The sequence below is a fragment of the Camelus bactrianus genome, chromosome 1, assembly GCF_048773025.1.
Source record: "Camelus bactrianus isolate YW-2024 breed Bactrian camel chromosome 1, ASM4877302v1, whole genome shotgun sequence".
NCBI classification, from domain to species: domain Eukaryota; kingdom Metazoa; phylum Chordata; class Mammalia; order Artiodactyla; family Camelidae; genus Camelus; species Camelus bactrianus.
The window spans coordinates 18,731,939-18,876,117 of NC_133539.1; positions in this window are offsets into that span (position 1 = coordinate 18,731,939).

Sequence of the window (144,179 nt, forward strand, 5' to 3'; positions counted from 1 at the left end):
ACTTGTAAGTGATGTGACTGACAAAGATTTAATTTCCAGAATATATAAACAGCTCATACAATTTAATAACAACAACAAAAAAAGCAGCCCAATCCAAAAATGGGCAGAAGATCTAAACAAGCAATTCTCCAATGAAGACATACAAATGGCCAATAGGCACATGAAAAAAAAAAAAAAAACGCTCAATATCACTAATTATCAGAGAAATGCAAATCAAAACTACAATGAGGTATCACCTCACACCAGTCAGAATGACCATCATTAAAAACTCCACAAATGATAAATGCTGGAGAGGGTTTGGAGAAAAGGGAACCCTCCTACATTGTTGGTGGGAATGTAGTTCGGTGCAGCCATTATGGAAAACAGTGTGGAGATTCCTCAAAAAACTAAAAGTAGACTTACCATATGATTCAGCAATCCAACTCCTGGGCATATATCTGGAAGGAACTCTAATTCAAAAAATAAGTACACCTCAATGTTCATAGCCAAGACATGGAGAAAAACTAAATGCCCATTGACAGATGACTGGATAAAGAAGTTGTGGTATATTTATACAATGGAATACTACTCAGCCATTTAAAATAATAAAATAATGCCATTTGCAGCAACATGGATGAGCCTGGAGAATGTCATTCTAAGTGAAGTAAGCCAGAAATAGAAAGAAAAATACCATATGATATAACTCATATGTAGAATATTAAAAAAAAGAGGACACTAATGAACTCATCTACAAAATAGGAACAGACTCACAGACATAGTAAACAATCTTATGGTTACCAGGGGAAAACGGATGGGGAGGGATAAACTTGGGAGTTTGAGATTTGCAAATGTTAGCCACTGTATATAAAAATAGATTAAAAAAACAAGTTTCTTCTGTATAGCCCAGAGAACTATATTCAGTATCTTATAATAACCTTTAATGAAAAAGAATATTTGTATGTATATGCATGACTGGGACATCATGCTGTACACTAGAAATTAACACACTGTAACTGACTATACTTCAGTAAAAAGTAATTTTTTTTATTTTTGTGAAGTTTGTTGATTTTTTTTTTTGTAAAATTTGTCTTACCTAAAAAATCTTTGCCAACCAGTTAAAAAGGATTATCTCCCATGTATTAATCTAGATATTTTATAGTTGTATATATTGCATTTAGATATATGATTCATTTGAGGTTTTATTTTTTCAAATGTGAATTATGGGTGGAAAGTCTTATTTTCTCTTATGAATACAAAAATCATCTCAAAGCTGTATCTTGAAAAGATCATTTTTCTTTTAAATCAAATTGCCTTGACCTTTATTAAAAATCAATTGACTGTGAATTAGTTTCTTTCTACTCTCTATTCCATGTGTCTCTGCTTTTGCCAATATGACACAGTCTTAATAATTGCATATTATGGGCTCTACAACTTTTTAAAATCTAAATTCTTTCAGCTATTCTAGTTTCTCTTCTTCTTTTTACATTTTTAAAAGTTCCTTGATCTTTACAAAGAAATACTACTGAAATATGCTTTCTTATTTCCTAGCATTTTTGAAATTTTATTTTTATAATAATATGCACACATTTAAAAAATACAGCTTGGTGAATTCTGCCATATGTTGATAGTAAACATGCACATCGCTACAAGCAGTTTGCTTGTGGTTCATACCTCTTTATAATCAATCTCTCTCTCTCTTACCTTCTTAATCCAGGCATCTACTGGTCTGCTGTTGTTTCTATGAATTAGGTTGTATTTTCAAGATGACATAAATATAACTGTGCAGTACATGCATTTTTTAAGCTTTTTAAAACTCAACATAAGTATTTTGAGATTTAACCTTGTTTTGTGTATAAATTGTGTATTATTTTTCATTGCTGAGTAGTATTCTATTGTATGGCTAAACCATAAGTTGTTAGATTTCCAGCTTTTTGCTTTCACAAATAAAGCTGCAGTGAACAAAGTTGTTTCATGGACATATGTATTCACTTGTCTTGAGTAAATATGTAGAGTGCAATAGCTTAGCAGTTTTGTAAGTGAATATTTAAATTTCTAAGTAACTATAAAATTGTCTTCCAAAGTGTTTATGCAACCATCCCCACAATACATGTGTCATAATTGTTCCACATCCTTACTAACAGTTGGTACAATCATTTTAATTTTTACCCTTCTAGAGGATTTGTAGTAGTATGCCATTATGATTTTATTTTGCATTATCCTAAAGACTAATTCTGTTGAACAGTATTTTACTTGCTTACTTGCCACCCATATATCTTCTTTGATAAAGTATGTATTGTAAAAAAAATTCCCCTTTTAAGTGGAGTTTTAAGACTTTTTATTGAGCCATAAGATTTTTCAGTACATTTTCTAGGCACAAGACTCATAGGACATATATATTTTACAAGTAATTTCTTCCATTCTATGAGAATTCTACACTCAATAAAAATATTTTCCTTTTAAATAAGGGATATATAAATTTTTATTTCATATAAACAAAAGCTGAGAGGATTTATTACCATCAAAGATGGAATGTTAAATAAAGTTCTTCTGGCACTAGAAATATGATACAGTTAGAAACTTGGGTCTATTAAAAAATGAACATCTTAGTAAATGATTACAATTAATTAAAATATTAATGGCATTTATTGTTTGTCATTCAAAGTTAAGTAAACATAAGGAAATAAATATTGATGGATTATGTTACATAATATATAAATATAAAATGCCACAAAAGGTAGAAGAGAGGAGCTAGGAGCATATGATTTGAAGTTCTTACATTACAATAGAAGCCTTATCTAAGATGACTCAAAGGTACACTCTAATTAATAATATACGTATCTTTCAGATATCTTCAGAGTGTAATTTTAAGAGTGTATTCATTTCTTTGAATTCTTTCAGTGGAAGTATTGGCCTGCTGTGACTACTACCACCTTCCTGGAAGTAGATATTGTCACACTTAATTTGGCCTTGTAACATAAGATTAAAATGATACTGAAATATTATACTCAAACAGTACAAAAATAATGCAATATGTACACCTTAGAAATCACGTTTACCACAGTAATCTGGTTTTACAAGGTAACAAAAATTCTTATTTCAAAAGAGCTAAATCCAACAATGCATTTTATAAAATAACATAAATGAAAACAAAGCAATAATTTAAGAACAGATAGAATACAACTAAGTGAATATTGCTAAAGCTGTAAGTTGATTTAAAAGTTCTTTCTGGAATAAAATTTGTAAATATAAATCAAGACTGTTATAAATATTTTACCTGAACAGTAGTAAAAAGTCCTACATACAGGAATTTATATCAAAATAAAACAAAATAAAGCAAAAAAACAAAAAGAAGAAACCAAATTTGCATAAAGGAATTTTTCATTGTTTTAGCTTACGTCATAATATATTTGAAACTATAGAATCTTTGCAGAGAATCTGTGTAATACTCAAAGTGTATTAGTCAAATGGAATATTAAGTAGACAAAACATTTTATGCAGTTTCAAAAACAGTGTTCTACCACTTCAAAGAAGAATATTTTGGAAAAAAATCACTTTCAAATTGAATTATAACTATATGTATGACTGTGTATTGTATAGTAAGATTTTCAGTTTAAAAAGGATTAAGAATTGTGTAAAACAAGTTCATATTAGGTACAGCACTAGCAAATGCACTTTGATTATAGTACTTATTATAAATTCAATTAAGTAATGATACATGAAATTAAAAAAAGCTGTTACTTGTGGTAGTCTTTAGGTTATCAGGAAAATATCCAAAATAATTGTTTGGAGTAATGTCTTATCCTGCTAAATTTTGGGTTTGTGCACTCCAGTCACTCTACTACATAGGTTTTAAAAATAAATTATTTCAAACTCTTTTTTCATAGTAAACTTCTCTACACTAGTAAATTATTTATGGATTCCCAATAGCATACAGCTTTTATTATGTTTCAATTTCTCTTGTCTCAAAAGAAAGAAAAAATATTGCATTTGTTTTTAAGCACATTTTAAATATCATTAGTATAGGTAGAAACTCTAAATTGGGAAATTATAAAATGATGAAAACTTGGAAGCCCTGTGTAAATAACAGGTAATCCTGAGTGTAACAAGATATGGAAAGAGTAGAAAATATACTCAAATCTGGACCTCATTCCTACATTGGTAGGATAATATCAGTGGGCATATTATGGGGCTGAGTTTTTTTTTTTTTTTAAAGGAATTTATATAATAGTGGAGTTAGACGATATTGTAGTTTTCCATGCAATTTGGTATTACTAGAGTTGTGTTGACTTATGAATGGAATTTCTGGCATTTATTTCAATGGAAAATGTTTCATAGAAATTGCTGTTCTGAATGGAAACACTTTTGTTCTCTGAATCTCAGTAATGTTATATGCCTATTCATTGCATCAGTTTAATCAAACAATGGAGGTGGCAATAAATATTTTCATCTGAATTTTTAGGGGCCTAAGATTTTTAAAGGATTGGAGATACAATCTTTGGATAGAATAGTTTTTTCCTAAAAGTCCAGTAAAAGACTACAGCACACATATACTTACAAGCATCCTAAATCACATCAGCAAGTTTCCTTTGAAACTATTCCTTGTCAAAGATGAATGTTTTTCTAAACAAAAATGAATAACACAGTTTAACTTAACAAACAATTTTTATGTCAACGGTTTTTTAATATATTACAGAACATCAAAATACTTTGAATAGTAGGTAAAGTTGTTTGAGACTTAATGACCATCATTTCCTATCTGCAGTTTTAACAGTTACACTCTTTAAAATTTTGAGTATATGAGTTTTGTTCTGAGTAAAATTGAATATGTTGAGTTGATTTCAATGTCCAGAGGAGCCAGTTAAAGGTGTGATATTAACATTAACAGGAATGTTTCACAAATGATGAAATTATTTACCCTCTATTTTTTCATGTTGTAAGATAGATTGTTTTCCCTCTAAAGCTAAAAGCTTTATACATTTTTTGGCTTATTAAAGTATGTTTTTTTTTAAGTGAGGATGGAATAACTCTACATCCTAGTTGGAAGTAGAAGAAAATGAACCCTCTGTAAAGTCATATTTAATCTATCCATCTCTTAGAATCACGCAGAGAAGTATTGCCAGTGGAAATTCAATCAAAGAGAGCTGCACACTGGGACCAAGCTCCTCTTTAGAAAATAGCATTTCCTGATTATGCATTTGGGACCACATTTTATAAAGGAAATTATATAAATGGGATTAATCTCCCTGAGTTCCCTATTTGAAAAGTCTGGTATTCATTGGTTTTCAAATGAATATAAGTAATACAAATGTAAATTTATATATTTATATAGTTTTAAAGAGGATTTTAGTTTTTGATACCTAAATACTCCTAATTATAAGATATGTCTAATAAGATAAATAAAAGTGAGGCAGGTAATTCTATGAACATTTGTAAGAAAATTGAAATAGGTTTCTAAAACTCCTATACTGGGTATTCACTAAATCAACAGATTCACAATTGTTCTCTTGCACTCCTGCCCTCAATACACTCATTATTTAAATGAATTGAGAAAACTGCTTGCTTTGCTCTGTTTTTTGATTATTACAGAAAACCATATATTGCTAAGTTACTCAATTTTATCAGCTCAGTATAAAAGCCTAAAATGCCATTGATCCACTATTAAAAGTTAAAAATCTGAATTGATTGAAGGAAAGTAAGATTAAAGAAATTGAAAAGCATTTTAAAGTGACTTTAAAATAACATTAATTTGGGATGCATTTAACAAAAAAATTCTGCTTAATAGCACTAAAATCATGCAAGTAATTTTATAGTCAAATACAATGATGGCCAAAGAAACAATTGATTCAGCTTCAGTATTATGCTAAAGTTGTATTCTGTTTAAGCTGTAATATTCCTTTTAGTTGTATCTATTAACAGGATCTAAGTATTACATACCATCCTTAATCTCAGTTTATTTCATGTTATGGAAGTATCCTTAAATACATTTCATGTTTCCATATGACTTATTACTCTATGGATCAGCTGGATGTTTCTTCCATCAGTTACTAATGTCAGTGGTTAAAATAAGATAGTTTGGATAGGTTCTTAGAAAATTTCAAAACACCAATTCAGTTGTATTGAACCACTCTTTCCTATGATCTTTTCTAAAAACTATTTCACTCATATACACTTATAACTTTTTCACTGTGTAAAGACTTTTATATTTAGTTTTGTAAATACAAAGTTTCTAGAGTCTGAAAGAAGTAATACATTTTAAAATCACAAGTGTCTTATTAAACATTTAAAATAATTCAACTATGTGTTGCTATGAAGCTCTTCTGCCATTCCTTAAAATTACTAAACCAGAAGTACCAAACGTTCATGGTTTATAGCACTTTCAGTTTCTTAGTAATTGTTTTTCATTGGTGCCCCAGTCCAAAACTGTTTGTGAAATAGTTACGAATGCTATTAGAACACACAGTATCTAAGGTGCTCACTGTATTTCACTAAAAGTTTAAAACATTCCTTAGTTCCCTATGAGTATGCTGGGAGGTCTTGGGACACTTTCTGGGAACTGTATTATTAACTAGTGAATTTCCTACAATTACTAAGAAATTATTGCAAAACTATGTTTACTTATTTTTCATAGATACAGATGGAAAAATCGTATATAAAGGGTTTGCTAAATATACACAAAATGCTTTTTAAAAATAATGCATCATTATGAAGTAAGGTTTAGTTCATAAACTGAAAGCATTATCTAAATATCAAATAATTATTAAGCATTTCAGTATTTTAATGAACTAAAATGTGATAAAATTATATGATCTTAAAGCAATCCAATATATGTTTTTAATTTAAAACATTTTAAATTAGGAAAATTACACATTAACCTAATAAGAAATAAGTATAAATATTATAAGAAACCATTTAGTTAAACTTTGAGTAATGACAAAATAAAAAGAGGCAATACAGTAGAGTAAAGACAATTTCTTCAAGAAATGGTGCTATAAAAACTGGGCATCCACATGGAAAAAAAATAAAAAATTCTGTGGTGTATTTGTGACTTTAGATGTAACACCAGAGTTACCACCCATGAAAGAAATAGTTGATAAGCTGGACTTATTTGTTAAAATTAAAATAAAAAACATCTGCGCTACATGTGACAATGCCAAGAGAATAAGAAGACAAGCCACAGACTGGGAGAAAATACTTGCCAAAGACATCTGGTAAAGTACTGTTACCCAAACTATGCAAAAACTCTTAAAACTCAACAAGAAAACAAACAACTCTATTAAATGATGGGCCAGTGACTAACAGATGTACCTCACTTAAGAAGGTGTACAGATGGTAAATAAACATATGGAAAGATGCTCCGCATCATACATCATTAAGGAAATGCAAACTAAAACAATGATATACCACTACACACCCTTTAGAATAGCCCAAATCCAAAACACTGATCACAACAAATGCTGGTAGGGATGTGGCACAATAGGAACTCTTATTCATTCTGGTGAGAATGCAAAATGATACAGCCACTTTGAAAGACAGTTTGGCAGTTTCATACGCAGCTAATTATACTGTTATCATACAGCCCAGCAGTTTTGCTCATTGGTACCTACCTAAAGGATTTGGAAACTCAGGACCACATAAAACCTGCGTAGGGCTGTTTATAGCAGCTTAATCAAAACTTCGAAGCAAATAAGATGTTGTTCAGTGGATAAATGGATAAATAAAGTGTGGTATAACCAGACAATGGAATATTGTTCAACGCTAGAAAGAAAGAAGCTATCAAGCAATGGAAAGCCATGGACTTAGCATATAGCTCAATGAAAGAGCCAATTTGAAAAGTCTACATACTGTATGATCCCAAGTATACGACATTCTGGAAAAGGCAAAACTATGGAGAAAGTAAAAATGTTAGTGGTTGCTAGACGTTGGAATGAGGGAAGGATGAATACACACAGCATAGAATTTTAAGGCAGTGAATATAATCTATATGATTCTATAACAATGGATACGGTGTCCATTATGCATTTGTCCAAATCCATAGAATGCACAGAACTAGGAGTGGACCCTAAAGTAAACTATTGGCTTTGGGTGATTATTTGTCAGTGTAAATCCATCAATTGTAACAAATGTCTCACTCTGATGAGTGATGTTTATCATAGGGGAGGCTTTGCTTGTGTTGGGGTAGAAGGCATGTGGGAAACCTCTGTACCTTCTCATTATATCTACTGTGAACCTAAAGCTGCTCTAAAAAAAAATTAAGCCTTAAAAATAGGAATTTTATTCCTTATTATTTTTGAACATGAATCTGGCAGTTCTTGCCAAAAAAGTTATATAAGAAAATAAACTAGGGCATATTATAGGAAATGTAAGAGTTGGGAAGAAATTGGAAAAAAAATACAGGAAAAGAAAAAATAATACATTACAAAAAATTATTGCATAAAATATGTTAAAGTAAGTTGTTAAAGGCAAGCTTGTTACAAATACAAATATTTCCAGTGCAATTAAACTTTATTTGGAAAAATAAATCTGAAGTTTATACAAGTTCCTTTGTGGGAGCATACTTTTTTAACGTGTACAGACACATAGCTTAAAGCAAATAAAACTTAAGTCTGAACGCTATGAGCAAAAACAAAACAACAAACTTGTTGCCTTCATTGGCTGCGAAGGGAGTGTTTAAATATTTTCTAAATGCCAATTAATTACATCAAAACTACTGAGATAATTTATTTAAGGAAAAGCTAGACCAGTAGCATATGTCCTTCATGTGTTGTCAGGGAGAGAAATAAGTCATCAAAGTCCTAAAGAAAAGTCTCTAGTGTCCACATAGACAAATTTGGCCTACCAACTTTTAGGAGGCACTGTGACATAGGGTGGCTATTTATGTGTATTTTTAAAACAATACTAAGTTAAAAAAAAGTTTATAGTACAGATTTCTTTCAAATAAGAGTGGCAATTATGGTGCCTTTAATTATTTAAAGGCATATATATTACACCCTATGAAATTGTACTCAATCATCGATTAAGAAATGCATAATGACAAGATTTTGCTGCAAGCATTATGTTACCAAAAAAAGGTTAAAATTTTCATGAGTTTTAAAATATTTTAATGAAATATTTACATATTTTGATGACTAGAGAAACATACATACATAGACATACAATTCTATATACTTGTATACATCTCTAAAATAGCAACTCAAGATGTAAGTAATTTTTCATATCAGATCAGAATCTGTTTTTAATGTCTTCAATATTTAATTTGAACAATCATTATGAAATCTCCCATTAGTAGTTCTTTACTCTTGAATTTTCTTCCTTTTTTGTCCAAAAGCACTTATTTTAAGTAAAACATATTTCCCCACACGTTTTTTTAATGCAATTTTGAAAGGTTACTTTTGATTTACAATTATTACAAAATATTGGCTATATTCCCACATCCCTGAGCCCATATTACACCCAGCAGTTTGTACCTCCCACTTCCCCATCCCTATATTGACCCCACACTGGTAGCCACTAATTTGTTCTCTGTGTCTGTGCCTGATTCTTTTCTGTTATATTCACTAGTTTGTTGTATTTTTAGATTCCACATATAAGTGATATCATACAGTACTTTTCTTCCTCTGTCTGACTTACTTCACTTAGCATAATGCCCTCCAAGTCCATACATGTTGATGAGCTCTGGTGGTTTTCCTGTGATGCCTTTAGGATTTTCTATGTTTAGTATCGTATCATCTACAGATAGTGGCAGTTTTACCTCTTTTCCAGTTTGAATTTCTTTAATTTATTTTTCTTCACTAGTTTCTATGGCTAGGACTTCCAAAAACATGTTGTAACTTTTGAAAAGTTCTAAGCTATTAATACCTTGAATATTTCTTCAGCTCCATTTTCCCTTTTGTCTCCTGGTACCTCTAAATATTGCATATTTTACATAATTTGAAATTGAATCTCAATTCTAGACCTTTCATATTAATTAGCCAAATAACCTTGATAAGAAGAGCTAAACACTCCACACACTGTTTATTTGAGTCCTTATCTAAATAGGTTCCAACTGAACTCACTGTCTCACTTGTACATAAAGTCCAATTTCAACAGACATCAGTTTTTAGTCTTCATAGACTGATGGGAATAATGTTTTGAATGATTTTCTTTTACTATTTTTATTTCACTTTAAAAACTTCCGACCAGATGTTTACTTAGATTTGATAAAGTTTTTATAAATGAGATATTAAACTGTTCCTCACTTAAATTTTGTGCCTTGGATTGATCTCATTTCTTCAATTCAAATGTAAAAAAAAAACCTAAAAATTACAATTTTCTTATTTAAATATTTGTAATTAATCAATAAAATTACTTTCTCTGAAAATATAGCGATTCTTTCTTTAATTCTAACATTGTTTCACCTTATTTAGCCATAATTTGTCTTCCCCAAATAGAAAAGAAATTCTAGTAAGAAGTTCCTCTGTGTGTGTATGTGTGTGTGTGTGTTTGTATGTGGGATTGCGTGATATTATTTAGCTAGAATAATCACTGAAGGTAAGGCATTTTTAATAAATAATTTGTAATTAAATGTGTTTCTTTTTATTATAGCAATTTTAAGGCATTTGTGTTGTAGGAATCCTAGAGATTTATTAATTATTGAGGCCCATCAAATTTTTTTTTCATAATTTGAGCTGCATCTATCAATAAATTTATATTAGAAATTAAACTGAAACTTTCTGTGTTATTTACTATTAGTAGTAATATTTATGTATTTATTTAAAATAACAGTAAATTCATTGCATGTTAACATAAATAATATACTTTTCAAATATCACTTTATTTTCTAAATCAAACTAAATTAAGGAGAATACAGTATTATTTTATAATTTTTACAGATCTCTTTAATGTTTAGCTTAAAGAAAAGACCTGTGTTCTCATATCGATTTTTGCATTCATTCTATTTGCTTCAAAAATTTCACTTTTTACTCATAACAAGAAAAAAGAGTGGAAAGGATGTATAATGTTTCAGTGTTATTATAAAAATAGTCTTGACTTCATGGACATGTTGAAAGGGTATTTTGAACCCCCTGCATCACATTTGAAGTCTCTTGGTATAGAAAATGAGTAAATCATTACAAGGGTTTTGATTTTATTTATATCAGATTTATGAGTATAGAGCAATGCCTCTCACATTGTGAATGACTAATATATATGTAATATTAACTTACTATGGAGCCCTGACATATTTATAAACAACTTTTCAATTTAAATGCAACTGAAATTTATATTTATTCTTACCATGATTACCAGAGACTAATGATAAAAGCAAGATCAAAACTAGAAGATACTTGTGGGTTATGACTTTTGATTTCTATAAAGTAATAATTGATAATCTACTATGCATCATAAGCAAAAATATTTCTATTATTAGACATCTTTCATTTTAGTTAGTGATTTTTCCATAATTTCTTCTGATATTTAGTTCATCTGTGGGTTTGATAACTTAGTTCGGTCTTCCCGCCGAAAAATTTATTTTTCAAAATATTTATGCATAATAAAAGATGTTCGTTATAGTACTGATCATAATTTTTAATGCAATGGTTTCTGCTCTGGGGCTTCTACTGGAAACATAGAAAGGTAAAATAGGAAAGAAAAATGATAAATCTTACACATATATCGTTAAAATTAGCTATGGCTTTCCTCAACATCATCAAATCAAGATAATGTCAATATCTATTTCCCCTTGATAGAATGCCCTCACATCCATTTTTGGTGATTTTCTGTCTTCCAATTTACCTGATGTTGGGCTGAGAGAAAGTTAAGTAAGGAAAAGGAAATACAAAAAAAGAAGTTATAAGGGTGTTCTCTGCAATAAAATCACCAAGTACAAATAAGAAAATAGTAGTAAAATCCTAGGACATAAAGAGAAGATCTAAAGCCTCAGAGGCACATGCTCTTAGAGTAACTAATTTCAGCTTTTCACTGCTGAATATGTTGGCTGTAGGCTTGTCATTATAGCTTTTATTATGTTAAAAATATTCCATCTACACCCACTGTGTTGAACGTTTTTGTCATAAATGGATGTTGAATTTTGTCAGAAGTTTTTTCTGTATCTATTGAGTTGATCATGTAATTTTTATTGTTCAGTGTGTTACTGTGGTGTGTCACATTGACTGATCTGCAGATACTGAATCATCTTTGGATCCCTGGGATAAATCCCACTTCACGGTGTATGATCCTTTTAGTGTATCGTTGAATTTGGTTTGCTGATATTTTTCTGAGGATGTTTACACTTATATTTATCAATGATATTGGCTTGTAATTTTCTCTTTTTGTTATGTCTTTGTCTGGTTTGGGTATTAGGGTGATGCTGGTGCTGGTCAGAATCGTTTCTCTCGTCATTTTTTGGAATAGTTGGAGAACACAAATTGAGACAGAATGTGCTCATAGTGTCAGTAATAAAAGTGGGTGCATCACTATAAATGATACATATTTTTAAAAGCTAATAAGAGAATATTACTTTATATAAATAATACTTTATTAAATTATAATATAAAGTTGACTCTATAGATAAAAGGGACAAATTCATTAAGACATAAATTAACAAAGCTCACTGGAAAATAAGTTATAAAAATTCCCCTGTATCTTTTATAAAAATTTGAATTTTAGTTAAATATATTTATATATACACACACACACATACCCCCTCAAGCCGAGGTGGTTTCAATGGTGAATTTTACCAAACAGTTAATATGAATATAATACTAAATCCTATACAAAATCTTCCAGAAAATTGATGAGGAGGGAATACTTCCCAGATCATCTAAAGGTTAGCATCCCCGATACAAAAAAAAGACAAAGACATGAAAAGAGCAGATGCCTACATACCAATATTCTTCATAAAAATAGACATAAAAATTCTCACAAGAAATAGTTGAAAATCCAATTTAACAATATATTAAATGGATAATAGAGACAGTCAAGTGTATTTTCTCCTGTGAATCAAAGCTAATTCAACATTCAAAACATCAAGCAATGTAATTCACCATATGAGCAGACTTACCAAGAACAACCACAAAAAATTCAGAAAAAAACTTTTGAGCAAATTAAACATCTATTCATGACAAGAATATTCAGTAAACTAGAAATAAAAGAATATGTAGTAAAGCTTATTAAATGCATTAAAGGAAATTCTAAGCTAATTCCATCCTGAATAGTGAAAGGCAGTGCTTTCTCTGTAAGATCAGGAACAAGAGGAATATCTAGCTATTCAATTTCATACTGAAGGTGCTGGAAAATACAGAAAGACAAATCAAAGCCACAGAGACTCAAAAGCAAGATACAAAAATCTCTGTTTACTAACGACCTACTTCTGTACATAAAGTTTAAAAGTCACAAAAAGTTACTAGAACTGAAAAATGAGCTTAACAAGTTACTAGGATATAAGGCCAATACAAAATTCAATGTGATATTAATACAGAACTGAACACCATTTTTACATAGTAGTAATAAACTATTAGAAATTGAAATAAAGGCAAACACTACCATCTACAATAATAGTAAAAAATGAAATAATGAGGTATAAATCTTCAAATCATCATAAATGCAATACAAATATGCTAAAATCTGTAAAATACTGATGAATCAAGAAAGACAAATGGAGATACCATATTCGTTGACTGGAAGATCGATACTAATTATCTTCATAATGATCTAGAGATTTGAGGCATTACAAGGACATCACTGCAACATCTTTGCATGTATATAATATTAGTAACTTTAATCTAATATATTTGCAGCAAGGCAAAGAAATTATAATACCCAAAACAACTTTGTAAAAGAAGACCGAAGTTGGAGGACTTTCACTACCTGATGTTCAGGGGTCTAAATCAAAGCTACATTATTTAAATAGGTTGTTATTGGACAAAGGATGGACATCTAGATTGAAGGAATGGTGCGGTGAATCAGAAAATACATTCACGTATATTGGGTCAATTTATATTCAAAAATGCAAACTCAAATATTAGTAGGTAAATGCCTATAAATGCAAAAAAAGAACTTGTAATTTTTTGCATTGAATCAGTAACCTGAGTGTGAAGCCTAAATCTATAAATCTTTTGAAAGAAAACACAGGAGAAAATTTTTGTCACTTTAGGTTAAGCCAAATGTTGTTACACATAATGCCAAAAGACCAATCTATAAAAAAATGATACTATGGACTTTATTAAAATTAAGAAATTCTGGCCTTTTGAAGAGACTGTTAAGAGACTAACAGAGAAATAATAGACTAGAAGAAAAATATTGTGAATTATATATCACAGTAAAATGTGTTCATCATATATAAAGAAAACATAATGTTTAAATATAAGAAATAAGTCAACTTTTAAGATGGGACAAAGATCTAAATACGTACTTTGCCACAAAAGAGATGTGATTTAATAAAAGAGAGACATGGATAGCAAACATGGAAATAAAAAAACATAAGCTGTTCAACATCATTAGTCATTAAGGAAATGCAAATGAAAACCACAATGAGTTATCAACATACAGCCATTTTAGTGAATAATATTTAAAAAATGTTTAAAAATCATACCAAGTACTACTAAGGATGTGGAAAAAATTGAGTCTACATACATCAGTGAGGAGAATGCAAAATATTATGACCACTCTTAAAACTGGAAGATTCTAATGAAGTCAGGAGCTTACCCAAGTGAAGTGACAATCTATGTTGACACAAGTTACAGATGCAAATGGTTATAGTGACTTTAATGGTAATTTGTTAAAACATAAAAACAACATAAATTTACCTCAATTAGGGAATAGATAAGTAACAAACTCATAAAATAGGCAACAACATGGAGGGATCTTAAATGCATTATCATTAGTTTAAAAAAGGCAAACAAAGTGATACATACTGTATAATTCCATATGTATGACTTTCTTGCAAAGGCAAAACTTTATGTGCAGAAAATAGAACATGATGTCTCATGTGAAATCTAAAGATATATATTATGTAAATCTATTTATATATCTATTAAATATGAATATATAAAATATATAAATATATATTATATATATATGTTTTATTTTAAAAAGCAGATAGATACAGAGGATAAATTAGTGGTTGCCAGAGGTGGAGGTGGGGAGGAAATGAATACTGTTTTTTTTTTTTTTTAAGTTTAAATAAATTGAATTTTAAAATATTAAACAGATGGGGAAAGCCTACGCTTGGGGGGAGGTGTTTCTCTATAAAAGGGAGAGGGGAATTTGGGGAGTGATAAAAGAATTCTTTGCATCAACTCTGTTTCTAAGAGTGGTATCAAATCCTTAAGATAGTCTTTGATACATATGTGTTGGACCTGGAATCTACATCTGCTGCAGTCAAGTGTAGCTGGGTGCAAAATAACATATCGGTATTTTTGACTGTGAGAAGGAAATGTTCTATAAAATATACCTCCCACTTAACAAGATTCATGACTTCATTAAAGCTCTTTTCAAGGGAAGAAAGTAAACAATCTAGTTAAAATTTGAAAATATTATGGTAACTGTGGCAATGACATAATTTCCCACGAAAATTACAATGAGAAAAATTTGAGACTTTTTTCCTACAAGTACAATCTCTGTAAAATATTTATGGAGTGAGTTTAGAAAAGTATCTAAATTTGGTACATACAAATCAGTCCTTACATATTTCTAGTTTTTATGCTAATTTTGAATATATTAACTATCTATCACTGTGCAATACGTTAGTTATTTAGCAGTTTAAAACAACACATATTTATCTCACAGTCTGAGTGTGCTTTAGCTGGATCCTTTGCCTCAGGGTCGCTCACAAGGCTGCAGTCAAGTTGCTGGCTAGGGCTGCAGCCATCCCAAGACTCAACTAGGGGACAGATCCTCTGCTACACTCGCTCATGTGCCTGTTGGCAGACACCAGATCCTCATCTCAAGGGCTGTTTTTCTTTTGTTTGTTTGTAGCCATCAGTTCTTTCCCTAGTGAACCTCTTCAAAGGACTGTTCGCAGCATAGCAACTTCCTCCCCTTAGAGCCAATGCTGTGAGAGAGGGAGAAAATCACACATTTTATAACCTAATCTCAGAAATAACATCCCATCACTTTTTCTGTATTTTATTCTTTAAAAACAAGACATATGAAGTCCAAGTCCTGAGCATTACGCAAGAGGCAACAGGTCACTTAGAGCCTTAGAAGCCATTTGTTTACCACATGCTAATATTTGTTTTCAGAAATATGTAATCCTCAAAAATAAATTCCCAAAATATAAATAGGTGTCATCAGACTGATGGTGATCCCAGAAAAAATCAGAAATGTATAAAGACAGAAACATTTCATCAGTTTTGAAAAACCGCATGCCTTGCATCTGTCAGAAAGCATACTTGTAAAATCAGGTCCAGGAGAAGGGATGATGTTTCAAATTTTCTGGGTAATGTTTTAACGAGACAACATGTGGGTATCTTTTAGAGCTATTGCTACCAGTATGAAGATGAAGAAAACATTTATGATGGCAGAGTGAAAGGATTTTGAGACAGGAAATCCAAATTAGATACTATTGAGCACAAATTACTACTACTATTACTACTAGTATTACTATTGCTGCCACCTCACTACTATTACTTCCACTACTATGAACAATGAAAATAATAGTCCAAATTCCTGAATTACATGAATTCCTGTTCCAAATGCTTTACAGAAATTCTAAAAATGTTTGCATGTGAAGTAAACTAAAGAAATTGCTATTATATCAATATCATAGAAAAGAAAACTGACACATGAAGCATAAAACACACAACATATCTTATGGATAATTATTGATTCACCTTGGAAATACTCATATATACCGTAATTTTAATTATTTACCATCCCTTATGAATAAAATAACTTTTTGAGTTGTCTCTACCTTTTATTTTCTATAAGATAATTTCTATGAGGTATGAGATTTCTCTGCCTTTTAATTTCCATGAGATAATAGTTAGTGAGTTTGCTTTGTAGGTGAGACTATAACTACAAAGGGGAAATTGGTTCTGTCTGCCCTTCTTGTATGTTGGCAATGCCTTTAGATTTTATGACAAGAATGACTGTGTTCCACCTCGTCTCACCTGTGTCTACCAGCCCCTCTCAGACTGATCTCTGTCTCAGTTCCCAATCAAAAACAACATTGTACTTTTCCAAGGTAATTTTTCAAATTTCTTCTCAGACTAAATTGAGACATTTTCTACTCCTGTTTCATCGGCTTTATTTATATGCTTTTGTTATTCCTCGTACTTAATTCTCTCTTTTTATAGTTATCTCCCCAAGAAACTAAATCCCAAATGAGAATATACTGGAACATAAGTTGTTAAAATTTACAAAACTGTAATCAGAAATCTAGTAATTACATTAGAAAATCTTGCAAAATTTATCTATATATAACATCATATAAAATTTGTGTGGCACAGGTATAACAAAGCTAAACAAATAGATATGTAATATCTGAGAGATTGATTTAAAATGTTGAGGAGATGAAATTATGTGTTTATATAATCTTAATTCATTTGGATAGGTAGATAACTGTATATAGGTTAATTCTTTATAACTATTTTTATAGTCTATGGAAATTCAATATATCATGATATTATATGAAACAGCTACTTTAGAGTCTATCATTGTATTCCTAGGTTATTTTATTAAAAAATAAAGTGATGGTTAAATTTTGTTAATTAAAAACATATTTTTAGTATGTAACAGAATGATATAAAGACAAAATAAAAGTTCTTCTAATCCAACTGTCAAAATAATGTTGTTGATTTAAAAGTAAAAGCAATAATATACACTGAAATCCAAATAAAATGAAAAAATTCTTCTTTCCCTCCAGTAATACAATTCCCAAGTTTGGTTTTCATTAATTCTGTCCTATATAATTTTCCATGAACAAAATATGTCTGTAAATGAACTGAAGTACAAATTTTGTTACTCTTGGTATTATTACTTTAAATGAGTATTGATAGCCAAATAGAATAAACAAGACCCAAAATCTAGTTAAGACTTGAATCTATATTTTTTTCTAATTTATATATTTATAAGTTCATATATTTATAGGATATATTTATTATTTTAATGTTAAGGAACAAATATATTCTGCACATTATTTGCCTCTATTTTTAGTAAATAATGTAGAGATTATATTACCAATATATTCTGATTTTCATTATTTTATGGCTGCATAATATTTCAATATTACATTGTATTGATATTCAACTATTTAACTACTGAAGGTAGAAAGTAAATTTAAATACTTTTAGAAAGTGTTCAGAATAATTATGTCTCTATTGTAGTTATGCTGCTGTGAACATTTAGGTATATTTAAAGCATGTATATAAATCAATGTTTAAGTTAAATTTTTACCGATTACATTGGTCTGTAAAAGGGCATGAGAAACCTAATTTTATACTATTTTTTTAATTATAAAAAGTATAAATTATCCATGTATAATTATTTTATAATTGTTGGGGCTTTCAGTATTCTACTTTAAATGATACTGCATACACATTAAGAATATAACCCTCCTACACTGCTGGTGGGAATGCAGTTTGGTGCAGCCACTATGGAAAACAGTGTGAGGATTCCTCAAAAGACTAGGAATAGACTTATCGTATGACCCAGGAATCCCACTCCTGGGCTTGTATCCAGAAGGAACCCTACTTCAGGATGACACCTGCACCCCAATGTTCATAGCAGCGCTATTTACAGTAGCCAAAACATGGAAACAGCCTAAATGTCCATCAACAGGTGACTGGATAAAGAAGATGTGGATGTGGTATATTTATACAATGGGATACTACTCAGCCATAAAAACCGACAACATAATGCCATTTGCAGCAACATGGATGCTCCTGGAGAATGTCATTCTAAGTGAAGTAAGCCAGAAAGAGAAAGAAAAATACCATATGAGATCGCTTATATGTGGAATCTAAAAGACAAAAACAAACAAACAAAAACAAAGCATAAATACAGGACAGAAATAGACTCATAGACAGAGAATACAGACTTGTGGTTGCCAGGGGGGTGAAGGGTGGGAAGAGATAGACTGGGATTTCAAAATTGTAGAATAGATAAACAAGATTATACTGTATAGCACAGGGAAATATACACAAAATGTTATGATAACTCACAGAGAAAAAAATGTGACAATGAGTGTGTATATGTCCATGAATGAAAAATTGTGCTGAACACTGGAATTTGACACATTGTAAAATGATTATAAATCAATAAAAAATGTTAAAAAAAAGAAATTCATATGAAAATTAATTGAAAAAAAAGAATATAACTTTAGAGAAAATTGCAAGTTAATATTTCTTCTTCTGTTATTCAGTGAAAATACAAATGAAAGGTGCAGTGAAAGGGTCAGTGACCTAAAGTTAAAATACAATAAGCTTTCAAGAGGAGAAAATAACAAGCCTAGCACTGCGTAACCTCCTAACACGGCCATGGCCCGACTGGTGAGATAAAACCCCAAGTAGCACTCAGGGTAGCTCCCATTATGCTCTTCAAATTGTGTTACGCAAGGAGTCATGGATTTTTACATGATGGCTTGACCTAAAAACATTTTTAACAGCTGACAAACCATGTTCCAGTGTGTCATTTAATATTTTGACGGAATAAAAAGGCAAATCTGATATTTCAAGGACCATTTGAAGCATAATTTTTTTTAATTTTACTTATTTTGCTCTCCATATTCCACTATTGAGTATTTTGTTGCCAGGTTTGTTTTTTAGGGAAAAAAAATGTGTCATCAGTCTTCTTACGTAAGTTTTTCTCTTAAGAAAAAAAAAAAAAACCCAAAACTATAGGCATTAGGCTTGTACTTCATTTAAGTGAAAATCTTACATCCTAAGTATTTGTAACATTTTACTTTCCAATTAGCAGTAGATAAGAGTTCTCGACCCTCCACTTTCTCATTAATATTTGGTGTGTCAGTCTTTTTTTAACTCTTCTATTTATTGTGTCCTTTATTGTCTTATTTGTGTATTTCAATGTTTTAGTTTTTCAAATTGTTTGGGTTATTTTCTTTCCATATTCTCTCAATGAATATTCTCTTGCATATTCATGCAATTTTAAGAAGCAGCTTTTCTCCTATTTTAAAAAGGCTTATTGGAAATTTATTAGGATTGTGTTTAATCTATATAAAAGCAAGAAAACTAACATCTTAATTAAGTGTTCCAATCCATGAACATGATACATGATGTTATCTTTCTATTTGTCGTCTTTAACTTAAAATTTTAGTACATTTATATTTATCATTTTGTATTGTTACATATATATTTTATTTCTAAGTCTTTACTATTTGTTGATGGATTGTAGAAATAAAATATAATTATATATACAAAGTAGTATGAATATATAGAGTTATCTTGTATATGCCCATGGTGTAGATAATATGTATGCATTTGTGTATGTGTGTTTGTGTGTGTGTGCGCGCGCACGGAAGAGAGAGGGCACGTGGTTTATCCATAATTGTATGCTATCTTGGAGCTTGAAGAAGGATAATTAAAAGTTGAGTTTAAATGCAATTTGCTAAAGTTGTAAATTCACAGACCACAAACCTTTTTGGTAAACTTTTGAATATTCTTCTTAATAAATTTGTCACTTAATTTTAGAAAGAAATATTTGAGCAGAGCAGAGCCTGTTCCTGAGAAGCAATATTTTGCTTTTTCTCAGTACACGTGCTTATAAAATGCATTAGAGGGATGCATTGAATGAAATCATTCAAAAAAAAAGGGGATATGCTATATTTTTCTGTATTTTTCAATATGCACATAATATTCATGTGAAACATGTTATAGTGCATATTTGATCTTTGTTTCACTTCAGCTTGTACTAATATCATGTTAAGGAAATACTGTATTTTAATTTCTGTCCTCTTTTGTCCTAAGCTGATGCTTACTCTCATATAATTTTTGTTTCTTCTTGTAAGAGCTTCACGATGACTGTCAGTGATTACAGCTCATGGTTTGTACAATTTCATATTTCTGAGGATGCCCCAGCTACCAGCATCCTATTTTCTGATAAGCTGAACATGATCAGTTGCTCTTCGTGTAGTGGTATGCTCTGTTAGCCACACAGAACAGCACCACTTTCCTACAGACATAATTATTGAAACTTCTATCAGGAAGGTATTTTGAAAGTGTGTGAGCAGATAGACAAAATTACCCCAAAAGTTTTCTTATGCCATTGTTTCCTGGTTTGTTTCTCACCTGGGTTATTCCAAGTTTCAATAGTTTTACTCTTCGTCATAGGCAACGTATTTGGAAATGATGAGAGAATAAAGAGGAACAAGATGTAATATGTGTACTAGTTAAGATCATTGCCTCAAAATTAGACCTGGGTTTGAATTCATTTGTACATCTAATTGTAGAACCTTGGACAACGTTTTAAATCTCTCTCAACAGTTCAGTATCTGTAAAGTAAAGATAAGTACTAAATTTACTACTTTGAGGATTATTAGAGGCAGTAAATGTAAATTATTTAGCTCATTACTTACCAATAAATATTAGTTACTATTTTTATTATTAGCTGTTATTCAAAGGAACTATATCAGGGGCTCCTGGACAGTTTTAATTTTATTTCAGAAACTAGATGTCTTGGAGATTTACCAGTCATCTCTTCCTGTATAACAAATTACCACAAGATCCTGTGGCTTTAAACAACCAATTTATTTGCTCATAATCTTGTATGTCTGCATTTTGGGATGGGTTTAGATGGGCATTTCTCCTGCAACCTTGCCTGAGGTCACTCATCAGGCCATAGTCAGCCTCTGATTGTACTGTTGCTAGATATTCTAACATGGGCTTACTTGTTTTGTGTTTGTGGTTGTCTATCAGTTGGTAGTTAGATAGTAGGTTTAGAGGAACTCAGCTAAAATAGTTCTGCTTAATATGATCGGTGATCCTCTGATAGGATGAAAAGGGATTATTTATATAGCAGCTTCAGAGCAATTTGCCAAGAGGGTGAGACTGGAAACTTCCAGTGCTCTCCACGCCTAGCATCTGAAATCTCACAATGCACTTCCACTGCATCTTACTGATCAACACAACTCACAGACCAACTCTGATTCCACAGGTAGAGAAAAATCTTTTTGTAAAGGGGAAGGATGAATTTATAGCCATTTTCTATTTTAATTTTATATATTTTAATTTTATTTGATTTCTCCATTTTCGCTTTTTGTCGTAGACTATTGCCTAGAATCTGTCCCCTGGACTTATGCTAAATAAATATTTGTCAATTCTCTATCACAATAAAATCTCTATTACATTTTATGGAAATGGTCAAAAACTCCTGAATATCTTTTCTCTAAACTAGTGAAAGAGTGGTGGTTGGTACTGGTGAAGTATTAATAAGAAATTTTAGGTTTTATGTTTTCCTGTCAGAGAAATAATCTCATTTGTATCTACAAGGATTTTTTCATGGAATTATTTTTGCCAGTGTAGTTATAAACAACATACACATCTGAAAATCAATGAAATACTTTATATGTATATTGTAATAAATCAATACTATCTAAAATTTTGACCTGGTAAATTATGTTTTAAGTGTTTATGGAAGTGCTTGCTTCTGTCAGGGAATAGGAATTACATTTTTGTGCTTTGTGTGTTGGTTTTTGATTTTTCTAGTATTATCAAGTTACTCACTTTAATAAGAAAAATAAAACATACTGTATTTAAGATATTTACTGCATTTCACATTTTAAATACAAATCATTCTTATTAAAATTTAGAAAATATAATAAAAGATATAAAAAAATTCAGTAACTTAATCATTTACAGATAGTCACAGCTGGCAGATTATTTAAATATCCTTTAAGTTTTTCAGACTCTGGGTTTATCCATTTTATTCACTTGAGGTTGTACCATATATTAACTTCTGTATCTTGCTGTTCTTACTTAACTTTAGCATACTTTTACTATTCCATACACTTCTCTGTTATAGCATGTGTCATTGTAATTTTGCATTTGATTAATGCCTCTACCTGTCACTACATTAGAAGATCTCTCTGTCGAGACTGTATTTACTATATTACCATCATTGTTGCCTTTGTCATGAACAACACTAGCACATAGTAGCACTAAATTTATATTTTTCCTGATAAATGTTGAATGAAAATGCAAACTGAATACTTTAACCCCCATACATCTATTGAAACTCAAAAACAACTTTTATTTTCCTAAAAAAGAAATGTTTGCTCATTAACAAATACCTAGTGGTCATGGAATAAAGGCCACAGTTCTCTGTGATGAAGGAATAACGAGTAACTAAATGGTTTAGGATTGTAATGTATTTCTCAGTACCAGGGGACTAAAGGTACTGATTGTTTTCCTACAGTTTAGCAGTAAATGGGAAACTCAAGAGGGCAATTGGCTTTTTCTATCTTCCTCTGATAATAGGACAAAGTCATTACTACCTTTACATTCCTTTTCCTCTCTTGTCGAGCGCCAGCATCCTGACTCTGTACATTTGCTACCTGTCCTATTTAGCCGTTGTGGTCTAGCAGAAACCAGGCTAGGCCTATCTTGTGCACTTGAACTTTCCATACCCTATTTACCAAAACACAGACTGATTTAAGTAGCCTTTGACATGCTTTCTTTGCTCATCCAGAGATGTGAGAGAATCAGCCACTCTAGTGAGCTCTAGAGGTTGCAGCTTGAGAAGACATTAAGGCCATAAGAGACTATATCCAATTTGAGCATCCAGCTTTGAAAATTCCTACCCAAAGAGTGAGAACGTGCTTTTGGCTTCATCAATATTTTACAGTTGTTATTATGTCAGGCAACAGTGCCTATGAACTGTAGAACAGACTACTCTTTTTTTTGTGAGTAAAGAGGAATAGGATAAATGACATCTAGGATTTATTTTTAAAAAGAAAAGGAGAGACTCATTTTAGAGTTGTGCATCAGCCACATGGGCCACATGTCAACAGGTGTGTAATCCAGTGAAGTGACTTTCCTTTGAATTTGTTTTAATGAAAGCAGTCTGCTGGAGAGGCAATGCTGGATACGGCACTATGGAAAACATCACCCATTCTGCATCCCTTGTAATATTTCATGATCTAAACACAGCAAACAGTCTTATGTACCATATATGCAGAGAATACGTGTTTGGAGAGAAGTTTTCCCATCCATGTTACCTAATCATACATGATTTTAATTTCGGCATTTCCTGGTGTAAACAGTCAGCTCCTTTCATGTACCATAAGTGAACCTATCCCCAGAAACAAAAAGAAGGAAATAAACAAAAACAAACATGAACAAACTCTTGAGTTAATTTGATATCATGGATAAATTAGACCAGATAAGTTACAGAGGCAGAGAAACTTTATTCAAGACAGTTGCAGTAGGAGAGAGAAGACTAATTTAAATCATACTCTAAATCAGCAGTCAAAACAAAATGAGAACCTCAGTTGTTAACTTGGCAACGTTACATAAAATTACTTCATGTAATTACTTTAAGATATTTAAATGTAATTATGAGACGTGATACAAAGAGACTTAAAAACATTTTAGTGCCAAATTTGAGACCTGCATAAACACCTTAGTTTAAATGTTTAATCTACAAAGTAACAGTAATTCATTTATTCACAGGGTTTAGTTTTTATTTGTTCCTGAAATTCAACTGAATATGTTTGGAAGTATACTACTGCATTATGCATGTCTACATAAATATATACATATCATTGATATCATCTGTATCTATATCCACATCTGTATTTGTATCTACATCTACATTTTTTGTCTGTATCTGTAGATATATATTTTGACAGTATGATAATTCTTGTATTACCTCACACTTTTTTTTAAATGTTTGCTTTCTAAAATTCTGGGGAAATTTGTGAAAGTGATTTTTAATCTATGCATTTATCTGTCCTTTTCCACTTTATCATTACCCTGCATCTCTCCTACCGTCTTCCATTCTGTCATGACCATAAAGGTTTTTTTGTTTGTTTGTTTGGTTGGTTGGTTTTTCTTTCTTTGTGTGAGCATAGATATACTTGTTAAAATCTTATGCAGCCATTGATTGAGAAGCATTTCAACCAAGAATAATTTAAGGGAGTAGTTGTTTTTTTTTTTTTTTTCATTTTTAACATTATGTAGTTTTGTTTCCTATCACATGCACCATTACGTTTTATAGCTTTTACTTAACTGAGGAAATGTGAATTTAGTTTTTAGCATAAATATGCCAAATTTTCCTATGAGCATGATACACCCACGAGATATGAATTTTTAATGTATTTAATGGTACAAATAATCTAAGTGGGAAAATCATGGTTTCCAGAAGACCCATGTGGTGTTTCAGATTAAACCACCTACAAAATCTTTACACAAATAAGACAATTTTTAGAATATGCATTGAGGTACTGATAACCTTTCTACATGAGAGCACTTACTGCTTGGTGTACTTGGGTATCCTTCCAGGGGGCCAGAAAATGGGGTTATTTCTGAGAGTAAGTGCTAGTAACATCTAGACTGTAGGATGTGACAGTTCATCAGCAGAAAACAAGTTTCAGCCTAAACTCTGAACACAAATACCTTTGGAGCAAAGTGCTTCTGAGGCCTTAATGTTTGATGTCCTTAATTGTCAAGTATTTTCTTATTAAACTTTTGATAACATGAAGGTTGGGAGAGAGAGGGAGAGAGAGATTGTGGGAGGTTGAGAAGGATCTGAATTTTAAAACTTTAGGTACCTTACCCTGAATATGTATTCTTGTTACTCAGTTTTGTTTGTTCATTGCATAAAATAGTTACCTTGTTACTCAAAGTTAATAAGTAATTTGATTCAGTTTCCCAACAGTTGACAACTGATTTCATCTTATCTGGAAGTTGAGAACCTCTTTGATGTGTTTGTTTTTTTAATAAAAAAGGGCAATCATGAATTTTCAAATTTAAATTCAAGTATTTCTAAATAAATGTAACTTACTAAATTCCACTTTTGACTAGAAAGCAAACAATGGAGGGAAAGATTCTACAGTCTCCTGTTCAGTTTCTTTTTTTCTTGACATCATGTTTGTTTCTTGCTTCAGTCTTCAAACTTTCTCATTTTTATTGAAAAAATTGAGCTGGGTCTTTTTGCAAAATAATTTCAATGTGAGAAAAAAGACTTAATTGCAAGGATATGTTTTAGAAGCATATTGTAATTGTCTATGAATTTATGATGGATTGATTGTGGGGATTTAGAAAAAGGGATATGGAGCAGAGGACAGGATGAGAGAAAACAATGAAAAAATGAACATAAATTGGAGAACACTGAAGAGATTTGGGGTGAAAAAGTAGGAAAAATAATTTTGAAGAACAGATACAATATTTGAAATTTGAAGAGATATATAATGACTACTAAGAAATCTAGTTTTAGCTTTTTTTGGAAAATGTCAATAGAATTTTAAGTTACATGCCTGTTTTGAACGGTAAGTGTCTAGATGATACCAAAAATTAAGAGCTTCATATTTACTTAATTATATTTATTATATGACATTTCAAGTCATCGATATGTTTTGGTTTTTTAAACAAGTAATAATCTCCAAATAGCTTGTATAAAAAAAGTCAAACCACTCTACATTAAATATAATGTCAGGTTTTAAGTTACAGTCTCTGATCCTACAGTTGCTTTCAAGATCTACAAAAAAAGAAATATCATTCATGCTGTATTCTAAATTAATTGCTATTTTGCAAACAAAAAAATGTGGAAAGCTTCTCCTTTCCAATGGCTTAACTGCTGAAATATTTAAAAGTACAAATTTAAACAATCACAACTATATAATTATATAAAAATTATATAAAATATATAACTACATGTAAAACTGTATAAATATAACCTTTTTTCTTTCCTCAAAGGCAGGAAAAGTCTGATGTCCCAACCCTACAGTCAGGCAGGAGGAGTTTACTCCTGCTTGAGGCAGGCTCAGTCTTTTTGTTGCATTCGGTCCTTCAACTGACTGGTTGTGGCTCACCCACTTAAGGGAGTGCAATTCTTTTTACCCGTCAGCCTATTTAAATGTTAATTGCACCCAAAAGAGAAAAAATAACCAACGCTCACAGACACACTTAGAATAATGTTTGATCAACTATCTGGACACCCCATGGCCCAGTAGGATTGACACGTAAACATACCTACCGTATACATGTCAGAGAGTACAAATAATACTTAGTGATTAGAAAGGGAAATTATAGCAACCATCAGAACCATCAGATATTTTCCACTGTTCTTCCCTACCACCTTAAAATTAGATGTGGCCATTTAACTTGTTTTGACCAAAGAATTTTTAATAAAAGTTAAAAGTATTACCGACAGTTTGAAGAGCCAGTATGCAGCTCATTACTTTGTCTTTCCTTCCATTATAAAGATCAGTAGCATCCCAGAAAGTGCCTGCATTGTGTCTTGGGTCCTGAGGGAAGATAAGACATTATAGGGTTCTCAGACTACTCATGATGGACGCGTGACATGAGAGAGAAACTAACTATTGTTTAAGTCACTATTTCTAAAACAATATTGTCACGATTTCTTTTAGACTTAAAATTTTCATTGAAGATAAGTTTTTAATTTACTTTTTTTTGTAGAAAATTGCTCATTTCATCCAGGTTTCACAATTACTTCAAAAAAGAAAGTAATTATTATCTTATATTTCCTTATAGGTTATGATTTTTGCCTGAATTTTAATTTTGTTTGGTCTAAGTCATGATTTACCTTTATCACTGCTCATCTAAAAGGTAGATTTTTTGTATTTGTTATTAAATCTATAAATTTCCTATTATCTAATCCAGTAATTTCTGTTTCCCACCTTTATTTTTTAGGGCTCATTTTATTCATTATGTAATTTCTTTTTATGATTTCTTCTCACTAAATTATTTAATTTCTTGAAATAAATCCCTTTTCAAAGTTGTATTTCTTTCTAGCTTATAAATATAATTATATTGAAGCTATGGACTTTTTCTCAAGAAGTTGTGTCATTTAATAGAATCTACCGTGGGATTATTTTTATAAATCTCCAAGTAGCCTGTAATTTTCATTTTGATATACTTACATCAATGAATTAGATTTATCAGACTATGTTTCATCTACAAATTAGGATAAGTTTTTAGTATATATTACACTGGTGTAATATATTTGAATGTGAAAAGAGATTAAATGTTGTGTTTCAGTAGTTTGATGAAGTAGAAATTAAAATTGGCAGTCTTAGTTCAATAGTGCATACGTGGTAATTCTATTATTGTTTTTGTGCTAAAGTTCACTTTGACTTTTGGATTTCAAAAAGTGGTAACAGGGACACAAGTTGTAGATTCTTGTGGAATGTTGAAAGGAATTTGATTTTACTCTATTGAGTTAACAGGCAGCTGGGTGATGCTGAGCAGAGGAGTGACAGGAGATCTGGATTTTTCTATGATTAATCGGACAACTGGCTATTCAGTTGGAACTGACTGAAGAAAAGAGGATGTTTTCAATACGGAAGGAATGACTGGAGGGTTAACATAATAATCCAGACAAAAGACACTGGTGGCAGCAGAGATGGTTAGAAGTAGTCCAATTTATGAATATATTTTAAAGTTAATAATGACAGAAATTGCAATCAGTGCATTATTTTATTGATTATCTTTTGATCCATTGTTTCTGTTCTTAATTTTTTTTTACCTATTAGTGTTGTGTTGAATCTCATGGTTTTAAACTGTATGTTTTACTTTTCATTGTGTATGCTCTAAATATTTTATGTACTTCCGTGGTCTCTCTTCTTGAATTTGATGATCTTCTGTCATCCATTATTTATAAATAATTTTAACCCATTTTTTTCTCTTTTTCTATTTCATAAATAGAGCAGTTTCATGCTAGGTCTCTTAGTGGAGTGTAAATTCTCACTGAAAGATCTACTGGAAACAGGAAAGCACAGGGCTTATAAGTTAATAGGCCTTGCTAAAAACCTTCCAGCTGAGATGCATAAGAAGGTGGCCTTGCATGCAGGAATTAAATTTCAACACAACAAATCAATCCTTTCCTCTGCCTTAACAAATCACAGTGAACCCAGAGCTTCTTCGCATTTTCTTCAGGTTTCTGCTTCAACCTCTACTGCCTCTTCTAGTTAACACTAAATTGTGTTTTTCTAGCTTAACAGTAAATCCTTCCCAGCTGGAGAGAGGTCAGATAAATTAGTGTGCTTAATTTGGTCTCCTGTACATCAAATTACCCGTCCTCCATCACCTAAATCTCTGTGTTAAGCAAATTTAATTCTCCCCAAGGCAATAGTTCTGATAAATATTGAAATAGGTTATGTATAAATTAGCTACATTAGTGGAAACACATTTTCATGTTCTGCAATTGTCTATTATAAATGAATTTATGATGTATACGTATATATTTTGTGATCAAGTGAAATTAACACTTTAGTAATTTGGAGAGATCAAATTGAGTTTGTATTGCTTTTGCAGACATGAACATACTTTCTATAACTAATTAGTTCTAATAATTACTTATTTTGTTATTTCATGTGTGTTCAGATGGTCCAAATAATGTAAATAATAAAATTGTGTAGCTTCAAGGATGTACACCGATTACTAACATCTTCAGTGATCTGGATGTGAGCGACTAATTGAAGAATTTTTCATTCCCAGTGTGTCAAACAATAAATAAAGATCCTATTGTTCAGGGCAATTGGACAAAGTTAAAACATAACGTAGCCTTCCTCTTTCCCATCATTTCCAAAAATGGGCTATTTCTTAAGACCAGCCCTTCTCCGTGCGCGTGGAACGTCACGTGCAGACAGTGTGGACGTTCTGAGGCATGTTCTCCCTGATAGATTCCAGATGCACTGTCCCTGAGGTGTCATCACAGTTACTTTCCTTGGGAGGTACCTGGTAGAATTAAGATAAAACTGATCCTACAAAATTGTGGTAGTCAAAAGGACATCTGGCTTCTGCCCAAATGGGCCCGAGTTTAATGGCTCTGTATTTTTAACTCTTTACATCAAAATAGGAACCAGTCCCAAATGATTCCCATTCATAGTATAATGTGGTAGGAATAGTGAGTAATTGCCAGTTTATTTGTTATCATTCATTGAATTTACACAAATCACTTAATATTTTCCCCAGATTGTTCTAAGTACATAAAAACCTTTCTCAGAATGTGACATTCATAATCACATAATGGTTCCTTAATAGTTCTCTAATTATTTCTTATCTATGCATGTCATTATATTTACACGCAGCTGTCAGAAAGAGACCCAAAGCCAGACAAAATATAAATGCCATTCTCTTTCTTACAAAATTCCTGAACTGGACAGCCCAGGGCAGATCTGTTAACACTGTTCTGCGTATCACCTACAGAGGGACCCTTAAGCCAAACTGGCAGCTAGAGCCCCAGCCGTCAGATAGGGTTTCTAGGCAGCAGGCGGGAGAAAGCTTGATGAATAAAAGGTTCAATGAGTGTGCATTAACGATCTTCTGGAGACAATTTCACAAACTTTCACAAGGCACTTCTGCTTATATTGGCCATTACTTAATCACAGGGTCATTGCTAACTGTAAAGGAGACCAAAAAACATTGCCTTTGTAGTAAGTAGTCATGTTTCTAGCTTCTCACCTGCTGTTTGATGGCGGTTTCAGCTAGTCTCTCAGTTGCAGAATTACCCAGTGAGAAGGAAGCAAGACCTGCCAATTCAAAGGTAGTAAGTTACTTAATTAGATGCTCTGCTCATATACCTGTATGCACTAAAACCGATACTTGTATGTGTCTATCTAGTTGGATAGACACGTATATATACACATATATACATTTATATATATAAAATGTTTTTACCTGTCATCTTATGTATTTCCTGCACAACCAATTGATAGTAGTTACCCAGAAAAATTCTATTTTAGTTCTCAAAATAGTGCTGTTTATCTGTTTATTGCTTTTGAAATCTATCTTTTTTTTAAATTTAGTATTCTCCCATCCTCTACTTCCACCCCCATCAGATAGGAACAGAGACTGTATCTCTTGTAGTGATTGCTAAGAACACATCTTGGCACAAGTAGATTTTTAGTATATAGTTTAGTACATGTAAAATCGAATATATGTAGTCAAACTTGGTAGCTTGCCCTTCTATATCCATGCTATATCTTCTTACTGATCTGAATTTGCCCTTGTCCTTACTTCCTGGAGTATTACACATTCTTACTCAATCAACACCCTGGCTAACCTAGCTGTGACTTTTCCTGCCTAACTCAAGTTCTCTCTCTGTGCAGGAATCAAGATGATCCTCATGACCACTACTTCTTTACTGAATTATTCTTATAACTAATCTTCCCTGGATATTATATGTTTTACATCTATTTAGTCCTTTTCACTTTTATAGTCATTCTTTATTGACCTTCCTGTGATTTGATTCCAGTTTCCTGGAAAAGTGGGGCCATACGCATTTAAATCTGAATTGCCACCCTGTCTAGCATACTGTATTGAAAATAGGTTGTGCTTAATTTAATTAGAGATTTGGATTGAATATAATATTTCTATTAAGCAAAGACACATTTTCAATGAAGCACATGTTATTTTAGCAGGGAACATTTTACTTTTATGAGTGGATCTAGTTGTCTTAAGTTGCATTATATTATTTAGGGTTCTACAGAGAAACAGAGCTAATAGGATATATTCATATATGATATATATAATATATATACACATATACACAATGCATATATATATATATGGAATTGGGTCACATGATTATAAAGGCTGAGATGTTCCCACCTGCCGTCTGCAAGCTGAAGACCCAGGAAGACTGGTGGTGTAGTTCTAGTCTTAGTCCAAAGGCTTGAGAACCAAGAGAACCACTGGTCTATGTCCTAGACCAGGTTCAAAGGCACGAGAACCAGAGAGTTAATGGTGTAAATTCCAGGCTGAGTCTGAGGACTTGAGAACTAAGAGCACCAGTTGTGTCCCAGTCCAAGGACAAGGATCAGTATCCTGCCTCGTGCAATCAGGCAAAGAGAGAAAAATTCTTTATTCTTCTGCCTTTTTCTTCTATTCAGGCTCTCAGTGGATTGGATAATGTTTATCCACACTGGGGAGGGCAACCTGCTTTCGTCGGTCTGCTGATTCAAGTGCCGTTCTTACCTAGAAACAAACTCACAGACACACCCAGAAACACTGTTTAGCCAAATACATGGGGACCCTGTGATGCAGTCAATTTGACACATACAATTAACCATCACAAGCATTTTCAAACGTTTACTTTAATACTTGCCCTCATTTTCTTATTCCTAAACTTTAGCTCCTGCCCCTACCTTCATGAGAGTACCCAATACAAGAACATTTTTTGTTAACAATGCCTTTTGTGGTTCAATTGTTCAACAACCCTTCCACTACTACCTCCATTAGAAGTATTTTAAGGAGTTAAAAATGTGTACTATGTTGTTCTTATTATATTTATATTATGATATTATCGCTACTTACTTCAGAGTCAAACACTGAGATAAAAGATTTTCTTAAAAGTTTACAATAAATTATTCATCAATTGTAGTTTTAACTGTTTAAATCCCAAAGGTATGAATTGCAGGAAATAACAAAGCAGCGTAATGATTTTATTTATATAATCAGACTAATAATTATCCAATTTGAAATTAACACATAAAGCATGAGACTCTGACATTGCTGATGTATTTATCATGGGTTGTGATACAAGAAAAAATACTTAAATTGCAAGTTAAGTATCCAGTTTCATATCCTAAAAGAAACATAATGAAAGGAAACTGATGGGGAAATTTCATCATTCTGACATGCACCTTCCCAGTCTTCATGGGAAAAGATATTTTTAGCCAAGTATTTTAGTTGTCTTTTGTTATGATTCAAAATTTAATTGAGCCATGGATTCTGTTAAAATAGTCCTCGTTGTCAGTATACTTAATAATTTCTCGGTTTAAAATACTTCTATATTTCAAGTTTGGCATCACTCTAAGTTGCAGTCAGTTAGATTTTCTGATATTTTACTTCTAAACATTATTTAAAGAGGTAATGAGGAAGAAAGATATACTCTTAAGAAGTCATCCTTTAAAAAAGTCACAATAACATGAAGAATTCACATTTTTTTTTAAGTTACTTCAGGCACTGTGCTGTTTTAGTGGCCACATTTAAAACATAGGCTGCTGTCAAACAGTCATAAAAGCAATAAAAAGAACTAATCTGATAAAAGAAACTCAAAAGCTCAAAAAAAAAAAGTGACAGTCATCACAATTCTGAACTGTCTTTATATTCATCTCTTCATTTAACCCATATTTACTCAGTGTTTTCCATGTGCTAAGTTCTGTGTCAGGAGAGAAACTGTGGAATATTAAACAAATAATTATGCAAATAAGAAGCATAACTACATTTTGATAGCTGTTATGGGACATACAAAGGTGTATAATCTAGACTTCAAGGACAGTGATGGATACCCTGAAGAAAGGATACTTAAGCCAGAGTTAGAATAATGAAGAGCAATAAGAAAAGGAAGCAGGAAGAGGGAAGGATAAGTGTAAGGTCTAGGAGAGATGAAGCGTGCTGCTGATGAGGAGCTGAACCACGAGAAGAATATTTGAGCGTATGTGATGAAAGTAAGAGTAACATGAGTTCTGGGCTGGCTGTCAGGGTTTTAGTTTTCTCCTTAAAGCAGCAGGCAGCCATAGACATGTTTATAATAGTAACCTAATTATCAACTTTGCATTTTTAAGATAATTCTGGTTGCTTAGTTGAGAATGCCTTTAAAAAAGTTAAGAACAAATACACAGATATCTGTTAAAAAGCATCTAAACTGTTCAGACGGCTGGAGCTAATCTGACAGCAGTGATAATGAAGAGTGACTTAGGAATTGACTTAGAAGGTATAATAGTTTATCTCTGGAGTGGAAGTGGGAAGTGAGGGTGAGGGAGGTAATAAAAAATGTTGGGGTAAATTTCCCACCTGTCTGGGGAGATTTACTAAGTAGGTAGTTGTAAAACAGCGAGTCATTCTTTCAGGAGGAGGAGTCTGGGAGTTGTGGAAAATCCAGAATTCTGCTGCTTGCATTTCTCTGTCTCTGTTCAGTTTTAGAAGCATTTAGATCATCCACCTAGTAGTTTAAATAAGAAAGGTGAATATATTTGTTTTGATCCTAGAAGAGACATGTAATTTGAAGGTACACATTTGAAAAATGTTTGATACTTAAGTAGCACTTGATTTCATAGGAAATAATAAAATCACCTTGGTAAAGAAAGTACAGTAAGCCTTGGAAGGCAAACTCAAAATTTTAATAATCTCCAACAATTGAGATTAGATGGGTTAGGTAGAATTGATACTATAGATAGAAAAACAAAAATGGTCAGGGATAAACGCTAAGGTATGCTTGGAACAATCTGTTCCCAAATCTCTTTAATAAACTGCAAGTTCATTTGTTTGTAGTCTATGACTCTAGGTGCCACAAAAATTTTATCTAATGTTTTGGACTTGTGCCTAGTGTGATTCCCTATGTCCTGTCTCCACTAACAATTTTCTTACTATCTGCTTGCTGCCTGGCCCTGAAGACAGTGTTACTTGTGTTAGGTTGCAATGATTGTAACACCCCATTCCTTAATACAATCTTCATACATTTAAACTCTTATCAGGTTTTATTGCAGTAACAAATAACTTCAAAATCTCAGCGGTTTACAAGTGATTTATTTCTCTCTCATGTTACATTTCAACTCTGCTTTTCCCTGCTCAATTCTGTTCCATGTATCATCTTTATTCAAGAACTTAAACCAAAATAAGAGCCCAAAATTATGCCATGCTGTTACTCTGGAGAAGTGGATAAAACAATGGATTACAAGGATTTTAAAGTCTCTTTCAGAGTAATACACATCCATTGTTCTAACATTTCATTGGTCAAGGCAAGTCAGGAGCTCAGACTTGATGTCAGAGAGGTAGGAGGCTAAGTTCCTGCCATGGAGATTTCATGCAGGTCACATGAAATGGAGTGGAGAGGTTTATATTCCATTACAGGGAGGGCAGTCAGTAACTGGGAGCAAGAACGTAATCAACTAAGCAGGTGTTCATTTAACGTATAAACTGCGACTTACTTTGAGTCTTACGTGAACTCTCAGTAAAACAATAAATACCAAATATTTTCATCTTAGTTTTCATTTAAGAAGCCATTCTTTCTGTCAAACAAACAAAATAAGACTTGTTTATCCTTTATTTCCTCACTCCCACCCACTCTCCTCCCTTTCCTATTTTTTTTTCTTTCTTTCTCTCTTCTTTCTTTCCTTGTTAACTGTTTGTCAACGCTTGATCCACGTACATAGAAAAATGATTCAAATATAGAGGAATTCATAGTTTGGAGAGAAAGAGAGCCACATAACCATGGAATTTTACAGACTTTCCAGAGAAGCAAATCATTCAAATAACTCTGTAGAGAATATTTTATACAGAAACTTTGTAGAAAATACCTACCAAGATACACTACTGAGATTGAACTGATGTACTTGAGAAATTGAACTCAAAGTCAGGAAAATATTTGAGTATTTTCAAAGAATATTGTAGCAAATATATTCCAGTGAGGAACTCAATATGATCATTACAATAAGGATGAAAAATAGGAATAGACAACCCAGGATTTTCACCAATTTTAAAACTTAAAGGAAACAAAATTAACATCAGAAACTCACTAAATATTAGAATATATTTTTCTATCATAATGTATTAGGTTAAGGGTCAGGAACCTATAACCCATGGGCCAAACTATCTGCCTCATGTTTAAAAAAAAAAGTTTTATTGAAAGACAGCCACACTCATTTATTTATGCATGATTTTTGGATGTTTTCATACTAAAATGGCAATTGAATAGATACCACAGAGACTACATGGCCACAAAACCTAAAATATTTACTATTTAATATTTTACAGAAAAAGTTTGCTAACCTCAGGTTTATGTAACTATATATTCACACATTCCAAAAATAAATTATCAACTTAGACCTTTTTACATTATAAGTAAATAATTTCTTTATATCCATGATGCTTGGGTATAAAAGTAACCAAAAATTAAAAATTAAATTCTTTTTTTATTCAAGTGTTGTTGATTTATATTATGTTTCAGATGTACAGCATATTGATTCATGAATTTTTTGATTATATTCCATTATAGATTATTACAAGATATTGAAGATACTTCCCTATGCTATACAGTAAATCCTTGTTGCTTATCTGCTTTATATGCAGCAGTTTGTATATTCCTAATTTGTCTGTCTCCCCACCCTTTAGTAACCATAAGTTTGTTTTCTGTCTGTGAATCTGTTTCTCTTTTGTATAGATTCATTCGTATTATTTTTTAGATTCTGCATATAAGTGATATCATATAGTATTTGTCTGACTTACATCACTAAGTATAATATTATCTGGGACCATCCATGTTGCTGCAAATGGCAATATTTCATTCTTTTTTATGGCTGAGAAATAGACCTTTGTATGTATATACTCCCATCTTCTTAAGCTGATCATCTGTTGATGGGCACTTGGGTTGTTTCCATGACTTGGCTGTTGTAAATAGTGTTGCTATTAGGGTGTGTGTATCTTTTCAAATTAGAGTCTCTGTTCTTTCTGGATATATACCCAGGAGTGGAATTGCTGGATCCTATGTGTTGGTGTCGCAATATCAATGTACACATACACACCGTGTGAGGAGAGAGCTGATGGCTACTCTAAAGCTTTATTAAGTTACACAGTCTTATATAGCAAAGAAGAATGATAATAAGGGAAATGGTTAACAGACAGTATCTGGCTCAAGGTCATAAGACCCTTGATGTTTTGGTAAATCGTGTTCATCTTGGCACCAGCGAGCTTTACAGCTTATCAGGGTGGAACGTATGAGAAACAGCTGCTGAGCAAGATTCTGCTTGGACTCAGGTGGCTGTGCCTGTCTTAGGTTGCCCCCCTCTGGGGATCTTACCCGTCCTTGGCTAACCAGCCTTCTCACCTCTGAGTCTGCAGCCTTTTATAACTTGTTTACCATTCCAGCCCAAGGCCCATTCCTTTGTTTACACAGTTGGGGGACTACGCTATGGTAGCTCTATTTTTAGTTTTTTAATGAACTTCCATACTGTTTTCCATAGTGGCTGCACCAGTTTATATTCCCACCGATATTGTACTACGGGTCCCTTTTCTCCACATCCTCTCCACAATGTATTATTTGTGGACTTTTTGATGATAGCCATTCTGACCAGTGTGAGGTAATACCTCATTGTGGTTTTGATTTGCATCTCCCTGATGATTAGCAACACTGAACATCTTTTCATGTGCTTCTGTGCCATCTGGATGTCTTCTTTGGAAAAATGTCTATTTAGGTCTTCTGCCCATTTTTGGATTGGTTGTTTTTTCGATATTGGGTTGTATGAGCTGTTTGTATATTTTGTATATTAATCTCTTGTCAGTTCCATTGTTTGCAAATGTTTCCTCCCATTCTGTAGGTTGTCTTTTTGGGGTTTTTTGATGGTTTCCTTTGCTGTGCAAAATCTTTCAAGTTTTGTTAAATCTCATTTGTTTATTTTTGCTTTTATTTCTCTTGCCTTAGGAGACTGATACAAGGAAATATCACTTCAATTTATGTCAAAGAATATTTTGCCCATGTTTTCTTCTAGGAGGTTTTTGTTTTCGTGTCTTACATTTATGTCTTTAAACCATTTTGAGCTTATTTGTGTGTATGGTGTGATGGAGTGCTCTAATTTCATTGATTTACATGTGGCTCTCCAGCTTTCCAAACATAACTTGTTGAAAGGCTCTCTTTTCTCCATTGTATATTCTTGCCTCCGTTGTCATAGACTAGTTGGCCATAAGACCATGGATTTACTTCTGTGCTCTCTATTCTGTTGCATTGGTCTGTAAGTTTGTTTTTGTGTCAATACCATGCTGTTTTGATTACTGTGGTATAGTCTAAAGTCTGGAAAGGTTATACCTCCACTTTTGCTCTTTTTCCTTAGAACTGCTCTGGCAATTCTGGGTCTTTTGTGGCTCCATATAAATTGTGGGATTATTTGTTCCAGTTCTGTGAAAACTACTATGGATATTTTCATAAAGAGTGCGTTAAATACATAGATCACTCTGGATAGTATGAACATTTTTAACAGTTTTTTCCAATTCAGAAGCATGGGATATCTTTCCATTTATTTGAATCATCTTCAGTTTCTTTATCAATATTTTATAGTTTTCAGTGTATAGGTTTTTCACTTCTTTGGTTAAGTTTATTTCTAGGTATTTTATTTCATTTTATTTTGTTTTATTTTATTTTATTTTTTGATGTAACTTTAAACAGAATTGTCTTTTACTTTCCCTTTCCAATATTTCATTGGAATGAAATGCAACAGATTTCTGTAGATTAATCTTGTATCCTGCTACCTTGTTGAATTCATTTATTAGTTCTAATAGTTCTTGCATAGAGACTTTGGATTCTCTATATAGAGTATCATGTCATCTGCAAATAGTGACCATTTCACCTCTTCCCTTCCAATTTACATAGCTTTTATCTCTTTTTCTTATCTGATTGCTGTGGCTAAGACTTTCAATACTATGTTGAATAGAAGAGGTGAGGGTGGGAATCCTTGTCGTGTTCCTAAATTTTGTGGGGAAACTTTCACCCAGTACTGCACTGGCTACGGTTTTATTATAAATGGCTTTTATTATGTTGAGACATGTTCCCTCTATAGCCACATTGGCAAAGGTTTTTATCATGAGTGGATGTTGAATTTTGTCAAATGCTTTTTTGTGTGTATTGATTTGATCCTGTGGTTCTTGTCTTTCCTTTTGTTAATGTGGTATATCACATTGTTTGATTTGTGTATGTTGAACCATTTTTGTGACTCTGGAATGAATCCAACTTGATTTTAGCGTGTGATCCTTTTTATGTATTGTTGGATTTGGTTTGCTAACATTTTGTTGAGGAGTTTTGCATTTATACTTATCAAAGATACTGGACTGTACATTATATATATATATATATATATATATTTTTGGTAGTACCTGTGTCTGGTTTTAGTGTCAGGCTGATGATGGCCTCATAGGATGAATTTGGGAGCATTCCCTTCTCTTCAGTTTTTTGGAATAGAATGAGAAGGAAAGGTATAAACTTTTCTTTGTATATTTGGTAGAATTCCCAATGAAGCCATCCAGCAGGGAGTATTTTTATAAGAAATTCTATCTCACTTCTGGTGATCAGTCTATTCAAATTATGTTTCTTCTTGACTCAGTTTTGGTAGGCTATATGTTTCTAGAAACTTGACCATTTCTTCTAGGCTGTCCAGTTTGTTGGCATATAACTGCTCATAGTATTCTCTTAGGCTTTTTTGTATTTCTGTGGTACCAGTTGATATTTCTTCTCTTTTATTTCTTATTTTGGCTTTATTTGGGTCCTCTCTAATTTATTCTTGGTGAACTTGGTCAGAGGTTTGTTGGTTTTGCTCATCTTTAAAAAAAAAAAAAAGCTAACCTTGGATTAGACTCTATGAGGGTCAGGTTTGATCAGGCTCCATTGCCCTTGAGTGCTGTGCCCTGCCCCAAAGGAGGACTGCTGACACAAATGACACCCATGTGGTCACAGAGGACCTATTCACCTCCTGCATAGGCATCTGTTGTTCTGCTCAGAAGCAGCCCAAGATTGCACCCTAAATCCAGTGCAACACTGTGGTGTGGAGTGGGCTGGGGCTAGGGGTTGGGACATTGTGGCTCAGGATTTGAGGTGGCTGTGCCGCTGCCTGACATCTGAGCTGCCTCTGTCACTGTCTTCTCCCAGAACCTGTCTGCTCCAGATCTAGTGCTAAGCTGTGGTGTGGAGTGGTTGCAGCCAGGGTGTTCTTGCTGGGAGAGGAACTCCTAAGCTCAATGTCAATGGCCTTGGACCACACTCCAGGCCCTCCAGGCTTTCCCTGCTTGGCTAGAAGACTCCTTTCTCAGTGCCTGCGTGCCTGAGATTCAGCACTTAGCCGCTCAAGCTCTTGTGGCACTGCTCCCTGAGCATGCTGACCGTGACCTCCGAGACTCCACCTGGATCACACCCCAGGTGCCCTGGTCTGTCTCTGCACAGCTAGACCAAATCTCCCAGAACTGGCACCAGGCTGTGGTGTGGAGTGAGTGAGGGCAGTGTGTATGCCCCTTTGGATTGAGAAGTGTGGTGAGCTGACAGTCGCCAGTGCAAGGTGCTTTCTGCCTTGATTGTTGGCAGGCCAGTGTGTGCAAGTGTGTTCTCATATGTGGAATCTAGACTTCTCTAGCTCTTCTGTCTGCCCCAGTGGGCTCCCCATCAGGTGAGGTTTATTTCTTCTGAGCAGGAGCCCAGGCCTGGACGCCCAGTTGGTGGCTCAGTCTGCTCACTCCCCAGGGCAAGGGCTCCACCCATGTAGCCCTTTTGATCCCTGCCCCCCTAAAATTCAGTTATTCTTGGCAAATTTTTTTAGCTAATCTAAATATTGCTCTTAAGATCCTGATTTTAAGACAGGACAAGGAAACAAACCAAAGCTGCACGTGTAACATCAGTTGACACAGAATTATCTCTGTCTAATCATGCCACATACTACTTAGCAGATAACCAGTTAATTTACATGAAATTCAACACCACAAGTGAAACTTTGAAAAAAAAATATTGAATATCAAATGGTGTGGGAAATCTGAGTTTAATACATACTTGAATATCAGCATAGAGACAGTCTAAAAAAGACTAGAGCAATATACAAAAAACTAGTAAATATTTGTATATTTTTTTTAATGTCTATGTATAGGAAGGAAATTTAACTGATGGGATTAGTGACACTAAAAAAAAAAAAAAAAAAACCACCTCAGTAATGGAGCTGTTGTTTGGAATGAGTCTCTGGTTAGAGACTCAGTAGAGATACATGATTTTATTTTGTGAGAAAAAATGGTAAAGTAAGAAAATTATAGCATTTTTTCTGATTTTTTATCTGTGAAATTTAAGCTAATGTCAAAAGTTTGCAATCTGTTCTCATACTGATTGCTCAATGTTGCAACAACTAAATCATACTGAATTTCCACCCCTTTCTCAACAGGAGTTTTTCTGATGAGAAATTAGCAGATGTTTAATTATTAAATATTTCAAGGTGGTTTTCACTCACAGACATTCCTAAAATGATGATGACATTTCAGTTTTAAAGGAAATGTCCTTGAAGATGTTTGTCTACCATATTTTAAATATGTATGTATATACACAGAAATAAAAAATCAGAGGTCTGCCATTTCCTTGTCACTGTGAATGAATCTTAGCTAGATGTGTGCTGCCTTGAAGGAATCCTGTGTTATGTGAGATATCTAAGCTTACTAATTGGTCATAAACAAATCTACCCTGTGTGTGGGTTTTCTTAAACTATGAAAGATCCTTTACACTGTGAAGATTCAATGGCATTTTAAAATGCCAACCTTAGCCAATGTAGTTAGTTAGGCATATTTAAACTTTCAGAGAGTGAAATGAGGTTGAAAAGGGGAAAAAAAAATTTAAAAACCACAAACTTTTTGCTGTCTTCTGAGGACATTAAAACTTCAGAGACAGGACCAAAGTACAGAGTGTGACACCAAAATATACATTTCTAACTTTAGATTCGAGTCAAGATACTTCAAAAGAGGCTTCATGTAGTACCAATTTCTTGCATGATAGATGCACGTACCTCAGTCTCTGGTTGGCAGTATTTGTGAGAATTGAGGTGATAACCCAGCAGAAAATGGAAGAAATAAAGGCAGAGAACCTGAAACTGTTTGTTTACAATCCTTCTTTTACTTTCAAGTTTCTTTTCTATTAAAAAAAAAAAAGTCTATTTTGCTTCCTGTTTCTTAGTATGTGATTGCCATCAATTTTTTTTGAAATTTATATATAAATTCTTTCCATATTTCTGCAATGCAGCAATTAACATTGATTGCTTTTTCTTTCAGTAATTTATTTTCTTCTATTAAATATAATAGCAATGAATACAGAGAAAAAATATTTTACTTCTTTTCTTCTGCAAAATAAATTATGCTGAGATACTTCTGTCTCCCTCTTCTCCCTGTTCCCCCTCTTCCCAGAGTGTCACTTTGAAACATTTGTCATGGGATGTTAATTTGGGAATGTCCTGTGAATGTCTGAGATAGCATAGGTATCAGATTCCAAAGTGAGGTGGGAGACTGGCCAAAATGAAAATTTTCAAGGAAACAGCCAGGTATTTCATTTTCGAACACTTTAGGATAACCTTCATTTAGATCAAGGGTATAAAAAGGCTCAAGAAGATTCTGTTTTTGTGTTTGTTTTTAATGTGTGTTGCTAAAGATATGTCCTTGAAAAAAAAGTATTGTCATACTCTGAAAGTCCCTCCACACCCCATATCAGTTAGCACCCCCAAGAAATGAAGGGCGCTGGTGACATCTGAGCTATAGCTTGCTGGGAGGGCCTTCAGGGAGATCACTCAGAGAATTAAAACGAGGTGCCCTGCAGTGACGGGCTTACCCATGAATGACTTTGGATGCTTGCCTGAGGGATCTGAAGATACTAGTCTGTGGCTGTGGAATTTAAGGATTCTGTCTTTGGCAGTAGGTTGGGTAGAGAGATGGAAGGAATGAGGGCTCTGTAGGGGTTGTTGCTGACTTAGTAAATAACTGCACTTCCTTCTGACAACCGTAAATAGTAATTGAAACATGAAACTCAGGGCTGCATGACAGAACTCAATCTAACTGTGTATGACCAGGATCCTTTAAAAGGGATCTTGCTTCAGACCGTCTTCTAGGCTAGGATGGCAGGACCATGAAGCAGGTCTATGTGAGGAAGAATGTAAGAAAATCAGTCACTGAGAGGGAACAGGAGGAGCCAGAGGAAGGAGAGGCACTGCTTGTTGGGGAGCCTCTGCAGTGCACACGGAAATACCCACCAGAAGGAGCAGAGGTGAAGTGACAGCTTGGCTGTGTCTTTCTCTTCCTACCCACTATCACCAAGTTTAAACTCTGGCAGAGTATGAAACAGCTTTCGTGAGTGGAGGAGGAGGTGGGTAAGAAATAAGACCCATATTCCCTACACTGAGTGCACGTGGAAACCTCAAGCTTTTGGAGGTGAAATGAGTGAGAAATCGCATCAAGGACTGAAGGGAAATGAACATAGTGGAGGAACATTCTCACTTCTTGGGAGACTCTGGAAACTTAACTATGAATATATTCTATCACCTGATATTGATCAAAATGATGTTAATAACTCCCTTTACTTTCATAAATAGTAAGTTAACACCTTGAACTGATCACTTAATAGCCTTTAACTAGTTCAGTCAGATAGGCTGTCATTTAACAGTAAATCAAGAATACATGAATCATATGTTTGATAATGAAAAAGAGGGCTGAAGTCTTAATTTAAACAAAATACAATACTTTAGCTTTATATCTCCATGAAATGATAAAATTAAGAAGGACAGAATATGTTATTTAGCTGGTGTGTTTTAGTATATCTGAGAGCCGTAGTGACTGGTAAAGTATTGAAATGCTTTCATTGACCGCTGAGTGCTTCCTTCTTCCCCAGCTCAGGCCACCCTAGCCATGCTGTTTTTCCTCCCAACTCCCAAGGACCTCTGTACATCAAACAATAAAGAATTAAGACCTTTCCCAGCAGTGGTCCGCCCGGAATCTTCCTCTAGGCCAGGCAGCGTCTGTTTTGACTGACTACTGCTCATTAAAATATTGTGAATATAATCTCATATACAAGGGCTATTAAAACAAATGATTTTGTAAAAGTACATTCACAGGCATCCTCCTGTCTTCCTCACAGCCAAAATGAACTAAGGCAACTTGAAAAAGAGAGCCAAACTTTAATTACCAAAGTAAGGCAAAGACTCATATTTTCTAAAGAACATAATTCACAGTCCCCTTCCCCCACTTCTAGTTGTACCGTACATCTCTACCTTTTTTTTTTTTTTTTTTTTTGGTCAAAACTGTTCATTCTTATAAGAGTGTAAAAAAATGAAAGAATTTATTAGTCAAAATCATGCCAAAGTAATTACTTTGATTATATGTGAATTTCAAAATTCTGTAACACTGTGTGTGATAAAACTTAGTTTTGACTAAACACACATTTTAAACTGTAGACCATAATTGATTAAAATGTGCTAGATATACTAAAAAGTTATAATGAACTAGATTTAATAAAAAGTAGCAAAAGGTTTGCATCATACATGACGAAGAGTTTGTTCCCAATATAAAGGAATACATAAAAATGAACAATAATAAAAATGAAAAACTGAGTAAAGATTTTAAGCATTTGTATTTAAAAAAATAAAAAAATATATATATATAGTTGATAAATTCATGGTAAGTTATTCAACTCCATTAGTAACAAATAACATGCGTAACAAATTAGTATGTAGTTTTCATATTATACTTAAGTTATACAAGTACTTAAGAGGCTGAGAAAGTCAAGTTTTGGAAAGAGAGTGCAGAAATATTCTACTCACTCTCTCGGAGTGCAAATTAATCTAAATATTCTCATGGTCATTGCAGGTGAATACTCACTGTAAGTATAAGTAGTTATTTTTGACCAAACCAGATAACTGCTATGAACTTTTCATAATGATACACGTAAAGTACCATATACATAAATTTTAAACATCACAATTATAGTTTATTCAAATTATAGAAAATGTGAGAAAAATATATTCATATGTAGAGGGCTGGTTAAATCAATCTTTATAAATATTTATAAGGATTTATTAAGCAGCTGTTAAAATTATTATGGCACTCTGTATTTAATGATTTGGAAAGACGCCCATTATATATGTTGAATGAAAGCTCTGCGTGCATTGAATTTCTTGTTTTGTAAATACACAAAGTGAACGGGTATCATCGTGCTTACTACATTGTAATTAATTTGGGATGATATTTACTTTCTTTGTTGTATTTCTCTGTACTGCTAGATTTTATATATATATATATATTATGATAGCTCACTTGTGCAATCAAGAAAAATAATTTCTTTCAATAATAAAAAATTTGAGAAAATAAAATTCCTGTATTTACAAGGGAAAAAAAAAGCCTTTGGCATGCTGGCCTTTTCCACCAGTGACACTGAAGAGGTGAGGAAGCGAAGATATTTTAATGACATTAATTGGTCAACTCATGGAACCTATTTTGTGTGTGTGTGTGTGTGTGTGTGTGTGTGTGTATGTAAAAGAACTTGGGTATGTATCATGTTTACATATGATAATGTGAGTAATATAACTTTTCTTTTATAAGTATTGTATTTAACCAAATAGGGAGAATTTAACACAGATTGAAGCCAAGTTTGACCAGCAGACGATTTGCCTCATAGGTTAGTTATTTGTCCAGATAAGCAAACTGTTGCCCTGATAAGGCAATATATGACTAAAAGAGAAAATCATTTACCCAGAAAAATTGGTTTGTAAAGAGTTTTCTGAAGCAAATGAGAAATTATTCTTTTTTTCTTTTGCAGTCTTTCTAGGCAAAAAATATCCTGGTGCTAACAGCAGAGTCATGCAGACTCAGGTGATCTCTGTCCTCAGTCCCCTCCTGTGTATATTCTCATCCTGAGTCGGAGGATAAACACTGCCATCTGCGGGAGTGAGTTGAGGTGTACAGACTGCATATCAATGTCTCATTGCTGGTATTTCTTTCTCTGTGAGTGTCTGGTTTTCTCTTTTTTCTTTGTTATTGTGTAATCCTTTGGACAAAGATGGCAAAACAGCATTTAATGACACTGGAAACTATACACTTGAACACTCTGACACAGTCTCATACTTAGGGGATGATGATGACCAGAATTTCTAGTCCAGAGCACTCAAATTAAACCAAGACATGCATACCCATCCCTAATCCAGAAAGACCACAAAACTCCATAAGGGGACATTTTCCAAATTACGTTAATTTGTGTGTGTGTGTGTGTGTGTGATTTCCTTGTTTGTTTCATGTGTGACTTTTACAATATTAAAAACCACAGAAATAACTATGATGATATGAGTGAAAGCTTTGTCCGGCTGGATGAAACACATTCAATCTGGAGAGGACAATTTTATATCCAGGGCTTCTGTCTTTATCTGGGTTTGTCAACTCCCTATGACCCTCTCAATCAAGGATTTTTGTGGCATTGGGGCTATTGATACCTTCCCCATTAGTCTCTGAACTACACCTTGTAGGATTTTCCTACCCTGCTGAGCCTCTTCTGCATTGTGAAATAAAGGAGCTTAGGCTCAAAAGAAAGAAATTTAGTTCAGAATTCCCCTTCAGTTGTGAAGACACTATAAAATCAGGGACTAGCTTTTTGTTTGTTTGGTTTTTTCTTTATTTTGGGCTAACTTCTCACTGATCAGTTTTTCCAAGAGGGAAAATTAATAGACCAAACTCGTTCTTTAACTGTGAATTATGAGGGGCTATGCTGAATTTTGGCATTAGTTTACCAAGATGATAAATCCTTGTTTATCTTTCTGGTAGAAGACAATTGTTTGTTTGATTTTTGTAAGCTTTGTTGAAGAATATTTGAATTAAAAAAAATTGCACATATTTAAGTGAAGAAGTGATCAGTTTTGATACATATATATTTCCATACCTAAAAACATCACCACAATCAAGATAACAAATGTTTTCTTTACCACCAGCACTTTCATGTGACTTTTAGTCTGAGTATCCTTCCATCCCCATCCTCAGGCAAGGAAGTCACTGACCAGCTTTCTTCTAAGTAGTTTGCGTTTTTTATAACTTTATGTAAATAGGTATGCATTTTTGCCTGAATTTTTTGACTCAGCATATTGCTTTTGAGATCTACCTTTATTTTTCATGTATTAAAATTTCCTTCTGTTTTACTGCTAAGTAGTTATGCATTGTATGAATATGCCACAATTTATGTACTTAAGTGTTGAGGGGCATTTTAGTTGTTTGCATCTGGGGGCTATTGCATAGAAAGCTGCCATGGACATTTGAATATGAGGCTTTGTGCATGATACAGGAAAAAAAGATATGGGAGAGGATGGCCATGTCCCAGGTCTCAGTTGAGTCCCTAGGACATGACCCACCAAGTATGGGTCCTTGGCTTCATGCAGGAAGGAATTCAAGAGTGAGCCACAGTTAAGTAAAGGTAGATTTATTCAGAGAGATACATACTCCATAGACAGAGTGCAGGCTGTTTCAGAAGGCAAGGGAAAGGTCATGAGGTGTAGGGCTTGAGTGCTCGGTTTAAAGTAAGAGTAGATACACACTCCATAGACAGAGTGCGATCCATCTCACACAGAAGGGAGAGCAGCCATGAGGTGTGTGGGGTTTGTTAGTTTTTATGGTCTTAGTAACTACATATGCTAACAAGTGGGAGGAATATTCCAACTACTTTGGGGAAGGGGCGGCGATTCCCAGGAATTGGTCTACTGCCCACTTTTTGACCTTTTACGGTTAGCCTTGGAACTAACTGTCATGGCCCCTGTGGGAGTGTCATTTACCATATTAATATTACAATGAGCGTATAGTGACGAACAGATCTGCTAAAAGTCAAAACTCCCCCCATCTTGGGCCTCAAGGTCTACTGGGAGTTGAATCTTCTTCCATCTTGATGTTAATTGCTGTGTCATTCTTGACATGACCATACCTTGCCCCCTTCCCTCCTGGCTCACGTGGATTTATGTTTTGATTTTTGGTGGGTAGAGGTAAGAGTGGACTGGCAAGTCATGTAGTAGGCAAACAACAATCACTTAAAAACCTTTTTTCGGAAGAAAGTGTGTCATCTCATATTCCTACCAGGAGTACACAAGAATCTAAATTGCTCCACAAACTCATCAACACTTAGGATGATCAGTATATTTTAATATATTGTTCCAGTGGTTGTGCAGTGCTATCATATTGTGGTTTTAATTCACATTTTTCCAAAGGCTAATGTTGTTGAATATATTTTCATGGGGTTATTTGCTATCTGTGCATCTGGTGAAATGTGTGTACAAATCTTTTGTTGTTTTGAAATTGTGTTTTGTTTTTTGTTGTTATCCTTCTCTATTATTTAGTTGTGTTTATAAAATATTTATTCTGAATATAAAACCTTTATCTAGTACACAATTTTCCATTATTTTCTCATCCTGTTTCCTGCCATTTTCTTTTCTAAAAGGTGTCTTTCATAGAGCAAAAACTTTAATTTTGATGAAATCTAATTCTCATTTTGTTTTATGGATCACATATTTTGTATCCTAAGAAAACTTTTTTCTGCCTCAAAATGGGAAATATTTTCTCCTACTTTCTTCTAAAAATTTTACAGGTTTAGGTTTTTCATTGAAGTCAATGATCCATTTTGTATCAAATTTTTTTCTGTGGCATGAGGTAAAATGTGATGTTTGCATTCTTCCCTATGTATATCTAGTTGATTCAGCATACTTTGTTGTCTTTAACTTTTCCATTAAATTGCGTTGGAATCTGCTTTAGGTAAATTGACCCTGTATGAGAAAATTTCACATTCAGGGATATGGAATTCTTATTCTTTTCCACTAACGTACAGGTCTATGTTTTGGTCAATACTAAATTATTTTGATTAGTACAGATATATAGTAAATCTGGAAAATAGACAACGTTATTAGTCCTCTAACCTCTTTAAAAATTTTTCTTTGGTTATTCTATATATACTTCAATTAAATTATAATCAGGTTGCCAATACTTACCAAAAAGTCTGATGAAATTTTGAGAGGTATAGGAATGACTTTGTAGGTGAATTTGGGAAGATTTTCCATTTTAACAAAAATACAGCCTTCTAACTCTTTAGCATTGTGTATCTTTTTATTTATTCAGGTTATATTTAATTTCAATATTTTTTGTTTCAAGATCACATGTTTTAGTCATCTTTTGATTAAATTTATCTCCAGGTAGTTATGCCATCAGTCCTATTATAAAAGAAATAGTTTTAAAATTTTCTAATAGTTTGCAACCAGAATATAAGAACAATCTTGATTTTGGTTTTTTGTGTGTGTGTGTGTATTATCCTTGTATCCTATGACCTTGCTAAATTCATTTCTTAGTTCTAGTAGGTATTCTATAGACATTCCGGAATTGTTAATGTTAACAATCATAAATAATCAGGAAAATTTATATTTCTTTCCTCTCTTTAGGTCTTTTATTAATTTTTATGACCTTTGTACAATAATAGAACCTCCAGTAAAATACTGAATAGAAGTGATGAAAGTAGGGATCCTTGCCTTATCCTTAATCTTAAAGAGACAAAATTCAGGTCTTTCACTATTAAGTATAATGTTGGGCATGTTATTCTTTGTCCACAGGTGTAAGGTTTTTATAGATGCCATTTAACAATCTAAGAATGTTCCTTACTATTCCTAATTTATTAAGCATTTTGTCATGAGTGAGTGTTGTAGTTTTTCAAACATTTTGCTACATACATTGGAAGGAACTTATGCTTTCTCCTGTTAATTATACTTGTTTTGAAAATGTAAGACTTGCTTTTCATCCCTGGAATAAACACTACTTAGTACTGATGTGCTGACCATTTCATTTATTTTATTCAGTTCAGTGGTTCAATTTGTTACTTTTTTATAAGCATTGTTCCATCTATAAGACACACTGATCTATTGTCTCTCATTTTCTCTCCCTGCCTCTTATTCTTTCACCCTCTCCCATCTCTCTCCTTACCTTTCTCCTCCTTATTTTTGATATATTTATCAGTTCTTGGTATTAGGGTAATACCAGCCTCCAAAGATGGGGGTTGGAGAGATAGTTGAGCTGTAATCCCTCATCTTCAAGTTTCTGAAACAGCTATTTAAGATGAGTTTTTTTCCTCCTGTTTTCTCTAATATGTCATTACAATGAACACTTAAAACCACCTGGACCTGAAATTTTTATTTTTGGAAAAATTTTGGTAATGTGATCAATTTTCTATTTTTAAGATTTGATGTCAATTATGATAAATAGTTTATATTAAGATATTTGTCTATTTAATCCAAATTGTTGAATTTGGGGGCATACCTTGGTTCATAGTGTTATCTTGCTAATCTTTTGATGTCTATAAAATCTATAATAACCTCTTTTTCATTCCCAAGAATGTCAATTTGTGTTTTTTTTTCCTTTATCAGTTAGAGGTTTTCCTTTATCAGCTAGAGTTCAGCTAGAGGTTTATCAAACATCAGTGTACCCATTTTAACTTTGATTTCCTCTACTGTCTGTTTGTTCTTAATTTCAAAGATTTCTGCTCCTATCTTTATGTTTGCTGTCTTCTACTCACTTTGTATTTACTTTGCTTCTGATTTGGTAGTGTTGAATGTGAGTTCACAAAATTTAGCTCATTCTTTTCTTACACAAGCCCACTTTATGATATATTATAATCATTTGTCATTTATCTCAAAATATTTTCTAGTTTCTTTTGTAATTTCACCTTTGACCCATAAATTTATCTGTTACTAGATTTTGCACTCTAAACTTCCCAAATGGATTGCTTACTTGATACATTATTTTATAGCTACTTGCATTCTATGTGTCTGTGTATTAACCAAACCATATTTAGAACCACTATGGACCACAGTTGTATGAAATCCATTTGTATTCAGAACAACCATGATGCTCACTCAGGTTCTCATCCAGATTTTTCATTGATGGTTTTATCAGTATTATGCTGTTGACATAATGAGGAATGCTCTAGAGACATCTTCACCAATATTGAAAGATTTTCTCACTAGGGTTGACTGAGTACAGTGGCCAAGTTGACCGTGTGGTAGTGGGTAAAGTCACGTAAAATATAAAATATTTCTATTTCAGATGATCTGGTGCCACCACATGGGCATCATATTGATAGAGATTATTCTTGTATAATTTGCATCCAGATATTTTCCCATTTTTTTCGTATTCTGGAACTGATTGGCGGCTTCCCACTGCCTCTTTGAAATTCTCAAAAGTTGTAGTTTGGAGGGTAGTAAAGGGGCCAGGATGTTAGTGAGAGTTTCTTCTGACACAGTGACCGGTGAGGGTATTTTCTGCATTCTCCATATGACTTCCTCCCCCTGCCTTCATACACTGCATTGCTGGTTTTCTTTTTCTTTTTCATTTTTAATTTTTTGGGAGAGAATTAAGTTTATATATTTGTGTATTTATTTATTTTTAGTGGAGGTACTGGGGATTGAACCCAAGACCTTATGTATGCTAAGCATGCACTCTATTACTGAGTTATACCCTCCCCTATCATTTTTTAAAAATAACATCCACCTCCATTAGAAGTACTGGTATACTTAACAGATCTTTTATTTGTTTAGTATTATTTAATTAAAGTTCTTGCTGAAGTGAAGAAACTCTCTTGTTTTCAAAGTATTTCAAAATGTTTATTTATCTTCAGAATATACATTTATCCCCAGATTTTTGGCAATCTCTTGTGAATGAAATGTTACAAGTCTGATGAAGTGTCTTATTCTAGGGATGAGTTGAGACATATTATGGTATAACCAACCTAATAAGATCTGATTTTGGTCATAAGATATACCAAGACAGGTCTTATTTTGGTAGTAAGATAGGTCACCAATAAAAAAAATCAGATTTTTAGAAGATGTCTATTAAATATGTTTGGTGTATGGATAGCTCTTGGAGTATAAACAGCCATGATTTTCATAACAGTATTTAAAATACTATAGTAATGGATAGAAATGTGTGAAGGAGATTTATAATCTAATTTCATTGGAGATGATTTTACTTGAGGTGAACGCTGTGTCTCATCAGTGAGCACAAAAGATTACACAATGTAAGAGGCCATTAGGTTTAAGGGACTCATTAAAATCAAGTTGGCAGAGAATTGCATTAATTTAGCTGAAGCTGATTTTGTCCAAAGATAAGGTTAATGAACTTTTGCCACAAGATCAAGAGAGAGAGTGTTAAAAGCTGTTAGTTTCTGATGACTTCCATGAAATTAAAGCACCAAGCAGTTACCTGGGACATTCATTAACAACAAATTAAGATGTATGATAATTATGTGGGCCCAACATGGAAGATGATTTACAGCTAATTTTAAATCACAGAACAGTTCACTGATGCTCAGATAGCAAACATTCATCTCAAATCTGTTTCCTAGGTGTCCAACAATTGACATCTTTTTTAAATGTTTACTTTTTATATAATTTTTAATGGTTACACTCCATTTACAGTTATCACAAAGTATTCTCCATCTCCATGTTGTACAATATATCCTTGTAGCCTGTCTTACACTCAGTAGTTTGTATCTCCCACACCCCCATCCTTATATTGCCCCTCCCCACCTCCACGGGTAACCACTAGTTTGTTCTCTGCATCTGAGAGTCTGCTTCCTTTTTTGTTATATTCACTAGTTTGTATTTTTTAGATTCCACATATAACTGATAGTATACAGTATTTGTCTTTCCCTGTCTGACTTAGCCTAATGCCCTCCAAGTCCATCCATGTTGCTGCAAATGGCAAATTTTCATTCTTTTTTGTGGTTGAATAGTATTCCATTGTGTATGTACACCACATCTTTTCCATTCATCTCTTGGTAGACACTTTATTTACTTCCATATTTTGGCAATTGTAAATAATGCTGCTATAAACATTGGGGTGCATGAATCTTTTTAAATTAACGTTTTTGTTTCTTTCACCATGTATTCAGGAGTGGGATTGCTGAGTCATATGGTAGTTGTATTTTTAGTTTTTTGAGAAACCTCCATACTGTTTTCTACAATGGCTGCATCAATTTACATTCCCACCAACAGTATACAAAGGTTCCCTTTTCTCCATATCCTTGCCAATGCTTATTATTTGTGTTCTTTTTGATGATAGCAATTCTGACAGTTGTGAGATGATATCTTATTGTGGTTTTGATTTGCACTTCCCTGATGATTAATGATATTGAGCATCTTTTCATGTCCCTGTTGGTCATCTACATTTCCTCTTTGGAAAAGTGTCAATTCAGTTCTTCTGCTCATTTTTTTGTTAGATGTTCACCCCTTATCAGTCATATCATTTGCAAATATTATCTCCCATTCAGTAAATTGTCTTTTTGTTTTGTAGCTGATTTACTGGACTATACAAAACTTTTGCATGTAATTAGGTCCCATTTGTTTAGTTTTTGCTTTTTTTTTCCCTTTAGGAGACAGATCCAAAAAAATATTGCTGCAATTTATGTCAATGTTCTACCTGTGTTTTCCTCTAGGAATTTTATAATATCTGGTCTTACATTTAAGTCTTTAGCCCATTTTGAGTTTATTTCTTTATTTGGTGCTAGAGAATGTTTTAGTTTTATTCTTTTACATGTAGCTGTCCAGCTTTCTCAGAACTACTATTGAAGAGACTGTCTTTTCTCTATTGTATATTCCTGCCTCTTTTGTCATAGATTAACTGACATAAATACATGGGTTTATTTCTGGGCTTTCCTGTTTCATTGATTTATGTGTCTGTTTTTGTGTTAATACCATACTGTTTTGATTAATGTAGTTTTGTAGTATAGTCTGAAGTCAGTGAACATGATTCCTTCAGCTCTGTTCTTCTTTCTTAAGATAATTTTGGCTATTCAGGGTCTTCTGTGTTTCCAAACACATTTAAAAATATATTGTTCTAGTTCTGTGAAAAATGCCATTGGTACTTTGATGGGGATTGCATTGAATCTGAAAACTGCCTTGGGTAGTATGACCATTTTAACAATATTAAGTCTTCCGATCCAACAATACAGTATATCTTTACATCTGTTTTTATCCTCTTCAGTTTCTTTCATCAGTTTCTTATAGTTTGCTCAGTACAAGTATTTTGCCTCCTTAGGTAGGTTTACTACTTGGTGTTTTACTCTTTTTAATGAGATGGTAAATGGGATTGTTTCCTTAATTTATCTTTCTGATGTTTTGTTGCTAACGTATAGAAATGAAGATTTCTATATGCTAATTTTGTATCCTGAGATTTTACCAAAGCCACTGATGAGCTCTAGTGGTATTCTGGTGGTATCTTTAGCATATTCTGTACATAGCAGCATATCATCTGCAAACAGTGAGTTTTACTTCTTCCTCCAATTTGGATTTCTTCTATTTCTTTATCATCTCTGATTGCTGTGTCTAGGAATTCCAAAACTATATTGAATAAAAATAGCAAGAGTGGGCATCCTGATCTTAGATGAAATCCTTTCAGCTTTTTACCTTGGAATATAATATTAGCTGTGGGTTTGTCATATATGGCCTTATTATGTTATGTTCCCTCTATGCTCACTTTCTGGTGAGTTTTTATCAAACATGGATGTTGAACTTTGTCAAAAGCTTTTCTATACATCTGTTGAGACAATCTTTTTTTTTTTAATTCTTCAATTTGTGAATGTGATGTATCATAGTGGTTAATTTGTGGTTGTTGAAAAATCCTTGCATCCTTGGGATGAATACCTCTTGATCATGGTGTGTGATCCAACATTTTATACCCTAGTGAATAAAATTTAGCTTTTCTTGTGTTTTAATAAAAACACATTAGCAGATGTATTGATTCTGCAATATCCATCCACCTTATGTGGCAATAATACAGTTTAAAAAATTGAAATTAGCTCAAGAGTTGGGCCTGATTGATCTACTTTGCCACAGTTAGTTAAGGAGGGCGGGCCATTTCTGGCTTGCATTTTATTCATTAATTTTGCATGTTATTAAGTACAATCATTAATTCTTGCACTTTATTAAATGCAAGAAATATTTATTTAAGTATTCTGCACATTTTCCTTAGTTGGAAATATTTTTATTGAAAGATTAATGAAGAAAACCCAGGTATTGCTACTGAGAGAGAAACATATTCCAGCACTCATTTCTGTCTATCAAGTAAGACTATGAAGTAGAATGCTTCCCCACAGCCATCAAAATGGAGTTTTGTGGCAAAAATAAATAACGTTTTAACAGTGCTTGAAGACTGACTTTGTCACTTGTAAGCTTATCTATTCTGGAGAACATACAAATGTATCTTTAGGACCAAAGCACGTGCTATTCTACTTGACACTTTGACTTCAATACATATTTGTGTTTATTTAGCTTTTATACTTCAGAGAAGTAGATAACCCATTATTTCTTGAAGATCAGCATTAGCAGCATTCGCTTCTTCACCAAAGAAAAAGACAGAGAAAATGTTTAACGTTGTTGTTAAGGCTGCACGCTTTTTTCTGTGAATTCACCTTTGATAGTCTTTCTCTTTGTAAAGCCACTAAATGTGCCTTTTATCTATACAAATGTAAAGCAGATGTTCTCATTTGAAATGGAGTTATTGTATAAAAATGAGGCCTGTAAGAGGTAAAAGTGCTTTCATGAGATTGAAGATAATTTTTCCATGTTGAAATGTGAAATACTTCTCTTGAAATCGTGAATCATTTTGGGAACATATACACATATATAAATATATACATTAATATATGTCTGTATATATATATAAACATATGTAGATCTTGATGATACCGTGTTACAGCTTGTTATTTCTGCTTGCTGGGTGTTATTATGTGCATTTGCAATTCCTCATGGTATATGGAAGAGTTATTTTCATGAAGCTATGGGCAAGAGCTACACAGGTTAAAGTTCAAGGTAAGAAGAGATTCAGTAAACTTTGCATAGAATTGAGAAATGTGTTGGTACTTAATATAATTATTGGAGGATGACACTTGTAGTGTGGCCATTGGCTCTTACTAGCTTTAAATATGTGATTTCTCAGGCATTGAAACTTCAAGGAATTTGAAGCATAAAGTAAATACATGGTGATGTAACATGGGAGATAGCATAAACACAAATAAGAGAGCGCCTCTGTAGCTTTTTCAGGAAATACAGGTTTTGGAAATAAAGGAGATCCAAATAGGGATGGAAGAAGATGAATGTATCAGTGTGAATATTGCATTATCTGTATTTAAAGAGCAAGAAGGTCTTGAAATATTTAGGATAAAATGAAATATAGACTAACTTGTATAAGAATGGTTTTGAAATTCTAAACCTGTTTCTTAGGGATATCACTATATGCCTTTGCTGATGTTGTTATTAATTTCACATCAAAGTAAGGATGATGAAGTTTATATGCCTCCTATGTTACATTTTCTTGAATCCCGTGAATCTAGGTCCACTACTCACGAAGATCTATCTATGTTGAAATTAAGAACAGTCCAACTCAGTTTTTGAGCCTGTGAAATGGAGCTAATGTAACTACCTCATGTATTTGTCATAAAAATACATATGGCAGTGTCTGTAAAAAGCTTAGCAGACTGTATTTTTTTTTGTTCATTTTATTATTGTTCTTTGTATTATTGTTTTAAAATGATTTGTCTCTGCCTGTGAGGATAGTTTAAGTTAAAAACAACCAACCATCTATATATATGTATTGTGGTTCTAAGACATGGTACAAAGACAAAGTAGCACGTTTCCTCTTGCATCTGAATGACTATGAAATATAAACACTGGTGGACCCTAGAAGGAAGCACTGGGCAGGAATAAGGCTCAGTGAGATTGTTGGAGTGGTACTTCCTCTAATGTCAGAGACCTCACACAATGGCAAACCTCATTCTACTCTGGGAACTTTGTGCAACACACACACACAAGCTTTCCTGCAACTCTTTCCGTTAAATGAAATCTGTAAGGGGATTTTCTGCTGCACAGAGTTTTATGTAGTTTTTACCTATAATCACATATTATATCAGTCACTTCGCAGATCCATTGAAGGCTACTGGGAAACTCCGTTCTATTTCTGTAACTTTTGCTGAGCAACATACAGGCCCAAAAACTGAGGATCAATAGTGTGAATAAACAGCTCTTCTATGGATGTCAGTGATACTCACATTTTAAAGATTATGATTTTTTTTTCTGTAAGTGACTTAAGGATAAGTCAGTTAATGCATGAGATGATAGAATTCAGGAAAGACTAAACTATGGACTAAGAACTCATTTAGTCATTAAGGACCTTTATGGTCCCAGCTGCTATCCCACATTGTCTGTAACGTCATACATAGCACGATTAAATTAAATGATTTGATTAAAAAGTGGAATAGTCAAAAAAGGACAAGCTGTTAAATTTACAGCATATTTTGACAGCTCAGTAAAGGAATGTTTGCCTGTACCATTTTTAAAACAACAGAATTTATCTGATTAAGTTCTAGTAATGCTGTAGGCAATATTAATGCTTTCTCAAATTGGGCATTTAATAACACTAATTGACCTTTACTTATACAACATTTTCAATATCTAAATAATTAGCATGTTGTCTGTATATTTATAGATTGTCTAAGAATGCAAGATAAATAGATCATTATTTTATAATCACTTTATGCATCCTTCCATTTAAACATGGCAAAGGCGTTTGCTGCTTAAAAACCGTGGTATTGATAACACAGACTATCATGATCAAGTTCTGCCAAGAAGAGATAATATCTATCTGATGGACAAATTTATATATTTCCCCACATATTCAAATGAAAATTGATATGACCAGTTAAATAAAATCAGGGAAAGTGGCTGTACGTTTGATATATGGATTTTTAAGAGCACTGTTTAAAATAATGTGAAATGAGGCTCTTGGAGAGAAGTCAGGACTCCATTCAAGTCCTACCTTGTGAAATGTGAATTATCCAGAATCTGGCATTTCCTAACGTGAGACCCAAGGCAAGGTACTTAAATCGCTTTGAGAAATATGTTCCTAATAATTAAATAGGTGCAATGATATTAATGTCTTCCTTATGGGGATGCTTTGACGTTTAAATGGTATAAAGTTCATGTAAGTACCTATTAAAATGTGCTGTACATTATAGATGCTCAATATGCATTTTCTGTTTTTGCAAATACCAAGCTGTTTGATTCAGGTAAACTTCTTGAATTCTCTGGCTCCCATTTTGTCAGTTGTGAAATGAGAAAGTTGGTCTGTGGGTCTCTGAGCTCTTTCTCATTTCAGCTATAAAGTTCTAATTCATATTACTTGTCTATAGTGAAGTATTCCATCAACAGTCCTCACTTCATTAACTGAAAATGTGTGTGTAAAGACGTGTGTTTATACAAGTGTATTTTAAAATAGTAATTTCAAGTAAAATTAGAACTAATATTTCTGACATAAAGAGTTTCTTTTCTTTCATAAAGACAGGTTTGTAAGGGAGAATAAACCCAATTCTGTGATATCCTATGAATAGAATTTCCAGGAAATATTTTCTTATCATTGGTGTTGCATTAAAACTTTATTTAGAAACAAAAACCATTATCCTGGGCTATTAGTCTAGATCCTCAGAGAAGCAGATGCCAGGAAGGGATTAAATAAATGCTGAAGGAATTTATTAGGAGAAATGCATGTTTGAAGGAGACTAGATAGGGCACCTTCAGTTTGCACAGTGAAATTCTGACCCCAAATAAGGGAGGAAAAAAACGAAAGAATGTGGTGGAGACTACTTTTCATTCTAAAGAAGGTTCTTCAAAGTTAGGAATTCCTCTAGCCAAATTCTGCTTACAATGTAGGCTTTAGTCTCCTAGAAAGAGTCTGTTTTGGGATGGCCACTGTACTCCATTATGGGAGTTGTAGACTTAGCAATAACATGACAACGGATTTCCAAAGTTTCCTTGGTCAACTCTGCTCCTTCTAAGATCCAGTCTGTAAGAATGCTCACGTGGCTGCTCTGCCTGTGGTTCCTGCTTTCCAGAACTTTTTTACTGGTGGCAAAATTCCGCTAAGATCTTAAAGTAGAGATGAGGTCAGAGACTGGGCTGTCTCCTCCAGCTTATGAAGCCTTGTTAGACTTTTGTAAAGCTCCTGTTGTCCACTAACATATAAGTAAGGTACATGTCACCTCAATCCTAATTCAAGGGGCAGGGACTTTCTGAAGGCTGCTCTTGATTTTATTAAGATTAAAATATCTCCCCATGAAACATTCTCAGTAATTTAACTTATCCTGTAACTGTAGCAAACCCAATAAAAAAATCAAAACTAGCTTCCCTGCCTGTTGAATAGCACCCTATTCCACTACAGCTATGACTTAAATATATTTTTCTTAATGTCCAACTCAGTCTTTATTAACTGTTTCATCTTGGTAACCAGTGGTAACACATGGTGCGGTGCACCTTTATGCATGTCAAGGACCCTAGGGTACACCCTTGAGAAGAGAGGATAAATCCAGTTGCAGAACACACATGGCAGTTTGGAGGGTGGGAAAAGGGGCACAGTATTTACAGACTTAAGGGGTGGTGGAGAAGATTCGTCAGCAACAGTGCAGGATGGTGCTGAAGGGAAATGAAATGAGGCAGCGTCAGGCACCAACCTGGACCCCGTCAGCCTCAGCCAGAGGGGTGTTCTTTTCATGATGTTTTCATGTTATGCCACTTATATATGTGACCTTCAGTTAATAACTAGAAAGTCCTAGACTAACTAAATCTAGTGAATCATTTGTCAGACATTCTAGTAGGAACAGTTCCTAAAAGGATGCATGAGGTACAGTGTCAACCCTCTACATGTTTCCATCTGTTGACTACACAGAGCTCTCAGACACCTTCAATCTGTTTTTTTTTCTTTTCCTAAATCGTAATATTTTAGAAATAACATATTTTGCCATTCATGTCCCCTGTGTTTTTTTAAATGATGGTGTTTAAAGATGGCAAATATTTGATATAATTGGACTGGAAACATTTAGAACACTTACACTTGATTACACTTAGCTGTAGCTACGCTTTAAAAATTTAATAGTGTGATATTTCTAAGGTATTTCTAAGAACAGGATATTTCTAAGAAGAGTAGCGTGATTTTTTTCAAATGGAGTTTTTTTCTAGTATCGGTTTATTTTAACTATAGAATATATTCTAGACAGTATTTGTAAGAGCTATTATGAAGTATAAATTGCTCAGGGTCCTGAAGAAGGCATAAAGAGTAAAATACAATGGAATAAGTCAATACATCTGTTTTGTAACAAAAATTTTCTTTACTCTGATCCTAATGTCCACTATTAAGTAAATAGATCTGAAATCCATGCAAATGGGATGTCAGCCTTGCTAATTAACTATTTGTAAAACAATATATGTGCACAGTGAATTGGCAAGATTACTACATCATAACTATAGCTAGAACATATTAACTAATTTATTATAGCAATCTCAACGTCACAATCTTTCGATCTTAATTTCTTAGTAACTTGACATCAGAGAAAATTCCACCATGTAATGAAAATTACTTACCACACATTTTAAAACCAGTAGTTTTTAGGTAGTGTGAAATATAGAGTATAAATTTGAGAAAAACACAATGCAAGATTAATTAGAATACTTAGAATAGTGGCACAAATCCTTCATAATCTTCTAAAAACCAAGTCAGAAGTAAAACAGAAAAGTAACAATGAAATCCTTAGATATATACTTCCATGAAAAATTAAATATAAACTATATACAAAATGAGTGCTCTGTTGGTTCAATTTATTTCAGCCTTGCACATTGATTTGTATTAACTTCCATTTCCTCCTGCCTCCTTAGTGGTGCTTGTTTTCATGGGTGGTTTATAATTCATCATTATATTCAGTGAAGCATATGGCTCCTTTTACATGCAAAAAATGAAATGCATGTTTGGGGACTACATAACTAAATATGGCCCTTTCCTTACTATCAAGGTATTATTTTCAGAAATCTCCGTGAGGCTGCAGCTGCAACCACGTCTCTCACAGATCATCAACACTGTCAAATGCGTTTAGGAAGACAGTCAGATGGGCACAGCCAATTTCAGCCGCACGGAATGAGTTTTGCCTGTATTTTTAACCACTAGAAAAAACTTCAGGATGTTTTAGCAGTAAAGAAAGCCCCAAAGGATTAAATTCATTATTTTCTCACTTCTTGGGGTTTAAATCTACCACAAATAAGAAATATGATTCTACATTCTTCATCTTGCTATAATCAGTGTAGGAAAGATATTAAACTTGCCTATGAAAAGAATAAGACTTGCACATTGAGTGTATGAATATTCCCAACTCAACAACGGATACAGGAGACATACGTAAAAGGAGATAATTCTGTAAAGCTGTATACAAAGCCATGGACAAAGTGTTATGAGGCAAGTCTACGCAAAACTAAAACATAAATCATAATTCTGTTGTCAGATAAAGGGAAGGCATAAAATAAGACAAATCATTAAATGTGAAAAAGGCCTTTTCTAAAATTAATGGAAACAAGTTTAAATAAAATACAATAAATTATGAATCAAAAAACATAGGAACAGCATTAATTTCAGAAGTTGTAAGAGAAAACAGAAGTATTAAGATAGTTTATTTTTAAAAATTGAGATGTAGTTTACATACTTGAAATTGGCTTTTTGTGTTCATAGTCCTGTGAGTTTTTACAAAAGAAAACAGTCATGTAGCCACAATCTCTGTCAAGATATAGGACACTTCTAACCACCAGTTTTGCTCCTAAATCCTCACCCATCAATCCCTCATGCTCCTTTGTCGTCAACCCCTCCTCACTCCCCTAGTCCCTGGCAAATGTTGATCTGTTTCTGTTTCTGTAATTTTGCCTTTTCCTGAATGCCGTCTAAATGTGATCATACAGAATGTGGCCTTAAAAGTTGAGGCTTCTTTCACTTAGAGTAGATAATGCCTTGAGATTCACACATGTGGTTGCCTGCTTGTATTTGCCAGTGGGGACACTAATCTCATATAAATGGATGCAGCCAAGATCCAAAGAACCTTGCCTAGAGATTCTTTTTCTATAGGTTGGCTATAGGGCATGGTTAGTACACGGTATCAGATTATTTGATGCAAAAGGGCTGTAGAATATACTGTGAGAATCCCTGAAATATGCAAAAGTAAACTACCCCAAATTAATTCTGAAGTCTCTTTGCAGGTATAGTTAAAGGGGTAGAGACTTCAGCCTCCCAGTACTTACCCATTACCAAGGCTAATAGAACCTAGTTTTATTGATAAAGGTCTCATGTACTGATTAGACACCCCACTCTAGAACAGATGGTAGATCATTAAAACACAGATCCCACATTTGGCAAGATATGACTGTCTCTGCAGGGAGGCAGTGTTCATTGGTTACAGGCCATAGGAGTCCCTATAATTAGAGAAGTGAAGGAGGTGAGTTAGAATTGTTTTACTTGTAATCAATGAGTGAAACAAAATACAATGCATCCGCTCTTGTATCTGAAATGTTCAGAATTACAGTTGGCAACAGGCACAATGGGACCTAGCGATCAAACATTTCTCCTTTTATCTCTACCTCTTTGTCTCCTTGCAACCATGTTATGGGTTGAATTGTGCCCCCACCGCCTAAAGAGAAAGGGTATGTTGAAGTGCTAACCCATAGTACCTCGGCATGTGACCTTATTTGGAAATAGGGTTATTTCAGATATAAGTTAAGAAGAGACTATACTGAAGTAAGAAGAACCCCTACTCCTGGATGACTCGTATCTTTATTAGAAGATGGCCGTGTGAAGACATGCACACTGAGAGTACCATGTGATAAAGGCAGAGATCAGGGTCATGCAGCTGCAAGGGAAGGAACTGCAGAAATTGCTAGAAAGCTACAAGCTAGGAAGAGGAAAGGATGGATTCCCCTATAGATTTCATAGAAAGCACAGCCTTGAAAACATCTTGATTTCAGACTTCTAACTTCCAGAGCTGTGAGAAAATAAATTTCCCTTGTTTGAAGTTCTCATTTTGTGGGACTGTGTTACAACAGTCATAGGAAACTAACATATCCCACCATGAATAACCTGAGTTTTTTTCTTTTTAAAACTGTGTTAACTTTATTCTCATGCTCAGAAAATTGGTTTCCTTCTGAACCAAGGAAAAGGGGTCAGGAAGCATGATCACAGACTGTCCCAGGTTTATGTCACCTCTGTTTCTTCTTTTGTTGTGTTGTGGTCTCCAGAGAGAAGTAAGAATTTCCTGCATCTAGTCACTATATATAAAATTCAAAGGAAGAACTGTGATTGTCCAATCAATGTGATTGTTACCAGCAAGACTGACTCTCGCTCTCTTCCGAGACGGGAAGGGAAGGAAGGTGGAGTGATTTACAGGTCCTCCAGAGCCACATGGAGTGGAAGTGTGTCAATTTCGAGAGGGATTGCCATTCTTGGTTCAGAGGGGTTACTGAGCATTCAAAGTAAAGATACGTAACTAGACAGATAAATGTATATGTTTACCTATATAAATCTACGCACACATAAACAACAGTAAGACAAATGCATTTTTACACGAATTCTATGATACTGTACGCATTGTTCTAGTGTTACCATATATTAACAAAGTGGATGATCAAATGTGTCATTATCTACATTTGTAGAAAGAGGATTCTCTTTTACCCTGAGGCAGAGCCTGGTGATTATAAGCTTTGAAGTCAGAGAGACTTGGATTCTAATCTAAGCTCTGGTACTTGTCACCTGTGTGATTTTCATGATTAATTTGCACTCTTCAAACTTCAGTGTCTTCACCATGCCAGTGGCTATTGGGGAGGTTAAATAAGGTACATAAAGTATTTAGCAGAGTGTCTGGGATTTTTAGTCAGTGGTTGCAAATGTTAAATTTGTTATCATTTTAATTTCCCCTTTCCAGATGAGACAGCTGCTGCCAAGGGTCCTATGTTCTTATTACCCTGATTATGTGTGTGTGTCTGACGTCAGAGCACAGAAATAAGGAGATACACCTGAGGGGGAGGAATTGGTCTCAGGTTTGGGATAATGAGAAAATACTACTGTGAGGTTGATGATACAGAACAACTCTCATACCTGTAGAAGTTTGGTCAATTAAGGTTCAGATTGTTCTTGGTAGACCTGAAGAGCTAAATTTTATAAAGGACAATTTCATGTCAGAGCCATTATCCAAGCTTCACGCCAGAAGCCATTGTAGCAGTGGATGAAGTAGCTTGTGTGCCCTGCTGACTCCAGTGACTTCCCAGTGTCCAAGAGGTGATGACACTCACTTAAACTGCCTCCTCTTGCTAACCGTGGGTGACACTGTGATGCCATGGGAACCCAGAGACAAGAGGTTAATTAAAACAAAACCTGTTTAAATGCCAGAGAAGAATTTGGGCTTATATCCCCAAGACCTTTAAGTCTGTATCCATGGCTATCCGAAGTTCTACCCTCTTGTCTTTTTATTTAGAGTGTCAATACATTTTCTGTGTAGCTTAAATGCTAGATGACCCTACTGACTATAAGACAATAATTACAAGGCATGCAATGTTTATAATTATGATAAAGTCACAAATGTAAAGGGAACATATGTTATTACTCTTTACATTTCCATATAGAGAAATTTTCCTTAGGTAGCTTCTCTTTTCTCTTCTCTTAGACAATTACTCTGAGATGTCAAAATGCTCATCAAATCTATGTTGTTTTTTAAATTGCCTGGTTCAAAAAATTATAAATAAGCAAAAATATTTAATATTTAGAGATATCTACACTTTGTGTTCTTAGCTGAATTTTTGCTTAAATATTAATTTTCTTGATTTGAGAGTACACTGGAAAAAATTATAAATTTGATCATATCTATAAATATTCATTTGCTTAATTTTTATATTATAAATTTGTTATTTATATGTTTTTGGTGGATTTAAAATAGTCCATTATGCCATTTTATTTCCCAGAAAGAAATGCCATTTTAATTCAAAGCATGAGTTGATGTAAGATTTATTTCTATAGCTATTATAAATATATGCAGTGTACAAAGAAAATCAGTTGCTCCTCTCTTAAATCTTATTTTTCCTCATTTCCATGTATCCTTCCTTGCCTTCTATTTTTACTTTTCATCTCTTTGTCCTCACTTATGTAACTTAAAGTTTGGCACACACATAAAGAGGCTTTAAAAAAGAAAGGAGAATAAGATGAGCGTATGAGTAAAGGAATGGGTTTTTAAACCAAGCTGACCGAGTGAGATACTCAGCTCCAACACTTTTGGTTGAAAAAAATTTAGCCAACTTTCTTAACTTCATTATGAGTCCGTTTGTTTTGATAATTGAGTTAATATGTGTTCACTTAGAAAAGTGTCTGAGGTACAGTAAGTGCTAAGTGGTAAGTCTAATTTAGCAGGAATAAAGATTGTTTATCATCAAGAAATATAAGAAGATGGCTTGATTTTGAAAATTATGATAATTAAAATGAAATATTAATTTACACACAGTAATATATTTGCATAAATGATCAAGGCATCATCAATTCATAGGTAAGAAATAAAAATTAATTTAGAGGATGTTTTGGATAAATATATAAGAACAGTTTCCTAAATGTTACTAAAATACAGGAATCGGTGACATATTGCTAATCATCCATTTAAAATGGGTGAGTTATAACAGTTGATATAATTATATCAAGTATCTGTGAGTTTATGAAAACACCAGAACTCTCACACCATTATAAAATGGTGCAACCGCTTTGGTGCATTTCTTGTCAGTTTCTATTGTTACAACATACTGCAATTCCACTCCTAGGCATTTAACAGAGAGAAATGAAAATATATGTCCACAAGACAACTTGTACATAAGAGTTAATAAAATTTTTATTCATAATAATCAAAAACTGGAAAAAAAAACTGGAAATAGCACAGTTGTCCATCACTATTAGAATGGATAAATTGCAATGAATTTCTATAAAGGAAATAATTCTCAACAATAATATGACAGAAACCACTGACATACTCCGTATGAATGAATATCAAAAACATTTTGCTGGTGATGACAAAAATTTAAACAATTTTATTTCATTTGCTTGAAATTTTCAAACAGGCAAAACTAATCAAAAAGAAGCTCACTGACTGCCAGGCCCCAGAATGGGGAAGAATTAACTGGAAATAGGAGTGAGGGTATATTGAGGGTAAAGGAAAAACCTACATTCTGCTCATGGTGGTGGTTATATGGGTGCATTTGACAAAATTCGTTGATCTGTACATTTAAAATGGGTGCACTGTATTATACATAATTTAAACCTCGAAAAATGACAAAAAGTAGGACTATGCACAGTATTAAAGATTAACTAAGACAAATATTTGTTCTATAATAGGCAAGAAAAAACTGGGCTTAATGCAAGTGGTTCTGACCCAATAAAGAAATCAGTATGTGAGGTAAGTTAGGAATACATAAGCTTTCGTTTACTTTATTATTAAAAATCTCCTGGCTCCATAGCATATTCCAGGTATTTCAGAACATGTTTTCAGAACTGTTTTAAATACTTCAGGAATTGGCCCATATTGTTTTCCATTCCTTGCTTTTCTCAGGCCACACGCTATTTTTCTCAGGTTGCAAGATAACCACTCCATATGGAGCACAGTGATCATCTCAGGGTTGGTGTTGCAGTTTGCAACCTTTCTGCCTGCAAGGAAAGAAAGCTGGTTGCATATTCCTGTTACTACTCCATTTCAAGTTTATGACAAAACTTTTCTATTCCTCCAAACAAAGAAAAAAAATAGATTATATCTTCTGTTGAGAAGGCTGAATAATATGGCAGTGAAGTACCAAGAGAGTAACTTCTGAGCACTGGAGATTCCTAAGGGCCCCCCAAGACAGAGCATTTCTGTTTTCTCCCCAGATGCTAAGCAAGCTGAGATATGAAATAAGGAGTAAATATCAAGGCCAAAAAATTACCTTTATTCTAGATAAACCCCGATACAGGAACATGCAGTAGCAGACGAACAAAATCTAAAGTAGAACTGGGGAGGCTTCAGCCAGGCTCTCGGAGGTGGTGCTAATATAGATCAGCGAGGCTCAGAGACCAGGATAGCAAATGGAGAACCCATCTTCTCCTTGGGCAAGCTGGATCCCCAGAGAAAAAAGCATCAGTTATTCATTCCAAATTTTCAAATCATATATCACTTTCCACCACACAAGGGACAGAGTGGAGAAAAATGAAAGTAGAAGGAAACACTAAGGGTGGTAAAACAGTATCCTCCGAAGGAGTGTGTGTTCATTTTCCCCACAGGATCAAGTCTCCGCCTTTCTCCAGCCTCATCAGTATTCCAACAGGCTGAATGTAGGTACTGAATCAACAGGATTTGTGACCTCTGAACCCACTGAGTTTAGCTAATGGGAGATGCTGGCAGGAGATAAGGAGGTACAGGGTGAAGGTGGCCAGTGGCTTCATTTCTCTGCAGAAGTCTAAAGCACTTGTCACCTTTTCCAAAGTTCCAGCTGCAGTTCTTTCCCTGGATTAAACCATATTTTACCCTTGATTCTTCTTTCCTGTGGATAGCAACATCTCCCATGGTTTATCCTAACCCTGGACACGCTGGGAAATAATCCCTTCTTTGAGTACTTCATGGTTGCCTGTTAGAGCGCCATTTTTTTTTTTTTTTTTTTTTTTTTGCCAGCTACTATATTAAAATGCAGTTGGCTCCCAGTTCTCCTCATTACAACACAATTGAATCCTAGTATCCAGGTTCTTTCAAGATCCTTTTATTCAAATGACAGAGAAAATTTTAGACATGACCACAGATATTTAGCAGACACAATATAAATTTGAGTATTTGACGGAACATAGTGATTTGCCAATGGAGAACCGGTTATAAATATGAGTAGCTTATTAAGTATTTGGTGTCAAATAAGGAAAACTAACAGTTCTTTTTAAAAGTCAGTTTGATCCCCTTACAGTTGGCCCTTTAGTCATGATATCTTGATAATTGACAATAGCAGTAGACTATTAAAAATATTGTTTTCTGGATGCTTTAATTTCACCAGTGCTGTAAAAAGAAAACAACGTGACTTTAGAGGGTGTTCTAGATTCATTATTGTCTGTTCCAAAAAATATGAACATCAGTCACTTAAAACCAGAAATTCATTATGATACGTTTTTCTTTGAACCGATTTATAAAGAATTGCCTAGAAAAGGTCACTTCTTGTGACAATTTATAGTTCCTCAGATAAGCTATCTTATTTAAAAATAAGCATTCTCCTTATCAAATATTGTTACTATGAAAAGAAAAAAATGTGATATACGCAGACAGAAGGCCAATAAAGCAATGTATCTTATCTTTGCCACACCAATTACGATATGGTTAGAATGATTAAAACTTCAAATGTAGACAACAGTAAAGCACATTTTTATTCACAAAAAGACATTTTAAGTACTTTGTAAATTTTCAACAACTTTAGATGGTGTCAATTGCCATCCCCTAAAGGCAGTTTCAATTTGAACATTGTCAAGTCACGCAGGGTGTGTCTCCCTTCTAGACTGAAGTTAAATAAAATTGTTTCATTACCATAGCCACCGTTAAACTGCATGAAACATTAGCATCTGTTCAGAAGTGAAGCTCTCCCTGGGGCCATGTGCTGGAGAATTCTGTGTGTCCCAGTGAATCTGAGAGAAGACTTCAGATCCCCAAAATGTCTCCAAAGTAATTTACTTTTTAGCAGCGGGAAGCCTTGGTCTGAGGAAGAGAACTCTTTGAAATTTTTTCAGTTTAATTACAAAGATAAGTTATTTTTATCCAAGTCACCATTTAAAGCAGCAATTTTTTTTTCTCTTCTATAATTGCAACCCTGAATTATTCACTTAAGAGGTGAGATAGACTGAATGTGTATGTTTATTGAACAAGTTATCAAAACAGATCAAAGAAGCAGTGTTGTAGACTAAGTTAAGTAATTTTTGTTTAATTTTAATAGTTAAAAGAAAAAGATAGTACCCTGGAGAAGTTTTTAAAAAGCTAAATAATGTGCTAACAGGAAGTAAAAGAAGATGCAGCAGAAAGACAGCTGGCTAAAATATATTAAATACCACTGAAATTGAAGTCAGAAAAGCAGTTTCTTATAAGTCTGAGTATTAATTAATTATATTATCTTTGGCAAATCAGTTTTTGCATTCTCCGAGTCTGCTCTCTCACCTACATGAAGAGAAACTGTTCTGGATTATTTCTCAGGTTCTGCTTCACACTTACATTCTGTAATTCTACTGATAATTAAATTATTAAAGGATTAAATATAATAATAATATATTCACTACCTTGTTCTCTTTCTCTTTTTGCTTTGATTTTCATGGCGATTGATAGTGATGAAAGTGTATACATTTTAGAATTTGAGGACATACTGTTGCCGGTGGATCCAACCAGTGTTCCAGGTTCTTGTCCCATCCCAGAAAAAATTCAAAGACAAGACTTAGAGGTTAAAAAAAGTAAAGCGAGGATTTATTAAAGGATGGATAGTACACTCTCAAGGGGAGAGCAGGCAGGCCCAGGTGAGCAGCTGCCCTGAGTTTCTTTGGCAAGTTAGTTACATTGGGTGTAAAAATGAATGGGTGGAATGTTCATTGAGGAGGGAAGGGCTTGGGGTCATACTTCCTGATTATCATCTCAACTCCACCTTCCCAAAGGGAGGAGGGATTTTTGTCTTTATTTAGTCTGGATCAGAAGTGTCATGGCGTCGGTGCATGATCAGTACTTCTGACCTGCAAGGCTAATTTTATTGAAATAAGGACATAATGAGCAAAAGGTCACATTCGGACACTGGAATTTCCTGACTTTTCTGACCTTTCTTTGTTGGTTTCCAGGCCAAAAGATGTGGCCCCTTACCAGCCCAAAGATTCCAGCTTTTCTTTCTCCGCTTGGGGACCCCTGGTGCTTACATGATGCATGGTTTCCTGCATTTGGCTTGTGCCCCTCCTTTCTGCCCAGTTACTGCCATTTGGTCTGTGTCTCCCTTTCTCTGCTCATACCTAGCTATCTGCCTGCTGTAACAATGATTAAGTATTTAGCACATTATTCATTGAATATAATCAGTTGGTCTAACCACAGTGGTTGCTTTCTAGTTCTGGGAAAGTATACTTTTTATCGTCTTACCTAGGGGCACTCAAACTGTTACTGAATTGCATTCTCTATAACCCTTCTTTACCAATTAAAAAGTTAATCCATCTTCAAGTTATGTGTCTAAATGCCACTTATTCAGGAAAAAAAATCTGCAGTCGTACTGAGACAGGAGGGAAGAGGGCAGGACACAACCACTGAAGGAATGACACAGCCATTGATGACAGGACACACTGGTTAGAACCAAGATGGCGGAAGATTCAACTTCAAGTAGACCTTGAGCCTCATGACACAGCCACAGGCTCCATGACAGTTCCTAGACTCATAAAAGCTCAAAAAGTGGGTAGGGTCCCAATTCCTGGAATTCCCTGCCCCTTTCCCAACATAGTTGGAATAATCCTCCTATTCATTAGCATATGAAATTACCGAGCCCATAAAAACTAAGAGCTCTGCACCTCCTGATGATGCCCATGCTCACTCTCGCTTGCGCGCTCCCTCCCTCTCTCTCTCCCCCTCCTTCCCTCCCTCCCTCCCTCTCTCTCTCCCCCTCCTTCCCTCCCTCCCTCCCTCTCCCTCCTTCTCTCCCTCCCTCCCTCTCTCTCTCTCTCTCTCTCTCTCCTTCTGAGTTGGCCTGCACTCCATCTATGGAGTGTGTATCTACTTTTACTTTAAACTAAACATCCCCACACCCCGCGGTCTCTGCCCCTCTCACCTTTTTGAGATGGCCCGCATTCCGCTGATGGAGTGTGTATCTCCTAAGCTGCCCTCCCTTTGAATGGAGAGGGACCACACTCCATGGAGTATGCATCTCCCTGAATAAACGACTTTCACTTTACTGTGCCTTGCACTTGAATTCTTTCCTGTGTGAGGTAAGAACCTATCCTGTGGCCACAGGATTATCTTCTTCCCACTGTTTATAATAGTCAATCCATTCATATATTTAGTATGTATTTATAAGGAAAAGTTAATCATATCTGCATGAGTTTCCTGTCAGTGCCTTAGCAAATTATCACAAGCTTAGTCGCTCCAAATAGCACTAATTTATTATCCCAGAATTCTGTAGGTCAGAAGTCTGACATAAGTATCATCCCAGGGCTGAAATCAAGGTGTCTGCTGGACTGTCTTCCTTCCTAGAGGCTCTGGGGTAGGAACTGTTTCCTTGCCCATTCAAGCCACTGACAAAATTCAGGTCCTTGCGACCATCGATGTTAAGTTCCTGTGTCCTGCTAGCTGTCAGGTGAGGACACTTCCCAGCTTCTAGAGGGCACCCAGACTCCTTGGCTCCTGTCTCCCTTTCCCCATCCTCCATCATGAAAGCCAGCAAGGAGGGGCCAGTCTCTCATACACTTCAAATCTCTCCTTCCACTTAACCTTTCTTAATTATGCAGGAAAGATTCTCAGTTTTAGGGACTTGAGTGATTAGATTAGGCCAACCCTGGTAAGCCAGGATAATCTCCCTCTCACAGTGTCCTTGACCTTAATCACATCTGCAAAGTCCCTTCTGCATTATAAGATGACATTCTCACAGGTTCCTACGACCTGTGATATCTCACAGAACATGGAAGGACAAGCATTAATCTTTTTATGATACTTTGAAATGGGCAAAAAAGATTAATTGATAACTTGTCAGTAGAATGCTGTGTCCTTTGGAGATTTTCTTAACCTGTAAGGATATGTTATTTCCACTAACATTATAACAATCTAGTTCAGATTAATAGCCGTGTAATTTCACTAATATTTAGACATTGGCTCCTGTAGAGCTCTAGTCCACCACTCCTTTATGCTATTTTTAATCACAATTCATCTTCATACATTGTTTTTCCATCAACATAGGTTTGTAATTAATATTTTACATAGTTTTCTTTATAAAATTAAGAACACTCCTTTCAGAAATAAAAATAGTGAAAACTAGGGAGGTGTGACCTGTCACGTTTTAGTGAAAGGGCTATGGAACTTAACATTTTTATACCTAAAAAGTGTTGAGTTTCTAGATTGAAAAAAAATCCGTTCATTGCTAAAGAGAATGGATGAAAATGGCTGTATATGTAGAAAGTTATCATGATATTTCACAGCATGAACAAAAAATGGCCTTAAATGGGGGAGGAGTGCAGAAGAGAAAGAAAGAGAGAAAGAGAGGAAAATAAAAAGAAAACAAGACAGCAAGAAGACACAAAATATAATAAACCAAAATAACTTCATGGGAAATTCTGAAAGCCAGAAAATAGGAAGCAATACTTTTTAAATTAAAAAAACACACACACATTTGGGTTTAAACTCAATACCCAAGCAGTCAATCAAATATGAAAAGTTAATTAAGAGAACACAGCATAAAAAGTATTAGGACTCATACAGTCTTTCCCAAGATGCTATAATGGAAGCACCAAATTAAGGATGGCATGGGATAAAAGAAAAAGGAAATAGGATATTTTATCCAGGAAGGAGGTTACCAAAATGAATGGAGTTACCAAAAAACAGTAATGTGCAAGACCCAGCTAACCACCAGCCCAGATAAGAGAGGATAAAGATGCTTCTTTAAAACTGATACATTATTTGATGAAAAACAGCTTTACAAAAGTTGATACTCTTGGCTAATGATTTGCAAGTCCTTGTCTCTGGGAAGGGAGAAATGGATGAAGTGAGGAAAGGAAGCTATTGTTTTCATAACAAACTTATTGAAGCATTTGACTCTTAAAATAATGTGCATATGTGTATATGAAAAAATTAAAAAAGAAGAAAGCAGCATAAGCTCTTAAATAAGAAAGTGTTAGTATGTCCCTTTTTCAGTTAAATAAATCTGTAATTGCAAAGTGAGTATATTCATATTGCAAAACAAAATACTGAAGTACTTTAGCAAACCATTCTTACACTTAAGTGAAATGTTGGGATGATATTGCATCTAACAAGTACAGCATTACAGATAGAATGATTCTGCTCTCAGTTCTGAGTGCTGAATAAAACCTTCCTAATTGCATATACAGTATCTGAGATTTTTGAGGCAAAATATTAATGAATGCATGATCTTTATGTCAGCTTGACCCAGAAAGCTGAACTGAATGGTCTCCTCAGATTTATTATACTGTAATTCAAACAAAATTACAAAAAAAATGCTTAGGACAATTTTTGAGTAATAATTATGATACATTTGGGTAAAATAGACTCATTTTTCTTTGATTTTGGAAAAGTAAAATATTGGAAGGTTTACAATCAGAAGAGTTTGCTGAAATAACAGTGTGTTTTGTTTAGCTGTTTGGATTTCTGTTTATGCATAGTACTTATTCTGTTTACTCTATGAAAAAAAAAAATTCCTCCAAAAAGATTCTCTTAACTAGCTGTAGAATCTGAAATCAATGTTAATGATTTAGTAAATATTCGAAGTAGTTTTCTTATACCAAAATGTTATTTTTTTCAATATAGAGATCTCTCTCTCCTTCAGATTTAAAAACATCCTCAGAAAAATGTTTCTGGGAACCTCTGTGAATTTTCTACTTTCTATTAGAATTTCTTTGAAATTGTGATACAGAGTTCGATGAGGAAATGTTGGCATAATTTGCAGTGAAACTTCGTCCATGTGCCCGATACTGTGTCCATCTTTTTCCTTTCATAGATGTTGATCCATAATGAATATTTTGTGCCCTAAAATTTGTTTTAAGTTCTGCTCCTAGAGAATCTGATCTCTGAATCTGTCCTATCAAAAGTAGTATCTTCTGGCACTTTCTATCTCTGCAAATATTTCCATTTTTAGGGTTTATCAGAAGCACAAGTACCATCTGTTAATATATCAGTGTGGTCAGTTGCTGTCTGTAATTCTATTTGCCCATATTATTTATGTTACAAATTTTTGTATTCTATGAATCTTTAGAATTAGCTGTTAGCTCTATGAATCTTTTTATGACCTTCAATAGATTATTTCATGTTTAAAATATTTTCTCATACAAATTAAACTCACATAAAACATTATCCTTTGAACGTTTTTTGATGTGACAGCATCCTTAAAAACCAGTTTTTAAGGATCCTTTTGAATTTTTTGGTTCACACCAAATTTCTAGTGAGACCCTGGAACAAATTAATGTAGACATTAACCAATTTTATGAGGATTTTTGTGGAACTGAGTTTTTCAAAACTATTCTACACTGTGCTTTCCATTCCAAGAAAGTAATTACCAATCTCACAGTTTTTCAGTATTTTGGACTTGTGAAATTCAACTACTGGTATGCATTTAGCTTTGAAATTACAGTAAATTTCCTGAATGTTTCTCAGTTTATGGGTTTGTCGATTAATGTCACAGCAGTTGTCTTTCTCTGTAATAGAGGACATATTTCCCACCTGGCACAATTTCCAGTTTTGTTAGGCAGATCACTGTTTGGTCTCATCCAAACCTGACCTCTGCAGAAAATTCATTTTCTTGATTCCTCTCGATGAAAGATTGGCAAATGTTTTCTTAAAGAGCCAGAGAGTAAATATTTTAGGCTTGTTAGGAGAGAAGTTTTAAGATATTATTTAGGTACTTATGTAACCGTTTATAATCACTTTTAAAATTATTGTAAAGGAATTTGTATTTTTGTAGACTGTACAAAACGAAGTGTTGGGGCAGATTTAGCCATCAGGCCGTCATTTGCCGAACCCCGCTTAGAGGACAGTGACGTTTATGGTTATCCACTCTCTGCTAGGCTTGGAATCCATTCTGAAGGGAAGTTAAATACAAATTTTGTAGGTGAGAAAATGTAAACTGTTATAAATACAGGCTGCACCTATCAATAGTCTTCCTCTCCTTTTTCTTTGTTCTCCAATTAAAATATCATTTTACTTCAATTACTGACTCTCCTGGATTGGTCTTAAATTTTATTTTTCTATTTTTTCTGTGTTTTGTGCTTTTTTTCCCCTTCTGATTTATGGGAAACACACTTAACTACATTTCCCAAAAGCTTGTATCAATTTTTCTTTAGTTTACTGTATTTCAAAAAATATATAATTTCAAGTGATTATAGATTCATGGGAGCTTTTTTAAAAAAACAATACAGAGAGGTTTCATATACGTTTGACCTCGCTTCTCCCAATGCTAACATCTTGCACAGCCATAGTACACTATCAAAACTGGTGAACTGTCTGTGTACAATCCAGAGTTTATTCAGATTTCACCAGTTTTACAAGCACTTTGTGTGTGTATGCACTTGAGCATGCCCGCTCATTCATATATGTAGTTCTATGCAATTGATACTCCAGGCAAGTTCTGGTGCCCAACATACCATGACGCCAAACAAACCTTAATGCTGAAGTTTGGAGCAGAGAAAGGTTTACTGCAAGGCCGAGCAAGGAGGATGGGGTGGCTCATGCCCAAGAAAACCCTGAGTTCCCAGAGGGGTTCAGCAAAGTGTGTTTAAAGGCCAGGTAAGGGAAGGAGGTCACAGGGTAAGTAATCAGCTCGGCTCAATTCTCTGATTGAAGTGAGGTCAGAGAGGTCAACACTATCAACCCCTAGGCACCAGAAGGTCTGGGGGCCAAGTGCTCACAATCATCAAGTAGTTAATTTCCTCCTTTTGGTGGTGTTTTATAGCATCTGAAAAACTCAGGAAATATACATGAGATACTATTATCTGGGTACTTCAGAGAGGAGCTACAGCAGAGGATATGGGGGGAGGGGGTCTGTCCCAGGAAGTTCCCACAGGGTCCTGCTCAGTTACACAATTTTATCACATATGCGGCTTTGTGTAACAAGCATCTTAATCGAGACAAAGAACAGTTCCATCACCACAGGACTTTTTTGTGCTATTCTTTCATAACCACACCCTTCCCTACCTGTCCCATCACTAACCCCTGAAAGCCATTAATCTGTTTCCATCTCTATAATATTATTTCATAAATGTTATATAGAAGGACTCATATAAATATTTAACCGTTTGAGATGATTTTTTTCCCTCAGCATAATTATTTTGAGATTATTCAAGTTGTAATGTGTTTTAGTAAGATTGTTCATTTTTTGGATTCTGAGTCGTATTCCAAGGCATGGATGTGCCGTTGCTTTACTAAAAGACTTTGGGCCTGGGCCAGTGTTGGATTATTATGAAAAGAGCTTCTATGAACAACTGCGTATACATTTTTGCTTAAATGTAAGTTTGCATTTGTCTGGGATAAATGCCCAACAGTGGTAGGCTGTCATACTTATAATATCCAAGAACTTGTTTTGTTCTCTTAATCTGTCTGTTTTCTAACCTACTGCTTCTTTTCATTGATCACATTTTTTCCTCTTTTTATTCCTCTGAGGACATGAATGGTACATTTGTGAAAGTCTCCTTCTACTAGAACTTCTTTTCTTCATGTTGCTTCTATCCATTTACTTGTTTGATTTTTATCTTTCATCATTGTAGTTTTCCAAAGATACCTGCCGATGCTTGTTTTCTACTTGTATTTAAGGATGGATTTCTAAAAATTAATTAATAGAAGGCTCTGTATCCATGCTTTTGGCATGCTGCCTGTATTTTTTTTATTTATCTTTTTTTTAACATTTTTTATTGATTTATAATCATTTTACAATGCTGTGTCAAATTCCAGTGTAGAGCACAATTTTTCAGTTATGCATGAACATATATATATTCATTGTCACATTTTTTTCTCTGTGAGCTACCGTAAGATCTTGTATATATTTCCCTGTGCCATACAGTATAATCTTGTTTATCTATTCTACAATTCTGAAATCCCAGTCTATCTCTTCCCAATTCCCACCCCCTTGGCAACCACAAGTTTGTATTCTATGTCTGTGAGTCTGTTTCTGTTTTGTATTTATGCTTTTTTTTTTTATTTTTGTTTTTTGGGTTTTTTTTAGATTCCACATATGAGTCTGTATTATTTATTGTAGTTCATCCTCAGGGGCATTTCATTAGAGGGTGCCCAATGCTACCATCTTCAGTTATCTCTTGTTGAACTTGATAAATTCCCAAGAGTATTTTCTTCTGATTATTTGTCTGTAGAATGTCTAGAACTGGCTGTTAACAGCTGTGGAAACTAAGTATGAGGAGTGAGCTGGGTGACTTACCATTAAGTATGTATTTACTAAATTCAACCTTTTCACTATTTTTTATTCAAAATATGCAAGAATTCCTCAGTTCGGAGAACTTTTTTTGACATAGTATTGCCAGAAGTTTTCCATTTTGTTTGTGTTTATAAAGCTTTAATTTTAGCTTTACTTTGTTAGTTCTCATTATTTTACTTTTATTTTGGGGGGGGGGCAGGGGTGGTGGTAATTATATGTTTATTTTTAGAGGAAGGACTGAGAATTGAACCCAGGACCTTGTGTATACTAAGCTGCTCTCTACCGCTGAGCTACACCCTACCCCCCTTATTCTTTATTTTTAAGACAAAAAGTATATTGTAATCACTCTGTGTTGTAGCTATATTGTCTCTGTTTTGATTTGACTATTCATAGGGAATAGCAAAAAACTGAAGAATTATTTTTTCAGTCTTTAGCAATTATCATCAGAGAAAAGGATGGGTGCCAAATCAGGATACATGTTCCAGTTTGCGTGTAACTTAATGATTATACTGCTGGTTGGGCTCAGTGCTCCATACTGATTCTTCTTAATAAGACAAAGATAAATAAGGACATGTCATCTGAGTTACTAATACATGATTAGTGAATGAATATTAAGCTCATACTCTAAAACATTGTGTCATTCAGGTGGTAACTGATAATTAAAGACTTAGATGTATTAGTGCTAATAATTATATGACAAATCTCTTTCTATAAATCACAGCTTCTAAAAATAAATAATTCTTTATATTCAGTTTAAAAATCTAGACTTTTAGATATATCTTGGAAATAATTAAGTTTAGGTATTAGACACTCCCTAAAAGGTAAAAATGTTAGGCAGTTAGATAGAAATGAGCACTGGGCAGGGGGAGAGGCAGGGGAAAGGAGCAACCCAGAAAGTAACAGCACGCCTGCACTCAGGATAAGGGGCTCCAAAAACTTACTTTCTCTAAATGAGGGCCAGCAAAGAGGCCGGCTTGGATCGAACACTGCAGCTGCACAGTAGGGAGAAGGACCCGGCTTAACTTGACCCAATGCTCATTATAATGTAATAACATAGCAGTTTGAGCCCCCTCCTGCAGGTTTCTCTGTGTGCATCCTGGGTAAGAACGTGCACAGAAGGGATGGGCGTGCCTGAGCACAAGGAACTAAGCTGTCAGTCAGCCTGAGCACTCAAAGAACCTGAGCCGTGAATCAATCAGGAAAACACCCCCTAAGCCAGGATATAAACAACAGGAAAAACAAAGGAGAGGTGTGATTTTTCCTGTCCTGGATTGGCCCGCTCCCAATTCTCAGGAGTGTTCCATATTTTACTACCTTTTTACTTTACTAACAAAATCTTGTGTATATCATACTTTGTCTTCTGTTAAAAATTATTTTTTTCCGGGTGACTAAGAAACGAAGTAATTCTTACCTCCCTCCTTCCAGTAACAAAAAAAGTAAAATGGCATCAGTAATTTAAAATTGTATTTAACACATTTATACAACCCTGTTGGATTTTAATAGCAATTCATGGTTAATAAGTTGAATTCATAGGGATGCAATCCAAATCATTGCTATTACTAAGAAAATTAATTCTTTATATATTAGACATTCACTGTCATGACATATTATCAGATTGAATATATATCAGTAAATAAAATGTGTCTTTCTTAATTCATGAGCCTAAATGTCACCAATACCACTTTCAGATTTTTGCAGTCTATTAAAACTTTTAAGATACACTGAAGAATACAATCATATGGCAAGTCAGTGTTTTGAGCTTTAAAAATCAAAGCATATTTAAAAAATGAAATATTTGGTGACAGAAAGAACAATAGCTACTTTTACAATCACAGGCTTTGTCAAAAAATAGCTCACTACTGTTAAATGCAATTTTGTTGACCTAAATATTTTTTTCTTTTCTCAAATTCAGAAGTCACTCAGTATGTTCAGAATTAACACGAGCTTTGTCTGAGAATATTAATTAGTTTCATAGAGCATTTCATTGCAACTGGTTAGAGATTGAATAATAAAGTGGAATAAAATTGAAATTGTTAATGTAGCCAATTAGATCATTTCTTATTGTGTTTATGAGACAGTGTTTTTCCTGTAATGAGATTTTAGCATTGTTATTTGGATAAGCTTTGTTAAAATATCTGTTGGCTCTTGAATTTTAAATTACTTGAATGCACATGTAAGTCACTTGTAAGACTAGGAATCACATGTGATACAATAATCACATGTCTGGGTTTTATTACATCTAATTAAACCTACAAAAATTGGTTTTGAAAATGTTGATTTTTTTTTTAGTTTGTTTTTTTTTAAAGACAGGGCAGCTTGTATTTACATATAAATTGTTAGCAGAACAAGTTATAAAATACACTTGTAGGCTAGTACTTGATAATATGTGGAATAGAAATCATTTCTGGTGTAATCCTTGTAATTCCACTGCTTTTATCCCCACCTGTCTTTAAGAACCAAGGTGCAGGGATCTTGTATTTTCTACTAATTAAGCCCAGCTTATGGGCCTTACACAGTGCTTGAAAATAGTAGACACAAACATTTGTTAAATAAACAGATAATCTCCAATACATACATATTTTCTCTTCCTCAACTAACATCAAATATTCTAATGTGGAAGGTTAAGTTTTTTGTCAAGTGGGAAACCAATACAACCTTTAATAAAAATACCATAGAAATAGAAATAAAGGATAAATCTTTCTCCATGATTTTGTTGCTTCTACAGCTAAACAGTTTTATTATTTATGTGTTTATTTAATCATTCTTTTTTTAATTAGTAAGGGAAAGCATACCATGGTAGTGGTTCCCAAGCAAATCACAAAGTTCAATAACTTTATTTAATTTATCTATATTTCTTAAATACAGACTTGATGCATATCATTGACGTAATGTTCAGTTGCACTTCTGAGATTAAACAGAAAAATCCCAGGGAAAGAGCTGTTAAAACACATTGCATGTAGTAAGATAAAGAAGCTTTGTCAGCAGAAGTTTAGGACAAATCTCCATCCCTTTATATGATGTGTTGTTTTCAAGTCTACACTAGCTTACCAATTTTCTCCTACATACATTTGGACTGAATTAATTACATTACATCAGTAAGAACCTACCTATGATACCCCAATAAGAACTTAATGATATACAAAATAATATTTCTATCATTGCAGGAAGTATGACATAATGTGCTCAAGATAATTTATTGAACAGTTTTTATTTTCTTAAAACTCTGAACAAGAATCACAAACTAAAGATGTAAAATACAAAGGGGATATGTATATTTGAAGCATATAATTTTGATATGTTAGAGAATTCAATGGTATGGTCCAGTACAATTTCTTGGAGACATTAAAAAAGATATGAAACAAACTGGATCCAAATACTAGTTCCCAAATTTTAGTGTTGTCTTGGACTGAAAGCGGGGATATTAATTATGCTTCTGTGATTAACAGCAAACATAATAATAACAGTGTCATATGGTTTATATACTTACTAGCAGTATAACCTGAGTATCAGCTGAGCCCTTGTTAATCTCTGGAGAGTAGTGAGGGTCAAGGATCCCCCTCATAAAATTTTTAATCACACTTTACCTGCTGATGCTTCTTTTTGCCTCCTTGCTTCTATATCAGGACATATTGTTTCTGTTTTGTTTTCATTAAATTAAATTTTAAACTCAACCCCTTCATTGATTTCCATAAGGAATTCACTTCCATAAAGTATGATGTGATGTTTGTAAATTTTTTTCTCACAAGCAAGGATAGCTTTTGCTTTCACCCCATTTATGGGATTTGATGAGTCTCAAATCAATTTTGTGGTAAAAAACATAAGAAAGGACTATCATAAAATTGGAAAAGAAAGAAAAGTTCAGTAGAAAATGGCTAACTACGTAGATTTAAGAAAAGCAGAAGCAGGATGGGGGTGGGGGGAAGGGAAAGAAAAAGAAATGGCATCTTCCATGCTAGAGATCAGTGATGTCCTACATGTTTCTTCCAACGAGTTAAACATGCATGGGTCCCTGAGACAAAAAAAGCAGAGCAGCAACATTTGGGCACTGTGTATTGATAAAATATTTTCCTGAACCAATCAATGAGTTCAAACAATCAATTTAATAAATTAACCAGTCCTTTTAAAGACTCCATCGGTTACAAAAATCAAAATGATGGGATCAAACAGACATAAAAATATAAAGAAGCAAGAAGATCATCATTACATAATAATTGACTATGTATATTTGGTGTTACTTAATTGGCTTGAGTATTTTTATTCATTTCTTTGTCTATTTATCAAGTTAAAAGATATTTTCCTCTTTTGCCTTTGTGGTGGTTTTGATTGAAATTAGGTCTCTAAAAACCTACTTTGTAGTACAGACATCAGGTAGATAATTCTTTCAATTGAAGGCAATTCATTCTTTTATTTTTTGACTTTTTTTTTGTAATTAAGGATCCCATTAGTATGAAAGATGAAAGAGGCAAAATCTTTTTTTTTTTTTTTTTTTTTGTAGAAGCTTCTTCCTCTTCTTTTATCTTCTTTCTCCATACATATAACTCAAAATGCCAGCAATTTTTGTAGGCAATTTATTTTAATGAATTACATAGTTAATCCTATAAGTGAATTATATTCCATATACTGCTGTCAAAGGTGTTCAAATCATTCCAGTTAACTGTGGATATTAATATGTTGCTGATGTAATTTAGCATCTCCTGGAAATTTTGTCATTTGACATCTCTTCCAGCTATCAAGATAGTTAACAAAGGAGAGTGATATCACTTCTTCCATGAAATAGCTAACTTCTGTGCTTTGGTTCCTGGTTCATTTCATATTTGTGTAAAACTGCCAATTGCAGTTACATACTTCTTAGCTGATCATAAATCCAAAGCATGCCCCCTGCTGGAAACTGGCCTGGCCATGAGAAACACTAACAAAGGAATGTACTGTAGACCCTTGGACAACATGAGTTTGAAGTTCACAGGTCCACTAAGGCTTGAATTTTTTTCAGTCAACACTATTACAGCACTATTTGATCTGCTGTTGGTTGAATCCTTGTATGTGAAGTCACAGATACAGTGGACCAACCATAAAGTTAGGAATTTTGACTGAGAGAGGGTATGGTCAGGGCTGGCCCATAACCCCTGTATTGTTCAAGGGTCAACTGTAATTACCCCAGTGTTGCAGGGAAGATATTATTTTATTCAGTTCAGCCCATCAACTGTTTCATATAGAAGCAAATTTATTTTAATTAACATTATAGTTTTAACTAAATCTTCAGAAAGGAGCTCTGCTCGTGAAGAAACGTGTACTTTTAGAAGAGACTTGAGTAAGAGAGTTATTATAAAAAACTTAAGCTCATGAAATATTGTCCTCTGATTTATTACTCCCATTCATGGAGTTAGAAGATGTCTAAGAAGATAGGTAAAGGACTTTCACACTTCCCTTTAAGTTGTGTGAGACATATGGGAAAGAGTTATTACTGCTAATTATTGTATACCCAAATCTTACATTACTTGAAATACTAGATCCCATTTCATAGGCTGAAACAGTTTAAAACACTCTTTCCTTTCTTTACTATTTATGGTATCTATACCAATTTTTTAGGACTACCCTCATTATAATAGACATAGGTGAAAGAAAAATTGCATCCACAAAGTAATGTTATCATTTCTTTTATTAGAGATGTATCTTAAGCATCCTAGTCATTTTAAAGTAAAACAGATACAATTTCCACAAATGAGCTATATACACAGCAAGAAACCCTCAGTCCTAAAGCATTAACAAAGTGTACGTCCATACTGCTCAAATTGTGGTAAGATACAGTGCCTCCTGCAATTATGCATGTCCTTAATGAAATAATTATCAAACACTTACTAGTGAATATTGATTATGGTTTAAATCAGTAGTCAGAGTGTATTAAGCCATGAATATTGAAGAAGAAATTCACTGAAAAATTAAGAGGAATTACTCCAAGGCACATGAACAAAAGAGTAAAGAAACAAGAACTGAATACAGAATGCTCAATGTACTTGAACTTTCAAATGTAGGTACATATGGCTTTCCAACAGATTTTTTTTGGTACATTTAAAATGTGTGCATTTTAAAATATGTAAATTATACATCAATAAAGTTAATTTTAGAAACTTAACTCACATTGAACATACTGTTTTTCACCTGATAGTAACCTAAAAAGATAGCAATATTTTCTGTATCAATACTTGTATATTTCTGGCATAGTTTTAATGGGTTCAAAATATTCCATATTGTGTCTATGACACAATTTATTTTTGATTTTTAATTATTTTATTTTTTATTGAAATATAGTTGGTGTATAATATGACATAAGTTACAGATATACAATATAGTGATTCACAGTTTTTAATATTTGTACTCCATTTATAGTTATTATAAAGTATTGGCTGTATTCCCCATCTTGTACAACATATACTTGTAGCTTTTTTTATACCTAATAGTTTGTACCTCTTAATCCTCTAGCCTTACATTGCCCCTCCCCTCTTCCCTCTCCCCACTGGTGACCACTAGTTTATTCTCTATGTCTGTGAGTCTGCTTCTTTTTTGTTATATTAACTAATTTGTTGTATTTTTTAGATTCCACATATAAATGGTATCATACGGTGTTTGTCTTTCTCTGCTGACTTATTTTACTTAGCATAATGCTCTCTAAGTCCATTCGTGTTGCTGTAAATGGCAAAATTCCATTCTTTTTTATGACTGAGTAATATTCCATTGTGTGTATGTATGTGTGTGTGTGTGTATATATATATACATATATATATATATGTATATATATATATACTTCTTTATCCATTCATCTGTTGATGGGACAACTAGGTTGTTTCCATATCTTGACAATTATAAATAATACTTCTGTGAACATTGGGATGCATGTACCTTTTTGAATTAGTGTTTTTGTTTCTTTTGGGTGTATACCCAGGAATGGGATTGGTAGATCATATGGTAGTTCTGTTTTTAGTTTTTTAAGAAATCTCCGCACTGTTTTCTAAAATGACTGGACCAATTTGCATTCCCACCAACAGTGTACAAATGTACCCTTTTCTCAACATCCTTGCCAACATTTGTTATTTGTATTCTTTTTGATGATAGCCATTCTGACGGGTTTGAGGAGCTATCTGATGGTGGTGTTGATTTGCATTTCTCCGATGATTAATGGTATTGAGCCTCTTTTCAGGTGCCGGTTGGCCATCTGCATTTCCCCTTTGGAAGAAATGTTTGTTCAGTTCTTTTGCCTATTTTTTAATTGGATTGTTTGCTTTTTGGTGTTGAGTTGTGTGAGCTGTTTATATATGTTGGATATTTACCCCTTACCAGTCATATCATTTGCAAATATTTTCTCCCTTTCAGTAGGTTGTCTTTTTGTTTTATCAATGGTTGCCTTTGCTGTGCAAAAGCTTTTAGCTTTAACTAGGTCTCATTTGTTTATTTTTGCTTTTATTGCCTTTACTTTAGGAGACAGAGCCAAAAAAATATTGCTTCAATTTATGCCAAAGAATGTTCTGCCTATGTTTTCCTCTAGAAGTTTTTTAGTATCTGATCTTACATTTAGGTCTTTAATCCATTTTGAGTTTATTTTTATATGGTGTTAATGAATATTCTAATTTCATTATTTTACAAGTAGCTGTTCAGTTTTCTCAGCATTACATACTGCAGAGGCTGTCTTTCTCCATTATGTATTCCTGCCTCCTTTATTGTAGTTAAATTGGCCATTAGGGTATGGGTTTATTTCTGGGCTCTCTATCCTTTTGCATTGATCCATGTATCTCTTTTGGTACCAATGCCATACTGTTTTGATTACTGTATCTTTGTAGTATACTCTGAAGTCCCGGAGTGTGATTCATCCAGCTCTGTTCTTCTTTCCCAATATTATTTTGGCTATTCAGGGTCTTTTGTGTTTCCATCCAAGTTTTAAAATTATTTGTTCTAGTTCTGTGAAAAATGCCATTGGTATTTTTGATAGGGATTTTACTGAGTCTGAAAATTGCCTTGGGTAGTATGGTCACTTTAACAATATCAATTCTTCCAATCCAAGAACGCAGTGTATCTTTCCATCTGCTTGTGTCATCTTTAATTTCTTCCAATATCTGAAGCCAGATAAATGTCAGTAGAGCCATTGGTGGATCTCAAGAAAACAGAATGGGCAATATTCTGGAGTCATAGGTAGTAACTATGAGACTAGTGATACAGTGTTTTGAACTTTCCTATTGTTTATTTTTTTAAATGGTATAATGTTAGAGATTGTATTGATTTGATAATGGCTAAATGTTGAAATTCTCTCCCTCTCTCTCTTTCTCTCTCTATTTCCCAGAGAGAATTATAGTTTAAAAAAAAGGGGGAGGGTGAGTGGGGTCATCAGTTGAGTGGAAGTTTGATCAGATGTTGCAGTAGTGCACCTTAAACTGTTCATATCCCTGCATTCACATTTTCAGTTGGTCATACCCAAACTGACTAGGCTGGAATACACTTACTTGGCCCACTGATAATAGTATCCAACGTGACACAATCAGAAACTGGAAAAAAGTGCTAAAATATTGGCTTCCCCTTGCTGTTTTTAGAATCTCTGACACAATGTCCATGAGCAGAATTCTGTAAGATCATTACAGAAATATAACCCCATTGTGTGAGGCACACTAGCTGATAACTGATGATTCCAGAAGCATAACCTACTACCTATTTTGTAGCTCACCACAGACCAAACATGTAAATGAGTTCACTCATGAGAAGACCCAACAAGTTGAGCCCAGTTCAAATTGCCAAATTGAGAGATTCATGATCAAAACCAGTGGTGGTTGTTTTAAGTCACTAAATTTGGAGGGGAGTTTGAAATGCAGTCTTAGACAATGGATGTAGAAATTGGTATCTAGAAGGTAGATGCTATTGTAACAAAACCTAAAGTGAGTGACACTGGCTTTGCTACAAGATAGCAGACAGAGATTTGCTAGGTATTAAGGAGACTGTCATAGTAAGCAGGTAAAATGCTAATACATAGTGGTGAAACAATTGGAAAAACTTTGCTCCTGATACTTAGAAGATAAAAATGGACCATCTGAACTTTTGAATTTAAGCAATAAAAATCTCCAGACAAAGTATTCAAGAGGTAAGCTGCTTGCTTTTAAGTATGTCTGATAAAGTACAAAAAAAGAGATAAACTAAGCTAAGTAATGACCAGTTAGCAAGTAATATTTTAAAGAAATATAGAGACGGTAGGTTTTGATTAGCTAAAAATTGAAATTTTTTCTTCAGTCCAGTTTATTCAGCATGAAAATTATTATTAGCTGAATTTCATTTCTTCCAAATTGACATTTTGAAGTCCTAAGCCCAAGTACCTCAGAATGTGACTGTATTGGATGATAGGGTTATTAATAAGACATAATTAAGCTCAAATGAGGTCATTATGGTGGGCACTGATCCAATTTAACTGGTATCCTTATTTAAAAAAAAAAAAGAAATTTGGACACAGGCAATACAGAGGGAAAACCATGTGAAGACATAGGGAGAAGATGGCTATTTGCAAGCCAGGGAGAGAGGCTTCAGAAGAAACCAACCCTGCTGGCTCTTTAGTCTCAGATTTTTAACCTCCAGGAGTGTGAGAAAAGAAAAAACGTTATTTAAACCACTTAGCCTGTGGTACGTTGTTAGAGCAGACCTAGCAAGCTAAAACAAAGATGAAAAAATGAATAAAAGATTCTTAAACCAAAATACAATCTAGTGGAATGTGTCTAATCAATGGCTTAGCTGTGAAATTCTTCTGTTAAATCTCCAAAAGAATTAAATCAGGACTCCTTAGTGACTCTCAGTTAGACAGTAATTTTCTAGACCTCTTGACAGATTTGATCCACTGTAGATTAAATCTCCAATGTACCAGTTATAGAGTTACGCCAACAAACATTTGACTGTTCCTATGAAGAGGTATTGAGACTGTTCAAAGTGAAAAACGTGTCTAGTTCTCCATCTCTGTGAGGAGGAAATAGGTTACAAATGTTGCTCTAAGGGCTATTTTCCAATGACCTATCCTGAAATTAGGTAAGAAGGATGAAAAAGGAAATCTTGGAGGTTAGAGCCAAGAATCGTGAAGAAAATCTGGAAACAACAGGGCCTGATCAAGGAGCATCCTTTTCTTTCAAGTTGGCAACTATGACATTATTTGCCCACTTTGATTTCAGAATTGCTATGGGTCAGGAATGCATATGGTTCCTTTTTTTTTTTTTTTTTTGTCCTCCTCAAATTGAGCATTTCCTGTGATTACTCCATCTTTGTATCATCATCATAAGTTATATTTACATAGAGCCGATACCATGTCTTTTCAGTGTGGTGTCTGAGTATGATAGCCTATCATTAGATTCAGGACTGTAGGTCCAGTGCTTTGCTTAAGGGAGAATTTTGGTGTTTTTGTGAGAAAGTGAGTATACTTTACCAGTGGGAGAAAGGTGAATTCTTGGTGCTAGAGGCCGACTATACTAGATCATCAGAGTAACAGCCTCTAGTTTATTCATGCTTTCCTGTATGTACTATGTGGGTTGTGCCTTACATGTTAAATATGGGCTTTCCCATCTAATCTGATTTGAACAATGAGACAGTAGTAAACATGGCATAAGCAGAGATTTGAGACATGCTTATGTTTTGGGTCCTGTCTTATATGTTGATGTTCCTAAAACCTGTTCTATAAGGTCCTATAAGCACCATGTGATGATAACCAGGTTGATTTGCTAAATGAAGAGAGACCATTGGCCCAGTACCTCTTGTCATTTTAGTCAAAAGTTAGAAATTGAGCCTTGAATTGGCCAGCAACTTACCATTGTGTGGGTGAGCCCAGTTGAGACTAGTAGCCTAAACTACCAAACCACGGAATTGTGAATTAAATTAATGTTATTTCAAGGCAGTACATTTTGGTGGAATTCAGTGGGTAGGAGAGAGGAATTGATAATGTTTGGAGAAGAGAAGATATAAAGCACTTACCTTATGTATTAAATAATTTAAATAATTGATAATTTTATTACATTAAATATTATATTAGTTTTTTATTGTGGAAAGCAACATTATTAACAGAAAAATAAGTTTTACTTTGAAAAAATTGGGGAAAGTAGACATTTGTCTTAATATGTCCTGAGCATCATTCAAGATTAAATTTAAATAAATGTTGTACTAAAATCTTTAAAATTTATACTGCTTTAAAATATAGTTAACTTAAAAACATTTCTTTCTATAATATCAACTTAAAATGATGAAATACTTTAAGGAGGTTTAAAAGATTACACATTATTGGAAAAGGTTTTATTAGGTCAAAATGTATTGGAGAAGAGCACAAAAGACATGTATTTTATTCCGAGCTCTGCTTTTAGACTCTCTGCATTTGTTCATTCATTTGTAAAATTAGGTAGTTAAGTAGACATTTCCTACCTTTGCAGCATTATTTTTCTTGTATTTTTTAATGAGATAAATTATGTTTATCTCAAGCATATGTGTTGTTTAAAAAGAAATATTGTAAGTAAATATGCTATATTAGTTTATGGAAGACAAATACATTCAAACAGCCATCAAGTATTATTTCATGGTTGGTAAATAACCTTGTAAGACAAATTAACAAAAATAGGATGAAGGGAGAGATACTTATTTTACTTGTCTCAGGTTTTAATTAACCATGATAATCATAATAGGAATATTCACCTTCGTTAATGTAGTACCCACCCTCCCACAGACTCACACTTATGTGGACACATATATACACATAAATTCAAGTTGAACGACAAGAATAATTAACAAAGTCTAAGATAGTTTAATTAATGAGCCGCGGTCTCAGCACCAATTCTGAAAGTTAATGAGTGAATGGATCCACTGTGATGTGTTACTCTGTGTTTTCTTTAAAAGGACAGAATCATGGGAGTCTGCTTACATTCTGTTCTACTCTGTATCTCATTAATTTAGCTGTAAGCAGGTACCACCCGACACTCTCTATAGAGATACGCTTTTATACCATCTATGCTTAGTTAACCTGAAAAATAGTTAATGTTCCAGCCCACTTAAAAAGAGAAAGTTCAAGTGGAAACAAATCCTAAACAATTTGTTCCTGTTCTTAAAAACAAAATGTATCTGAATGTGAAGTTCAAATAATACACATTGTTTAGTGTGCATAACCTTTTATAGTAGATATCACATCTATGCTTTCTCTTAATTTATTTCTACTTTTGAGACAAGAACCTAAGATCCCAGAGAAGGTTAGCTTTTTCTATATAAGACTGAAGGTTATCTAGCTTATAATTGGCAGTATTGGATCTGTTCATGACGTTCTGAATCAGTCTGTATTGCCCCTTTTCTCTATGTGATGGAAAATATATATGTATATGACATTTGTCTACCAAATTAAACAAGCAGAATTTCAAGCATGAAATATGCATATGCTAATAGTGCATTCATTTACTATATTTCCTGATTTTCTTGTTTGTAATGAGTTTATCTAGGAATACACTTTTTTTATTGAAGTATAGTCAGTTACAATGAGGTAGTTTCTGGTGTACAGTACAATGTCCCAGTCATGCATATACATACACACATTGATTTTCATATTCTGTTTCATTAAAGGTTATTACAAGATAATGACTATAGTTCCCTGTGCTATACAGAAGAATATTTTTTTCAAATCCATTTTTATATATAGTGACTAACATTTGCAAATCTCACACTCCCAAATTTATCTCTTCCCACCCCTTGTCTCCTGGTAGCCATAAGATTGTTTACTATGTCTATGAGTCTTTCTGTTTTGTAGATGAGTTCATTAGTGTCCTCTTTTTTTCCCTTTTTTTTTTTTTTTTAGATTCTACATGTGAATGAATTCATATGGTATTTTTCTTTCTCTTTCTGGTTTACTTCACTTAGAACGACGATCTCCAGGTCCATCCATGTTGCTGCACATGGCATTATTTTATTCTTTTTTATGGCTGAGTGGTGTTCCCTTTTATAAATATACCACAACTTCTTTATCCAGTCATCTGTCAATGAACATAAAACAAAATGACAACCCATGGAATGGGAGAAAATATTTGCAAATGGTGCGACTGACAAAGGCTTAATTTCCAGAATACATAAACAGCTCAGACAAATTAATAACAAAAAAACAAAAAAGCCAATCCAAAAATGGGAAGAAGACCTAAACAAGAAATTCTCCAATGAAGACTTGCAGATGGCCAATAGGCACATGAAAAAATGCTCAATATCACTAATTATCAGAGAAGTGCAAATCAAAACTACAATAAAATATCACTTCACACTGGTCAGAATGGCCATCATTCAAAAGTCTACAAATGGTAACTGCTGGGTAGGCTGTGGAGAAAAGGGAACCCTCCTACACTGTTGGTGGGAATGTAGTTTGGTGCAGCCATTATGGAAAACAGTATGGAGATTCCTCAAAAAACTAAAAACAGACTGACCATATGATCCAGCAGTCCCACTCCTGGGCATTTATCTGGAGGGAACTCTGATACATGTACCCCAGTGTTCACAGCAGCACTGTATACAATAGCTAAGACATGGAAACAACCTAAATGTCCATCGACAGTTGACTTGAATTCACTTTTATTTTACCCTCAGATATGTGTTTCATTTGTAGAAATTTCAATTTGTAAAATAATTTTCACAAGTCATTTCTTCATCCTCTATGAGACACCTGACCCATCATAATCTTCTAACACAAAAGTGTGATTCCTGACAGTGCTAACTGCAGATAGCTAAGTGACATATTTTCTAGCCATGGATCTAATGAAACCTCTCAAATTAAATCACAGAGTCTTATTTATTTAGACTATATATGATGATTTATTTTTTTAACCAATTTCCAGTTAAAATTCTTATAAACAATTATAAGAAGAATGGATTTAAAATTTCCAATGACTTCTGTAAAAATTTTGTGACCATTGATTTTAGATTTTAAATAAATTCGCTTTGTAAAAGTGACTCAATCACCAGAGCTCTCTCCAGATAGTAACAGCTATCATTCTTACTGTGTTCCTAGTATTAAATCAAATAGTGGCACGGCATTACCTACTGCCTTCCAAATATCCATTCTCTCCTTCCTCCTTTTTAAATTCAATGTTGGACAGACCATGGGCTCATCTGAAAATATTCACGCCAAGCTCCATTGTCCATTATGGTGCATTTGCTATGTGTAGAGTTCCAGTCGAGGGCTAAATGGTTCTGATAGAGCATTTACCTTCGTGATACAGGCATTTTTGTCTAATTCTCCTTCTTTCTTTCTGAAACATGGAGATGTATAGCCATCCAGAAATCATGACTTTATGATCATGAGTATGAAAGTTAACCTAGAAAGATGAAGCATGGAGCTGGAGCTCAATTTTACAGTGTTTGTAGGGTTTCGTAGGCCTGTAGAGTTTTCTCTTAATTGTTGCTAATTAATAGAGCTAAGGATATCTTTTTACATTTATCCTCACAAAACAACATGCGTTAGATATTTTACTACCAGTAATTTGCACATGAAAGAAAAAATAAACCAAAGAAAAGTTAATCATTTAAGTTGCGCCCTGAAAGTGGTTGAAATGGAAATTATACATACACATATAAAATATATTTATATACAAATATATAAACATTTTCTACATTATATTTACATATAAAATTATGTATATGTTTGCACACAAAAACACATAACATTATGATTCCAAACAAAAGTCAACTGACTTTTATAATTTTTCTTCATTCATCTCCCAAGAGGGAGAAAAAAAAAAGTTTTTGTGGTCTTTAATGCAGAGTATTTGAAAGCAAGAGGTTAGGAGAATCATAGATTTGTGTAACTATGTAGCTGGGAAATATGAACTCTAACAGGGTCAAATTATACATGTACATATATATCAAATAAGCAAACATCTAAGATATGACATAAGAGGGGTTATGCCCAAATGTCAGTGTGCCAGTTACTCGTAACCAGCGCACGAATTGGACAGTGTGTAGACTGTTTAGCAGCACGGGCTTAGAAGCTAGGATAATTTCTTTAAAAATTCCATCTCTATAGCGTACCTTCCCTGAATTAACCTCTAGGTTAGCACTACTAAATCACTTTTGCTCCGATTCCTCATATGCAAAATGGAATTAATTAGAATATTCATCACATGGCGGTTGGGAAAAGTAAAATGAGCTCATATATATGTAAAAATGACTTATTAAAACCTGTAAAATTATGGATTGAAAATGTTCACTTAATTACATATTTCACAATATATTCTTTAAAACTCTAATATGTGGAAATATAAATAAATGCTTTTAAAGGAAACTAAAAAGGTTCTGGGGCAAAATGATCATGACAAATACATGGTGAAATAGTTAAATGTATGTAGTTTGTGGCATTGCCCCAAATGATTAGATTGTACATTCGTTTTTATCCTGTAACAGACATACCAGTGTAGGAGCACTGGTGTTTCTTTAGAAAGTAAAGATTCACTGGTAAAAAGCACAGTAAGGAATACTTCCATCTGTGACAGAATATATGTTGGTCAAATTATTCTTCCTGAGGTCCCCCTTCAGAGGAAGATAGAGTACTTCTCTACAACTCTCTCCAAAATGTTTAAGAATAGAACTTCTTGGCTTGTGGGAACTGAAATTTGTGGTAATAGCACAGGAAATGTTTGATTTGCCTACATGTAAAGTGTTTTAGCTCTTTTTTAAACATCAGCTGTCAAAGTACATTTTAATTGGTTGGATAGTGATTTCAAAATGAATGCCTAAGTTACAAAAATAAATAATTCAGGCATGATATTTGAATAAAAAGAGCTTTAAAAACAACCAAGTCGAGGGCAAGAGGATTATTTTAATCATTTCATCAAGTCATGTATTCTCTTAGAGAAGGAGCCAATTAAATGTGAAGTTACAATGATCTACTTGACACATAAAAAATTGAGTTTATCTATTTCACAATATTTATTTTTGGTTATAACCAAGTATGAAGTTTTGTTTAAAAAAAAATAGGCTGAGAGATCACCTATAATTTGTAACATTAAAATCCATGCTATATATTTCTAAAGAAAGACATTTTTTATTAATATGTAAGAATTATAGAATTTTAAATATTAAAGTTTAATGAAGTTTCTGTGTGTCAGGACTTTTCCTCTATTCTGCAAATTTTAATAATACAAAATAAATAATGTGACTAATAAAAAATAATTATTCCCCTCCAGATAATTCACTACAAGGTAATAGTAACTAGTTTTATGTAGCCTTGGTCTTCATAAAGGATCATTAGATAAATTTGTACCGAATTCAGTTATAATCACCTATATCCTCATTGGTTGTTAGCATCACTTACAAGACTTCAAATGAGTGCAGATTCACGTTACACTCATTTACTAGATGTGTAAGAATGGAAACTGTAATTATTATGATCAACAAAAGGTGGTTATAACAGATTTACGGAACTTAATAGAATGTAGAAATTCTATAATCTCAGTACCCAAATGGATGTTCAGAACCCTAGAGATCCATGAATATGGAACTTTTCAAGCTACTTTCACTATTTCCATATTAAAACAACTCAATGAAGGTATTTACTAAACAGGACTTCTGAATAGTTTGTGATAATTGGTGCAATTATATTGAAATGTAAAATTCTAATCAAAAGCAAATAAAAACATACTTGAATTTGCAGTGTTCACATGTATAATGTATATCCTAATTCACTGGAAAAAAAATAAGTTGATCTATTCTTAAATTCAAAAATAAAATTTGTGATTATTTGATATCTTAAGAAAGAACAAATTTAGAGATCAGTGTTCTTCACTATTGTGGTTTTATGAACTCAGAAATTGTATTTTTAAAATGCTAACTTTTTGGAAAAAAAAGTAACTTTATTTCCCCCCAATGACAGGGTATGTATCAGCAATTTCTGAAAGCTTGAACTGCAACAGTTAGTTACAAAATTACCTATGACATCTTCTCTGAGTCAGGAGTTTTCAGCAATGAAATAATTATCTGTCAGTGCTGTGACAACGGAAATGGTTTTTACCCTAGAGGAAAGAGCAAAGAAATTGTTCTCTTTCTAAAAGCCTTAGGACTAATCTTAAAGATATACCTATTACCTCAAAACTCATTGAGTGAAATCTAAACAAAATGTGAAAGTCACATTTTTATCAGTGTAGCTTTGAAATATTGATTCTATATATTAATACTATCTTAGTTGATGGTAAGTTAAGCTTTCAGATTTACTTGTTTATCATATTAAAGCCAAAGGCCATCAGAAACATATTTGTAATAAAAAGTAATTGGATTATTGTGCATGGAGCAGCAAGGGAGAATGCTCTGTGGAAGAACTCTGGGCAACCCTAAAGGACGTAGTGGAAGGAAGTTGTTATCTTTAAACTAGGCAAGCTGCTGTAAGGCCAGATTGTCAGCAGTTTTATTTGAAACACATAGGTATGAAAGAGCTGTGAGTTTCTGTTATTGCTTATTTCTTATTTGTTTTTATTTAAGTATAGTAGATGTATAGTATTGTGTTAGTTTCAAATGCACAGCATAGTGATTCAGTGTTTTTGCAGATTATGTTTCATTGTAGGTTGTTACAAAATCTGGTTTTAAGAGTTCAGTCTTTGATAGTCTGTGATGCACATCATGGATTAGTTTGTTATGGTTTAATCTGTTTTGAGAGTCAGGGTGTAGTTCTATTTGACAATTGTGGTTTTTCATTCAATCCTCTGTTGCCTTTCACAGTCCTATTGCCAGCAGATCCAATTCTCACTTGTTTCTGCCATGCTCTTTCATAATCCTCTAACTGAAGCTGATGGATAAATCATTATTTTTTGAAGATCTAAAAAATCCAGATCTGCATTGCAATTCAAAGCTCTTAATCATGTATCATGTTTTTACTCGCTCTTGTTTTGATCTTTATCAGCACCTGACTTCATTTTTATTTCTGTTGGAGGATCATATTTTGAATCATCTGGCTTGATAGCATTTGTTTGTGACTCAAACAAGGGTTGTTATTTAAGTTTTCAACATGGCTCACATTAGCTATAATCTATTTAGATCTTCTTTATATCCAAGTGATATTTCACTTTGATTTGGTATCAGTTGTTTAATTTGCCACATTATCAACAAAAACAAAACAAAACAAAACAAAACAAAACAGTCCCAATCTAGTGAATGTCAACTAGAAGAATCTGGAGTCCCATGAGGAAAGGGCAGGGATGTCAACTAATATGACAGAACCTTGACACTTCGCAAAGGGAAATGGTGTAAAAGTCAAATAACAAAAAGGAAAAAGAGAGAGTGAGGCAATCTGAGGAGTCTTTTCCCAGTGACCTTGAATATGACCTTGGGTAAAGCGGTCTACTTCTTAATACTTCTTCCCCCTCTAAAGATCCAAGGTTGTTTGTGAAACGTTAGCTTCTAGAGATTTTCTAGAAAAATGGAGTTAGTTTTACTGTTCAGATGTTAGCATTCCCTGATAAGTTTCTCTCTACTGAACTTCAAGCTCATTTTGTCTCTAGAGTTATTTCCAAAGTACTCAGTAGCCAAGTTTAAGATCATACAGGGAGGGGCTGGCTAGGCTTGTGAGGAATGGTGATCCATTCTTCTTGGTAAGTGGTAAGTCTGAGCAGCTTTAGAAGTTTTATCACTTTGTCAGAATGGGAGGGAACTGAATCCTCTAGTGGGGCATCAGACAACATGTAAGATTAAATCTGTAGATGTTGAATCTGTGGAATAAATTATACTATCAATATTTCTAATGTATAAGCATATTCAATAAAGAGTATTTTTAGATAGTATTTAACCTATCTTTGCATATAAAATTGAGTATACTTCTTGTAGCCAAAGAATACATTTTAACTAAACTTTGACTAAGGTTTCCTTTAACCAAAGGACATAATCATTTTAACATAGTTATAGTAATATTAATGTATTTGAAATATATGTAATTAATCTAGGATTTTCTATTTCAAAAATGTCTGGTTTTATTCTTTTTTGTCATAATTCAGTAAACAAAGGAACCCCCAAAAGGCCTTTGCATTTCTGAGATACGTAACATTTGGAGAGTGCCCAGCATATTTAACCATTCTTAATGTAATTCCTTTTATAAACTGAAGTAACAAAACTTTGCTTCACCTAATACCTATTCAGGAACCCCAAAGATTTTTAGGTGTGAAAGATGTGCTGACATTTTTACTATTCTGCATTCAGGGCCTGAATTTGGGAAAGGCAAAATGCAGACAAGACATTGTGGTCAGAGGAGATAGATGTACTTAAGGCAAGAGTTACACTGTGATATTTTAAAAATATAGCAGTAAATGACAATGATTATTAGAAAATGAAACTTTAAAAATGGAACTTCAATCAAAATTATTTTAAAGTATGTAAAAAACAAAGTGTTAGTGTATTTTAGCAATTGAAAGAATTACTTCTCCCTGAAGACAGGATGACTTGTTCATTTTTAACAGGAAAAAACCCCTAGTTTTCCACTTTTTTCATTACCATCCATGTTAACAATTTGTAGTAAAGTATTTATAAGCCTTTTTCCTTACCCATCATAATTAACTATTTTTAATTTAACTGAATTTAATTTTTCCTCATAAACTCAGCATTTATAGGTATTACAGAAATAAGCAAATTAGAACACTTCTATTCAGATATTATCCCTTAATAGGATACTGTCCAATATAATTTTTTAATGTCTTCTTTTATTGTCTAGAACAATGAAAGCATTTCTCACTTTAGGAAAATTATTTCTCACTTTTTAATAAACAAAAGATAAGGAACTTTCACAATTATATTACCATAATGTTTATTTTTTACATTCTTTTAAATAGCATATGCATTAATATAACTTAAACTTATATATATCCATTTAATATAATGTATTAAATAAAACTACAGGCATATAAAAATTATGTTGTCTAGATATCCAGAAGTAAGTGGTCAATTAATATTTTACTTTAAGGTCTTAGAGTTAATTATATTGAACTTACTCTGTAAGGTGGCTTTAAATCCTCCTTGTTTGTAGTGTTATAAGAATTTATTTTTGAAATCTGTTAAAAACTGTTGCTATTCTAAGTCATTTGCATTTTAATACAAGTTTTAGGAATCACCTTGTCAAGTTCCAAAACTTTTGCTGAACGTTTTAATTGAGATGCATTAAAATCTTTGGATCTATTTGGGAACATATGACATCTTAATGAATTTTGAGTCTTGCAATCTTAAAGCAAAGCATATCTCTAGATATTTACTTTTCTAAATATTTCAAAAATATTTCAAAATTTCCAGTGTACAGGTCTTGTAGATGGTTTACTAAGTTCATCTGAGACTATTTCATGTTTTTGGAGAATGTATTTTAAATGTAGTTGAATTATTGATTTTGTTTTTAAATTGCTTATTGTTATTTTATAAAAATACAATCAATTGCTTAATTTATTTATTAGTTCTGGTAGCTTATCTAATACAGTTTCTTGGGATTTTATACAAATAGTAATATTCTTTGGAGATAAAGACATTTTTGCTTAAACCATTGCAATCGTTTTGCCTATAGTTGCACTGGACAAGAACTCTAGAGTAGTGATAAACAGAGTGATCGGTGTGGTATTTCTTCTTGTTTCAAGTTTTAGGATTTCAACGTTCGTCTTGCCGCATTAGTCTCAGTAGTCGACAATTAGTCTTTCAACAGTAAGTATTATCTTGCAGCAGGCTTTTCATAGATGGCCTTTATGTGGTTGAGGGAAGTGTCTTTTATTATTAATGCTCAGATTTTTACCAAGAATATGTGGTGATTTTTTTTTTCAAATTTATGTTTTCTCATCTTTTTTACTGATCAGCTTAACCAGAGTTTTGTAACTTCTTAAAGTTATCCTTTTATAAAGCTTATGAAATAAGTATTTGAAGCCATAAATTCACATATAAGGATGTTTTAGCTCCCTTCTGTTAATTTTGATATGTCAAGTTTTCATTGTCATTTAGTTCAATATTTCTACTTCCCCTTGTGATTTTATTTATACTTGAGTTGTTTAGAAATAAAAATTGCTTAATTTTGAAATATTTAAATATTTAGAAATTTTCTACTTTCTAGATGTTGTTAGCTTATTTAATTTCATTGTGATCAGGAAACATATTCTGAAATATTCTCATGTTGAAAAATCTGTTGAGACTTGTTTTATGGCCCACAATATAAACGTTTATAAACGTTATTAACATTTTATGTGTGTTTTTAAAAAGTTTAATCAGTTATACTTGGGTGCTGTGTTAGAGTTAGTTGAATTTTCTACAAACTTTCTGGATTTTTGTCTAATTCATCTATAAATAATTGGAAAAAAGTAATAAAACCTCCATCTGAAGGTACAGATTTGGCTATTTTCCCTTTAATTCCATTATTTTTCCATATACTTTGAAGTGGTTTTATTAGGTACATACATATTTATAATTGTTATGTATTTCTAATACATTGACATTTTATTGTGAATAAGTGCCATTTTCTTAGTGTTTCTACTTTAGTGACAATTTTTCCTATCATTAATAAGGCCATTCCAGCTTTAATATGATTAATAGTTACTTGAATATCTTTTTCCTTTCTTCTATTTACACCCTGTTTGTACCTTTTACTTTTAGTATGTGTTCATCTTGCAAACAGCATATAGTTGAATCTTGTTGCTTTTATATTCTAATCATCTCTGCATTTAATATAACGTTTATTCTGTTTACACTTAATGAAATTAGTGACGTGATAGTTTGTCATTTGGATATTTGCTTTCAATTTATTTTATCTGTTTTTATTTGATTATTCATCTGTTTGTTTCAACTATCCCCTTTATTAGTTTTTTGTCACTTGAATTTTTTTTTGTATTCTAGTTTGATTTATTCCTTGGCTTTACTTTAACTTAATATTTAGTCATTCTAAAAAAGACAGATTTCTGTTTAATGTGAAGCAATATTCTTGTATTTAACATATGATTTCTTCATGTTTAAAATGGGAAACTTGAAAACTTGATAATTTATAATTCTATTTATAAACCACCAATTTATAATTCTATTTATAAACCACCTGTGTTCTTATACAATGTATATTAATTCTATAAATGTTATAAACCCCAGCATAAGTTGTCACAATTTTTGCTTTCAAGTCATATGGCTTTTAAAAATTTCATGAAAAGAAAAGACAAATTTGTGTGCATGTATACTTTTTTATTTACCTATGTATTTTCTACTTCTTTTTCTCATTATTCTTTCATTCTTGTAAATTTGCAGTCCCAACCAGTGTTGTTTCTCATCAGTCTGAAAAATTTTCATCATTTCTTATAGGTCAGGAATGCTTGCTTCAAAGTCTTTCACTTTTTATCTGAAAATTTTTGTTTTCTTTATTGTTTATGGGTAGTTTCACTGGATATGAAATTCTTGGTTCAGTTTGCTATTCTAATGACTTCCAGCTTCTATCGTTACTGTTGTGTCTGCCATCTCCAAGCTGTTGAGAAAATCTACTGATTTGTTTTTCAATTTTATTAGTGTATATTTTTACCAGAATGCTTCTACTGTTTATATTTTATATTTCTTTATTGACATTCCTTCTTTGTAATTCATTAAGACTGTTTTTTCCCTTGAATTCTTTCAACACATATTTCTTTACTTTTGAACACATTTCTAATAGTTGCTCTGGTGTTTTATCTGTGAAATCAAGCATTTAGTTCTGCTCAGATGCAATTTTCACTGATGACGTTTTTCTTCTGTGTAGAGGGTTATTTTCCTGTTTATTTGCCTATCTAGTGATTTTCGGTTGAAAATTGGCCATTGTGATTAATATACTGCTGAAGGTCTGGTTTACATGTGTTCTTACAACTTCCTTGGGCAAATAAACCTTTTTTAGCTTTTATGCTCTCTGTGTATGTATAGTTTGGCTCTTAGGCAAGTATTTGGACAAAGTATATTTTCAGTAATTTTGTTGTCCACTTTCTCAGTAATTCCCTTACTACTGGTGAGCCCACCCTGGATTGTCAGTTGCTCTCCCAGGATCATATTCTGTCTTCTGACACATCCATTATGCATGGTCTCAGCTTTCAGTCTCCTGAGCTGAACGCTGACTGGAGAATCTATTAAGATTTAAGTTACAATAGACATTCACAAATATGACCAGGTTTCACGTTGTCAGTGGTAGTTTCTTGTCTGGTCCCTTCCAGGTTTTTGGTCTGAGCCTCTGGCAATGGCTCTATACATTTAATGGTCACTTACAGATCTAGGCAGAGTTTATATTCAGATTTTGGATATTATGTCTTCTTAAGGGCTCTCTAAGACTTCTACATGTTTGATTGCCCTATCGTTGATGAACCATATTCTTTGTTGCTGGTAAGTCTGGCTTTTTTTTTTTAACAACTCTAGTCATTGTGATCTGGAAGCACCATGAAATAAGAAAACCACAGAAGTCCATTTTTGTTGTGGTTTTTCGAGATAAATTATTCTCTATCTTCTGTCTGCTTGGGAGACATTTATTAATACTTTTAAATTTTTGTATTTATATTCAGATTTCATAAATATTAGCTTCAGTTGGTTCCTTTAACCATTTCACTCTGTTATATTTCAGTATAACTGCCATTGACTCTGCCTAATATTTGAAAAAAAGAAACATGAAATTAGCTTAACACTTCTCTGGTATGAACTCTCCATATTTTGATAGGTCAAACAACTAAAAAAAAGCAGAGTTTGAAATATATTCTATGTAAAAATATATAGATTCTTTATAAATCTGAGTTTTTAAATTCTATCACTTTTTTCTAAGGATATTATTTTAAACTAAAGTATAGTTGATTTACAATATTAGGTTATATTGAAGTATGCAACATAGTATTTCAGCATTTTTATAGATTATACTCCATTTAAATTTATTATATAAAATTATTACAGAAATTGACTCTATTTCCTGTGCTGTACAATACATCTTTGTATCTAACTTTATTCATAGTAGTTTGTATCTCTTAATTCCCTACCCCTGTTGTCCCTCCCCCTTTCCACTGGTAACCACTAATTTGTTCTCTCTGTGAGTGTGTTTGCTTTATAATAGTGATTAATTTATAAGTCATTCATTTAGATTACTTTTTATATTCTATATATAAGTGATAATTTACAGTATTTCCCTTTCTCTGTCTGATTTATTTCAATAAACATAATACCCCCCAGCTCCATCTATGTTGTTGTAGATGGCAACATTTTATTCTTTTTTTAATGCTGAATAATATTTCACTGTATATGTATAGTACATATTCTTTATGCGGTCATCTGTTGATAGACACTTATGGTTGCTTCCACATCTTGGCTATTGTAAATAATGTTGCTATGAACAATGTGGTTCATACATCTTTTCAAATTACCATTTTTGTTTTCTTTACATATATACCTAAGAAAGAAATTGCTGGATCGTATGATAGTTCTATTTTTAGTTTTTTTAAGGAACATCCATATTGTTTTTCGTAGCAGCTGCACCAATTTACATTCCTACCAACAGTGTACTAGGGTTCCCTTTTCTCCGCATCCATGCCAATATTTGTTGTTTGTTGTCTTTTTGACACTAGCTGTTCTGACAGATGTGAGGTGATATTATGGTTTTAATTTGCATTTCCCTGATGATTACTAATGTTGAACATCTATTTATGTGTTTGTGGGCCATCTATATGTCTTCTTTAGGAAAATGTCTATTCAGGTCTTCTCCCATGTTTTAATCAGGTTTTTTTTTTTTTTGATGTTGTGTTATATGAGCTGTTTATATATTTTGGATATTAACCCTTTTTATAACACAAAGTTTGCAAATATTGTCTCCCACTCAATAGATTATCTTTTCATTTTGTCAGTAGTTTCTCTTGCTGTGCAAAAAGTTTTAATTGGATGTTATTTGTTTATTTTGCTTTTATTTTCTTTGCTTGAGGAGATAGATCCAAAAATATTGCTAAGAATTATGTGAAAGGGTATACTGCCTATGTTTTCTTCTCAGAGTTTTATGGTATCTTGTTTATATTTAAATCTTTAATTTACTTTTAGTTTAGTTTTTGTATGGTGTCAGAAAATTGTAATTTCATTCTTTATATGTAACTGTCCAGTTTTCTCAGCACCACTTACTAAAGAGACATTTCCCCATTGTATATTTTTGCCTCTTTTGTCATAGAATAATTGACCATATGTATGTGTTTATTTCTGTCCTCTCTATTGTGTCCAAGTGATCTATATGTGTGTTTTTGTTCAAGAACAATATGGTATTGATTATAATTTAGTCTGAAGTCAGAGAGCCTAACACCATCAGCTTTGTTAATTTTTCTCAAGATTACTTTAGCTATTCAAGGTGTTTTGTGGTTCCATATAAATTTTAGGATTATTATAGTTCTGTAAAAAATGTGGATACTTTTGATGGGGGTCACATTGAATCTATAGATTGCCATGGTCATTTTAATAATATTTTTCAAATCTTTAAACATGCAGTATCTTTCAATTTCCTTGTATCATTTTCAGTTACTTTCATCAGTATTTTACAGTTTCAGAGTATAGGTCTTTCAACTCCTTGGTTAAGCTTATTTCTAGGTATTTTATTTTTTAATATGATTTTAAAATGGGATTATTTTCTTTATTTCTGTTTCTAATAGTTTATTATTATTATGTTGAAAAGCAACATATTTATGTATATTAATCTGTATCCTGCAAATTTACTAAATTCATTTATTAGTTCTAATAGTTTTTTTGTAGAGACTTTAAGGTTTTCAATATATAGTATCATGTCATCTGCAAATAGAGAGTTTTATTTCTTCCCTTCCAATCTGACTATTTCTTATTTCTTTACTTGTCTGATTACTGTGGCTAGGACTTGCAATGTTATATTAACTGGAAGTGGTGAGAATGGCTATCTTTGTCTTGATCTTGAATTTATAGGAAAAGCTTTTGGATTTTTAGCATTGAATATGATAATGGCTGTGGGTTGGTCACAAACGGGCTGTATTATGTTGAGAAATGTTCACTTTATACCCAGTTTTCTGGGAGTATTTATCCATGAATGGATGTTGAATTTTGTCAAATGCTCTTTCTGTATCTATTGAGAAGATCTGGTGATTTTCATCCTTCATTTTGTTAATGTGATATATCACATAAATTAATTTGTACATATTGAACTAGCCTTGCATCTCTGGAATAAATCCCACTTGATCATGGTGAATGATCCTTTTTTATATATTGTTGAATTTATTTTGATAATATTTTATTGAGAATTTTTGCATCTATATTCCTCAAAGTTACTGGCCTATTATTTTCTTTTGTGTAGTATCTTTATCTGGTTTTGTTATCAGGATAATGGTGGCCTCATAGAATGAAATTGGGAGTGTCCCATCCTCTTGAATTTTTTAGAATAGTTTGAGAAAGGTAAGTATTAGCCCTTCTTTATATGTTTGGTTGATTTCCCCTATAAAACATTCAGTCCTGGACCTTTGCTTGCTGGAATTTTTTTGATTACTGATTTAATTTCACTATGAGTGATCACCTGTTCAGATTATCTGTTTCTTCCTGATTCATTCTTGGAAGACTCAATGTTTCTAGGAAATTTTTCCATTTCTTCTTGCTTGTTCAATTTTTTGGCATGTAACTATTTGCAGTCTTCTCTTATGATTGTTTGTATCTCTGTGATATTGTTTGTAATTTCTTCACTTTCATTTCTTATTTTGTTTATTTAGGTCCTCTGTCTTCTTTTTCTTAATGAGCCTAGTTATAGGCTTATCAATTTTGTGTATCTTTTTGGAAAAATAGCTCTTTGTTTCATTGATATTTTCTGTATTTTGAAGTCTGTTTTATTTACTTTTGCTCTGATCTTTATTATTTCCTTCCTTCTGCCAATTTTAGGCTGTGTTTGTTCTTTTTTTTTTTTTCTAATTTATTTCAATGATAGTTTAGGTTGCTTATTTGAGATTTTTCTTATTTCTTGATCCTGTCTTTATACAATAGGCCTATTGGTCTGTATTGCTATAAATCTCCTTTTTAGAACTGCTTTTGCTGCATCCAATAGATTTTGAAAATTTATCTTTTACTTTCATTTATCTCAAGGTATTTTCTGAGTTACTCTTTGATTTCTTGATTTATCCATTGGTTTTCTAGTAGTGTGTTGTTTATTATCCATGTTTGTGTTTTTCCCATTTTTCTTCCTGTGATTGATTTCTAATTTCATACTGTGTGGTCAGAAAAGATGCATGATAAAATTTCTATTATCTTAAATTTGTTGAGACTTGTTTCATAGCTTAGCATGTGATTTATCCTGGAGAACATTCCATGTGCACCTGAAAAGAATGTATATTCTTCTGTTTTTGGATGGACTATCCAGTAGGTATTTATTAAGTCCTACTAGTTTGATGTCTCTTTTAAGACCACTACTTTGCTTTTTGTCTTTCTGTCTGAATGATCTGGCCATTGATGTAAATGGGATGTTAAAACCCCTATTATTATTTTATTATTGTCAATTTCTTCCTAAGGAGGATTTCTGAACCTGTGATCTCCCCCTCCTCTTCTGTATTCCCTGTTAAAGGCACAAACCTAGAACTTGTCACCACTTCTCCCTTCCTACTTGACTCCATATGGATGTTTCTTTATGACCTTGGTTGTAGAAGAGCATTTTTGTCAGGTTCCAGATTGTTTTCAGCGAGTTATTCTGCATGTAGTTGATTATTTGCTGTTTTTGTGGGAGGAGGTGACCTCAGCATCTTCTGACTCCCCTATCTTGATCTCCCTAATCTCAGTACATTTAATCTCACAAGAATGCAATGTTAATTAGTTTTTTTATGTTAATTAGTTTTAAGTATTATATATAGCTCCATATTTTTCAATTTTCTGTTTCAAATATCACTTGACCTATTTTAACTTCATGCTTTGGTTACTGATTTCCATTTATTCCACTTATTTTTATGTGATAAATTTAAAAAAATGCATTAATGCATATTGTTCATACTTCTTCATTATTTCCCAAGGAGTAATTTTTCTCACTTATTGTCCTTACACTATATACTAGAGATTGAAAAAATTGGAAGTCTGTGTCTTGGGACATTCCCCAGATAGGTCAGTCATCTATAGGAAGTGGATGACATTCCATCCATATTATAATATCTGTGGATATTGGAAAGGAATAATTTGGCCTGATTCTGATTCCATCATACAGATTCATATTTTGATTTCTAATATATCAGATATCTTCCACATGGTCAGATTTATTGACATGGAAAATTTTTAGTCTTGGAAAAGGGAAGAAAAGAAAAGGTTTTTTTGAGCACTTCCACATGGCTTCACCATTTTTCATTCCTCATATTGCTATTTTCTAGAAAATCATTATTAAAATTCTCTTTCCAAACACACATCACCAATGTAGACTTCAGATTCAGTGATCAGCTGAATGTCAATGATAGCTTGAAATATTTATTAAAATAAAACCAAACCAATACTTGATTCATTCAGGAGCATCCTTATTCAGTGCTCGAGTATGTGAAAAGCAGAACCTAAAAACCTTGAGTTCTAGGGAGGTAAAATCACTTGTTCTACGTCACAAGATTATACGATTGATTTATTAGGAGATTGAAACACATTTCTGCATATCTACAGGTACTATATCAAGTTGTTGGATTGTATTTTCACAGTGCTACATTATATCTTATTATAGGTCATTGCTCATAATTTTATGCCTTACTTTTTAAACAATTATAAAGACAAAGTGAGTAAAAATTTCTAACCAGCAAAATATTCTAGGTACTAAAATTGTCTTTTGAGATATATATTTCAAATACTTGAGCTTTTTCTACATAACCTCCTCCTTTTCCAAAAAACAATCTTATTTTACATACCCATATGAAAAAGACCAGATATAAGATACAGTCTAACAGTTAATGGCGCCATATATCCTGAAATTAAATTAGTAGTAAATGGATGTTACCAAATTATATGACTTAAATTATTTAAAATAAAAACCTGTGCTAATGAGATAGAATAATTGATTCTGTGATAAGACAAGATAAGCAATGTTGATTCAGAAACTAGAAAATAGCACATACATTTTATTTAATACTTGCACTATTTTTATAACACTAGCTGATAATAAAATAATAATAGTATATTTATATCACCTTATAATTTTAAATAATTTTATATGGATTGTCATATTTAATGATATTTCTTTGCATGGAAAATTAATTCTAAATTTAAAGGTCTAAATTTAGTCTAAATATTTAGTTTGAAAATTAAGACTTTATGTGGTCTTAAATTAACTTATAAAATCCATATTGGCAAGTTACAAACAGTACCTTATTTAATGGAAATGAACCAGTGACATACTATTTTCTATGGTATTCATTTTCTAGGATGATTTACTTCTAATGTATAACCACAGATAATATTTTTCATGGAATTACAGAGGGTCTCTCAAGATGCATTAACCTAAAGTGAACTAATCAAGCTCCACCATCTCTAATTTATATAAAGCAATTCATCTTCCTGAATATTTTACAGTTGCTGTTCAGTGCACATTATCTAATTGTGCCTATTAGATGCAGAAAAGGATAAAGCATGTGCTGAAGATAGAACCCATGTATTATCCGAATTGTAATAGAAGTTTTTAAACTATAGCAAAGCCAAATATCTTCACTTGGGAATGTTTGATTTAAACCTGTTTGTTGAGCATGTTATATATTTTAAAATAATGAATATAACTGATTTGGATAATGTAGTTTTAAGACCTTGAGGTCACTATTAAAAGAAACTGTATCATTTAGAATAATTTTCAGCATGAAAAAAACATTTGTGGAATAAAATTTAAAAGAAATATATCAGATTTAAATTACCTTGAAATTGTGAAGCTATAATTTTGTGTGCTCACATCTTTTATTCTTTGCCAGCTCTGACAGAGTAATCTCCTGATAATATTTTAATAGATAGATTTCTAAGCCAGTTCTGAGCAGAAAGTAAAAATCCATTTTGTGGTTCAGATGCATTATAGTTTAAACTCCTGGAGCTTTTAATTATCATCCTATTTTTGCTAAAAATCTGCATTTTTTCCTTTTTCTTTCCATTTCATTATGATACTGAAAGGGCAATTTTGGGTAAGCGAATGTTTTTATGAATATTAACTTAACTGGAAAGTATTTTTACATTTAAATAAAATTCATTAGGTACTTTGTAAATAGCAATGAAATCTGTTTTACTGGACATGCATTAAATATCATTCCAGCTTGATAATTTTAAATATGTTCTAAAACTTTAGTTCTGGAAAACTGTAAAACTTGCTAACATTACATAATAATATTTTGAGATTTAGTTTTCCTATTAATGTGTTTTTATGTCTTTTACTCTTAGCATGTTTTGCAATTTTGTATACATTATTTTACTTTTTTTCTGAGTCAAGCAAATTATATAATGCAACATGGAATTTGAAGTATGGTGGGAGAGGAATGTTCTTATTTCACCTGATAAAAGATACTTTGTACTTCTCTTAAGTTTTCCTTTTTTTGTCAATGACTCCAATAAATGGTCTGTGACAGAAAGCAGAAGACTATTTTTAGCTCTTTCTTCTCATTTACTCCTGAATCAAACTGGTTGCCAAATATTTGCTGATCCCAACTCTTTAGTAACTAAAAAGTCTGAAGTCTCCTTTACATTTCTACTGCCATTGCCTTGGTACTAAGGCTTATCACTCTTGCTCTGGATGACTGGTACTTCTGGCCTCTGGTCTTGTCACCATCCATTAAGTTCTCTGCATTGCTGCCAAGAGTCATTCTAAAAAGCACCTAAGATCATCTCACTTCATTGATATCATCTGGATCTAGAACTTTATTATATGATACAAGGACCTTCATATGTTATCCTGAACCTGTTTTAGTAGCCTTGTCTTCTGCCAGGTTCTCAGGGTTACTCAGTATTCTAACTGTATCAGTAATTTGTTACCACGTTTCTTATTTGCTATGCATAACTGAGTCCTTTATGCACATAGTATGTGCATAAAGAAATGTTAAACAATTTTATCCTTATCAAAATACATATTCAAAATTACCTTTGTTTGGTCCTTTTCTGTATCATATGATGCTGAATTTGCACTCACGAATGTGTCATATCAATTTGGATTCATGGTCTTTGCAAAATCAATGTTTCAGTGAAAGAATTATGAATATCCAACTCTTTACTACAGAAAGTAGGGGAAACATGAGACAGATGTTTGTAATCAGAAAAAAAAAATCTGAATACATTCCAAACAAAGAAAGTATCAATAGAAGCAAGGGGTTAGGTCAACCCAATAACAGTGAAGAAAGAAACAAAGTCAGAGAAATAAGTTACTTTATCAGTGGGGTGTAGCAGATACATCAGAGATGACATAACAAAATGCCACATGTATGTTTTCAACAACAGAAAGTTATTTTTCACAGTTCTGGAGGCTAAAAGTCCAAAATCAAGTTTCTGGCAGAGTGAGTTTCTCCTGAGGCCTCTCCTCTTGTCTTAAAGATGAGTCTTCTTTCTGTGTCCTCACATGCCTCTTTCTCTCTGTGCATACATGTCTTTTCCTCTTCTTAGGACACCAGTTCTGTTGGATTAGGACCCTACTCCTATGAACTCACTAAACCTTAATTACCACTTTAAAGGCCCTATCTCCAAATACAGTAACACTGAGGTGTTCGGGTTTCAACATTTGAATTTGGAAGCTAGGAGAGGGGATACAATTTAGTCCATAACAGTAGGTTATAGTGGACTGTACGGTACCAGGAGTAAGTTCTAGAACATTTTCCACTATTACCCTGTTGCGTGATACTAGTCAAATACATTTTGTATCTGATATCAGTTTCCTCAGTTGCAAAAGGAGAGATTTGAACCAGATGATTTGTCAACTCCCTTTACTTGCCAGGATTAATTGAAATTAAAAAATGATCGAAGCATAAGAATTTAATCTTGATTGATTGATTTAGTTTTGGAGGTAGCAGCTTAAAGCTGGGCATCATGTTTCCTCTGTGGTCAATGCTCTAGTGTTTACAGAACTAGTAATATCTCCTTTTAATTACAGACTATTATTGAAACATCTGCCTCAGTGGACAGAGTTGGCACAAATCTAATGCCAGCAAGACTCTGTTGGTAGTGACTACATGATAAACATTATCATTTAAATCAGTTGGTCATGACATTCTGTCATTGTATAAATATCCCAAGGAAATCTGAGATTTTAAGAAAGCATTACAATAAAATGTTAGACAGTAAACATCTGCTGGTGCGTTGGCAAATAGCCACAGTATTATGTATAGTATGTACTTAAGACTGAGTGATTGTGCTTAATAAGACAGTATTATTCAAAGAATGCCCCTATGCCCAGAACACTGAGAAATCTAAAATAATGAAGCATGCATTAGTCAAAGAGATACACATTGTGATATTCATGTATGATGACACAATTTTTCACTTAGGAAAATAATTCAGATTCATTTACAGTGCACATTCATTCATGGCATGTAAATTTTTTTCAGGAATTTGATGTATGCATAATTTATCTTGAACTTGTCTGTTAAGTAAATTTAAACATATTTCTACTATTACTAATTTCCCCATGAGGACTTGATACAATCTTTCACTCTGTAAATCACTTTTTAATATGAGTAATCACTAAATAAATATTTTGGGGGAATTTTAATGATCAGATAGTATTCAGTGCACTTACCATCTTGTTAATAAGCATATCAATGGGATAAGCTATTATAATGTTAATGACAGCAGTAATTTTTACATGAGACATAAACTAATTTTATACAACATAGTCTATTTTGTTTGTGCAATTATGAATTTACCTTTGAAAGGTTAAGTATATTGTCTGATACATATGACAGTTTTTCATGTAACTATTTCTATTTTTAAAATAGCCTTGCATTAATGTCCTGACTCTTCTGATTCTTTGTGATTATAGTTGGAAAGGATGCAGTTTACTTCAAAACCTATAAATGTGATGGCACAGATGGATATTTTACTTTCCTAAGTTGTATAATTAATCAAGACTTCTCCAATTACATTGTTGAGTGGTTAGCATAAATATTGTTAAGTTCTTTTCTAAATCTTAATCACTGTTCATCTGGCCAATACACACATGGCATACAGGAAAATTTGCATCACAAATAATAATGAATAGCTGATAAAGAATAGTTGTAAAAGCTGGTAACTGCAATACTGAAGCCAATTTTGGTTTTGGTTTTCATTTTTGTGTTTTGTTTTATTTCTCTGTTTCTTTTTTAAGCTAATACCACTAACCTGAAATATGAAACTATCTCTGTCTTATGTTAGGGATTCTGTGATATTACTATTTTATGTTACAGATCTGTTTCATACAATTATTTTGCCTCTTGCTGTTGTTGAGAACAATGATTAATATTTAGACTTTCAGAACAACTACAACCACCAGCGTGGCTTTTTAAAGGCCCAGGTCCTTTGTTAAATTATTCAGTTGAATTTTGGAGCAAGTTATACAGTACCGGTTTGCCTTTGTTTCTTCATGTGCAATATGACTCAACTTGCAAGATTGCTATATTGACTTGAAAAAAAGAATAAGATTTTAAATAATGAGCATACTGCCAAGAATGTAGTGTATGCTCTATTATTACTAATTATTTTGTAGAATTGTGTTCCTCTTTTTTTTTTTCTCAAGATAAAAACTACATACCTATCTAAGTTTTCCCTACATCTATATGCCCTGCACACCCATGACATAGCTGTTACTATTTGGGGTTTATCCTTTGTATTTTTTTTCTTTTCTTAAGGGTAGAAAGAGGATATAGATGTCTGGATCTGCTATCACATATAACTACAAAAACACATGTACAGAATTTTTTTTGATGCATCATTATATACATGCTATTTTGTAGTATTATGTTCATATAAAAGACTATCATTAAAATTTTTTCCTGTCAATGAACAAATACATCTCTGTGATTGTTTAGAGGTCACATAATATCTCTGAAATGGTTAAACAAATTTCTAATGATTTTTCTATTGTTGGATGTTTTAGAGTATTTGAATTTTGGTTCTTCTTAAATAACACTGCCATTTTTGTCTAATTTTCTTAGGTATTTTAAAATATATTTTTCTTGTGGATTGTATGGCTATTATTCTTGCTATGGCTATGACTTTTCAGGTATCTTTCTGACACTGTTTGCCTTTCACTTAGTTAATACCGTATTTTTGAAATACACATAGTGTATTATATTATTTGATGATTTATAGTTTAGCCATATCTATTCGTATTTTCCTTCAGTTATACAAACTGGTTTATTGCTTAAAATACATTTATTCCAAAATTATATATAAAAGACAGTTCAGTTTTTCCTCCTTTTCATTAATGATTTATTGTTTTTCCTTTTTTTTTTTTTTTTCTTGGTTATAAGGGCATTAGGAACACGCTTCTGATTGTGTTACTGGGGGATAACATGTTTTGTGGACTGGATGTTTGCCCTCCCCTCAGATTCTTATGATGAAACCCTAATCTCCATGTGAGTGTAGTAGGAGGTGGGGCCTTTGGGAGGTGATTAGGACATAAGGGTTGAATCCTTATGATGACATTTAATGCCCTTAGAAGAAAGACAGAGAATCATGTTTCTCTTTTTGCCATGAGTTACAACTGTTCTGGGCCTTTTGTCTCATTTTTTAATTTTGAACTTACATTTGGTTGACCTGAATTTGTAATTTGCTTCTGCTGAGTGTTTCTCACCAGAAATCACTTTAAGCTTAGTCCCTGGACTGGGATTGTGTGGAATCCAGATAGTGTAAATCCAAACCCCCAAGTATGAGTAAGGGTACAAATTCTCATGGGAGATATTTCTTAACCTTGAGATAAGACCAGGAAAGATATTTTTCTTTGATTACCATATTTAAGGAGTGGATTTTTAAAAAATCTGTTCTTTTACTCTGTGTAGAAGGCTTTAAGCTCCCCTACCTCTCCTTCGTAATGTGTCTTGGTTTCACTTCCTTAATTTATGGGAACATGGTTTGTTTCTTAAATCCTAGGCTGCTAAAAACTCCAGTATTACCAAATTACTTTGGGTTTTCACCAGTTTTTTTTTTTGCTCATGCACGTGACTTTCCTCATCTTTAAGTTTTGTGAATTTATTTCTGTAAGCTTAGCCTAACTATATGTTTAAAAGGTTATTTATTGCATTTTGTACAGCATGTTAAATGATTCTAAGAGGAATGTGTTTTAGAATATATAAATTCTCATAATGCCAGATGAAGTCCTTTTATTTTTTTTAGAGATTTCTCTTTGTTTCCCATTTAAATTTCTCCTTAAGTGAGTGTTCGTTTTTAAATAGTGAGTTTGAACTTATACTTGCATGGATCATATATTGCTGAGCAAATACATTTTTCTAATGAAAGTAATTAACATTTGCATACATGTTAATTATGTATTATATGTGATATATAATAATAATGATATTAATTATCTATACTATAAATGTAATATACATTATGTATGTATTTATATATCACTTATTTATATTTATCAATTATGTAATAGCTTAATATGTCTTTATATATGTAAATACATATATGTGTGTTTACCTTAAAGCATCAGAGCTTAGAGTGATCCATTGATAAACACAATCATGATTTCACTAGTGCTAAATAAGAGTACTAAAATGCATTAATTTGTTGTACAGCCATGTTAAGACTAGTGCTGCATCTTTGTAAAACAGAAAATGAATTTGAAACAAAATTCTCAGTTTGATCCCATTTTACCATTTAGGTTTTAATGTAAACCTGTAATTGCAGATGGCAATAACTGTTTACACTGTTAAAATATTTTCATACAGGGTATCAATAAACTTTACATGTAACATTTTATACGAGGAATGTTACATTTATATCTTTGTACCTGTTCAAAAGTTTCATTATTTAATGTAGTTTTAGTGATTTTTACAATATTATGATTTGTGAAATACTTTCCCTTTTATTTAGTTTTTATTGTGCTAATCATTCCAGAGGTAGGCAAATTGAAGAACTGTTACCCTAAACTTAGAGGAAGGAACTTAGACTCAGAAATTAATGTGAATCATGATTAGTAAGTATGAGAATTAGAACTCAATCTGGATGTTCTTATTCCCTTCCAGTATTTTTTTAGTTCTGATTTTTATTTTTAATAAAATTGAAGTATACCTAAAGGACTCTATTTTTAGTAGATCCTTTCTGGTGTTTTTGCATTATATATTACAGTCAAACAGCCAGTAGTCAAGGTACTGTGAGCTATCTGAATAGAAAGTACTCCTTAATCTTTAACAATATCCTTATTCACAGAAGTGTGACTCTTTTCTGAGAGGGAATATTTCATCAAAACAATAATGCTCTCTATTTCAGTGTGCTTTGCTTGTGAAAGCTTTAGCTGCAGTTTATCTATTCTATAGACATGTAGTTCTTATAAAAATAAGTTATTTGCAACATAAATAAGGTTTCTGAGTGCTTGATATTTCCTTTGTCCCCTTTAAGTGTGTCAGGTATTTCTATAACGAAGTGGAAAAGATTTATTGGAAATTTGGCTTCTGTTTTCTTTAAGATTTTCCTTTTTTTTCCCCCCCCTTAAAAAGGAATTATAGATACCCGGTGACAGTGTGACTACTTCTGACAATGTTATAACAGCAAAACCTACTAGGAGAAAACTTTGCAAAAAGAATATCTATCCCATTGTAGAGAGAAACCAATGGAATTGAGCCAAATTCTTAAGTTTAACCCCTCAAAGCTTATGGGCATCAGCATTCACCCTAGCTATCTGTACAGTCCCTATTTAAAAAAGGAATCTGGCAAAAACGTGTGTACTATTGAGCACAGCCTGATCACTAAGATTGAAAAGTAACTCTAATATGCAAAGTTCATGCTTGTGATAATAGCAGGGTTTTTTTCCCTCATTTGTTTTCCTCTTCGTATTCCTGCCAGGCTGCTCCGACTAGGTCATCTGGTGTCATGCTGAGTAGAAGTGGAGAGGCAGGGCCTCCATCCATTCCTTTTTTCTAAACCTCAAGTGAAAACTTTCCATTTTTTATCAACTAAGTTGTCTTCTTCAATTTTTTGTAGACCTTCTTTACTCCAGAAATTAAAACATGAACCTCTGACTTACTGAAGTTTGTTTTCTTACCTTGCTTTCAAAACTATAACAATTTAGAAGCCTTTGACTTTTGACTTCATTGATATCCTTCCAATTTATATACCAATTACGTCAAGTACTTTAAGTCTGTACATTAAGTCCCATAAAATCTTTGTTTTATGCAAGGGACATTCACTTAGATTCCCTTACATATGCATTTTTAAACCGATTTATTTATTTAATCTTCATAATTTGTTCCACTTAAGTATCTTAGTTTCCATCTTGAAATTTATTATATATTTTTGGTGGTTACCATAATTTGCTTTGTTCATCTAAAAATATCTTTATTTGCTCACGTTCTTGAAAGAAATTTTTCACAGCTAGATGGAGTTATTTTCATTCAATACATGAACTAACTAACATGGGTCCATTGACTTCTTTCACTGATTCTGTTGCGAACTCAGTCATTGGAATAGTTATCCTTCACTGAAACTAACCTGTCTTTCCCCCTACTCCACTTTTGGCTGTTTTTGGGGTTTTTTTGTTTTTTTTTAGATAATCTCTTTGTCTTTGATTTTCTGCAGTTTTATTATTAAATTTCTAGATGTCCTTTATTTTTCTTCATGCAATTTGGGCTTTAGTGATCTTCTTGAATTGGTTGGTTACCCCATTGCTTAGTAGGAAAAAGTAAAATCCCCTCTAAAACAAATATGGAAATAAAAAAAGAATGTATAAAAATTTCAATAGAATAGTTATGTTTTATTTTTAAATGTCTAATATAAATTATTGCCCAGGTATGACTTTGAATTTAATGTCTATGAAAATTATAATTAAGAACTTGAAATGTAGGATCTAATTTTTTAATTTATATAATTTGAATCCTTGATGTAAGTTATATAATATAAATTATTCTTTTATAGGCATGAGTCTTTTTTTGGTCTTATTTGCATAAAATTGGTATTGGATATGGGATACAGGAAAAAAAAATCTTGTGATGAGAATGTCCCAGTGAAACAGTAGCCTTGGAGCCAGGAGTTGTAGTTTTCTCACTTTTTAATGACATGAAATTGGGCAACCCGTATCTCAGTTCTCCCTCTCTCCCTCTCATTCTCCTTCCTTCTCTCCTCTCTTCTCTCTTTTTGTCCCTCCCTCCTCTCTCTCTCAACTAAACATCCTACTGGGTTGCAGGAATTCTTCCAGCTATACCTGACAGTAACTGAGTGACAAGGATCATTTACATAGTAATATTTACTCTGTTTTGCTTTCTTCCCCTCTTTCCTTTATTAATGGCATAAATCAGAACTACTTTCATCATGAAAAGTTCTCAGTGTCAAGATAATGTATCTCTATAAAGAAGCAATTTATCTGTGGTTTAAATCAAATAATAAGGTGATGGACAGAAGAATGGGGACTCTCAAGATACCGTTTCTTTTTTCTTCCACTTTTATTGAGATGTAGTTGACATACAACATTGGATAAATTTAAAGTATACAGCATAATGACTTACACACATCATCAAACGATTGCCACATGTTTAGTGAGCATCCATCATCTCACATAGATATCAAATTAAAGAAATAGGAAAAATATTTTTGTGATAAGAACTCTCAGTATGGAGATTCCTAAAAAGAATAGGAATAGACTTACTATATGACCCAGGAATCCCACTCATGGGCATATATACAGAAGGAATCCTACTTCAAAATGACACCTGCACCCCAATGTTCATAGCAGCACTATTCACAATAGCCAAGAGATGGAAACAGCCTAAATGTCCATCAACAGATGACTGGATAAAGAAGAGGTGGTATATTTATACAATGGAATACTACTCAGCCATAAAAACCAACAACATAACGCCATTTGCAGCAACATGGATGCTTCTGGAGAATGTCATTCTAAGTAAAGTAAGCCAGAAAGAGAAAGAAAAATACCATATGAGGTTGCTCATATGTGGAATCTAAAAAACAAACAAACAAACAAACAAAAAAACAAAGCATAAATACAAAACAGAAATAGACTCATAGACATAGAATACAAACTTGTGGTTGCCAAGGGGGCAGGGGGTGGAAAGAGATAGACTGGGATTTCAAAATTGTAGAATAGATAAACAAGATTATACTGTATAGCACAGGGAAATATATACAAGATCTTATGGTAGCTCACAGAGAAAAAAAATGTGACAATGAATACATATATGTTCATGTATAACTGAAAAATTGTGCTCTACGTTGGAATTTGACACAACATTGTAAAATAATTATAAATCAATAAAAAATGTTAAAAATAAAAGAGACCTGATCTCAAAGTACAGCCTTTATACTTACAGTTTCTCTTAATAATTTTAATGGATGCTTACTGTGTTATTCAATGATGGTTAAAATTTATGAATTGACAAAATACTATGCAATTGTCAATTAATTTTAACAACATTTTTATTAATTACACATTTATTGATATTCTAGTAGAAAAGACAAGCAAATATAAAAACAGAAGACAGACAAATACAAAATGGTCAACAATGACCATATTATTAGAATAGAGATACATGAAATAGAAGTGGGCAAAATTAGATGAGTTTATATTACTAGTGGGTAATCTGTGATTTAATAGTAATAGACCTAACATATTTTAAAATGGCTTGGCCTTTTACTCATGATTCTTACATATTTCAGATGTCAGCAATCAGGAACTGGTGAGTACTGGGGCAGCCACCCCAAGGAATTTGATTGACAAAGATGTGCTTCCAAAAAGAGTGATATTGATTTAATTATAAACAGCTGCCAAATTTTTTAATATCATGCAAGTCTTGGTAACTTTACTTCTGCAAACTGCTGGTGTAGTGTATTTATAGCATGCCAAAAATTGCCTTACATTTATCAGAAAATCTTTTTGAATTCCAGGAGTGACATCTGGGAAAAATACAAGAGAAAACACTTAAATATGTTTCTTACATGATTTTGTTTGTAAATGTCTTTCATCAGGATGAAGAATGATTCCTCTAAACCATAAAATCGGTATTGTTTTAATCTGAGTTTGTGGTCGTGCTCATTTTGTATGATCTTTGTCTTTAAATCATTCCATTTATTAGCAGATAAAATGCTATCGTTGTATAATTTTAAAAAAGGAAGAATAAATCTTTTAGTCCGTGGGGGGTGGGGGGAGAAGAACTCTCCGGATTTACTCTCTTAATAACTTCCCGTTATTATATATAGCAGTGCTAATTATAGTTATCATATTGTACATTACATCCCTAGTGCTTATTTATCTTATAACTGGAAGTTTGTACCTTTTGACTGTCTTCATCTAATACGCTGTCCTCCACCTGTGGTAACCACAAATCTGATCTCTTTTTCTATGAGTTTGCTTGCTTCTTTTTGAAGGTAATTAACTTACAACACTATGTTACACAACATATCGATTTGGTATTTCTATACATTTCAAAATTATCACTACAATAAAGTCAGTCATGATATGTCTCATAGGAAGATATACATAGTTACTGACTATCTTGCCACACCGTATATTTCATGTCTGTAACTCATTTATTTTGCAACTGGAAGTTTGTATCTCTTAATACCCTTTTTATGTCCTGTTTTTTAATTACTTTGTAATATACATAAAATATTATATTAGTTTCAGATGTAGAACAGTGATTTAATATATTTATATATTACAAAGTGATCACCACAATAAGTCTAGTTACCATATGTCTATACAGATTTATTACAACATTATTGACTGTATTCTCTGTGCTATATACATTGCATCCTCATGATTTCTTTATTTTATAGCTGAAGTTTTATACCTCTTAAGTCCCTCTCCTTATTTCACCCATCTCCCCATCACTCTCCCCTCTGACAATCAACAATTTGTTCTCTATATCTATGAGTCTGTTTCTGTTTTGTTTTGTTTGTTCACTTGTTTTGTTGTTTAGATTCCATGTATAAATTGTCATATGCTATTTGCTTTTGTCTAACTTATTTCACTTAAAATAATACCCTCAAGGTCCAACCATGTTGTTGCAACTTGCAGGACTTCATTCTTTTTTATGGCTATCCAATATCCAATTGTATATATACACCACTTTTTAAAATCTATTCATCTATCAGTGGACACTTAAGTTGCTCCCATATCATGGTTGTTGTAAATAATACTGCAGTGAACGTAGGCATACATATATATTTTCAAATGTGTTTTTTTTTCCAGAAAAATACCAAGAAGTGAAATTGATGGATATTATTGTAGTTCTATTTTTAGTTTTTTGAGAAATCTCCGTAGCGTTCCCCATATTGGCTGCCCCAATTTAGATTCTCACTAACATTGCACTAGGATTTCCTTATCCCCATATCCTCACCAATACTTGTTGTTTCTTGTCTTTTTGATAACAGTCATTCTGACAGATGTGAGTTGGTACTGCATTGTGGTTTTGATTTTCATTTCCCTGATGATTAATGACGTTGAGAATTTTTTTTCATGTGCCTATTGGCCATCTGTGTGTCGCCTTTGAAAAAAATTCCTCTTCAGTTCCTTTGCTCATTTAAAATTTTTTTAAAGTACACTCAGTTACAATGTGTCAATTTCTGGTGTACAGCACAATGTCCCAGTCATGCATGTGTATACATATATTCATTTTCATATTCTCTTTCATTAAAGGTTATTACAAGATATTGAATATAGTTCCCTGTACTATACAGAAGAAATCTGATTTTTTAAAATCTATTTTTATATGTAGTGGCTAACTTTTGCAAATCTCAAACTCCCAGACTTATCCCTTCCCACACCCTTTCCCCCAGTAACCATAAGATTGCTTACTATGTGAGTTTGTTTCTTTTGTAGATGAGTTTCTTAGTGTCCTCTTTTTTCTTTTTCTTTCTTTCTTTCTTTCTTTTTAGATTCCACATATGAGTGATATCATATGTTATTTTTCTTTCTCCTTCTGGCTTACTTCACTTAGAATTGACAATCTCCAAGTCCATCCATGTTGCTGCAAATGGCATTACTTTATTCTTTTTTCTGGCTGAGTAATAGTCCACTGTATAAATATACCACAACTTCTTTATCCAGTCACCTGTCGATAGACATTTAGGTTGCTTCCATGTCTTGGCTATTGTAAATAGTGCTGCTGTGAACATTGAGGTGCATGTATCTTTGATTTAGAGTTCCCTCCAGATATATGCCTAGGAGTGGGATTGCTGAACCATATGGTAAGTCTATTTTTAGTTTTTTGAGGAATCTCCATACTGTTTTCCATAATGGCTGCACCAAACTACATCACCAACAGCAGTGTAGGAGTGTTCCCTTTTCTCCACACCCTCTCCAGAATTTATTGTTTATGGACTTCTGGATGATGGCTGTTCTGACTGGTGAGAGGTGACACCTCATTGTAGTTTTGGTTTGCATTTCTCTGATAATTAGCACTTTTTGAGCCTTTTTTCATATGGCCATTGACCATTTGTATGTCTTCATTGGAGAATTGCTGATATCTTCTGACCATTTTTGATTGGGTTGTTTGTTTTTTTGTTACTAATTTGTCTGAGCTGTTTATATATTCTACAAATTAAACCTCTGTCAGTCTCATCATTTGCAAATATTTTCTCCCATTCCGTAGGTTGTCGTTTTGTTTTGCTTTATGGTTTCCTTTGCTGTGCAAAAGCTTATAAGTTTAATAGGTCCCACTGTTAATTTTTGCTTTTATTTCTATTGCCTGGGTAGACTGCCCTAGGAGAACATTGATAAGATTTATGTCAGAGAATATTTTGCCTATGTTTTCTTCTAGGAGGTTTATTGTGTCTTGTCTTATGTTTAAGTCTTTAAGCCATTCTGAGTTTATTTTTGTGTGTGGAGTGAGGGAGTGTTCTAACTTCACTGATTTACATGCTGCTATCCAGTTTCCCCAACACCAGTTGCTAAAGAGACTACTTTTCTCCATTCTATATTATTGTCTCCTTTGTCGAAGATTAATTGTCCATAATTTTGAAGTGAATTTCTTGTAGGTAGCATATAGAGGGTTTTTTTTTTTAATTCAGTCAGCTACCCTATGTCTATTGATTGGAGGGTTTAGTCCATTTATATTTAAATAAATCATTGATAGATATTAATTTATCACCATTTTGTTAATTGTTCTATGGCAGTTTTTTAGTTCCTCTGTTATTTCTTTCTATCTCCCTTTGTGGTTTCAATGCTTTTTAGTGTTGTGTTAAGATGCCATTCTTATTTCATCTTGTGTATTTAGTATAAGTTTTATCTTTGTGGTTGCTGTGATGATCACATACAATATCCTATGTATTTAACAGTCTCTCTTAAGTTGACAGTGACTTGATTTGAACACATTCCACAGCTTTATAATTTCCTCCTTCCCTCATGTTTTATAATTTTTGACTATATATTTTACATCTTACTTTATATACACCATATCATAGTATTTTATTTTTAATTAATTTTGCTAGTTTTGTTTTTTATCCTTTGCACTTGCTTTATAAGTGATTTGTGCACTACTTTTATTATTTATTTTCCATTCTGGTGAGATTTTTACTTTTGTAGGAGGCTTATTTAGTGGTGTTGAAGTTCCTTAGCTTTTGCCTATCTGTGAAACTCGAAATCTCTCCATTTTTATTCCTGAATGATAATCTTGCTGGATAGAATTTTGGGTTGGCAGTTTTTTGTTTTTTGTTTTTTGTTTTTTGTTTTTCTTTCAGCACTTTGAATATGACATGCCACACCCTTCTGGCCTGTAAAGTTTCTGCTAAAAAAATCTGCCAATAGCCTTGTGGGATTTCTCTTGTGCATAAGTTGCTTTTCTCTTGCTGTGTTTTAGATATTCTCTTTATCCTTAACTTGTAAAATTCTAATTATAATGCATCTCAGGATGTTTCTCTTGGGATTCACCTTATCTCTCTGAGATTCTTGGACCTGGATGTCTATATCCTTCCCTAGAGTCAGCAAGTGTTCAGCCATTATTTCTTCAAAAAACATTTTTTTTTACTCCTTTTCTCTATTCTCCTCCTGGAACTCCCTATAATGCAAATTTTATTCTGCTTGATGATGTCCTTGTCTTCCAGCTTGCTGATTTGTGCCTCTATAGCATCCTTTCTACCTGTTTACCCCTCTAGACTATTTTTCAGTTCAGTTATAACTTCTGTTTGATACTTTCTTATATTTTCTATCTCTTGATGTTCTTGTGGTGTGGACTGTGAATACCCCCCTAGCCCCAGCTTTAGTTCATAGCTTGAAAATGTAGAGGATCCCCCTGCTTGCCCTCCAATTCAGGAAGGAGAAAAATAACTTGACTGTGCATGCCTACAGACTCAGCAGTGTAGCATGAGAGTGCCTTGTCTGGCACAGGATTGGCGTTAGGGTAAGAGTTGGAGAAAAACAGGACTGCTTATGCTCAGCAACCCCAACCAGGGGGTGGGGGTTGCTGTAGTGACCCACACTTGCAGATTTTCACTAGAGAACAAGAGAAAGTTGAGCCCACTCACACCTGCCTTCTCCAGCATGAGCCTGGGGGCATGCTGCAACACTGGACCTCTGTGTCTTCAGCAGTGTGGGAGGGGCTTGCTGCTATCACTCATCTACCTGTGCTGGCAGGTTAGGCAGGGAACACAACAAAAGTGTCTGCTATTGCCTCCTCTGGGAGCATTTCCATCTTTCCCTGTCCCTCCTGCTGATTCTTTTAGATTTGCGAATGACACTCCTTCACATATAGTTTCAGCACTTCTCAAACCTTTATTTCACTGGGTCTCAGGGTGAGTGTTACCACGTTTGAGCCTTTTAGAAGGGGCTTAAAGTTTATATGTGTTTTCTATAGCACTTTGGGACCCTTGGGCCTCAGCCCTATTGGTTTTCTAAAGCCAGGCATTTTTGGGGCTTGTCTCTGCAGTATAGATCCCAGGAACTGGGGTACCTGCTGTAGGGCCCAGCCCTTTGGTCCTCTGGGAAGAGCACATCTGGTGAGATCCCGCCCAGTTGTGTGCTGTCTTACTGCAGGAGGGATGTTTAGTGAGAATATTTCTCTGCCTCTTCTACCCATGTTGATGTAGTGTTTTTTTATTATGTGTTGTAGAGCAAATGTCCAGCTAGTTCTCAGGTTCTTTTCACATGGAATTGATTCACATGTAGGTGTGTATTTATTGTGTCCATGGCAGGAGATAACTTCAGGCTCTTCATATGCCACCATCTTACCACTCTCTCATTATATTATAAGTTTTTTCTGTGGAATCTTTTTCATTTTAGATTGGTTCTGAGTAGTAAACAAATAAATACTATGAATTTTCCATGTGCAAATGTTTTTCAAACTCACAAGGAACATAAACCAGTAAGAGGAATTACAATACAAGCCAGTGTATATTGTAATAAAAGTACTGATAAGGGAATGTAAAGCTCCACCAGAGTTGATCATCTTGGTACAGGAAAATCACACAAGATTCCGTGTACAATGCTGAAAAGATGGGATGTTATTTCCACAGAAAGATAAAGCTAATTAAAATTCCAGGAAAAATAACAGAAGCAAGAAATGGCTGAATCATGCCACAGTTTACATGATGTGCAAGAAATGGCATGTCATATAAAAGTGTATCTAGGGCAAAATGTAGGAATGGAGAGACCAAATGGCGGGCATAAAGGCATTTGGTTTTGAAGGTCAGAAGACCACAGAGAAATTATTGAAGGTCTGTGAATAAGTGAGTAAACCAGTCATATACTTAGTCTAAAAAGTTTTATCTGGTAGAGAGCTGAAAAGAGAGAGAGCCCGGAGGCAAAGAGATCAGTTAAGAGGTCTATTTAATAGCTCAGGGTATAACAAGGCAGAACTCAAGAAGGAAGTGGGGCCTTCCCAGGACCGATCTCCCCCATATCCTCTGCTGTAGCTCCTCTCTGAAGTACCCAGATAATGGTATCTCATGCATATTTCTTGAGTTTTTCAGATGTTAAATACCACCACCAAATGGAAGAGATTAACTGCTTGATGATGACGCGCGCACAGCCCCCAGGCCATCTGGCGCCTAGGGGTTGATAGTGTTGACCTCTCTGTTACCTCCACATCAACCAATCAGAGAACTGTGCCCGAGCTGATCATGAACCCTGCGATCCCGTCCCTTAACTGCCCTTTAAATGTGCTTTGCTGGAACCCTTCAGGGAGTTTGGGCATGAGCCACCCCATTGTCCTTGCTCAACCCTGCAATAAGCCTCCCATGTTTTGGTCTGTTTGGCCTTAAGGTGCATCAAGCACACGAACCTGCGTTGGGTAACAAGGGGAGAGCTGACATGTATTTCAACCACGTTTATACTTTAACTTGAAAAAAACTTTGCTTGTAGATGATTAGATTGAATCAAGAGGAGGCTTGAGGTAAAAAATTAGCCTCAAGTGTTCTTTTCACATGTAACCATTTATTCACTAACAAAACAAATGCTCTGAAAGCTCCTAGACTAAATTTAGAAGGCAGTTGCTCTGAGGTATTTCCTATTTTAAAGTGGAGGTCAAACACAATGGCACATACACAGAATACAGCCTGCGGGCTTTTTTTTTTTTTTTTTTTGGCCCCATATTACAGAAATAAATAAATAAATAAATTTGAATATTTTTGGAATAGAAATGATCTCTCTAGTTCATTAACTCATCAGCTCTCTATTGCTCTGTGTGTCCAACTCATTATATTTACTCAGTGAGTTTTATTCTTGTTAGGCAGTTAGATAGAAATGAGCACCAGGCAAGGGGAGAGGTGGGGGGAAGGAGCAACCCAGAAAATAACAGTACACCTGCGCTCAGGATAAGGGGCTCCAAAATACTTTCTCTAAATGAGGGCCAGCAAAGAGGCCAGCTAGTATCGAACACTGCAGCTGCACAGTAGAGAGAAGGACCCGGCTTAACCTGACCCAATGCTCATTATAATGTAATTAACATAGCAGTTTGAGCTATGTTACCTCCTGTAGGTTTCTCTGTGTGCACCCTGGGTAAGAACCTGCACAGAAGGGATGGGCATGCCTGAGCACAAGGAACTGAGCCATAAATAAATCAATCACAAAAGTGCCCCTAAGCCAGGATATAAAAACAGGAAAACAAAGGAGCTGCACCATTTTTCCTCTCCTGGACTCACCTGCTCCCAGTTCTCAGGAGTACACTATATTTTACTACCTTTTTACTTTACTAATAAAATCTTGTTTACATCACACTTTCTGTCCCTCGTTAAAAATTCCTTTTTTTCTTGGGTGACTAAGAACTGAGGTAATTCTTACTTCCCTCCTCCCAGAAACATTCTGACTCCTCTAATTAAAAGTGCATGCATTCCCAACTCTGTACTTTCAACCCCACACACCACAGTATGCATTTTAAATTATTTTATTATTTTTAAATTTTATTTTTAAATAATTACTATCTCAGAAGAAATTGCAGAAAACAGTATACAGAATTCCAGCTATATCTTGCTCAATTTTAGTTCAGTTTTTCTTAGCACTTACACAGTAGGTAGTATGATGTAGTTATTTAATATTTTACTGCCTGTATTCTCTTTCTCTAATACGTCCACCTACAAAAACTCCACAATGGGAAGAATCTTTGTTTTATTCACCTGTGTATAATGTTGGAAAGTTTTCCAGCCATAGAGGAAATTCAGTATATAGTCACTGAATGTGGTTAATAGAATAATAATAGCTAATGCTGATGGGATGATAATGATTTTTCATATAGAATTCAATAGCATATGTATATTGACTCACACCATAATCAAACCTTGTGAGGACAATACTAACAATATCCTCACACTCATTTTGGCATCTGAGCTCAAAGTCAACTGAATTTCATATCTCTGATCAAAATGCTCATCATATTTGCTGTTTTAAATTTGGTATGAAATATTGAAAAGGCTAAGAGCTCCTTCCAGGCAATGTAAGGCATTCAGGTTTTGCTGGGCTTGATAACCTCTGTACATGTACAGTTACATACCATGTGTGATGGTAGATGGTGGATGTGCATTTTTTCCCTCATATTATTTTGGCTTGCATTAATATGTTCACTGCTAAGTCATGTCAACTACTGACGGTACATGCTACATACTGATAGGTAGTAACAGGAATGACCTGTTTCCCTGTTTCTTGGAAATGTATTATATACTTTACAAACAGGAAAAGACCAACTATAATACAGCATATAATCTTTTTAAAGTAACGTGTTATAGAATTAAGAGAATTAAATAGACACACTTACATGCATTCTTGATTTTCAGTTGCTATGTGGATATTTTGCTGCCCTTAAAATTCAATTTAAAGAGTATACAAAGATACAATTGGATTATGGAGTACTATTTCTGCTTGAAGGAATTTTGGTTGTATATTCGTTCACTGAGAAACTATGTCAGCTCATGTGCTCTATGTAGACTGTATTTTGGCTGCTTGTTCATTAGAATATCAAAGCTGAAAATACTATTTTCAATTTGCAGAAGTCTTTACGACACCCTTTAAGATCTTTCCAGCCTACTGGTACTGAAAATTATCCTGGAGAAATTTAAGCCCACTCTGATAGTTTCTTTTATGACTTGGGTGAACATTTGATTTATTATCCAAATCAGGAAAACTTGGATTTAAAAGGGATATTATTTATGTATTTACTCTGGACAACATTTATGAACCTAGATCTGCCCTATATAATTTTCACATATGATTATTGTACTCATGAGTTATTTAAACATTTTTAACATAGAAAGAGGTGCCAATGATTTATTCTCTTTATTTTCAGTATCTCATGAAAGGTGATACAATTTTATTTCTGTTTTTACAACTAAGAGCCAATAATTCTTGACATAAGATGTTCTCTTTCAGTTAATAAAGCCAGACCTGCATATATTATTTTCATCTTCGTTATTCCTTCTCTTCTTCTCTGTGTTCTTTCATGTCTACTCTATGATCTTCATTAAAGTGACTTCATCGTTAAAAACTCATTCTATAATATTTAGTCACAAGTTTCCTTTGCTTTAGGACAGCATTTTTCTGGCGAATATTTTTCTGCATCAGTAAGTTCTCTTTTTCTTAGCCTCTTTTCTCGTTATAGTGTATATGTTTCTCAGGTGGTTTAACTTTTTAAAAATTATTCTATGGTAAATCCTTAAAAACATAAACACATAATTACTGTATAATTCAGCATTTCCATTTTTGGGTTTATAGTCAAAAGAAAGCAGGGATTCAAGAGATATTTGTACATCAATGTTTTAAATCCTTGAAAGCTTAAACACATTAATTACCATATAATTCAGCATTTCCCCTTCTGGGTATAAACTCAATGAAATTGAAAGCAGAGATTTGAGGGATATTTATACATCAGTGTTCAGAACAGCATTATTCACAATAGCCCAAAGATGGAAATAATACAAGTGTCTACTAAAAGATGAATGGATAAATGCATATGGTAATTACATGCAATGGGGTAGTATTCTGCTTTAAAAAGGAAGAATTTTGATGCATGCTACAGCGTGGATGAATCTTGAAGATATTATGGTAAGGTAAATAAGCCAGACACGTATTACAGGATTCCACTTATATGAGAGAAAGAAATTATAATGGTGGTTTCAAGGGCCTGAGGGTAGGAGAATGGCATGTTATTATTTAGTGGGTATAGAATTTCGGTTTGGGAATAGAAAAGGTTCTGGATATAAATGGTGGTGACTGTTGCACACCAGCGTGAATATACTTAATGCCACAGGACTGTACGTTTCAAATTGTTGAAGTGGTAAATCTTTGTTACGTACATCTTACCACTGTTAAAAATACTTTATCATTAAATCATCTGAATTTCCTAGACAAAGCATTTGTTCAATGAAAAAGTGATGAGAGGTCCAAATAGTTTCCTAGCTAATCAATTCATTTTTGTTTTAGAGCAGTTTTAGATTTACAGAACAGTTGCAGGGAAGGTTCAGGCCCAGTTCCCCTTATTATTAACATTTTATAGTAATACGTCCATTACAGTACATGAACCCATATTGACACATTATTGTTAAAGTCCATGCTTTACTTGGTTTTCCTCATCTTTTACCTAATGTGTTTTTCTTTCTAGGATCCCATCCAGAATACCACATTACCTTTAGTCATCCTATCTCATAGAGATCCTCAAATTGTGGCAGTTTCTCCTACTTTCCTTGTTTTATATGGCCTTGGCGGTTTTGAGGAATACTAGCGAGATATTCTGTTTAATATCCCTCAATTAGGGTTCATCGGATACTTTTCTTATTCTTAGTCTGGGATTAGGAGTTCTTGGGTGGAAGACCACGTAGGTAAAAGCCATTCTTACCACACCGTATCACTATCTCAGTATGAAATCATTGATGATGTTAACCTTGATCACTTGGCTGATGTGGTGTTTGTCTGATTTCTCCACTGTAAAGTTACCTCCTTCCCTCTACTGTGCTTTTTGAAAGAAATCAGGCCACACTTCATGGGTTGGGAATTATAATTGACATTCTTAAAGATGGTGTGTATAAATACATTTTTTGAAGTTTTTCTGCATGGGAGATTTGTCTATTGTCTCTCATTTACTTATGCATTCAATTATTTCTTTATAGCAGTATAGACTCATGCAGTTTGGTTATAACCAATACTACATCATTTACTTTGTCTCAAAATATTTAAGCTTTGCCTGAGAGCTCTTTCTGTTGTCTCTTGTGTCTTTTTGACCCTTATTGTGTTTTCTTTTGAGCACTTCCTTACTTTCTCCACTGTAAGAGGCTCCAGCTCATCTTGTCTTTTCCTTGAAGGAGCCCTTGAAACAACCGTTTCCTAAAGAATTCTGGTTCCTTTTATTGGAGGAAGGTATTAGAAACCAAGATCTGAGCACTGAGTGTGCTTGTTGCTACAGGATGTTATTACTTCTAGATTCTTAACAGTGAACAGAGCCAGCAAATGCTTGTATGTTTGTGAACTAGTGTATATATGCAAACTGTATTACTAGTGTAGATATATTTCTGTGTTAATATCAAGCTAAACATGAGTTCATATTTATGAATCCAACATGAATCTGTACCACATTGTTCTAGCTAATTCCCTTGCTTGTCATTAAACTTGCGCTCCAGTAGTGAGAAACCTGTCTCCCACCATTCACCACCCATTTAGTTACTTGTCCAAGTATAGGATATTCATATAACGATTTCAGAATTTCTTACCCATACCCTTGTGGGAAACAGTATTATCAGACAGCGTATAGTTCTTTTCTGCTATTTCTTTTGCCTTGATTCATTCAAACTCTACTCATTTCCGTGTAACTTATGTCATTAAATAATATAGTTAGATTTTTTGTCACTATCTATATTCCATTCTTGGAAGCCCTCAAGCTCCTAAATTATTTTTATTGAATTACATATTCACATTCACTCTTTGTGCTGTAAAGTTCTATGAGCTTTGACAAAGCCTTAGTGTGTCCACCATTTCAGAATAATACGGAATAGTTTCATTGCCCTAAGTAATCCCCTCTGCTTCACTACTCAAGCCCCCTTTCCAAACTGATGGCAACCATTGATCTGTTTACTGTCTTTGTACCACTTTGCTTTTTATACTGCCCTTATCTTTATTTACCATTATGGTAGTCTATATGTCTTATGTATTGAAAGTAAAATATCTATTTTTTTTCCAGCTCTTAAAAAAATAAAATATGTATTTCCTCCAAATTTTAAAATAAATATTTCATTTTGCATTCATTATTTATTTAACTCATTAAGGTTTGTGGATGTTTTTACCTGGCTTGAGACCTCATTCTTTGTTTTATTGCTGACTAGTATCCCATTGTAAGGATGTACCACAGTATATTTTTCCATTTACCTCCCGAGGACATCTTGTTTGTTTTCAGTTTTGGGCAGTTATGAATAAAGCTACCATAAATATACTTGTTAACGTTTTTTGTGAACATAGTTTTCAAATCAGCTGAGTAAAACTTAAGAAGTGCAATGGATGGATTATATAGTAAGATTATGTTTATCTTTGCAAGAAACAAACTATCTTCCAGGATATCTGTACAATTCTGCACTCTCACTGGCATTAGATAATAGTTCATGTTGCTCTATATCCTTACCCACAACTGATCTTGTCAGATGTTTTTTTTATTCTAGTTATTCTAATAGGTGTTTATTGGTATCTCATTGTTGTTTTAATTGGCATTTCCCTAGTGCAAGCCTATGTTGAGCATCATTCATATGCTTATTTGATGTTTGTTCATCTTTTTTGGTTAGATGTCTCTTCTTATCTTTTGTCTTCTTTTTAATTGGGTGGTTTCTTATTTTGTGTTTTAATAGTTCCCTGGATATTTTGAATACATGTCTTTTTGTTATATGTGACTTGAAAATATTTTCTCCCACTCTATTCCTTTCTACTTCATTCACTTAACAATGCCATTTGCAGAACATATTTTTTTTTTATTTTAACAATATTCCACTTAGTTTGTCTTATGCAAATTATACCTTAATATACATGCCTCAAAAATGAAGGCAAAAACCTAAATTATTTCGAATTATTAAAATAAAAATATGTTCATTCCAGATTTTAAATTATTGTATCTGTTCACGTTCACTATTCCTTTATCTCATTAATATCCTTTCAATCGTTTGTTTCTTTATTTGTTCTTTCAGCAGTATTGCCAAGTACCCAAATTTGTTTTATTTACTGTTTTTAAATTCCACTCCCAGTGCCTGTAATTTCATGAATATGCAATTAGTTCAAACTATTTTTGTCTCATCTTCTTACTATTATTCAAGTACATACCACAGCTATGTTGTTGACCCTTCCAACAAATTGCTTTGCAGCTAATGACATTCTTTCCTATTTAAGTTGGTCTGGTATAAAGTTTTAAAATAGGAATATTTAAAAGGAATTGTGTTGACAGCATTCTAATCCTGTGGTGATATTTTTAAATTCATTTTTGCTCTGATAATTTGCACAGCCCATTTGTTAAGTTTAGAAAGAATATGAGATATAAAGCAAAGTGAATACGCCAAAGTTGGTCCTCAGCCCACCACCTGTGAATGCATTACCTTACTTGGTAAAGAGGATTCTGTGGATGTGATTATATTAAGGATCTTGAGATTGGGAGGTAATTCTGAATCATCCCAGGGAGCCCAATATAATTACATGGGCCCTTATGAAAGGTAGGCACAAATATGAGAGTCAGAAAGAGGAGAGGTGATACTCTTTGAAGATGAAGAAGAGGGCCACAAAACATGGAATGCAAGAAGCCTCTAGAAATTGAAAAAGACAAAAAAAAAAAAAAAAAAAAGGATTTTCCTTCAGAGCATCTAGAAGAGATGCAATTCTCAGACACATTGATTCTGGCCCATAAGACTCATTTCAGACTTCTGACCTTGAGAGCTATAAATCACACATTTGTATTGTTTTAAGTCTTTAAGTTTGTAGTAATTTGTTACAGCAGCAAATAGGAATCTAATACAATTGGTATTACTTAACTTTACAGGTTTTTGAATCTATTATGTATGAAATTAGCTCTGATTTTTTTCAATACAAAAATATGGATTAGGAGAGAATGAATATGAATTAAAATATTATTCCTTGTGATGAAATATAAAATAATATTTGAATTCTTCTGGTAACTCATTGACGTCTAATTTCTCAATGTTTAATAAAAATATACCGTAAAATTAGTAAACTCCTTGATGAACCTGGAAGAGGAGCTTTATAATGTCTGCTTTCTTGAGTGGAACAGAATAGAGTCCAGAAATAAGCCCACCCATATATGGTCAATTAATTTAGGATAAAAGAGCCAAGAATATACAATGAAGAAAAGCCAATCTCTTCAATAATACTATTGGAAAAACTGGGCAGGCACATGCAAAATAATGAAACTGGATGATTAACCTACACCATATAAAAAAACAACTTAAAATGGATTAAAAACTTGAATATAGACTGCTAAACCATAAACCTCCTAGAAGAAAACATTGGTGGTAAGCTCCTTAACGTTGATGATGGTGATGAGTTTTTGGATATGACACCAAAAGCAAAAGCAACAAGAACCAAAATTGAACAGGTAGGACTACATCAAACTAAAATGCATCAAAGGAGAACATCAACAAAATGAAAAGCCAGCCTATGGAATGGGAGAAGACATTTGCAAATTGTATATCGAATAAGGGGGTTAGTATTCAAAATATATTAAGAATTTATGAACTCAATAGCAAAAAAAAAAAAAAAAAAACCCAAAAAACAAAAACCAAACAATCCAATTAAAAAATGGGCAGAAGATCTAAAAAGACATTTTTCTAAAGAAGATATGCAAATGGCCAACAAGTATATGAAAAGTTATTCAGCATCACTACTCATCAGGAACACACAAATCAAAACCACAGTGAGTAGTCACCTCACATTTGTTAAGTGGTTGTTATCAAAAGGAAAGTGAAAACAGGTGCTGGCCAGGATGTGGGAGAGAGGGAACCCGTGTGCACTATTGCTAGAAATGTAAATTGGTGCAGCTACTTTGAAAAACAGTATGGAGGTTCCACAAAAAAGTTAAAATATCCTTTTTATAGTCTTTCTTCAAGTAATAAATAAAGAAAAATATTTGTGTTCTATTTTCACTATTTTCCATCTAAACTCCACATCCACAAAGCAGTATAACAGTTGGAGTAGCACCTCCCTAAAAATCACAAGATAATTTATGGGAATAATACAATTCAAATCAACTTTGGAAAGTATAGAAAGTGGTTACTAAAAGAACATCATGTGCAAAGGAAGAGTTCTATCAAAAGTTACCAAGTAGAACAATTTACATCTTAAAGTACTTGGATTTCTGGCACTTTATTTTCTCATGCATTTCACAGAAACATTATGTAGTATATTATTCATAGTTGTATCTAAAATACTAAGTCATGTAGCTAAGTTTTAAAAATACAATAATTACAAACATTAAAATAAATAATTTTTAGATTATTGTCCAATATTGGGCATAAGAATGAAAATTAGATCATTTATTTAGCTCTGAACTAAAAAATTAAGGATCAAGAGAATCAGGCAATTAGTCAAAAATCCCAAATAGGTAATAATATATACACAAACTAGTATATACTAAACTATATCAATTTATGCTAATAATTAATACTATAATAAGCTAAAACTCTTAATACATATAAATACAACATTAACATTATAATACAAAATTTTTAGGGGTGCACTCTAGTAATTTTGGTAATCTATCTTCAATATACCTTGAGTTCACTTTAGACTCCAGACATATCTGGGAGATGATGGTCCTCTGGTCTCTTTTCATGGAGGAGTCACAGATTTTCTTGAAAGAGGAAAATAGAGAAAGGGAATTCTGAGAAGAGCGTCCCGGCTGTCTCTCATGTTTGTTATTAGCTTAAACTCCTTTATTATGCCTAAATTTTAAGTCTAAATGCTGCAAATAAAAGTCAGACCAAAGGAGATGTCCCACTAATGGCATATGGTAAAAGTTATTGGATGAAGAGAGTGTTAAGTTTGAATGTACTGAGACTTATACAATTGGAAAGAAGGGTGGCCTGAAGGAGAGCACAGCTGAAGTGAAGTGTCAGCAGAGGCAACGGTGGCTTCATCAGTTATCAAGATATATGTACGTACAGTGGTGGAGAGACTTGGCAAGAGCAGCAGCTGGGAAAGCAGCACAGGCTGAGGCCAACATCAGTTGGACCCATATCCTGGGTCTGCCACTTGTTATCGGTATGATCTTGGATAAGCCCCAATTTCTTCCTCTATACATTGATGTAAATTGATGACAGAATCTGGATCCAAGGGCCGCTGTTAGGAGATCCTGGCAAAGTTTTGAACACAGTGAAGGATACACAGTAAGTAAAGTAAGTTCTCTGCAAATGTTAGCCATTAATTTTTCTCCATTCCCAGCAGTGCCCTTGGAGAAGATAGCATCATTGTGATAGTAACTAGTTTTCTCAGCATCAGTGCTTCATCAAATGAGGAGCACCTCACCAAATCCTGGCAGCTTTGTGCTTTCAGTAAGGTGCCTTCACAAGGTCCTGAGTTGCAGATACCAGTGCAGCAACAGAGATCACACTAAGACCAGAGAAAGAAACAAGTAAAAGTAAAAGGAGCAGGAAACACCCAAGTTTCTCCAATTCAACCGTAATTATCACTTTAAAAGTTGAATCCAATGGTCTATTGTATTTGCTACTACTACTTAATCATTTTATACTATTTGAAATTTGGAAGTTTTACATTTCTATAAATCAGAGTTTTTATTCCTTTGTGGTTACTTTTATTCTGAATTCTAAAGTTTCTAAGTTTGATTTTTAAATATTTCTGATTTTCTTTCTGAGTTAATTTTTTGGGTCCAACAGTAATACTTGCTTGTTTCTGATGACACACTGCACATCTAAATCAATCATTTCCAATAAATTTTTCCTTCTTTATAACACTGATAGTAAGGATATATGCTGGCCATCGAATACTAACTCATTAAATGAATGACAGCAACATTTTGGAATAGAGTATATATATTTAGTTTGATATAGTTGTTTATATGTTTTTCATGGACCCACCATCACACACACACACATGTATACTCATCATCAATGATTTAAAGTATCATTTCCATAACAGATATTCAAATATATCCTATTTTTATCATTATAGTTTTAAATAAATGTTTTTTCATTTTATATGGCTTTATAGATCCTTAAAGGAAATATAAGAATGTTTTCCAGGTGTCTATATTTTATCTTCCTGGATGGCTGCATGCTATTATTTTAGAAAATAGAGTGATTTATATCTGAATATTTTATAATCTTCAAAGTCACTACCTCTAATCATATTTAAATATATAAATAACACATATTTTAATGTTTTCCCTCAGAATTAGCATCTATAATCACATTTTACAAATTAACATATGGCTATGAAAAATGGTACTTTTATTTTTAAGTGCAATATTGTGTTGAAGGCCAAGTCGTTGTCTGTGGTCCATGGAAGCATCCTAGGATCCTCTCATGGGAACTAAGTAGTTTAAGGGCAAATACAAATTGAAAAGAAGAGGCTGAATACTCTCTGTTAAAAAAAAATGTAATGAAATTTTCCCCCACATTCCTCTCTTAGAGCATTTACTTTAGAACATTTGTAAGTTATTTTTTCATTTCTTTGAAATGTATGTAAATTTTTTAAAAGCAAACTCTTGCCAGCTCAGAGCCCAGAAATGTCTTTTTCAAGGACCTGGGAACCATCTCTTTCAGATTTAATCAAAGAAGAAAGTGACCCAGTTTCCCAGTTTCTTGGTTTCTCTGCGAGGTTAGGAGCCTAGCTTCATGTGGCAACTCTCCCAAATTGCAAAACTACCTCTTGTCATAAAGATAGGAGAAATTTATTTTTCATTTGTATAAAGCCAGTTAGCTAACACAGATGGTCACCTCAATTTCCACATATTTTTGGGATAAGCTATGTGTGATAAATGGGGCTACAGAGTCCTTACTTGAGAAATAATTAACTTGAGTACACGTATGTAATGGGTTATAACTGCTTGGCCATATGAAGGGTTGAGATTTCTCTCTGTCTTTGCAATCTCTTAGTGGATTTGCCTGAGATGATTACAATATTCTGGCTTAATGCTAATTCAGTACTAAAAAATTATTTTTGTTTCCTATTTACTACTTTTGTGGAAAGGTTTTCTGGGTTGGGAGAAGTTTTTGTTTTTTAACTATATTTCCCCAATAGGAAGCAGTCTATGTTTGATGAAGTAACACAGAATAGGAAGAAGAACGGATTGAAGAAATGAGAGCCTAAGAGAGGAAAGGCATTGTAGAACCAATCTAAATATCAAAAGTAAAAGTGAAATATCCTTGATGAGACATTTTTCTCCAACATTCCTGAATTCATGGAGTGCATAAACATTAGTCCGTTGACATAGCTAAGAGAAATGAAGCATCAGTGTTTGTCTGTACCAACGATCATAACTACCACACATCAGAAAATTTTAAAGGCAAATGTAATCAGCATCAGTTGGTTAATATTGTCCAAAATATAATAAGACAAAAAATTAGAATGTTTTGGATTTTTCAAGTACATATAGTGAGTTATTCTGGGAAAGTAACAGTACTCAGCGCTGTCATTCCTACAAAGTAATGGTCTAAACGTGTTCTTTAGCCAATCAAATTGCATTTAAGCAACCAAGCAAAGATGACTAGGATACAACTGAAATTATCTAGGATGCTCTTCAAATGTCTTCAAATGGACTCCTGGGCTTAGAAGTTGTTTGCCATCTTTAAAAATCATGAGCTTTGGAGAAATTTCAACTATGTTCCTACACCTAGAAATATATTAACTTTTTTTTGAAGATAACGAAATCTAAAATGAATGATTCTCTAGAGCTTTATGCTTTATACTTTGATGAGTATGTAATTCATATGTTTATGTCATTTTTAAAAATAGGTAGGGGCAGCTCCATCCACCATGATGCAAAGTGGGCTGTTGAAAAAGCTACTGTATGGTTCACTAGCTCCACTGTTTCCAAGGTACAGTTAGAAGGCCCATTAAGAGCTAAGACATAAAGCATTTTCAAGTATGGTTCAATTAGCTGGAAACAGGTGAGTAAAAAAGAAAACAAAACAAATTTTTTAAATCCTTCCCTTTGATTCATCTTCAAACAAGAATTTATTTTACATAAAAAAAAGTATACTGCAGAAGACATATCTGATACAGGATCATTATCCAAACAAAGAACTCTTCAAACTTGACAATAAGAAAATAAACTAAATTATAAATGAGCAAAATTCCTGAATAGATACTTTATCAAAAAAGATGTACAGATGGCAAATAAGCTTATTAAAAGATGCTGAACAGCATGTGTCATCAGGGAATTGCAGATGAAAACAACAAAATGCGACTCTGTACCTATTAGAATGGCCAAAATCCAGACCACTGGCAACACAAAATGCAGTGGAGGATATCGAGCAACAGGAACTCTCATTTATTGCTGGGGGGGAATGCAAGATGGTACAGGTACTTTGGTTGACAGTTTGATGGTTTCTTACAAAACCTAAACATATTCTTAACATGATCCAGAAATCAATCTAGTTGGTATGCATCCCTATTCAGCACTAAAAAGAAATGTGTTAGCAAGCCATGAAAAAACATGAAAGAATATTAAATACATATTTCTAATTGAAATAAATCAAGCTGAAAAGGCACTTACAAAATCACTGGTTACCAGACGTTAGGAGGTAGAAAGAGATGACTTAGCAAAGCAGAGAAGATTTGAGGTCAGTACAGCTATTCTGCATGACACTGTAATGGTGGATACGTGTCATTATACACACACTATACATTTGCCAAAACCTATAGAATGTACACCAAGAGTGAACCTTAATCTAAAGTATGAATGATAATGACGTATTGATGTAGGTTTAATTGTACCAGGTATAACACTCTGGTGGGAGATGTTGATAGTGGGGGATGCTGTATAGAAACATGACAAACATAGGGGAACACTTTCTATTCAACTTTATTGAGCATCTAAAACTGCTCTAAAAAATCGTCTGTTAAAAACATTATATGTACACAATTTTATGTGAATCTGTTAATTTAACATTATTAATAGGTTTATATTTAAATGCAAACTTTTCTTTCCATTTTGCTCAACTCTCACCCTTTGATCTACTGACTAAAAATACTGCTTATATAATTCCAAGTGAATTAGAAAAAAACTCAAATTTAATTTTGAAGGCTGTATAATATTTGGGAGGGTGTACATGCCATATTTTTTTCAGTTATGCCTCTGTTATTTGGCATTTGTTTGCTGCCAACATTTTTTTCTACTACAAATTATGTGGCAGTATATATCCTTTGATGAGTCCTTTATTTCTAAAGGTTGCCAGGAGTGGGTTTACTGGGTTAAAAGCCATATGCAATTTTAATACTAAAATTCGATGCCAAAATGCTTTTTGTAAATGTTATAATGCCAGCACTGTATAACAGTAAGTTTTTTTCATCACATTTATTCATTAGAGCCACATATTTGCTTTATATCTATAATTCTCTTTTTTACTTTAGACTCTAGTCATTTTTGAATGGCTCAATTATGTGAATTGCCTCTTTATAGCCTTTGTCTATTTTATAGTAGATTGTTTATGCCATTCTTGTTAAATTCTGAAATTTCTGTAGAAATATTAACCTTATGTCCATCTGCTTTAAGTTTTTTTCCCCAAATTGTTTATTAACAAACTGGGTTTAAAACTGGGTTTAAAATTCTTTTTTTTTTCCATTAAGAAATTTGGCATTTTAATTAAATATACACTTCTCACATTTATTTTGTGGAAGATCCTTTGCCTTATACATGAACCTCCTAGATATTCTTAAAACATATTGCTGTTTTCATATTTAATGTTTTAATTTGAAATTTACTTCCATATTGTATATAAGCTTTACATTCACCTTTATTTTTTTCCTGATGGGTAGACAGTGATGCTAGTCCTAGATTTTAATTGCTAATATTGCCATTTTATGTAAAATCCTAAACTGATCTTTGTATCAGAGTTTGTTTTTGTCTATTTTTAATAGTAAACTTATGCTAATTTCATCAAACAACTTGAGATTCCTTTCACTTGTTTCCTGTGGTCTGAGTAGTGTAAGAAATATTGGAATGTTGTTCTTTAAAAGTTATACACATCTTCAGTTTCATTCATGTTGTGGCAGATGGCAAATGTGGAGATACTTGTCAAAGGATACAAACTTTCAGTTAGAAGACAAATAAGTTCTAGGAATCTCCAATACAGCAAGGTGACCATAGTCAATTATACTACATTGTATACTTGAAATCTGCTAGGACTGTATTAGTATTTTCAACCCCCATCCTCACCCCCCACATACAAAACAATAACTATGAGATGTGATAGATGTGTTAATTAGCCTGGTTGTGGTGATCATTTCATAATACATGTGTGTATCAAATCATCACATTGTACATTTTAGCTATATAATTTTTGTCAATTATACCCCAATAAAGTGGAAATTTTTTTTAAATAGTAAAAATAGCAAAAAAAAAAAATAGAAAAAGATAGATACATCTCAAATAGTAGAATCTATATTTATTTTCGACCACTGCTCCCCCAAACTAATGATAAATAATATATTTATGCTTCCCAGAAAAAGCAAGTAGTATTTAATATTTAAAGTAAATATTACTTATAACTGAAAAGTTAGATATATTAGCAGGATGATGATTTTAAAAATTCTTGAAAATATAAAAATGTATACCCAAAAATACATTGAGTACTTGTTTATTTCATTCACTGAAGTTAAGAATTTATCAAGAACTAAATGCTCACTGTCCACTAAACTTTGGGAACATTGAAATTATTGAAATGTTATTCCTACCATTCAGTTCCTTTCCCTGTGCTCACAGCAATGTGAGAGGAAGCAGATATTAAGACAATTGATAAAATTATGTCAAAGAAGTTATGGAGGAACAGCTAAACTATCAACTGGCTTTGATCTAGTGAGTCTAAGAAGAATCGTCTTAATCTTGTTCTCAAGGTTATATGACTTTGTCCTTGGCAAAAATGTTGAGTTCTATTTGCTAAGTTGGTATTTATAGGGATGAATTTTATACCAAAAAGGGACATACAACTTAAGAGAATAGTTACATCTGTTGTCTACATATAAGAAATTTAGTACAAATTATAATTTCTCACAGCTTTTTCTGATATCTATCTCAATAATATGTTAATGTTCCTGAGATTGCATACTATGGGAAACTTACTTCTAGTTCTGTCTTAAAATGTATAGTATTCCTGAAGTTTAATTCTTCTTTGTACATTTTCCCTTTATTCAAGCTTGTGAACATGTGTATATGCTTGTATATGTGATACACACACATACATATGCATATGTCTATATGCACAGAATATCAGGGAAATATCTTACAGATGGCAAAATTTATAAGTATTCAGGAATTTATAGTCATCTAATTAAAATGCTAATCTTTCATAAAATAACAAGGAGTGACAGTTTAAACTAAACTTTAAAATTAAATATTGGCATGAAGAAAGGAGGTAATATTTCTAGAAGTCAACAGCATACTTGAATTGTTACAAGTCCTTTACATAATAAATAAAATAAATAATTTTGCTGGACTCACTCTATTAAATATGCTCAAGTTTATTGATTATATATTAAAGGAATGAGTAGAAAATTTTAAAGATATCTAGAGGAAATAAATGACAATAAAAATGGACTTAAAAAATTCTTAAAAGGAGAAAAAAATAAATTTAGTCAATTATCTGGAAAAAAATCTATTAGAGTATAAATTAAGAGTTTCAAGGAATTTTCATTTCTAATTATTTTTTAGTATTTTAAATGGTTTCTTTTTCATGGAATCCTTCCCAGCACATATACATACTCACAATTTCAATGGATAAAGTAGGCTGCTATCTGTTTTTCTTGATTTCAAGAAATAACAAGCATTTGCAGTTAAGACGTCTTTTTAATTGGATGTAGTGTTGGGTAATAGGATGGGAAATAGAGTGATAGAAAGTTTATGGAATACAGATGTGAGAAAAAAGTTGAACTTGAAGAAGTGTCACATAATTCATTAAAGTATCTTAAAGATGTAGTAGAGAAAGATTGTTCGGTTATCTTTCATAACTTTCAAAATAACTCATAGAATGTAAATAAATAGAAATATAACATTTTGAATGAAAGATAGTTTTGTAAAAAGTCATCCAGAAAAAGTGGTTAAAATAGATTTCATAGGAAATATATAAAATGAGGCAGATTGGTTGAAACGGGAAAGTTTAAAAGAATGATTAACACAGAATAATAATATAAAATATATGAAAAATAAATAAAATATGGGAAAATACCAGAGATTAACCTTAGCATAGGATTGAGTACCTGGATATGCTCATAAATACAAACATAAGTACAAGTACACACATACACATAACATGTACACGTATCTCCTGGCACATATGTCTTACTGCCAATCTCTAACTGAATGTAGGTCTTACAGTCATGATAAACTGATCACTTACCATTTCTTAATCCCCAAACCTGCTGTCTCCCATTGTTCCTCTCTCAGGGGAGGATAGCACCTTTCCCTGTTAGCCCCAGTTACCCAGTGATTTCACCGGAAACTGAGTGCCCGTCTTTGACTCCCCCTGATACTGCTCTCTATAGCCAATAGGTAAATTGTGAAGATATGGAGATCAAGGAGTATAAGGAGGGGTAACCCCATTTAACTATCACTCCTGGTTACCTGCTTGGGGAACCTGTGTCTCCATGCTTTCAATTTTCAGCCTGATGGGTTTAGAGGTTCGACTTAGAAAGCTGGATGGCTTCCATCAGGGAGCAGAGTAAGAGTTCCATTAAACATTAAGCTTTAGCTATTACTCAGATTTTTCGAATTCTTTGTTTTCATAGACTAACAGGCAAGGGAAGGAGTCATCTTCCTGGCAGATAATTGACTCTGATCAATTTATCAAGATTCATTATGAGGAAGCAGAATTGCTATTATAAAACTGATACTGGAAAGAATATATTTTCACTGAATTAACCCACTGGAGTCTCTTGGCACTCCTTTATTTTGGTGGTGGATGGAGACGTGTAAGAGCCACCACCTGAAAAGGGCATGTTGAACATGGGCTCAGAACCCTCATGGAGAAAAGCCTGGGTTCCTCAACCAAATGTCCCTCCTAGACCATGAGCAATTTTAGCTAAAAGCGAGGGGAATCTAAGATGATGAATATTGGTTGTGATTTCAAGACAGGAAACAGTAGATGCGGCTGCAGTTCATCTTTCTCTTTCTAGATTCTCCTGGAAAAGTGAGGAGTGATAGTCTTGGAAGAACTATTCTCAGATAGAATGTTTATACTAATTGAAAGTGGTGGATCTTAGCGGTGCAAGCAGTGGACTCTGGATTCTGCATCATCTAGATATGCCCTTTAGAGTAGAGGTACTTTTATCCTTACTGACCAGGAGAACCGGCTAATGATGTCTTACAGTTGAGTCCCTTTTAGGAAATCGTTCACTGGGGACAGTTGATATCTATTAAGTAGTTGATGTCATGGCACGAATATCTGGCTTCCTCGCTTCAATTTAGGACAGGCTAGATAGAGCACCTGGTGAGATGCACTGAAGTCTCTTTTGCAGCTGGATCCAGTCACTTCTCATTCTGTCCAGAGCTACTTCTCCTGTTTCCTAGAAGCACCATTACCAGAGCATTCCTTAACAAATGCCCTGCATACAGATATAAACACCTCAGGATACACTTTATGTGGACACATATGAAGAACACGCATGAAAATAACATCCTACTGCTACTTTCACTTCTCTGAATTACCCACGTAAGAATAAACGTGAGTTCTCATAATTAAGATGATCTATCCTTCTAACTTTTGGTTTGAAATTTAGGTTAATCAGGATATAGTTAAATATACAAAACAAAGAATCTGTGAAAGACAATACAAAAGGATGAAATTTTATTTTTCTGTCTTCTAATGTCCAGAGATTGGCTATTGAGGTAGTGTAACATTTTCCATGATGACCTCCAGTGACTAAGATTCTTCTTTCCTCGTGTTCTGCTCTCAGTAACCCATGGTTTCCAACTTATGGTCTAAGATGGATGTTCTGGCTACTTCCTACCATGACTTTTTCCCAGACAGCAGGAAGCAGTAAAGGGAAAAGGGAAGGCATGTCCTTTCTCTTTAGGAGCATGATTCTTAAGTTGCAAACAATATTTCTTCCCAGTCCCACTGGCTAGGGCTTAGACAAATGGCCTCATTAAGCTGCAAAGAAGTCTGGAAAATGTAGTGTTCCACTACATTTAACTAGTCCTAGGTAAAGTGTCTATTATTATAGAAAAACAGATGTAAACCAACTTATTGAAACAAGTGGTGGTCTTGTAACAGATCTCATATTTGTAACTATTGCTTCTCTAGGCACCTTCATGTTTATGGCATTTCTCTTGATTATTTGCAGCCTAGGACTCACAGCATACCACAGTTTCAGCTGCTCTGGAGAGTGGTTGCTCACATACACAACGCCCTCCCCTACTTATCCATTCAAAGTTAATTTCAATATTTCATTTAGCTTATGAATTAAATTGGGTGGTACAAACACACCATCCAAAATCATAGAAGCTCATTAACATTTTTTACCTGTGCTTATCGGTGATTTCATTATTATATAATCACTAGCACTCATATTTAGTTAAATGGAACATACCCATTTTGATTAAAAAAATTAAAGGATAAGTGAGACAATTTTTTGATTTTTTCCAAATATTTTAAAATGTGATAGACCTATAATTGTCAGAACCTCATTGTATTTCACGGGGAAGACTTTTAAATAAGGAGGAGCTCTGAAGTAGATTTGTGCTCATATCAATCAGAACATATTCATTGATTTGATTTATTTGTGTGCTCTCTCCATGTTCAGTTAATATAATAATTAAAAACATGTCTTAAAGAATTAAAAATATGTTAAATGCTTCTGAAGAGGTTTTTGCAAAATGCTACTTCTAAATGCATTCATTCATTAGGCAAATATTTACTAGAGACCTAATATTTACCAAGAATGCTTCCAAAAACTGGAAATATATACAGCAGAGAGCAGGAACAAGTCCTTTGTTTCACTGAAGTTAATTCTAGTGAAGATAAACAATAAATCGAGAAATACAGTTTGTTTTAGGAGTTGAAGTTGCTATGGAAAAAGTAAGAGGTAGAGAGTGGGAGGCATTTATTATTATATATGGACAGGGCAGTTAGTAAGTCCTCTCAGAGGATGTGATATTTAAAAAGGGACTTGTGTAAATGAAAGAGATCATCATCATGTGAAGTCAAGTTCCTTATCTATCTAACTGATCCTACACCGTAGAGTGCATTATTTTTCCAAAACATAGATTTAAAAAATTGATGTGTATAATATTTGACTATATGAGGGCTTCAGCTCAAGAACAGATAGACCAGCTTTTACATAGAGATTTTTTTCTGCTAAAACTACCTTGCTGTCCAATTAAGCTTAATTTAAACAAACAAACAAAAAACTAAATACACGATGCTTTGTAAAATCTTTTAATGATGGAGTCTGTGAGTGCTTAATGTCATTGTTGTCAATAAAGGAGATAGCCAAATCCACTTTCTTTTTAAAGCTGTTAAAATTTTTCTGAGTTTGGATTACTTCAAATTATAAATTAATTTATGTTTTCATAGAATTTCATGTTAGCAACAGGTATCTCTGGTTTACAACAAAAGTGGAATTAGGATTTTCACATAAAATTGTTTCAGACTTAAAATGATATGTTTCATACTAATTCATTGATGGCATGTCTTTTTCCCCATCCAAAATTCTTGATTCTGAATCTAAATCTTTGAAGTTAAAAAAATTAGGTTATAATTTTTTTCTTGTGACAATAACTTTTAAGATTTAAAAGATGACCTAAAAAAAGAAATTTGTAGCAATGTGAGTTGATGGATTTAACTAAACCATAAATGATTAGTGTATAATCATTTCTCAATATATATACATATATCAAGTCATCATGTTGTGCACCTAAAACTAATAAAGTAATACAATGTTATATGTCAATTACATCTCAATAAAACTGAAAAATAAGTACCCTTGAATATCAGCTTTAAAAGCACACCTTATATCTGAAAATTTAAAAAAAAACATGTTATAGTTTTAATTTAAAATAACACTCAACACAGATTAAACATAGCCTGCTTCTGATTCTCAAATAACTTGTAAACGTTTGCAGAGAGAAGACTAATGTGTGTATTAGACTGAAAGATCTTGTCAGAATACAATGAGGCTTACTAGGGGAGAAAATAAAGGTCACCAAGAATTCGAGTTTAACAATAAAATAAGAAAATTATAACAAACATTTATTCAAAATCTTCTATGTGTCAGCATGTTTATAAAAAACATTTCATGTTTTAACCCATGTAGTTCTAACAATAACCTCATAAGATAGGTACTGTTATTTTCCCATTTTATGGATGAACAATTAGAGATTTAGAGATATCAGTAATTTGCCCAACAGTGTGTAAATAATGCATGGCAGAGCTGGGCTTCTAGCCAATAGTCTGTATTTAAAGTCTGTGGGAAAGAATTATCCTCAATGCTAGATGAAAAAACTTTTCTGTTTAAAAAGCATGTGTATGGGCAGTTTTAGAGCCAGAAAATACAATAAAAAAAAGGGAAGATCCTGAATGATATAATCATCCTAGTACAATGTAGATATGAATTGTCTTGTGGGGCAGTAGATACTAAACAAAAATCTGCAAGAGAAGTGAGAATATACGTAATTAGATTTGTTTTAAGTGTCTTAGATACACATATTGAATCATCCTTAATTGCACAGCTGAGTAAGCTAGATGAGGAAAGTTTGTAAAATGAATCATACAGAGGTTGAGGTAAAGTACTCTATCTGGAGCTACGTTTTTACGCAAGTAAGACCACATAGCAGCAAAGGAGACGGGAAGAAGAAAAACTGAAAATACTACAATCTCAGATCTTTCTTTTGCGTCTCTAAGGAAAAATTGGAAATCAGAGAAGCAGAGCAATGGAACA